The 144179-nt window shown below is 41.6% G+C and overlaps 1 protein-coding gene across 1 annotated transcript in view; it reads left to right on the top strand.

Annotated features, from left to right (window-relative positions):
• The first annotated feature begins 139310 nt into the window (after positions 1-139310).
• Positions 139311-144179, top strand: part of BACH1 (BTB domain and CNC homolog 1) — a 15750-nt gene continuing 10881 nt past the window's right edge. Inside the window, exons 1-2 of the mRNA XM_068988364.1 lie at positions 139311-139544; positions 143076-144179. The exon at positions 143076-144179 is cut by the window's right edge and continues 234 nt beyond it. Coding sequence (XP_068844465.1) covers positions 139311-139544; positions 143076-144179 — 1338 coding nt within the window. The remainder of the gene's footprint in view (positions 139545-143075) is intronic.

Here is a 144179-nt window from a genome sequence, read left to right as displayed (position 1 = left end):
ACCATGTGTGAAATAGAAAGCGAGTGGGAAACTCTTCTGTAGCACAGGGAGCTCGACCTGGTGCTCTGTAATGGCCTCACGGGGTGGGATGGGGATGGGGGGGACAGTGGGAGGGAGGCCCCAGAGGGAGGGGATATATGTATGCATGTAGCTAGTTCACTTTGTTGTACAACAGAAACTCCACAAAGTGTAAAGCAATTATACTCTTATTTTAAAAAAAGCAGAGACAAATTCTGGCTTTTTATGATCACAATAGGCTCTCTGATTCCTTTTCAACCCTTTCATTTACTAACTTCTACTCAGACTTTGTCATTTGGCTGTGGTCTGAGGTCTCCAGAATTCCTTTTCCAGTTTATGATAAGTCATTAAAATTACTCATGTTTCTTAGCCTTTAGAGAATTCTTGCTGGAACTTTCTTTTTTTCAACCATGTACCCCTCTCTCTGTAATATCTATTGATTTCAGTGCCTATTACATAATAGGTGCTCAATAAAAGTTTATTGGGGAGAGGAAAATAGGATTGGGACGTATTTCTAGTCATATTTTGCAACCAATAAAAACTACAATACACCAGGAGCTAGAAAAGTCTTTCAGTACAGGATCAGGTAGTAAATGTTTTATCCCTTGCAGGCCATCCAGTTTCTCTGCCATTGTAACAGGAAAGTAGTTATACACAATATGATTGGGCACGGTTGTGTTACAATGCAATTTTATCTCAGGAAGGGGGACCCCTTCCAGGGCCTGAAAGTGGGCTCTTGCCTAACTCTTGGAAACGACTTTTCCGAGGAGATACACATGCTGACAAAGCAAGAGATTTTATTGGGAAAGGGCACCCGGGTGGAGAGCAGTAGGGTAAGGGAACCCAGGAGAACAGCTCTGCCACGTGGCTTGCAGTCTCGGGTTTTATGGTGATGGGATTAGTTTCCAGGTTGTCTTTAGCCAATCATTCTGACTCAGAGTCCTTCCTGGTGGTGCAGCCTCATTCAGATAAGATGGACTCCAGAGAGAAGGATTCTGGGAGGTAGTTGGACACGTGGTGTCACTTTTTGACCTTTCCTGAACTCTCCTGGTTCATGGTGGCTTATTAGTTCCCTCTTCCTTACCAGGACCTCCTGTCGTAAAACAGCTCATGCAAATCGTTACTATTGTGCCTGGCCACCATTATAAGGCATCAAGAGAAAAGGCTCAGCTTTGTTAACAATCTGTTAAATATTTGGGCCTAATCATATCAGAAGGGACTAGGGCCATAGGCCCCAGGAGAATTAAACCTATACGAAATCATTCCCTACCTATGACTTTAAGACAATTGAGAGGATTTTTGTGAATCACAGGCTACTGCTGCATTGGATTCTGGGTTATGGGGAACTTGCCCAGCCTTTAAATACACTTATAACTGAAACCCAGCAAGCCCAAACCGACAAACTGGTTTGGTCTCCAGATATTCAAAAGGCTTTCAAGGCTCTTCAGACTGCTCTTCTGCAAGCTCCCACTTTGAGCTTGCCCACAGGGTCAGAATTTAATTTGTTTGTCACTGAAAGAACAGGTATGGCCTTGGGAGTTTTGACACAACCCCGAGGTCCTCAACAGCAAGCTATAGCATACCTGAGCAGAGAATGAGATGTAGGGTCATGTGGGCGGCCACACTGTCTAAGAGTTAATTGCAGAAACTGCTTTATTAACACCGGAGGTCCTCAAAATTATTAATGGACAAAATCTTACTGTACTGACTTCTCATGATGTGAGTGGAATCTTAAACTCTAAGTTTAATATTTGGATGACAGACAGTAGGCTTCTTAAATATCACTCATTGTTGTTAGAAGGACTAGTAACTAAGCTTAAAGTCTGTGGAAATTTAAATTCTGTCACTTTCCTTCCTGAGAAGGAAAATGAAACACCTGATCACAATTGTTCCCAATTTCTAACTTTAAACTATGCAGCTCGGGAAGATCTGATGGATACCCCATTAGACAATCCTGACGTGGAAATATTTACAGATGGCAGTTCTTTTGTTCAGGATGGGAAGCGCAAATCAGGCTACACCATGGTGATGACTGAACAGGTTTTAGAAGCAAAATTTCTCCCTCAGGGAATGACTGCTCAGCTAGCTGAGTTTGCAGCTCTGACCCAAGCTCTAGAGTTAAGCAAAGGGCAGCTAGTAAATATCTACACTGATTCTAAGTATGCTTATTTGACTTTACATGCTCATGCTGCAGTATGGAGAGAAAGACAGTTTAAAGTGACAACGGGAGGACCTATTAAGCATTTCAGAGAGATTGAGAGACTTTTAACTGCTATATATTGTCCTAAAGAAATAGCTGTTATGCACTGCAAAGGGCACAGCGGGGTCTGGAGTAAAGCAGTCAAGGGTAATCAGCTGGCTGACTGTCAAGCGATAAAGGCAAAGCTTTAGGAAACCCCTTCACTGCAGATGCCTTTGATCTGAACAGGTCCTGTGGAACAGGAAAGACTATAATATACTGAGGAAGAATTAGAAAGATATGAGAAAAGAGGAGCACAGATTACTAATAAAGGGTGGTTACAGTCCGAGGATGGACGATTAATAATTCCTGAGAATGCTCAATGGAAAATTCTTAAGGGTTTACACCAGAGCTTTCATTTAGGTATTGAGAATACTTACCAGATAGCTTCTCATTTGTTTGAAGGTTAAAATGTAATGAAAACTTTAAAGAACATTATCAAAAGATGTGAGGTTTGTCAGAAAAATAACCCAAAGACTGAAAAGCTAGCAAAATCTGGGTTTCAACGAAGTGGAAAATATCCTAGAGAGGACTGGGAAATTGATTTTACTCATATTCAAAGGCAAGTGGATATTCTTACTTACAAGTTTGGGTGGAAACTTTTACTGAATAGATTGAGGCTTTTCCCTGTTGTAGTGAACAGGCTAAGGAGGTTATAAAAATTTTAATCCATGAAATTATTCCCAGTTTTGGGCTGCCATGTAGCCTTCAGGGTTATAATAGCTCTGCATTTAAAGCTGCTGTAACTCAGAGGGTGTCAAAATCTCTAGGAATAGAATGTCACTTACACTGTTCCTGGAGACCCCAATCCTCAGTAATGGTTGAAAATGCTGATGACATTATTAAGAGACATCTTCTGAGCAAATTAACTCAAGAGATGCAGGACAATTGGATTCAAGTTCTACCCATAGCCTTAATGAGGGCTTGAATTGCCCCCCAAAATGAGGGACTGTCCCCCCTTGAATGTATTTCTGGAAGGCCCTTCTTATGCACAGACATTGTTATAGACCCTGAAGGCTTGGAATTAACTAATTATATAACTCAGCTCTCAGCTTTTCAACAGGCACTAAAGGAACCCCAGGATGTGACTCCTGACCTAGCCTTTGAGTCAAGGAAGCCTCTGTTTGAGCCAGGAACCGAGGTCCTCATAAAAACACTGGGATCTGGGGGCCAATCCTTCAAGCCCCTCTGGGAAGGCCCTTATCAGGTTATTTTTTCTGCTCCCACAACTGTCAAAGTGCCAGGAATTGATTCTTGGGTACATCACACTTGAGATAAGAGGTGGCACCCTGACCAGAACTGGGTGACTTCATTTTACGTCTTTACTTTCTATGCTCTGACTTTGTACTTTTCAGATGGACCTGATAATCTATGTGAGCCTGCTCCTGCTGACTCCCAAAATCCCGAGTCTGCCGTTCGATCCTTAAGAAAATGCCTTCCTGTCCTGGGCTCATTCCTATGCTGCTTTCCACAGTCAGTCTAACTGCTGGGTCTGCAGAGTGCTCCCCTCTTCATCAGTGGAGGGCTTCCCAAGGTGGGCATCTCCACTTCAAGGAAAGGACTTCCTCCAAGTCTGCGAATACCTTCGACAACAACAATCATATGTGATGCCTCTTCTTACTCTGATGACATCTAACAGTCCAAAGACGGATTGGTGCAATACCCTGTACCTTCAGTTCAGTTCAGTTGCTCAGTCGTGTCTGACTTTTTGTGACCCCATGGACTGCAGCACACCAGGCCTCCCTGTCCATCACCAACTCCTGGAGTTTACTCAGACTCATGTCCATTGAGTCGGTGATGCCATCCAACCATCTCATCTTCTGTTGTCCCCTTCTCCTCCTGCCTTCAATCTTTCCTTACCTTAACTCTGTACCTTAACTATGGACATATGTGACTTTTAACTTTGCTGATTGCTCTGATTTTGCTGTTTGCTCCCTGCATTTGTAACTATGTAGCTGGATTTGTTTCTAGTCACATGAAGGCTTTTAAGTTACAAGTGGTTGCTCAAACTCCTGCCACTGTGGAAGCTTCCTCCAACTACTACTTGGGGCCCCTGGATCAGAGACTCTCACTATGGGGGTTAGAATATGTTGCCTCACTAATTTAGGGAAGATGCCCCTTCTCAGCTCAGAAGCAGTTACGGAATGAGAACGACGTCCCTTTCCCTAGGCAACATAATTCTCCTAAAAGAAATGGGGGGAATGAGAGGGTGACAGGCAGGAAAGCCAGGGGTCTCCAAACGGAGAAAATAGGCTGCAAGTGTCAGACATTTTTTTATCTCTCTCTTAAGCAACAGGAGGAAACTAACTACAAGTGTTAGATTTTTTTCCCTTTCTATACAAATTTAACAAGAGTTTCTTTTAAAATTCTGTTTCCATAACAACACTTGGTTCCATCTGAACTTAACTTTTCTCAAGCCTTGTGCTAACCAATGCATTTTTCTTATGGAAATGCTTTCCTTAAGCTATGTTAATAAACTATGTATTTACTCTAGACTCTGTCTTCAAGTCAGTTTGCCTAAGATTCAGAACCGACTTGACAAACCAGTATGTTTTACTCATGCAAATGTTTTCTTAAGCTATGTTAATGAGACTATGTATCGCTTGGAAACCTGCCTTTCTTCAAGATTCATGTCAATCATTTTATGGCCCCGACAAATCACCTTGTGCCAATTTCATCCCAAAATGCATGCTGTGGGTGAGGGGTTGGTGCCAGTTTCTGAGTTTTGAGACATTTCCTTTCTCTGATTAGCAGACTGCTAGTAGCTATATAACATCGGGCTAAAGACTAGCAGGGGGGCACTCTTTCTGCCCCCTTCTGATGTCTATGTCAGAAGCTTTCTCTATCTCTTTTATACTCTAATAAACCTTTGTTACACAAAAGCTCTGAGTGATCAAATCTCGTCACTGGCCCCGGATTTAACTCCTCTCCTCCAGAGGCCAAGAATCCCAGTGTCTTTCACAGTTCAGCAACAACCTTTCAGCCAGCGTGGGTGGTTTCGGTCAGTGTGCTTCCTTTAGCAATTCTATTTACAAAAACAGATGGCACACAGATTTGGCCTTAGGGATCTCAAGTTTGCTAGCTCCTGCATGGCTCTGTGGTAAAGAATTGCTTGTCAATGCAGGAGACTCAGGTTATGTGGGTTCAATCCCTGGTTTAGGAAGATCCACTGGAGAAGGAAACAGCAACTCACTGCAGTATTTTTGCCTGGAGAGCCCCAGGGACAGAGGAGCCTGGTGGGCTACAGTCCATGGGGTCGAAAAGAGTTGGATACAACTTAGCAACTAAACACTAACAAAAACAGTAGCAATAAACTAAGAGTGGTTTACTGATTAATTCCACCCCAAGAGTGTATTTGTATATGGGCACCGAAGAATAGATGCTTTTGACCTGTGGTGTTGGAGAAGACTCTTGAGAGTCCCATGGACTGCAAGGAGATGCAACCAGTCCATTCTGAAGGAGATCAGTCCTGGGTGTTCTTTGGAAGGAATGATGCTAAAGCTGAAACTCCAGTACTTTGGCTACCTGATGCAGAGTTGACTCATTGGAAAAGAGTCTGATGCTGGGAGGGATTGGGGGCAGGAGGAGAAGGGGCCGACAGAGGATGAGATGGCTGGATGGCATCACTGACTTGATGGACGTGAGTCTGAGTGAATTCTGGGAGTTGGTGATGGACAGGGAGGCCTGGCATGCTGCAATCCATGGGATCGCAAAGAGTCGGACACGACTGAGTGAATGAACTGAACTGAACTGAACTGATTCTTCCCCAGAACCCAAAGGTAATTTTACAGATTTAACTGATATTAATAGTATATTCTGGTGGAATAGTGGTGTTGACTAAAAAAACATGTACAACTTGAGAGTTGTGAGTTAAGATCTATTTGGGGCAAAATGAAGACTGTAGCCCAGGAGGCAGCATCTCATAGAGCTCTGAGAGACTGCTCCAAAGCGGCAGTGGGGGAGAGTCAATATATAAGCTTTTGGTGATGGGGGAGTTCAATACCATGAAGCACTCATTTTACAAAAGGTTTTTTGTTGGTCATGAGGATCTGATATCACCATGAAGGGATTTAGTGCTTCTCTAGATATGAGGAGATGCAAAGGCTGAGATAATAAAATCGGTTCCTAAAAGCATCCAACTATCTAAAGACCCATCCTACCAGATTCCCTGGAGCAGAGAGTGCCTCACTGCACCCTGATCCCTCAGGGGTTGTTGAAGGTCAATAGCTGTAGCAGCAAGGGGTTCAATCTCCGCAGAGGCAGATGGCAAACGCCTTTGTGGTTCAGTCATTGGCACTGCTCTTCGTAAGAGCCAATTTGTAGTGGACAGTGATTCTCTCAATAGTTTGCTAGTGGTCTACCAGATATGATAGTCAATCAAAAATGTGTAATTTACAACTGAGAGGAAACTTCCCCTGTAAGACAGAGCAGTTAAGTCCCACTAACTCTAATGTGCTTGTGAGTGGACGGAATGCAAGAAATATCAACTGTTCAAGAAAATAGTACATTCTTAAGAACAATCTGTTCCCCTAGGCTCTCCTGGGTCATCAGGAGAATGGACTATTTAATGGACAAGAAATATGTACTTAATAAAATTTTAATTTTGGCTCTGTTTATCAAAGGAAGTACTCGTAATTCACAGATTTCTATTTCTCTGTGTCCTCCTCTTCTCCCACCATTTCCGGACATCTTTTGTTAGGTTGGCCTCCTCCCAGGGCTCCATGTGGTCCAAGCTGGATCTTTGCTTATACACCAGGTCAAGATGTGAGGGTGACAGGAAGACAGACTCCAAGATCTCTAAAGTCCCATCCAGTCCTCAGATTCACAAGCTTCTATCTCGTCTCCAAATTCCTCTTTTCCATCTCAGCCCAGTCTGGCTTTGACACATTTCCTAAGTTTAAATTAGCTCTTCCCTCCCTGATCTACAATTGCCTCTTTAGGCTACAGCCCATGTAGCAAGGTTATTTTGAATATTAATCTGATATCTGGGTATTTCCCTTCCCATCTGTGTCTTACCTTTACTTATACCCAGGGACATTTCCAGACTCTAATCAAACACCCACATAAGCAGTTTCTTATGCTTACTTATAAATACTATATAAGCCTGGGACTGAGATCATCAGGAGAACATGGCAGAAGGGAAATTGATACAGGATAGGAAGGTGTAGTTTTTCCAGTCGTCATGTACGGATGTGAGAGTTGGACTATAAAGAAAGCTGAACACTGAAGAATTGATGCTTTTGAACTGTGGTGTTGGAGAAGATTCTTGAGAGTCCCTTGGACTGCAAGGAGATCCAACCAGTCCATCCTAAAGGAAATAAGTCCTGAATATTCTTTGGAAGGACTGATCCTGGAGCTGAAACTCCAGTACTTTGGCTGCCTGATGCAAAGAACTGACTTATTTGAACAGACCCTGATGCTGGGTAAGATTGAAAGCAGGAGGAGAAGGGGACGACAGAGGATGAGATGGTTGGATGGCATCAGTGACTCAATGGACATGAGTCTGAGTAAACTCTGGGACTTGGCAATGGACAGAGAGGCCTGGCACACCACAGTCCATGAGTCACAAAGAGTCGGGCACAACAGAGGGACTGGACTGAACTGACTGAACTGAGGAAGGTGTAAAGGCTGAAGAACCATCAGAGTGGCACCAGAGAGTGGAAGCAAGGACTAGGATGAGGAAGGCATCAATGCTACACTCTTCTTGGGATCAGCTTGCCCTCAGTAACCTATTATCCACGGACCACTCATGATCCCAAAGTTCTGGATCTCTCCTCTGAACAGACTTGGGGTACTTGAATGGGAGGGGAAATTTCATGTTCTATTCTCTTGTGTTTTCTGGCTGGAGCTCTGTAAATTGGACAAGCAAAACAAAGATTAACAAGGAATAACAGTTTATTTGCATGCATTTCACAATTACACAGTACTCAGAGTATTCAGAGGTGCTTAACTCAGAGAGCTAGTAGAATTTGGGCTTGTGGCTTAGACGATAAGAATCCGCCCACAATGTGGGAGACTTCCCTGGGTGGGGAAGATCCCCTAGAGAAGGGAATGGCAACTCATTGCAGTAGTCTTGCCTGGAGAATTCCATGGATAGAGGAGTCTGGCGGGCTTACAATCCATGGGGTTGCATGGAATTGGAGACAGCTGACTGACTAACGTTTTATTTTAGTATTTTAGCAGGGTTTCCCCAGTGACTCAACAGTAAAGCATCTACCTGCAATGCAAGAGATGTGGGTTCGACCCCTACATCAGGAAAGATTCCCCTGGAGGAGGAAATGGCAACTCACTCCAATATTCTTGCTGGGAAATCTCATGGACAGAGGAACTCTGCAGACTACAGTTTATGGGGTTGTAAAGAGTTGGACGTGAGTGAACATGCACACAGGGAATTATCTTAGCAAAGGGACATTAACTACATTTTTAGGAATATGACATGACAAAGGAGAAGGACTTTGAGCTTCTGGGCAGTAAATTGTGGGAAGGCAAATACATGGGAAACAAATGGTAGATAAAAACTAATTAGTAGAGTTTGTTATGTGGATCCCTCTGGTGCCTTCTCTAGGCTGATAGGAGCCTAACTTGTCTCACCAATTAACTTTTTCCCTTTCTAGTAGGGAGTGGAGAGGGGATGCCTTTGGAAATTTATGTCCTGCTTTTATGCAGAGAGGAGGATGGTAGAGACATTTTCTTATACCTGCTTCTTGTCAGTCACTTTCAGCTCAAAAATAATCCTTATGCTAAAGAGGCATATTTTGGGGTGGCATTTTCTGCCACCCTAGCATCACCTTGTCAGAGCAGGAAGAGTGAAAGAAAAATATGCTGTCCTGGCTTAGATGGAACTGCCTGCAACAGTTGTGAATTTCTCTGTGAGATGGAACCATGGTGGACCCACTATCATGGTTACAAACACTTGTTTTCAATTACTTTTCTGTTAATAAATTTCTTTACCTCAAAATGGATAGAATAAGACCAACCTTGCAGAGTTAGTGTAGGGATAAACTAGCAGAACGTGTGTAATGCTTGTAGAATGTTTATGGTATACCAAAATAAAGAATTTTGGTAGAGGAACCAGAGTTCAAATTGCCAACATCCACTGGAACATCAAAAAAGCAAGAGAGTTCCAGAAAAATACCTACTTCTTGCCGGGGTCCAGCCCCTGTGGATCCAAGGCATTCGAAGAGGGGACGGAGTCGGCGAGGAAAAACTTATTTATTTAGAAATATAAAGAGAGATTAGGAAAGAATAGTGTAGTAGGAAAATTAGTGGAGAAGAGAGGCTGAATAACTTGGTTTACGTGGAGAACCAATAAAACCCCAAGACAAGGGGTTTGCACCGTCTACGTAGGCCACCAGTGCCCACTTGAATAGCTGAGAGTGCCCCGCCTTGGGCTCCCTCTTCCGTGGGTCTTAGAAGCCAGGGCAAATAAGTAGACACGGTGAGCCTCCATGCTCCAGATGGGAATTCAGCCAGAAAAGGGAGAAAAGAACGACATGGGGGAGCCAAGCATCGGTGCCAGACCCACAACTTTATTTTCAAAAGCAGCTTATATTCCCCAAGTTGTACATAAAGAAATAATGGAACATGCGGAGTTATGCAGGGGCGGCAGTCCTGACCCTTATTGAGACCAGGCTTTCTTCTTGCATACCTTCCCGTATACGAAAGGTCCCAGGCGGTTTCATATCATCTTCTGGCCAGGGGGCCTGTTAACATTTTTATGGCCCTTTTCCTAGATAAATGTCTATCAACCAGAAAACTTTTTTTCCCCTGAAGTGTTTTTTCTTTAATCTGCATCACCCTCAAAGTACTAAAGTTACATTCCTGTAGAACAAAGGTGCAGTGGGTTATAACAAAGAAAGTACTTAACTCAAAGATGTAATGTTGCTAATACCAGGGTTACTACCTGTTTTTTCTACATATCAACTATATCAACAAATAAAAGATATGAAAACTTGGCAGCAAGTATTGGCTCAACAAATGAAACCCTTAATTAGTCCTATTCTAATGATTTTGACTCCTCTGAAGCCTCTACATTCCTAGGATGTTTTAAGCTTCCTGTGCCTCTCGCGCAGTTGGAACGCCACAAACAACCACATGCGCAGCTGTAAGAGTCCGGCAGGCAGGCTAGAAAGCCATCAGAGGGGTTTTTGGATCGAAACACTCTTATTATGCCCAGGAGATTTATTATCTAAAAGCTCTAAATTAACTTTTTCCAGAAAAAGGTGATGGGGGGACAGCCCCCTGTTAATGTCAAAAGAGTAGGTGGAAAGCATAACACAGTAAAGCAGGCAGACTCTGGTTTTAGGGCAGATGCACGAGCAGATCCAGCGAGGCTCCCTTAGGGCCCGACTCGCCTTTGCCTGTCGGGCCCCTTAACCTCATGACCTTTGCCATGGGCAGGACTCCTCGTGCTGGCTCCCGGCAACTTCTGATTTATTGACTACATGAAAGCCTTTTACTGTATGGATCACAACAAACTGTGGAAAATTCTTAAACAGATGGGAATACCAGACCACCTGACCTGCCTCCTAAGAAGACTGTTTGCAGGTCAAGAAGCAACAATTAGAACTGGACATGAAACAACAGACTGGTTCCAAATAGGAAAAGGAGTACGTCAAGGCTGTATATTGTCATCCTGCTTATTTAACTTCTATGCAGAGTACATCATGAGAAATGCTGGGCTGGAAGAAGCACAAACTGGAATCAAAATTGCTGGGAGAAGTACCAATAACCTCAGATATGCAAATGACACCACCCTTATGGCAGAAAGTGAAGAAGAACTAAAGAGCCTCTTGATGAAAGTGAAAGAGGAGAGTGAAAAAGTTGGCTTAAAGCTCAACATTCAGCAAATGAAGATCATGGCATCTGGTCTCATCACGTTATGGCAATTAGATGGGGAAACAATGAAAACTGTGAGAGAAGTTATTTTCTTGGTCTCCAAAATCACTGCAGATGGTGACTGCAGCTGTGAAATTAAAAGACGTTTGCTTCTTGGAAGAAAAGCTATGACCAACTTAGACAGCATATTTAAAAGGCAGAGACATTACTATGCCAACAAAGGTCCATCTACTCAAAGCTATGGCTTTCCCAGTAGTCATTTATGGATGTGAGAGTTGGACTATAAAGAAAGCTGAGTGCTGAAGAATTGATGCTTTTGAACTGTGGTGTTGGAGAAGACTCTTGAGAGTCGCTTGGACTGCAAGGAGATCTGACCAGTCCATCCTGAAGAAAATCAGTCCTGAATATTCATTGTAAGGACTGATGCTGAAGCTGAAACTCCAATACTTTGGCCACCTGATGGGAAGAACTGACTCATTTGAAAAGACCCCAATGCTGGGAAAGATTGAAGGCAGGAGAAGGGGACGACAGAGGATGAGATGGTTGGATGGCATCACCGACTCTGTGGACATGAGTTTGAGTAAACTCCGGAAATTGGTGATGGACAGGGAGGCCTGGGCTTGCAAAGAGTTGGACATGACTGAGTGATTGAACTGAACTAAAAATAAAGAATTATTACCATAAGCTTTTGCAGTCTTACTCTTGGGCATGTATCTGGAGAAAATTATAATCTGAAAAGGTATATGCACCCTAATGTTCATTGCAGCTCTATTTACAATAACCAGAACATGGAAGCACCCTAAATGTCTTTCAACAGATGAATTCATAAAGAAGATATAGTACCTATATCTAATGGAATATTAGCCATGAAAAGAAAGAAAGAATGCTGTTTGCCACAACATAGATGGACACGGAAATGATCATACTGAGAGAAGTAAGCCTGACAGAGAAAAACAAATATCATATAACATTGCTTATATGGGGGTTCTAGAAAAAAAAGATACAAAGGAACTTATTTACAAAACAGAAAAAGACTCATAGGCATAGAAAACAAACTTATGGTTACCAAAGGGGAAAGTGGGGAAGAATACATTAGGAAGTTGGAGTTAACATATACACAATACTATATATAAAATAGATAACCAATAAGGACCTCCTATATAGTAGAGGCGGAGAAGGTGTTGGCACCCCACTCCAGTACTCTTGCCTGGAAAATCCCATGGACGGAGGAGCCTGGTGGGCTGCAGTCCATGGGGTCGCTAAGTCGGACACAACTGAGCGACTTCACTTTCACTTTTCAGTTTCATGCACTGGAGAAGGAAATGGAAACCCGCTCCAGTGTTCTTGCCTGGAGAATCCCAGGGACGGGGGAGCCTGGTGAGCTGCCGTCTATGGGGTTGCACAGAGTTGGACATGACTGAAGCGACTTAGCAGCAGCAGCATATAGTACAGGGAACCATATTAAATATTTTGATAAGGGAAAATAATCTGAAAAAAATTGTGTATATATTAATGGAATCCCTGTGCTGTACACCTGAAACTAACATAATATTGTAAATTAATTATACTTCAATTTAAAAAAAGAAAATAATTCAAACAAGAAGCAAAAAAAGAGGTATTATTATATTAGATGCTCCCCGAAGATCAAGTTAGATTCTTGACTTATACCGCATGATGACTCATGTGACAGAGTATCACCCAAATATGAGGTTCACTGGAAGTCCTTCCTGAAACTACACCACAGTGATGTCACATTTATGAGTCTTGGCAGTTACAAATCTGCCTTAAACGTTCTTATTTTTCTTGAACCTTGGGTTCAATTCAAATGCCCACTTCTCTGTAATCCCTTTCTCAACACCCCTCTGCCCCAGCTTTCCTAGTGGTTTGTTTGTATCTCTCTTACATACATCACATTATTTTTGTACATGTCTCATTCTCTTCTTGGAGGAGGAAATGGCAACCCACCGCAGTGTTCTTGCTTGGAGAAGCCCAGGGACGGGGGAGCCTGGTGGGCTGCCGTCTACGGGGTCGCACAGAGTCGGACACGACTGAAGTGACTTAGCAGCAGCAGTAGCATTCTCTTCTTAGTTTGTGACCTCTCGGAGGAGAATAACAGAGCTCATGTTTTATTTCTCTCTGTATCCTCAATATCTGGAAAGTCTGACAGCGTAAATGCTCCATGTGTATTAAAGTCGGGAGCAAGCCTGCAGCTTCTGGAGCTCTGCTGATGTTTGCAGGGCAATCTGAGTCTGGAACTCTGGTTGTGGTGGTTGTTCAGCTGCTAAGTTGTGTCCAACTCCTGTGATCCAATGGGCTGTAGCCTGCCGGGCTCTTCTGTCCATAGCATTTCCCAGTCGAGATGACTGGAGTGGGTTGCCATTTCCTTCTTCAGGGGAATCTTCCTGATCTGGGGTTTGAACCCGGGTCTCCTGGATTGCAGGCAGATTCTTTACCAACTGAGCCATCAGCTCTGGTTAGTGTATATGAATGTTCCTTGGGCCTGTAAATGCAGCTTGGAACTAAATACATATGATCTACTGTTAAAAAGCCTCTGAGTTTTCTCTATCTTTCTGCTCTTAATCTCTTTTCAAGTGTTCTCCAATTACTGCCAAAGAGAACATTCTAAAGGAAATCTATTCATTACTTTCTTGGTTAAAACTTTTCAGTATTCTCTCTGATAAGGGATAAAATCAAACCTTTCAGATGCCATCCAAGACCCTGTGTAACTCGATCCTGTCTGCCTCTCATGGGTTATCTCTTGATGCATCTCCTCCATTTTCCCCATCCCCTCCCCTCTAGCACACGTGGGCACTTTCACATCTCCACTGGTACACACAGTCTCTGCACACCTCTCCACTCGCCACCCACCTATACTCTTTAGAGATGTTGCTGCTGCTGCTGCTAAGTTGCTCAGTAGTGTCCGACTCTTCGTGACCCCATGGACTGCCGCCTGGAGATGTTGAGCTCCAAGTATTTATCTAAATGGACTATGTTGCATTGTTGTTGTTTAGTTGCTAAGTTGTGTCTGACTGTTTTGCGAACCCATGGACTGTAGCCCGCCAGGCTTCTGTGACAACCTTTTGGGAGGCAGCCAATTCAGCTTGACTTACTTCTTTGCATTTGATTTCCCTCTCATGTTTTAAAACTCTGGTTTGTTCCTTTCTCCTTCATTCATACTGGGCATGTGGAAGAATCTGTCCTCAAACTGACCCAGACCCCAGGGAAACTTTGCTGGTCTTTCAGTACTCAGCTGAAGTGGTCCTTCTTCAATGTCACTTTTCGTAACTCTTCTCCAGGGTAGAATTCATTTTTCCTTCCTCACTCATACCTCCACTGTGTTTTGCTCATTCTTCTACCATAAGACGTGTGACGTTGATGTGCTTAGTAACATACATAACTTGTTCTTATTCCCTGAGGATTTGCATATTGCTGTTTAGTCACTATGTCATGTCCAACTCGATGTGACCCCATGAACTGCAGCGCTCCAGGCTTCCCTGTCCTTTACTATCTCCTGGAGTTTGCTCAAACTCATGTCCATTGAGTCAGTGATGCCATCCAACCATCTCATTCTCTGTCGCCCCCTTCTCCTCTTGCCCTCAACTTTCCCAGCATCAGAGTCTTTTTCAATAAGTTGGCCCTTTGAATCAGGTGGCCAAAGTATTGGAACTCCCTGAGGATTATATTTTATTTATCTTTGTGTCCTCAGGGTCCTGCACACTACAAGGTTCATAACAGATGTTCAATATACATGAGATGAATAACTGAATGCATAAATGAATACATAAGGAATAATAGAACTTAATAGTTCACCTCTCTTTGCCTTTAGGTCAGGTTTCTGCGGTAAATAGAACTTTACATCTATAAAGACACAAAACAAATTGGATTTAAGCAAAATATCTGATCCTGGTGAAAAGTGAAAAGTGAGATGTGCAATAAATTGTGGGTATCACAGGTAGTTCTCACCATGTGCCAGGCACATTAAATTGAGACATTTAAGTTTTACAACAGTCTTTTGAGGTGGATACTTTTACAAACAAGGCAAAAGAGTCACCAGAAGATCAGCTTAATCAAGCTCATAAATAACCTAACCAAGCTCATAAATGGCACAGCTAAAATTTGAGCTCAGGTGGTCTGGCTCAGAGGCCATGCTTATAACCATAATATTACACAGACTGTCAGTACTAATGAAGGAGATATGCTGAAGTTTCTGGAATTATGATTATTATTTATTTATTTTGTAGAAGATTATTTGTAAGTCCAGAGTAAATGGTTACTTTCTAAAGACTGCTGAGGATCTTCATAAAACCTTGCTATGTGACAAGCTTACAACCTTACAATCATTTCTATATTTAAATGATGGGTCTAAAACTCCTTCCAGAATTGAATCTAGATCTTGGATCAGTTCAGTTCAGTTCAGTTCAGTCACTCAGTCATGTCCAACTCTTTGCAACGCCATGGACTGGAGCACGCCAGGCTTCCCTGTCCATCACCAACTCCGGGAGCTTACTCAAACTCATGTCCATTGAGTCGGTGATGCCATCCAACCATCTCATCTTCAGTCATCCCCTTCTCCTTCTGCCTTCAGTCTTTCCCAGCATCGGGGTCTTTTCAAATGAGTCAGTTCTTCCCATCAGGTGGCCAAAGTATTGGAGTTTCAGCTTCAACATCAGTCCTTCCAGTGAATATTCAGGACTGATTTCCTTTAGGATGGACTGGCTGGATCTGGGGCTTCCCTGATAGCTCAGTTGGTAAAGAATTTGGTTGCAATGCAGGTGACCCCAGTTTGATTCCTGGGTGGGGAAGATCTGCTTGACAGGCTACCCACTCCAGTATTCTTGGGCTTCCCTTGTGGCTCAGCTGGTAAAGAATCTGCCTGCAATGCAGGAGACCTGGGTTCAATCCCTAGCTTGGGAAGATCCCCTGGAGAAGGGAAAAGGCTACCCACTCCAGTATTCTTGCCTGGAGAATTCCATGTACAGTCCATGGGGTCACAAAGAGTTGGACACGACAGAGTGACTTTCACTTTCAGATCTTGGATATTGCTGTTTAAATATCCACTTTCCTTTTTATTTTCCTTCTTTAATCATAATTGGAAAAAAATTACAGCAACTTCTCCTTGTCTTCCTGGAACCAAAATTTGTTGAGGCTTGATTAGAAATTATTTAGTGGTTCATTCTTTTTCTTTGGAATCCAGAAAGCACCTACCAGTATTTTGGATATATTAACACAAATTTACCATAACCCTTACTCATTCCTTGACCAATATCATCATTGATCAAAATACAAAAATCAAGACATCCTGCAGCAGAGCAGGGGGCTCCATGGGCCCAGGCATTCTTACTCTCATATTGCCTTTGGGTAATTACCACAATGCTATCCTTGTGCATGCAGACAGCCAATGATTCTTACATTGCTAATATAATCTCATATCCTATCTAAACTCCTTTCATGGAATTTTGTGGAGAAGTGATAAACTCTGAGTCAGAGCGTGGGTGAAAGAATATCAGACCACAAGATTCACTGACTCGAAGCAAAATGGCCATACATTTTTAGAGTGGCAGAAGTTTCTTACTTAGGATTATTAAGGAATATGCTAAAGAAAGATAAGCAACTTGAACGGTTACTAAATATACCAGGCATGCATGGGGCTGAGATAGGTGGGGTTATGTGCAGCTGAACAAACACGATGACTATTTCTGTAAGGACCCTGAGTGTTTGGCACTTTGGGTTTGATGATGTACCTTGCTATTTAAGGAGTGTGGGAGAATTATCCTATCTGAAGTTCAGAATAGACTTTTCTCTTCAAGAGAAAATTATTTTTAAGTATTTGAATGATTTTTGAGTAGAATATACCTATCATAAAAATTTACAATCTACAATTCACAGTTCCAAGATGAGATCAGAAGGCCATAGATGTACTTGGCACAGTATGGGGAATTCATTTTTTCTTTTCTACAAAAAGCTCATTCAATTAGAGTGAGAGTGATTTTCAGAAAAATGCAGGATTATTGAGATGAGATTACTCATGAGGGATGTGGGGATTATTTGGGCGAAAAAACACTTTTCCTTTTTCCTTTTTAGGTCTGAACCATTATATTTAGATTCATTTTCAAATATATGGTAGAAGTTATTAAAAGTATTAACATTTAAATGGTTGGCATGTAATTAATGGCTATCAATCTGGTTCAAAGTGTTCTAGCTATGCCTGGAATTATAGGAAGATTTTTCAAGTATTAAAAAAAGAAATTATCCTGAAAGACAGTATCCGATAAAGGGTTCAGGCAGTTTGAGTTCATGTTTAAACAAGCATCAGTCAAAAGATTTATCATTTTGAAAATCAATCTCCCTTGTAAAAGATATCTGAGTTGTTTATGAGTTACTGGCACTTTTTTATGAAGCTCCAGTTGCTGCTTTTCTCAGAGAACTGGGAAGTCCCTTTTGATTTTAGCTCTGTTCTATGAACAGCACTCTACCTTCAGAGAAAGGACTCTCTCTCTCTCTCTCTCTTTTTTTTTTTTCTAAAGGAGTAAAACTGGAGCAAAATGGTGACTAGACACAGCGGTCTTGATGGAAATATTTTCTCACACAAGTAGTCTTCATGTCCCAAATCCCACCAGTTACAATGCTTTAGGAATTGGATACCTGTCAAAACGACTTGAAAAGAAAAACACATTCTTTGACTTTGGAGGGATGTATTTTTAGGGTCAGATGATATGAGAGGGGATCACACAGTATCAGGATAGTTGACCTGGGATGACCAATGAGAATAAGCTGAAAACACGAACAGTGGCTTATTTTAAGGTATAGTTAACACTTTATAGAAAAACAGTACGGAGCTCGGACAACAAGCAGAGAAGGTTCTGACAGGTCAAATCTGGAGAATGTTAAGCCCGCAAGGCACAGCATAATTGTAACACAACTGCTTATTTTATACTCTGAAGGTTTTCAGTTCCAAGAGAAATCAATGGACAAATATTTTTTGAAACCAAATATTTTTCAATGACCATTTTAAAGAAATAGAATCATACTCATTTTTGGGGATGTGGTCATAAAAAAGTTAAAGAGCAACAGTGAAGAAAGGCATTAATCCTGTGGCAGAAAAGAACCCGTGAGTAATTTTATAAAGTAAAGTTTTTCAACGTTATTTGAATTGAACTAACAGATAAAATTAAACTTAAGTGAAAACAAGGCAATCAATGAATTGTAGATGGATTTCTTAATCCCCAAAGGTTATTTTCCATAAAAGTTTCTCTTTAAAGAAAAATATATAAAATTTAAAGATGGATTTTGTGTATTTTAAAAAATGATATATTTCCATTTTAGATGGTAATTTTTTTCATATTTATTTGTTTATTTGGCATGCAGGATCTTCATTGTATCACGGGGGAGCTAACTGTGGTACGTGGACTCTTTAATTGTGGCTCATGGGCTTAGCTGCTCCACAGCATGTGGGATCCTAGCTCCCTGCCCGGGGATGGAAGCCAAGTGCCCTGCATTGCAAGACAGCTTCTTAACCACCGAACACCTGAGAAGTCTCTGGATGGCAGTTTTTAGACAGCCACTCTGAAGATGGGGATTTTATTGTACCACTTTGCTTTTCCCTCCCTTCTGTCATAGAGTTAGGAAACTGCAACCAAATCTGGCCTTCTGCTTGCTTTTGTAAATGAAGTTTCACTGTAACTTGCCCAATTGTTATGCTCAGTTTTTTGGTGTATTGTGTAGTCTTGCTTTTGAGCTACAGCTGTGAAATAAAATAGTCTTGACAGAGGCCATGTAGCCCAATAAATAGTAAAGTATTTACTACTTGGCCTTTTTTCAGGAAATTTGTTGATTCCTCTCATTGTTGCTTTTATACTATTTATATTCAGCCTTGTAACCATAATTCATGTACTTTTTGGTATCATTACATTTAAATGGATACAGAGCTCACCACTAGCCCTGTTTACCATGACTTTTTGAATTCTGAGTCCTTTATTTTGATTCTTTTCTGAATTTCATCAAGGAATGTCTTCACTAAAGGTTTATAAGATCTGGAATTTCCTTTTTTATACTAATGTGTGCTTGTTAAAAATTACTTTAAAATATCTTAGGTGGCTATCTTCTTCTTTCCTGAAGAACTCTATGGGCTTCTCTCGTGGCTCCATGATAAAGAATCTGCCTGTGAAAGCAGGAGACACAGGTTTGATCTCTGGACGATCCCCTGGAGAAGGGAACAGCTACCCGCTCCAGTGTTCTGGCCTGGAGAATTTGTCCACGAGGTCACGAAGACTCGGACACGACTGAGTGACTTTCACTTTCACTTTTCATGACATGTTGACATGCAAAGTCTGAGGACTGATTCCCCGTACCCCCCACCCCCTTTGGAGGTGGTGAGAATTTTCCCTTCTATTTATTTGGTCTTTCCGGATCTCAGTTGCAGCACATGGGGTCTTCAGCGTGAGAGACTGTCGATCTTCTTGCAGCGTGCAGGATCTTTAGGTGCAGCATGAGCACTCTTAAATTGAGGCATGTGGATCTAGTTTGCTGATGAGGGATTGAACCCAGGCCCCCGTATTGATAGTGTGGAGTTTTGGCCAATGAACAAGCAGGAAAGTCCCAATTAGTTTATTCTGATGCCACAATTATTTCTTCATTCTTGAAGTCATTAACTTAACAGCAACATGTATCAATTTAAAGAGTGCTAGTCCTGGGATTTCTTTGGAAGGACTGATGCTGAAGCTGGAAACTCCAATACTTTAGCCACTTCATGCGAAGAGTTGACTCATCGGAAAAGACTCTGAGGGAGGGATTGGGGGCAGGAGGAGAAGGGGACGACAGAGGATGAGATGGCTGGATGACATCACCAACTTGATGGACATGAGTTTGGGTGAACTCTGGGAGATGGTGATGGACAGGGAGGCTTGGCGTGCTGTGATTCATGGGGCCGCAAAGAGTCAGACACGACTGAGCCACTGAACTGAACTGAACTGATGCCTAATTTTCACATTCATTTACTGTGCAGATTTAGTTCTTCATTTCAGGGATACTGTCTTGTAATAAATACATCCTTGCAATTCTTTTCTCGTTCCACTTGTTATTTCTCTTCTGGGACATCAATTTTACATTTGTTGGTGGCCTATTTTGGTCCTCTCTATTAGTAGTTTCTCTAAGTACTCTATGCTCCTTTACACTACTGTGATGATCATAATCTTTCTCTAAAGGCACGTTGATTTAGTTTCTTACTTTTAAGTCTTATTTACTTGTTTCTTGTTGTTCTTCAGTTCAGTTCAGTCACTCAGTTGTGTCTAGCTCTTTGCAACCCCATGGACTGCAGCACTCCAGGCCTCCCTGTCCATCATCAACTCCAGAGTTTACTCAAACTCATGTCCATTGAGTCAGTGATGCCATCCAACCATCTTATCCTCTGTTGTCCCCTTCTCCTCTTGCCTTCAATCTTTCCCAGCATCAGGGTCTTTTCCAGTGAGTCAGCTCTTCACATCAGGTGGCCAAAGATGGGAGTTTCAGCTTCAGCATTAGTCCTTCCAATGAATATTCAGGACTGATCTCCTTCAGGATGGACTGGTTGTATCGCCTTGCAGTCCAAGGGACTCTCAAGAGTCTTCTCCAACACCACCGTTCAAAAGCATCAATTCTTTGGTGCTATTTCGTTTCTTACTTTTAAGTCTTATTTACTTGTTTCTTGTTGTTCTGAACTTGCTTATATTTAATAATATTGTTTTCATCCTCATTTGAACTACAAGAAAAGGGATTTCCCCTTTTCAGGTTATAGTATTCTTCATCTTCTAATATTTGTGCTTTTATATTGTCAAATTTAAGAAGCTGTTGTTGACTTATTTTATTACGCAAAGCTGTTTGGAAAAATTTCCTTGTTTCTTGTTGGCTTTGTTTTCCCTAGGTTAGATTATTATTTACATATTATGTTTTCTTTCTTCTCCTGTTTGCCTACAGTTTCTTTTCACTGTGCTATAGCATTTTTTACTTTTGAAAAGATCATTCATTCTTATTGTTGGTCATGAGTCTTGACTCCTTTAGCCTGTAGATGCGTTGCTTTTTTTTAAGATGCTGATACCATTGGATCTAGGGGACTCTTTCAGAAGAGCAAAGGGAGGCATTAGGATCTACTCCCCCTACTTGAAACCTTGAACTTCTGTACTGTTTGTTGATTTGATAGTGAAACAATTAAAAGTAACTTAAACAGAATCTGAATAGTTATTCTCACCAGTCTCTGGACTAGACTTAGTGACTAACCTGGCTTCTGCTTGCTGCCCCACCAATCACTACCACACAGAGGTTTGTGTTTTGTTCACTATCATGAAACCTGAGGGCATGCTGTGTGCTTGGAGTTTGGTGGGTGGGGCCGGGGACTGGTCTGTGCTTTCACTTTGGAGCTGTCTTCATTGTCAGGCGGGGCTTTTCCTGGTGGCTCAGATGGTAAAGAATCCCCCTTCAATACAGGAGACCTGAGTTTGATCCCTGGTTTGGGAAGATCCCAAGGAGAAGGAAAAGACTACCCACTCCAGTATTCTGGCCTGGAGAATTCCAAGGGGGTCGCAAAGAGTCAGACATCACTGAGTGACTTTCGCTTCACTTCACTTAGTGTCAAGCACCTGGCTCCTGTCTACCTGGTTGGAGTGCATCCCATGCCGAGACTCTGGATCCACATTACGCCTCCATTCACAAGCATCTTAGGGGAAGACTTTTCCTTTCAGAGAACCATTCATATTGTTTTCATCTCCTGCTTTTCTTTGTTCTTGTTCAATCATTCATCATGTCCAGCTCCTTGTGATCCTATGTAATACAGCACGCCAGTCTTCCCTGTCCTTCACTATCTCCTGAAGCTTGCTCAAACTCATGTCGATTGAGTTGGTGATATCATCCGACCATCTCATCCTCTGTCGTCACCTTCTCCTCCTGCCCTCAATCCCTCCCAGCATCAGGGTCTTTTCCAATGAGATGGCTCTTCACATCAGATGCCCAAACTATTGGAGCTTCAGTTTCAGCATAAGTCTTTCCTATGTATATTCACAGTTGATTTCCTTTAGGATGGACTGATTTGCTCTCCTTGCAGTCCAAGTGACTCTCAAGAGGCTTCTCCAACACCACAGTTCGAAAACATCAGTTCCTCAGTGCTGAACCTTCTTTATGGTCTAACTCTCACATCTATACATGACTACCAGAAAACCCATAGCTTTGACTAGATGGGCCTTTGTTGGCAAAGTGATATCTCTGCTTTTTAATATGCTGTCTAGGTTGGTCATAACTTTCCTTCCAAAGAGTAAGCATCTTTTAATTTCATGGCTGCTTTTCTTTAGTGCCTATTTTTCACCCTTCCAAGTCAGAGGAGCACTCATCTCAAACCCTAGTAAAGTAATGCTCAAAATTCACCAAGCCAAGCTTCAGCAATACGTGAACCGTGAACTTCCAGATGTTCAAGCTGGTTTTAGAAAAGGCAGAGGAACCAGAGATCAAATTGCCAACATCTGCTGGATCATCGAAAAAGCAAGAGAGTTCCAGAAAAACATCTATTTCTACTTTATTGACTATGCCAAAGCCTTTGACTGTGTGGATCACAATAAACTGTGGAAAATTCTGAAAGAGATGGGAATACCAGACCACCTGACCTGTCTCTTGAGAAACCTATATGCAGGTCAGGAAGCAACAGTTAGAACTGGACATGGAACAACAGACTGGTTCCAAACAGGAAAAAGAGTATGTCAAGGCTGTATATTGTCACCCTGCTTATTTCACTTGTATGCAGAGTACATCATGAGAAATGCTGGGCTGGAAGAAGCACAAGCTGGAATCAAGATTTCCAGGAGAAATATCAATAACCTCAGATATGCAGATGACACCACCCTTATGGCAGAAAGTGAAGAGGAACTAAAAAGTCTCTTGATGAAAGTGAAGGAGGAGAGTGAAAAAGTTGGCTTAAAGCTCAACATTCAGAAAACGAAGATCATGGCATCTGGTCCCATCATTTCATGGGAAATAGATGGGGAAACAGTGGAAACAGTGTCAGACTTTATTTTTCTGGGCTCCAAAATCACTGCAGATGGTGACTGCAGCCATGAAATTAAAAGATACTTACTCCTTGGAAGAAAAGTTATGACCAACCTAGATAGCATATTCAAAAGCAGAGACATTACTTTGCCAACAAAGGTCTGTCTAGTCAAGGCTATGGTTTTTCCTGTGGTCATGTATGGATGTGAGAGTTGGACTGTGAAGAAGGCTGAGCGCTGAAGAATTGATGCTTTTGAACTGTGGTGTTGGAGAAGACTCTTGAGAGTCCCTTGGACTGCAAGGAGATCCAACCAGTCCATTCTGAAGATCAGCCCTGGGATTTCTTTGGAAGGAATGATGCTGAAGCTGAAACTCCAGTACTTTGGCCACCTCATGCGAAGAATTGACTCATTGGAAAAGACTCTGATGCTGGGAGGCATTTGGGGCAGGAGGAGAAAGGGACGACAGAGGATAAGATGGCTGGATGGCATCACTGACTTGATGGACATGAATCTGAGTGAACTCCAGGAGTTGGTGATGGACAGGGAGGCCTGGCGTGCTGCGATTCATGGGGTCACAAAGAGTTGGAATGACTGAGTGACTGAACTGAACTGAACTGAAGTCAGAGAAGGGAAGAGACAATAATATATACTGAATTTACTTCTTTTCAGATATGTGTGTGAGGGTATGTTAGCCAGAATTCTCAGGAATTTTTTTTTATGGCCCAATATGGCTTCTTGGGGCACAGGAGTGAGATTAGGATCTGTGCCATGCTCTTCTGCTGTGTCCACAGTCTTCTGCCTCTTTTGCTTCTGTTTATTAAAGTTAAGGACACTGGGTTGTGTCCTTACTTTGTTTGGAAACTACTGGAGTACATTTTCTTTTGCAGTTTCAAAAATAGTTAATATTTCTATACTTAGAAATAAGATTCAGAGACTCATCCCTTATATGTGTAATCTAAAAAGAAATGATACAAATAAACTTACAAAACAGAAGCACACTCATAGACTTGGAGAACAAACTTGTTGCCAGGGAAGGAGGATGGGGGAAGGGATAGTTAGGGAATTTGGGATGGACACGTACACCCACTGCTATATTTAAACTGGATAACCAACAAGGACCTCCTGTATAGCACATGGGAACTCTGCTTGATGTTATGTGGCAGCCTGGATGGGAGGGGAGTTTGGGGGAGAATGGATACATGTATATGTAGGGCTAGGACTCTTTGCTATTCACCTGAAACTATCACAACATTGTTAGTTGGCTATAGCCCAATACTAAATGGCTTCCCAGGTGGTGCTAGTGGTAAAGAATTAGCCTGCCAGTGCAGGAGACATAAGAGACGTGGGTTTGATCCCTCAGTAGGGAAGATTCCCTGGAGGAGGGTATGGCAACCCACTTTAATATTCTTGTCTGGAGAATCCCCATGGACGGAGGAGCTTGGTGTGCTGCAGTCCACAGGGTTTCACAGAATCAGATAGGACTGAAGTGACTTAGCAAGCATGCATGCACATGCAATATAAAATAAAAAGTTAAAAAAAAAGATCTGGAGAGTCGGTTCAGGAAAGCAACTCCTTTCAACACCACTTATCATGGAGGGTGGGGGTGTTGCAACTTTAATTAAACTTGCAAAATTAAAATACATCTTTACCTCTATTCCATACTTTTTATGCCTGAGGAAACTTGACTACTCAATGCAGAAACCATATTGATAAATAGTTTTCCTGTTATTTTATTGTAACCTATAAAGTTAGTTTAAAACTTCTGTTTTATAGAGAAGGATATAGGAATGAAGTATCCTCGAGTGTGTGTCTTTTTACTTTAGCATTAAACAATGTTAAATTAACGTATGATAAAGTTGAATTTTATCTTTTGTTGTAGAGTTCTGTGCTCAGTTGTGTCCGACTCCTTGCAACCCTATGGACTGTAGACTGTCAGGCTCCTCTGTCCATGGAATTTTCCTGGCAAGAATAGTGGAGCAGGTTGCCATTTCCTCCTCCAAGAGATCTTCCCAACCCAGGGATCGAACCCGATTCTCTTGCATCTCTTCACTGGCAGGGAGATTCTTGCACCACTGCAACACCTGGAAGTTCCAACACAGATACAGATTCATGTAACCACCACTACAGTAAGAAGACAGACTAGTTCTCTTATTCCCCAACATTTCTCAGTGTTATTCCTTTGTAATCAAAATCTCCCCTACAGCTAATCTCTGACAATCATTGATCCTTTCTCTGGATTGTAGTTTTATATTTTTGATAAAGAAATCTTATACTATTTAACTTTTTGAGACTGGCTTTTCTTACTCAGTATACCACTTCTGAGATTCATCCAGTTGGTATATGTATCAGTAGTTGATTCCTTTTCATTGCTAAGTTATATATATATATATATATATATATATATATATATATATATATATATATATATATACACTTTTTGAAAGAACCACCATTTAATTCATCCACTGAAGAATATGTAGGGTCTTTCAAGTTTGATAAGTATGGTCACACCATCATGTAGATATTTTTGTGTGAATGTGAGTTTTCATTTCTTAGGGGATAAATTCCTAGAAATGGGCTTGACAGGCCATATGGCAAATAAGCATTTAACTTTATAAGAAATTGCTAAGTTGTTTTCCAGAGTGTCTGTACCATTTTTGCACGTCCACCAGAGTATGAAAGCTCCAGTTTCTTTGCATCTTGGTCAGCTTTTGGTGTTGCCAGTAGTTTTTGCTTTGGTCATTCCATTAGTTGTGTAATATTATCTCATCTTGTTTTTAATTTGCATTTCTCTAACAGAATGCAATTTGTAACATGGGATAGGCTACCCACTCCAGTATTCTTGGGCTTCCCTTGTGGCTCAGCTGGTAAAAAATCTGTCTGCAATGTGGGAGACCTGAGTTCAATCCCTGGGTTGGGAAGATCCCCTGGAGAAGGGAATGGCTACCCACTTCAGTATTCTGGCCTGGAGAATTCCATGGACTGTAGAGTAATGCTGGACTGGAAGAAACACAAGCTGGTGTCAAGATTGCCAGGAGAAATATCAATAACCTCAGATATGCAGATGACACCACCCTTATGGCAGAAAGTGAAGAGGAACTAAAAAGCCTCTTGATGAAAGTGAAAGAGGAGAGTGAAAAAGTTGGCTTAAAGTTCAACATTCAGAAAACGAAGATCATAGCATCTGGTCCCATCACTTCATGGGAAATAGATGGGGAAACTGTGGAAACAGTGTCAGACTTTATTTTTTGGGGCTCCAAAATCACTGCAGATGGTGACTGCAGCCATGAAATTAAAAGACATTTACTCCTTTGAAGAAAAGTTATGACCAACCTAGACAGCATATTCAAAAGCAGAGACATTACTTTGCCGACTAAGGTCCATCTAGTCAAGGCTATGGTTTTCCAGTAGTCATGTATGGATGTGAGAGTTGGACTGTGAAGAAGGCTGAGCACCAAAGAATGATGCTTTTGAACTGTGGTGTTGGAGAAGACTCTTGAGGGTCCCTTGGACTACAAGGAGATCCAACTAGTCCATCCTAAAGGAGATCAGTCCTGAATATTCATTGGAAGGACTGATGCTGAAGCTGAAGCTCCAGTACTTTGGCCACCTCATGCGAAGAGTTGACTCATTGGAAAAGACTCTGATGCTGGGAGGGATTGGGGGCAGGAGAAGAAGGGGACGAAGGAGGATGAGATGGCTGGATGGCATCACTGACTCAATGGATGTGAATCTAGTGAACTCCGGGAGTTGGTGATGGACAGGGAGGCCTGGCGTGCTGCGATTCATGGGGTCGCAAAGAGTCGGACACGACTGAGCTAATGAACTGAACTGAACTGAACTGAGCTGATAGTCCATGCGGTTGCAAAGAGTCAGACATGACTAAGCAACTTTCATTTCACTTTGTTGTGTTTAGTTGACATCCTCTTATCCTGTTTGATGAAGTGTCTGTCTTTTGTCCATTTTAAAATTGAGTTTGATTTTTCTAGTCTTGAGTTTTGAGAGATCTTCTTACATTCTGGATAAAAGTGCTTTGTCAAATATATGATTTTTCAAGTATTTTCTCCCATTCAATAGCTTGTCTTTTCATTCTTTTAACAATATCTTTCATAGAGTACGTTTTTAATTTTAAAAAAATTAAAAATATTTTTTTGAAAGTTAAAAAAATTTTTAAATTTTTTGGACTGTTTGGCATGTGGGATCTTAGTTCCCTGACCAGGAATCAAACCAGAGCCCCCTGCACTGGAAGTACAGAGTATTAACCACTGGACTGCTAGGGGAGTCCTAAAAGTTTTTAATTTTGATGAAGTATCATATATAATTTTTTTCTTATGGATTGTGCTCTTGGTGCCTTGTCCAAGAACACTTTGCCTAGTTATGATGCTGATGATGTTCCCCTATGTTTCCATCTCAGGGTTTTATAGTTGTATGTGTTTAGATCTATGATCCACTTTGAGTTAATTTTTGTGTAGGGGTAAAGTTTAGATTGAGGTTTTTTTACATATGAATGCCCAATGATCCCAATACCATTCGTTGAAATGACTACCCTTCTGTTTGAGTTGTCTTTGAAACGTTGTTAAAAGTTGGCCATACTTGTAGTGTAGGTTTAGCTGCATCCTCAGTTCTAAGTGATTCTTTAATATGTTAAGCTTTCACTAGTACCATGTTGTCTTGATTACTGTAATTTTTAGGAAATCCTAGAATAAAGTAGCATGATTCCTCCAAATTTATTCTTCTTTTTCAAAATTATTTTGACTATTCCAGTTTCTTTGCTAGTCCATATAAATATAAAAATAAATTTGCATATATTTACAGAAATTTTGCTGGAATTTAGGTGAATATTTCATTGGATCTATTGATCAATTAGGGAGTGTTTACATTTTTACAGAGTTGAGTCTTCCAATCCATGAACATAGTAAGTCTTTCCATTTATTTAGGTCTTTGATTACTTTCATTAGTGTTTCATAGTTTTTAGCTTACAGATCTTGCAAATATTTGTTTAGATTTATATCTATTCATATTTTGGAGTTTTTGTAACTGATATTATAATTTTAATGTTGATTTTAGGTGTTTTATTGCTAGAAGATAGAAATACAGTTGATTTTGAGGTGTCATCTTGTATCATGTGATCATGAAAAATCTACTCATTATTAGGAGTTTTACTATTGTTGCTGTTGCAATTGTTTTTGTAAACACTTTGGGAGCTTCTACATAGGCAGTCATACCATCTGCAAATAAGAACATATTTATTTGTTTCCAATATGTATGTTTTTTGTTTTATTGCCTTATTGTGCAGGTTAGGCTTCTAGTATTCAGTTCATTCTCTCAGTTGTGTCCAACTCTTGAGACCCCATGGACTGCAGCATGCCAGGCTTCCCTGTCCATCACCAACTCCTGGAGCTTACTCAAACTCATGTCCAAAGAGTCAGTGATGCCATCTAACCACCTCATCCTCTGCCATCCCCCTTTCCTCCCACCTTCAATCTTTCCCAGCATCAGGGTCTTTTCCAATCAGTCAGCCCTTCACATCAGGTGGCTAAAGTATTGGAGTTTCAGCTTTAGCATCAGTCCTTCCAATGAATATTTAGGACTGGTTTCCTTTAGGATGGACTGGTTGAATCTCCTTGCAGTCCAAGGGACTCTCAAGAGTCTTCTCCAACACCACAGTTCAAACGCATCAATTCTTCAGCACTCAGCTTTCTTCACAGTCCAACTCTCACATCCATATATGACTACCGGGAAAATCATAGCTTTGACTAGACAGACTTTTGTTGGCAAAGTAATGTCTCTGCTTTTTAATATGCTATCTAGGTTGGTCATAACTTTTCTTTCAAGGAGCACGTATCTTTTAATTTCATGGCTGCAGTCACCATCTGCAGTGATTTTGGAGCCCAGGAGAATAAAGTCTCTCTCTGTTTCCATTGTTTCCCCATCTATTTGCCATGAAGTGATGGGACCAGATGCCATGATCTTCATTTTCTGAGTGTTGAGTTTTAAGCCAACTTTTTCACTCTCCTCTTTCACTTTCATCAAGAGGCTCTCTAGTTCTTCGCTTTCTGCTGTAAGTGTGGTGTCATCTGCCTATCTGAGGTTATTGATATTTCTCCCAGCAATCCTGATTCTAACTTGTGCTTCATCCAGTCCAGCATTTCTCATGATGTACTCTACATATAAAGTTAAATAAGCAAGATGACAATATACAGCCTTGACATACTCCTTCCTGATTTGGAAACAGTCTGTTGTTCCATGCCCAGTTCTAACTGCTGCTTCTTGACCTGCATACAGATTTCTCAGGAGGCATGTCAAGGGATCTGGTATTCACATCTCTTCAAGAATTTTCCACAGTTTGTTGTGATCTACAGAGTCAAAGGCTTTGGCATAGTCAATAAAGCAGAGGTAGATGTTTTTCTGAAACTCTCTTGCTTTTTTGATGATCCAATGGATGTTGTAAGGTAAGAGTGTATACCCTTGGCATGTTTCTGATCTTAGGGGAAAAGCATTCAGTCTTTTACTATTGTGTGAAGTTTTTGAAGGTGTTTTTTGAAGATGTTCTTTATCAAATTTAGGAAGTTTGATTCTATTTCTAGTTTGCATAGTGGTTTTTGTTTTTATACATCAGGAATGGATATTGAATTTTGTTAAATACTCTACTGATCAGTTGATAAGATCATATAGTTTTTCTTCTACACACTTTCAATATAATGCATTACATTGAATCACCCAGATTTGCATTTCCAGGATAAATCCCACTTAGTCATATTATATAATCCTTTTTACATATTGCTGGATTTCATTTGATAATATTTCTTATTTGGTTTGCTTGCATATTTTCATTTCATTCTTATAATAACCCTGTGAATTATGAGGTATCTACAGTTACAGAGGAACATAATGAGACTTGTGAAGGTTAGCAATTTGCCCCGAATTATAGAACTCAAATTATAAGTGCAGACCAAAGAGTTTGATATTTGGTTTTCTGAATCCAAAGTTGTTTTATTTCTACTCAATCATCAACTATGGGATTTAGAGAGATAGATAAGAGAGCCTCAAGCAACGTTAAATGTCATGCTTCCAGTAGAGATAACTTGCCTTTCAGAATGTAAAGGTCTTAGAATGTAGGGCTTCCCAGGTAGCACTAGGGTAAAGAACCCACCTGCCAATGCAGGTTAGATGTGAGAAAAGCCAGTTTGGGCATGGTAATCCACTCCAGTATTCTTGCCTGGAGAATTCCATGGACAGACCAATGTAGGTGGGCTACAGTCCATAGGGTCACACAGAGTCAGAAACAATTGAAGTGACTTAGCATGGCCTAGGATCACATGATGTATTGTCAGAGACATCAGGAAATAGAAGGAAAAGAAGCCTGGCAATGTGCAAAAGTTTAAAAAATAGGCTTGAGAAGTCTAGAACCCTTTATTAATGTTGATGAATGAGTGGAAGTGGTGGTGGTTTAGTTGCTAAGTCGTGTCCAACTCTTGAGACCCCATGGAAAGTAGCCAGCCAGGCTCCTGTCCATGGGATTTTGCAGGCAAGAATACTGGAGTGGGTTGCCATTTACTTCTCCAGGAGATCTTCCTGACCCATGAACTGAACCTGGGTCTCTTGCATTGAATGCGGATTCCTGCATTGCAGGTGGATTCTTTTTTTTTTTTTTTTAATAAATTTGCTTCTTTTAATTGGAGGTTAATTACTTTACAATATTGTATTGGTTTTGCCATACATCAACATGAATCTGCCACAGGTATACACGTGTTCCCCATCCTGAACCCCCCTCCCTCCTCCCTACTGACTGAGCTACAAGGGAAGCCCTGAACTCTTGGAAGAGAAGATGGTAATTAATAAGAGACTGACATGGATTATTTTTTTTAATGTCAGTCTACTGATTCCCATTTTCCTTTATCTTAAATTTCCTAGATTTTATGATCAACATAAAATAGCAGACAAAGTATATACTTATTGGTTCTGGGACCCCCAGCTGTCATCATTGACTCTCAATTCACATAGGAGAATTTAAAGTAAGAAAGAGCTTGAGATTAAAACTAACTTTGATAACTAATATGGACAAGTCTCTCTCTAAAGGAATGATCAGATCTTGTCAAAGTCCATGAAGGCCTCATTTTCCATGACCTAGGCAGCTGTTCTCCATGACTGTAATCATCGCCTCTACATCCTTTAACATTTCTCCAGTGTCTTCCTTCCACACATTTTAAATTATTTCACAATATTCCTAAGGGAATGAAGAAGCATATTTCCTAGAAACATAGGCATTTTCTTTCTTACATTAATTGATATTTATTACAAGGTTATATAATAAGGATTTACATTTTAGTTTTGTAATACAGATATTCAAAATAATAGGAGAGAAGGTTCAAGTTTACTCAATATAAAAGTGAGAATGTCTTCTGTCTTTGGGGTAGTTGAATCCCCTGTCTAACTTTTCAAATGTTTCGTGTTATGGAAACCCCAAATGTATTGTTTTTAATTTGTTTTTAATTGGAGGATAATTGCTTTACAATGTTGTGTTGGTTTTCACCGTACAACATCGTGAATCAGCCATAAGTATATGTATATCCCCTCCCTCTTCAGCCTCCCTCCTACTGCTCACCCATCCCACCCCTCTAGGTTGTAACAGAGTAGCAGATTGAGCTCCCTATGTTATACAGCAGTTTTCCATTAGCTATCTATTTTACATATGGTTATGTATAAAATTCAGAAAACTAAGATCATGGCATTCGGTCCCATCACTTCATGGGAAATAGATGGGGAAACAGTGAAAACAGTGTCAGACTTTATTTTTTGGGGCTCCAAAATCATTGCAGATGGTGACTGCCGCCATGAAATTAAAAGACACTTACTCCTTGGAAGGAAAGTTATGACCAACCTAGATAGTATATTCAAAAGCAGAGACATTACTTTGCCAACAAAGGTCTGTTTGGTCAAACTATGGTTTTTCCAGTGGTCATGTATGGATGTGAGAGCTGGACTGTGAAAAAAGCTGAGTGCTGAAGAATTGATGCTTTTGAACTGTGGTGTTGGAGAAGACTCTTGAGAGTCCCTTGGACTGCAAGGAGATCCAGCCAGTCCATTCTAAAGGAGATCAGTCCTGGGTGTTCTTTGGAAGGACTGATGCTAAAGCTGAAACTCCAGTACTTTGGCCACCTCATGCGAAGAGTTGACTCATTGGAAAAGACTCTGATGCTGGGAGGGATTGGGGGCAGGAGGAGAAGGGGACGACAGAGGATGAGATGGCGGATGGCATCACTGACTCGATGGACGTGAGTCTGAGTGAAGTCCGGGAGTTGGTGAGGGACAGGGAAGCCTGGCGTGCTGCAATTCATGGGGTTGCAGAGTTGGATACGACTGAGCGATTGAACTGAACTGAACTGAATGTATAAAACATGGACATTTGCTAAGGGATAAAAATTTCTGTATTTTCACGACCATTTATGAATGATTTGCTATGGTTTTTCCAGTAGGCATGTACGATGTGAGAGCTGAACCACAAAGAAGACTGAGCACCGAAGAACTGATGCTTTCAAACTGTGGTGCTGGGGGAGACTCTTGAGAGGCCCTTGGAAAGCAAGGAGATCCAACCAGTCCATCCTAAAGGAAATCAATTCTGAATATTCATGGGAAAGATTGATGCTGAAGCAGAAACTCCAGTACTTTCGCTACCTGCTGCGAAGAGCCGACTCATTGGAAAAGACCCTGATGTTGGGAAAGATTGAGGGCAGGAGGGGAAGGAGGTGCCGGAGGAAGAGATGGTTGGATGCCATCGACTCAATGGAAATGAGTTTGAGCAAATTCCGAGAGACAGTGATGGACAGGGAAGCCTGGCATGCTGCAGTCCATGAGACTGCAAAGAGTCAGTGACTGCACAACAACCAGCCGCTATTGGAGCTCTGTGGCTTCCTTATGCACCGTTTCTGCTGTCGTTTGTGTGGTTGGTTCCTCCTTTGGCTTTCTTATCAGTTAGCTATCTGTAAAGTTCTTCTCTTTCTTCTTCCTATAGAAGTAACTGTAAACAACACAAATAAACCCTTGGCAATTTGTATTATTGTATTACACTCATTATTATTGTATTGCATTTATGATTGTATTACATTAGAAGAAGCCTATCTAAATGACCTTAGATACAGGATAGAGGAATGCTGGATGGCTGATGCTAAAGTAGATGACATTTCAGGTAGTTGGACAATCACAAAATCAAGAGAGTTCAATCCACCAGGAAATTTCTCCAGGCATGCCACTGTTCTTTGTTCGTGGACTTTTCTTGTGAAAATTTTTATCAGTGACTCGGACATCAGCACAAAAGTCAAGTGTATAAAATTTACAAATGTCCACTTTACAAAGTAGGGGGTAAAAGATGAAAAGCTTGCAATGATCTCACCAAGCTGGACAACTGGCTATAAAATGACATGAAATAAGTTAGTTCCTGTTGGTCAGTTTTACAATAAGATACCCCAAACCTTTCTTTGACGGCAGTTTTGGAGAAAACAAAAAGAAAACACATGGACAAATTAATCAACTGTGAATTTTCTGTGAGACCTAAATACCACATGGCTGCCAAAAAAACATAGTCTTATAGCACAGATTCTCCCCAGAAGATCCGAGTTGTACATGCTATGTTTTATATTCCTTTATTTTCCCAGTGTCTTGACTTTAACAGATTCTCAGTCATTGTTTGTTGAATGACAACTGTAATGGTCAGACATAGCTGGAGTGTTGTGTTAAAATTTGGCTATCATAGTTTAAGGGTCTGTTGCTAAGTTGGAATGCCCACAAATAATGATGATCCAGCTGGAGGGTCTGAAAATATGTACTTGGTAGATCTAATGGTGGAATTAGAATGTGCAGAAGAGAAGATTAATGAGAGACAGGCTAAGTATTTTGGTCCAAACTTGTTTTATTTTGTCTCTAGGGAAGAATTTGATCGATATTATAGAGAGGCAGCTTTAAACCCAATATTAAGAAAAACTTTCTTTATCTTCTATAATCAATGGAAGCAAAGATGTGGACTACTGAACGACCCTTTGTTAGAGATGGAGCAGAGGGAATGCCTGCTGATATATATGATGTGGCAATTAAACTTAAATGATGTTTCTAACTCAGGGTTTCTATGTCAAATAGTAAAATTTAGTCTAATTTTTTGAAAAATGATAGTAAACATGTGGGATATATGTATTTTTCTATTAACAACAATATTTCATTGAAAGATCTTTTATTTTCATGGATTTAGCCAAGTCATGGGGTTTCTATCTCTTTCTTAGTAAAACTACAGTTTTATTTTCTCAATGAGGGATCACTAGATATTTATAATACTAATATCCAGTCTTTTATCAAAATGTAACTAGCTTTCTGTCTTGGTTTTTTGAGCCCTGAAATATTTTTCTGAATTTAAGAAGTGATTTTACAGCTTTCTTTCATATTCAGATCATTGTGATTATTTTCAAGCCTGGTAGTATATTTCTATTTCTATATATTTCACATTTTTTCATAGTTAAGTTAACAGTAACATTTAAGTGTTTAAACATACTAGTTTATTGGGACTTTCTGGTGGTCTAATCGCTGAGACTCCATTCGATCCCTGGTCAGGGAACTAGATCCCACATGCCGCAACTAAGATTTCTTGTGCTGCAACTAAAGATTCCATATGCTGCAATTAAAAGATTCCACATGCCAAAATTATGCTGTAATGAAGATTGATGATCCTGCGTGCCTCATCTAAGACCAGGCACAGCCAAATAAACAAATATTTAAAAAATGCTAGTTTATCATACAGTGACCCAAGTAATAACAGAATGTTGAGTCGAATCACTTGCCTGCTATCAGACTAGTTTAATGTAACACACTTCAATTTGCTAACAACACAAATCAGCATTTTGTCATTTAATATATTTACCATCGTAGTCTTAACATTATTTTAAACTTGATCCTTGAGACACTGTTTTCTGGTTCTGCTCTGCCTTTATGGCTTCTTTCCAAACATCTTTTCCTCATTCTCATCATAACTGTGTCCCTACTCAGACAAAGTCTTTTTCATTATCTTCTCTCTTCATGATTTTCTTCTTTGAGGTCTTATCTACTTCTATGTGGTCTGTGGAGGAGCCTCATTATTATTTTTTTAAATTGAAGTAAATAGCTGATTTAAAATTTCAGTTGTACAGCAAACTGATTCAGAACCAGAAATATATGTGTATATATATATTTCTGGTTCTTTTCCATTATAGGTTATTATAATATATTGAATACTGTTCCCTCTGCTATTCTTTAAATTATTGTTGTTTATCTGCTTTCCTCCCTGGTGGCTTAGAGGGTAAAGCGTCTGCCTGCAATGCGGGAGACCCAGGTTTGCTCCCCGGGTTGGGAAGTCCCCTGGAGAAGGAAACGGCAACCCACTCCAGTACTCTTGCCTGGAGAATCCCATGGATGGAGGAGCCTGGTGGGCTACAGTCAATGGGGTCGCAAAGAGTCAGACACAGCTGAGCGACGACACGTATCTGTTAATCTCATACTCTTAATTTATCTCTGTCCTCCCTTTTCTCCTTTGGTAAACACAAATTTGTTTTCTGTGTCTGTGAGTCTATTTCTGTTTTGTATATAGATTCATCTGTATTAATTTTTAGATTCTACGTATAAATGATGTCATATATTTGTTTTTCTATCTGGCTTACTTCACTCAATATGATAACTTCTAGATCCATTCATGTGCTGCAAATTGCGTTTCTTGTTCTTTCACATGGCTGAGTAATATTCCATTGTATTTATGCACCACGTCTTTATCCATTCCTCTGTCACTGGACATTTAGGTTGCTTCCAAGTCTTAGCTATTGTAAGGAATGCTGCTATGAACATTGGGGTGCATATATCATTTTCATTTAAAGTTTCTGGCCTTTCTGGATATATACCCAAGAGTGGGATTCCTGGATCATATGATAACTCTATTTCTAGTTTTTAAAGGAACCTCCATACTGTTCTCCATAGTTTGCTGCACCAATCTACATTCTCATCAACACTGTAGGAGAGTTCCCTTTTCTCTACATGAAGTTCAGTTCAGTCACTCAGTCATGTCCTACTCTTTGTGACCCCATGAATCCCAGCACGCCAGGCCTCCCTGTCCATCACCAACTCCCGGAGTTTACTCAGACTCATGTCCATTGAGTCGGTGATGCCATCCAGCCATCTCATCCTCTATCATCCCCTTCTCCTCTTGCCCTCAATCCCTCCCAGCATCAAAGTCTTTTCCAATGAGTCAGCTCTTCGCATGAGGTGGCCAAAGTACTGGAGTTTCAGCTTTAGCATCATTCCTTCCAAAGAAATCCCAGGGCTGATCTCCTTCAGAATGGACTGGTTGGATCTCCTTGCATTCCAAGGGACTCTCAAGAGTCTTCTCCAACACCACAGTTCAAAAGCATCGATTCTTCAGCGCTCAGCTTTCTTCACAGTCCAACTCTCACATCTATACATGACCACTGGAAAAACCATAGCCTTGACTAGACGGACCTTAGTCGGCAAAGTAATGTCTCTGCTTTTCAATATGCTATCTACGATGGTCATAACTTTCCTTGCAAGGAGTAAGCGTCTTTTAATTTCATGGCTGCAATCACAATCTGCAGTGATTTTGGAGCTCCCCATAATAAAGTCTGACACTGTTTCCACTGTTTCCCCATCTATTTCCCATGAAGTGATGGGACCAGATGCCATGATCTTCATTTTCTGAATGTTGAAAAAGTTTAAAAGTTTAAGCCAACTTTTTCACTCTCTACTTTCACTTTCATCAAGAGGCTTTTTAGTTCCTCTTCACTTTCTGCCATAAGGGTGGTGTCATCTGCATATCTGAGGTAATTGATATTGCTCCTGGCAATCTAGATTCCAGCTTGTGCTTCTTCCAGCCCAGCATTTCTCATGATGTACTCTGCCTATAGTTAAATAAGCAGGGTGACAATATACAGCCTTGACATTTAACGTACTCCCTTTCCTATTTGGAACCAGTCAGTTGTTCCATGTCCAGTTCTAACTGTTGCTGCATATAGATTTCTCAAGGGGCAGGTTTCAGGAGGGCCAAGAGGAGCCACTCCACATTCAAGGTCATGAGGGGCAGTGGTGAGGAGATACCCTTTGTCCAAGGTAAGAGAAACCCAAGTAAGATGGTAGGTGTTGCAAGAGGGCATCAGAGGGCAGACACACTGAAACCATACTCACAGAAAACTAGTCAATCTAATCACACTAGTACCACAGCCTTGTCTAACTCAATGAAACTAAGCCATGCCCATGGGGCAACCCAAGACAGGCGGGTCATGGTGGAGAGGTCTGAAAGAATGTGGTCCACTGGAGAAGGGAATGGCAAATGACTTCAGCATTCTTGCCTTGAGAACCCCATGAACAGTATGAAAAGGCAAAATGATAGGATACTGAAAGAAGAACCCCCCAGGTCAATAGGTGCTCAATATGCTACTGGAGATCAGTGGAGAAATAACTCCAGAAAGAATGAAGGGATGGAGCCAAAGCAAAAACAATACCCAGCTGTGGATGTGACTGGTGATAGAAGCAAGGTCCGATGCTGTAAAGAGCAATATTGCATAGGAACCTGGAATGTCAGGTCCATGAATCAAGGCAAATTGGAAGTGGTCAAACAGGAGATGGCAAGAGTGCACGTTGCCATTCTAGGAATCAGAGAACTAAAGTGTACTGGAATGGGTGAATTTAACTCAGATGACCATTATATCTACTACTGTGGGCAGGAATCCCTCAGAAGAAATGGAGTAGCCCTCATAGTCAACAAAAGAGTCCGAAATGCAGTACTTGGATGCAATCTTAAAAACGACAGAATGATCTCTGTTCGTTTCCAAGGCAGATGATTCAATATCACAGTAATCCTAGTCTATGCCCCAACCAGTAATGCTGAAGAAGCTGAAGTTGAAGACCTACAAGACCTTTTAGAACTAACACCCAAAAAAGACTTCCGTTTCATTATAGGGGACTGGAATGCAAAAGTAGGAAGTCAAGAAACACCCAGAGTAACAGGCAAATTTGGCCTTGGGATACGGAATGAAGCAGGGCAAAGGCTAACAGAATCCTGCCAAGAGAATGCACTGGTCATAGCAAACACCCTTTTCCGACAACACAAGAGAAGACTCTACACATGGACATCACCAGATGGTCAACACCGAAATCAGATTGATTATATTCTTTGCAGCCAAAGATGGAGAAGCTCTATACAGTCAGCAAAAGCAAGACTGGGAGCTGACTGTGGCTCAGATCATGAACTCCTTATTGCCAAATTCAGACTCAAATTGAAGAAAGTAGGGAAAACCACTAGACCATTCAGGTATGACCTAAATCAAATCCCTTATGATTATACAGTGGAAGTGAGAAATAGATTTAAGGGACTAGATCTGATAGATAGAGTGCCTGATGAACTATGGACGGAGGTTCATGACATTGTACAGGAGACAGGGATCAAGACCATCCCCATGGAAAAGAAATGCAAAAAAGCAAAATGGCTGTCTGGGGAGGCCTTACAAATAGCTGTGAAAAGAAGAGAAGTGAAAAGCAAAGGAGAAAAGGAAAGATATGAGCATCTGAATGCAGAGTTCCAAAGAATAGCAAGAAGAGATAAGAAAGCCTTCTTCAGCGATCAATGCAAAGAAATAGAGGAAAACAACAGAATGGGAAAGACTAGAGACCTCTTCAAGAAAATTAGAGATACCAAGGGAACATTTCATGCAAAGTTGAGCTCGATAAAGGACAGAAATGGTATGGACTTAACAGAAGCAGAAGATATTAAGAAAAGGTGGCAAGAATACACAGAAGAACTGTACAAAAAAGATCTTCACAACCAAGATAATCACGATGGTGTGATCACTCACCTAGAGCCAGACATCCTGGAATGTGAAGTCAAGTGGGCCTTAGAAAGCATCACTATGAACAAAGCTACTGGAGGTGATGGAATTCCAGTTGAGCTGTTTCCAATCCTGAAAGATGATGCTGTGAAAGTGCTGCACTCAATATGCCAGCAAATTTGGAATACTCAGCAGTGGCCACAGGACTGGAAAAGGTCAGTTTTCATTCCAATCCCAAAGAAAGGCAATGCCAAAGAATGCTCAAACTACTGCATAATTGCACTCATCTCACATGCTAGTAAAGTAATGCTCAAAATTCTCCAAGCCAGGCTTCAGCAATACGTGAACCATGAACTACCTGATGTTCAAGCTGGTTTTAGAATAGGCAGAGGAACCAGAGAGCAAATTTCCAACATCCACTGGATCATGGAAAAAGCAAGAGAGTTCCAGATGTTTTCCAGATGTTTTCTGCTTGATTGACTATGCCAAAGCCTTTGACTGTGTGGCTCCCAATAAACTGTGGAAAATTCTGAAAGAGATGGGAATACCAGACCACCTGACTCTACATGAAGGAGCCCCATTATTTCCCTCTCAGCTCTTTGTCACAAGTTGCTATGGGAATTAACAGGTTTAACATTCAACTGATTATCTTTTTCCTCAGAACAAAACTTTGAAATCTTCTCTGTCAGCCATTAAAGCTCAGAATTTGTCAGTGTCTCTTTTCACCCTGCTTGCAGGGGTAAAGTCCCACAATAGTTATAAACACAACTCTGACCCTGACTACCTAGTGTCAAATCCTAGCCCTTCGCTTTTCTAATTGCACAACCTGAACAGGTTGATTAGCCTTTCAAAGCTTCATTTTTGACATCTGTAAAATGGAGGTGATAGTAATCTAGTTGGATCAAGTGTTAAGAATTTATAGCCTAAATTCCAAGCTGATCTTATCATAATTTCCATATTTCAGACATGCTTCCAGTGAACTGTGCACAAAAGCAAAACATGAAATGTGAGAGAGACCAATTATACTTAGCTTTTAAGTGACTTTCTAATGGTGAATTTTTTACTTACTAACAAATACACTGAGGTATGTACATAAACTGTGGAAGAGTTAATACACTTTATTAGTTTGTTAGAGCTGCCCTAAACAAAGTACAAAGACTGGCTGGCTTAAAGAAAGGAAATTTATTTCCTAAGAGTTCCGGAGGTTTGAAATTAATGTGTTGGCAGTGTGGGGTTTCTCCTAAGGCCTCTCCCCTTGGCTTGTAGAAGGCTGTCTTTTTCCTATGTCTTCATGTGGCCTTTCCTCTGTGTTGGCTCATGTTCTCATCTCCTTTTATTATGAGGACATCAGTCACATTGGATTAGGATTTGCCCTAACAACCTCAGTTTACCTTAATGATCCGTGTAAATCAAGACTGTTTTTCTTCCAAATCAGTCACATTATGAGATACTAAGGGTTAAGGATCCCAGATATATGGATTTTGAGAAGGATGTAATTCAGCTTACAGCATATACCCTACTTGAAGTCTTAACTAGTGGCGGGGCGGGGGTGGGGGGTGGGGGGTGGGGGGTGGGGAAACTAATGTAGGATTAGTTTGGAGGCTATTTCTTAATGCCCAGATAATTAAGATATTTTCTGTCATCTTTTTACTGTGTGCTCATGCACTGAAGGTTCCATTGACTCCATGAAATTCACCAGTCTCCTTTGTCCATGGAATTTTCCAGGCAAGAATACTGGAGTGAGTAGCCATTCCCTTCTTCAGGCGATCTTCCCAACCCAGGGATTGAACCCAGGTTTCTTGCATCTCCTGCATTGTTAGGCGGATTCTTTACCACTAGCACCACATCTTTTTATTATTTACTTATAATTTTATTAATTAAGATCAGATAATATTGCCTATAAAATCTATACTTTAGTAGTTGTTAAAGTTTTTTGTTTTCATAAACAAGCACATGTACATTTTGCTATTCCCCATGAGGTAATCTAAAATAGCTTGGGGAATCTAGGTGATTTTTAAAGCAGTTACTTTTGTGGTGTTTCATCATGGCTTGTTGAATGGAGGGAAATGAAACTCCAACTGGCCAGTTTGGTTTCTCTGACATGAGCCTTGCTCACCCTTCTTGGGGAGGGTGATTTTGAAACTAGAAAAGGCTATTGGATTAAGGGTGAGCCGTGCTATCCTGCTACCCCATCATGCCTTGTGATCAAGAGTAGGCAATAAAGTTACTGCTGTAGACAAAGACTAAATGTCCATGCTAATATCAATCTTAGCATCAGTATTGCTCTGATAATTGATGCATTATTATGTGAAACTTAAAATCAACCCACTTCTTATTTTTCATTTGGTAGGTGGGTTTTAGCTCCTTTAAGGAATAGGTTCATAGACTCGGGTGGGGACCTGAGGTGAGGAGACTAAGAGAGTGGAAGGAGTTACAAGGAATTTGCTTCCAAAATGAATATGGGCTCAAGTGCCCTCTTGTGTCTGCTTTGACTTTCTTTGCAGAGGAAAAGCCCAAGTTACATGGCATCACATTGCCTATCTATTTTCTCATTCTCAATTTTAATTTTCAAGCAGCTTGTGGCCCCTATTAGATAATCTGGTGATAGAATCACTTTCAGAAGGATCAGATGCCTCAGTGATTCTTTGAAACCCTTTAACTTCCACTGTTTGAGTTTTGTCACAGCTCAGTAAGCCCTGAAAGCTATTCTGAGGTTATGGTTACTGTGTGGTTTATGCAAAGAGAAACTCTGGTCACAGTCTGTCCCACATAGCAAAAATAGGCACTGTGAGAGGCAGTCCGAAGAAATGAGTAAACTAATCCAGCAAGTACCAGAGAAATATTTCCTCCCGTGAACTTCATCATTTGGTGACATCTGAATGCAAGATGAGATGGTCAGACAGCATCACTGACTCAATGGACATGAACCTGAGCAAACTCCAGGAGATGGTGAAGGACAGGAAAGCCTGGCATACTGCAGTCCGTGGGGTCTCAAGGAGTCAGACACGACTTAGTGACTGATCAACGACAACAAAGTGCAAGTGATAAAAAGAAGAGCGTCTTCCGCTGGAGCCTGACAGTGATTGTAGAATGAGGTTAAGTTGCTCTTTTGAGAGTTGAAGATTTCTGTTTAGGATCTCATGCATTAATTTTGCTGAATGGGTATTTGAATCTGTCTAGGGGGGAAATGAAAGTATGGCGACTCGCAAGAGTGAGGGAGACCTACAGAAATTTGCATCTTATGTATTTCTAGGATCTTTGGGTCAATCCAGTGTTTTAAAGGAACTCTCTTATTTCTCTATAAGTGTTTTAAATGAGGTTTTTTTTTTTTTAATTTGTTTCTCAAATGAAAACCTAATCTAACTGCACCCACCGCAGCCAAGTTCTTTGTTTTCATTATTTGTCAGCGAGTGTTTTTGGTAAGTACTTCCCTCATCTTCCTTCCTCTTCTGGGCCCTTTCCACTCCACCCACCTGCCTTCCCTACCCCTGGCCCCAAACGGAGTGTAATGTGTCCTACGTATGCCTTATGGAATTCTCATTAAGGAGGCCCCTTACCCCCGACCATATGGATGACTTGCAGACTTCTCAAATAGGAAGTTTCAATAGTTTGGGCATTACATGGGTTGATTTTTTTTTTTTTTTTTTATCCTCCACATGCAGATAATAATTATATAACAGTATCTTTTTTAAAGCTTTTTATTTTAGATTGAAGTATAGCCGATTAACAACATTGTGATAGTTTCAGGTGAACCGTGAAGGGACTCAGCCATACATATATGTGTATTCGCTCTCCCCCAACACCCCTCCCATCCAGGCTGCCACACATTGAGCTCCCTGTGGTATACAGTAGGTCCTTGTTGGTTATCTATTTTAAATATAGTACAGTGTCCATGTCGATCCCAAATTCCCTAGTTATCCTTTCCGCCCATCCTTTCCCCTGGCAACCATAAGCTTGTTTTCTGTGAGTCTATACAACGGTATTTCATACCTTTTTGGAAATTTAGAACAGAAAGGTCATTGTCCTGGCCTGATCACTTGTCAATTGCAACAAGATTCATAAGCTCTTTCTGTTGTGGTCACAACTTCTTTCTGCTGACCTGACCTGGATATTAGGGGTTCCAGCAAAGCCCTTATATTTATTGTGGACAGGCCAGTGTGGGGACTAAGAAAGAGCTTTCACCAGAAGATAGGAAATTTGGCCCATGCATTCATTGGCTATGGTGTCGGGTGGGTCATTTCACCTCCTTGGGCTCAGTTTCCTCATTGGTTACAGAAGGCGACTGGCCTCATGGAGGAAGCAGGCTCCTCCATGCTTGCCAGCTGTGGCCACTCCATGATAGGACATCCCCGGAAAATCCTTGTTTCACTCCTGTTGAGAGTTCCTTCTGCTCATCCTTCCCAGACCTTTATGTCCCTGAGGCTGAGTCATCCGCTCAAGTGGGTGTGGCTGAAGAATGAATCTTCCTAGCCACTCATCTGAGGGATCACTTCAGGGACAGTAGACCTCATCTTTGATTGGCCTAGTCAGCTTGTCACGGGCTGCTCTCAGGAGCCCCGTGCACCTCCGCCAAGTTGAGCTTGCCAAGGATTGGGGCATAGCTATACTTGCGGTTGGCTTCCCAGCCCTGTCCTTCCTGGATTAGGAAGCAGCATTCTAGGAACCAACCCCCTCTGCCTAGCCCTGCATCTCTGCCATCCAACTCTGAATCACAGTCCTTCTCCCCTCCCTGCTGGTCCTGGCAGGACCAGGGTTTGTCAGTTCTTGTTCAGGTGGTTAGGACTTCAGTTGCTCTTGGCTTCTTCTCTAAATATTTTTAAATGCTTTTAATTCATTTGAAAAATATGCCAACTTTGAGTTTTAAAGTATCTGGAATTGCACTGCAAGGCCACTGGCTTAGCAGCAGAGTGGTCAAACAGCTCATGAACAGACAAATGAAAACAAAGAGCAGGGGCCATCAAGGCAGGTACAAAACAGGGGGCCCAAAGACATAGTTTCTGTTTAGTGACCTTCTGATCACTCCGACCATGTGTGTTTATTCTGTGTGTGTGTGTGTGTGTGTGTGTGTGTGTGTTTGTATGTGTGCGCTCAGTCACTCAGTCACGTCTGACTCTTTGTAACCTGATGGACTGTAGCCCACTGGGCTCCTCTGCTCATGGGATTCTTCAGGCAAGAATACTGGAGTGGGTTGCCTTTTCCTTTTCTAGGGGATCATCCCTAATCAGGGATCGAACCTGGGTCTCCTGCGTCTTCTGCACTGGCAGGCAGATACTTTACCACAGCACCACCTCAGAAACCCATCTAGACCCCAGGAATGGAGGACAAATTGATTTGCCATGGATCCTAAGAAATGAGTCGTAGTGGGGCAAATATAAACCTATGCTGTGCCTCACCACTTCAAGGTTGATCTATTTCATGTTCACTCCCAGAATTGTGGAAGAGCTCATTGTGACTGGTCAGAATCACTATGGCTTACCTCAGCATCACAGCTCTTCTAGGATGGTGCAACAATTGTTCTTTGATCCCTGGTACTTTCAGACTATAGATGATAACATAGGGCTTGAACAAAGCCTATCTAATCTCCTTTGGCTCATCTTTAGAATAAAATCCAAACTCCTTAAGGGATGGATGCTTTAAGAGATGAGGTGCTTATCCCAATGGAGCTGTGCTACTATTTTGTGCTATCAGATACACTAGTCAGTTTAACTGCAGTAACACACAGTCTCCACATCTCAGGGGCTCACAATAGCACGTTTTCATTTCCCACTCATTACATGGTGGTGCTTGCGCATCTGTGGTTACAATTCCCCTCCAAGTGTTTCTTCTTTCCAGGAACCAGCAAAAGAACAGTGGTTAGCTGGAACATGCTATTTTCGTGACAGAGAGAAAAAAATGAATCGGCTGAAAAATGTGATTCTTCAAAGTGTTTGCTTGGGACTGGGCCACTGTTACCTCTGCTTGCATTTCATTGGCTCAAATAAGTCATATGGCCAGATCTGGTAACATGATGGAAAAGTGTACTTTACTTATAGAGAGGCGCTGCAAGTCACCTGCAAATGGGCTGGGATGCATCATCACTCTCCAGGGAAGAGAGCCAATGTGGGGAACAGTACCTTAATTCAGCCCATCAGGGTGACATACCAGACATGTAAGTTCACAAGAAAAGTGAGGGTCGATACAGAACCCTCTGATCCATCTTTCCTGTCCTTGAGGGCTGTCATATATATGTGACAGAGATCTCTTTGGTTTTCCCATTTGAGAAGGCCTATACCAGTATTCCTTTTATTTTTTTAAAAAGATTCTTTCTTACAATTTTATTGATTGATTGATTAATTTGGGGCTCCACTGGGTCTTTGCTGCTTTGCACGGGCTTTCTCTAGTTGCGGTGAGTGGGGGCTACTCTTTGCTGTGACGCACAGGCTTTTCATTGCAGTGGCTTCTCTTGTTGTGAAGCATAGATTCTAAGTCTTGAGAGTTTCAGTGGTTGCAACATATGGGCTCAGTTGTGCTTGAGGGCCCTAGAGTGTGTGGGCTTCAGGGGTTGTGGTGCACAGGCTTAATTGCTCTGAAGCAGATTCTCATCCGCTATGCCACCAGAGAAGTCCCAAAAGATTTTGTTTTTTTTTGTTTGCTTGTTTTTTGATGTGGACCATTTAAAAGTCTTTATCGAATTTGTTCCACTATTGCTTCTGTTTTGTGTTTTGGTTTTTTGCTGGCAAGGCATATGGGCTCTTAGTGTGCCAACCAGGGATTTAACATACACTCCCTGCACTGAAGGTGAAATCTTAACCACTGGACTGCCAGGAAAGTCCTCTCCAGTATTCCTTTTATAGGATGCAGTCTGTACCTAGTCCCCTGAGGTTTCCTGATTCCTGCCTTAGGCCATGTCTCCTATACCATAAGCTGCTTCCATTTGTGTTTGACTTCGTCTCTCTGTTTCCTGTGGTGGCTTTGGTGTTTAAAAAAGTCCACTTTGCTTTTCTTTGGGCTGACCCCGTAACAGTGCTCTTACAGCTGCAAAATCACTGTGGTTTGGAGCCAGGGCAGAAGATTCAGGGATTGACATAAACAGAGACCTGGGCATCAAGATGACTTCAAGAAGTAAAAGATGGAAGAAAAGTGAGATGTAAGAATAAATGCATCTATTTGTATGATTTTAACTGATTACTTGATTAATTAATTAATTTACCGTGGTAAGGGGACTTCCCAGGTGGCTCAGTGGTAAGGAATCTGCCTATGCCTATCAATGCAGGAGGCGCAGGAGACACGGGTTCAAAACCTCTTGGTGGATTTAATCCCTGGGTCGGGAAGATCCCCTGGAGGAGGAAATGGCAACCCACGTCAGTATTGTTGCCTGGGAAATTCCATGGACAGAGGAGCCTGGCGGGCTACAGTCCATGGGGATATGACTGAGCATCCATGTAATCTAAAAATTTCATGCACGATGGTTACAACTAGTTTTCTTGGCTTTTAGACTTTCTTAGAGGATGGGTGCTCTGATCTGTGGCAGTAATTGAATTCTATAGTAAAACTTGAAATAGAAGAAAAATCTGATTTCAGCATAGAATGATCAGAGAATTTGCCTCTCTTTCAAAAATGAAAATGGTTTTTGGCATATGCAAAACTATCTTTGCTAATAAAATAAACCCTCCTGTACTTATTTTTATTGGCTCATTTGAAAAACAATGACTTTTCCAGGCAAGAGTACTGGAGTGGGGTGCCATCGCCTTCTCCGATCATAAAACGTAACATCAGTCAAATATGTTACCATTATCTACATGTGTGTGGGTACCATAGCCAGCGGTCTTTTATGAGAAATGGAGTTGCCTGGGAGCATTTCCTTCAACCCTTTTTTTCCATCATCCAGAGTTACGTTTATCAGTTTCCTAGTCTGTTCCTTATCTGTTTCCCTCCTGGATCTTGGGATTTAAAAGCGTTTGCTTGGGCTCCTAGCCCTTATCTGTCCCCTCCCCCACAGTTAGCACAATGCCTGACATTTGTGTTGAAAGGAATGAGTAACTAAACACTTGAATAAACAAAACACACAGTCTAGGGCCAGAAAAGAAAAGAACACCCAATGCAGACCCGTTAATAGAGAGGGGACTGTCTCAGGTTCCCTAGCTCCTTGCCTGGGTGTCTCTGCTTTTCATGCTGGGACACCTCATGGAAATGCAGCTTTTGTGCCAGGACTCCCTGCATTTGCCTCTCTCTTTCAAATGCAAGCAACGACAATATCACCTTTTCTTAGCCGAAATGGCGACCCACTCCAGTGCTCTTGCCTGGAGAATCCCAGGGATGGGGGAGCCTGGTGGGCTGCCGTCTATGGGGTCGCATAGAGTCGGACACGACTGAAGCGACTTAGCTGCAGCAGCAGCAGCAACTAGCACTCTGGGTAAAGCTCAATATTTTAAAGAAGAATTGATTAAAATACCAAAGGAAAATATAAAAAGAAATGGGAAACAATTTCCACACTCCTTCATAAAAAAGGTGAGAAAGAGTAGCTGACACTGACTGCTGGTTTCCTGTATGCCAGGCCCTGTGCAAAGACCCCTCCGGATGTGAGAAGAGGAACCGTCTTCTCTGATTTGGAGAGGCAGAACTGAAGGCCCAGGAGGGCTATTACTTGCCCAACACGCAGCACTAGTGAAACTCAGATGAGAACAATGGTTATTTGACTCTGCAACTCATGCTCAGAAAAAAAAGACATCACTAAGAAAAAATGATTCGTATTTATGTGCCAAGAGGTTGATTTAGGCTAAAATTCTCTTTCTTAAGATTCAGCCACTCGGGTTGGCATTTTTACGGACAAGTTGCGTGGGTTTTCTGTCCATGCCTTCACCAGTAGCTCTTCTATGATCTACACATGGCTTTGTTTCGAAATAAACACAGCTTTTTTTTCGTAATTTTTATCTAGGGCCCCTACTTACATACCTCACTCTCCCCTGCTCAGCCTGGGCTTTCCCAGAAAGTATGTTGGGCAGGTAGAGCCTCTCCATGTCTAACTGCAAAGCAGTGGTTATTGATACCATAGAAACCCAAAGCTTGGGTTCCTCTGTCTTGTTTTAATTCCTAATATGCTCCACTTTTTCAGTTTGTCTATAAATCATTAGTCTTCTTTAGTGCTTTTCTTGTTTTTCCATTGAAAGGAGCAGCCTCTCAGAATTAGGCGTCTACAATATTTGACAATAACTTACTTACAATGAGGAAGCCATCCTCTAAAAAGAATGACACTGACACACTTGTGTAATTATGATGTTTGTTCTTCGTTGTTTATATCCTCTTCTAAAAATATGCACTGTGTATTAGAGAATGGTAAGATCTTGCCCCAAGTAAGAAAATCTTAGGTGTGGTGCTGCAATTATGTCAATTATATCATGAAACCATGAATTGTGACTCTCTGTCAAAATAGGCTGTTTCCTTAGACACGGAGAAGATGAATTCCTAAGATAACTCACCAAGGTGCCTTTGTTAAGCTGACACATTTGATTCATTTCTTGATAACTTACATGGTCAGACTCTTGTTAAGCAACCCATCCTTGAGCAAGAAGCACTAGGGATTTCACTCAGTTGTTCCACGTTCTGATGATGCTCATCAGATGATGATGTTGCTCATTATCTCACTAGCACATCAAAGTAACCCTTTTTCCAAGTTATGGTAACATCCATTTAAAAATATCTACTGAATGCTTTCTATGTCCCTGGAGAAGGCCCTGGCTACAGTCCATGAGGTTGCAAAGAGTTGGACATGACTGAGCAACTAACAAACACGTTCACTTTCAATGTTCAACTCAGTTGCTCAGTTGTGTCCGACTCTTTGTGACCCCATGGACTGCAGCACACCAGGCTTCCCTGTCTATCACCAACTCCTGAAGGCTACTCAAACACATGTCCATCGCGTTGGGGATGCCATCCAACCGTCTCATCCTCTGTCGTCCCCTTCTCCTCCTACCTTCAATCCTTCCCAGTGTCAGGGTCTTTTCCAATGAGTCCGTTCTTTGCATCAGGTGACCAAAGTATTGGAGTTTCAGCTTCATCATCAGTCCTTCCAATAAATATTCAGGACTGATTTCCTTTAAGAGTGACAGGTTGGATCTCCTCATAGTCCAAGGGACATTTCCAAGTGTTGGGAGCTCACAATGAACGAAACTGACATATACACCTCTAACACATGGCTCCTCAGGAATATCCACGTGGATATTGTAAATTGAGAGACACTAAACTAGCAGCTTCCAAAAGAAGTCTGTGGCCAGACTGTACACAAACCAGAAAGTGTTAGTCACTTCAGTTCAGTTCAGTTCAGTTCAGTTGCTCAGTCGTGTCCGACTCTTCGAGACCTCATGAACCTCAGCATGCCAGGCTTCCCTATCCATCACTTAGTCATGTCCAAAGTCTTTGGGGTCCCATGGGCTGTAGCCCTCCAGGCTCCTCTGTTCATGGAATTCTCCAGGCCAAAATACTGGAGTGAGTAGCCATGCCTTTCTCCAGGGGATCTTCCCGATCCAGAGATCAAACTCAGGTCTCCTGCATTGCAGGCAGATTCTTTACCAACTGAGCCACCAGGAAAGCCCACACAAACCAGAGCACATGGCAAAAACTTCTGTGTTGATGCGTACTGTATAGATCCAGTAGAAGACGTAAAATAGTATTTTCATAGTCAAATGAATAAATAGTGAGGGTTTATTTACTCTGGCGAAGTGTTGGCTGGGAAATAGACTAGATGAACTCTCAGGCAATCGAGTTTCTGTTTCTCATCTGGCAGCTACTAGGGTAAGTTGGTCTCCCCATGTGCTCATCTTGGCAAGCATCTCCTCCAGCTCTTTACCAGAGAGACAGGAAATGATGATGACAGAGCAGGACAAGCCCAGACCCAACGCAAGCCTCCTCTGTAATTTTGGAGAGTTCTGCGAACTGGACCATCAGCCTCTAATTAACTATGTTGAGATCCTGTGCTCACTCGGCCACATTTCTCAACAGCTTGCCCGATCCATGCTCCTAAAAACAGCTCAGACCTGCTCCACGGGGGCATTAATCCTGGCAACTGAAGACGGTGAACTCATTTCAGGCAAATGTTTCTATAAACAACCAAAAGATCCACTATTGGAAGCGTGGACCTGACCCGACTTGGCCATAGCTGCAAGAAGTGGTCTCAGGCTTGCAACTTCAGACAAGCTTACAAACTTTCTCCTTCTAGAAGATCTTGGGCAGATAAATTTTGGTGACCTTTTGTTCCCTGGCCCCTTATCTGCAAACTCAGCCGCTGAAACCACAAACACCTCCACCACCTCCATTATAACAAAACACATTGCTGTGGTTCAGTGCCATTCCTGAGCTGTTTCGAACTGTTGCAAAAGAACCAAGCCTCCTGTACCATTAGCACCAAAATCTGAGTTAAATCGGGGTTGTACATATGTTTTCCTAGCCACACACCAAACTATGAGGACCTTTATAAAGTGACGTCAATTTTATAGATAAAAAACCAAAGTTAAAATCAGTTGCTCAAGGTTGCAGCTTATAGTGTCAAAGCTGGCCGGTCGAATGTTAATAACAGACACACAAATTTATTTCTACAAATATTTTCAGCCTAAAATTTTGAGGGTTATTTTTGTAAATACTTAGTCAAATTTTGTGGTATCTACAAATTTTTTTGTAGATACTTAGTCAGATTTTATACTACTCCTAATTAAGGATCATATTATGTTACTACAGTTGAGTATGCTATGAAGATATCCTCACATTGTGACTTGCAAATGATTTTGAGAAGTGTTTCACGAATATGCCTAAAATGTATTGTTTCCACCTAATTCAAATTTTATATTAATAAGAAATGGCTAGGAAATTATAACCCATAACTTAATTTGATGCTTTTTAATGATTTTGAAGACAAAACAGTTGAGGAGAATGTCCAGACTGTAGTCTTTTCTTGGCTGTGCTGGGCCTTTGTTGCTGTGGGAGCTTTTCTTTAGTTTCAGTGAGTGTGGGCTACTCTAGCTGCAGTACACAGGCTTCCCATTGTGGTGGCTTCTTCTTTTTTTTTTTTTTAAATTAATTTATTTATTTTAATTGGAAGCTAATTACTTTACAATATTGTGGTGGTTTTTGCCATACATTGACATGAATCAGCCATGGGTGTACATGTGTCCCCCATCCTGAACCCCCCCTGACCTCCCTCCCCATCTCATCCCTCTGGGTTGTCCCAGTGCACCAGCCCTGAGCCCCCTGTCTCATGCATCAACCTGGACTGGTGACCCATTTCACATGGTAATATACATGCTTCAGTGCTATTCTGTCAAATCATCCCACCCTTGCCTTCTCCCACAGAGTCCAAAAGTCTGTTCTTTATATCTGTGTCTCTTGCTGTCTCGCATATAGGGTCACCATTACCATCTTTCTAAATTCCATATATATTATATATATGCATTAATATAATGTATTGGTGTTTTTCTTTCTGATTTACTTCACTCTGTATAATAGGCTACAGTTTCATCCACCTCATTAGAACTGATTCAATTGCATTCTTTTTAATGGCTGAGTAATACTCCATTGTGTATAAGTACCACAGCTTTCTTATCCATTCGTCTGCTGATGGACATCTAGGTTGATTCCATGTCCTGGCTATTGTAAACTGTGCTGTGATGAACATTGGGGTACACGTGTCTATGTTGGCTTTTCTTGTTGCAAAACATGGGCTCTAGAGTCTGTGGGCTTCTGTGTTTGTGGCACAGAAGAGAGTGGGCTCAGTAGCTGCAAGGCATGGGCTTAGTTGCCCCATGGCATGTGGAATCTTCCTGGACTAGGGATTGAACCTGTGTTCTCTGCATTGGTAGGCGGATCTTAACCACTGGGTCACTAGGGAAGTCCCAGACTGTACTCTTCAATGCATTTTAGCAAATGTTTATTAAGAACTAACAGTGTGTAGGCTATTTTGTTAGCTAAATGGTATCTGTTTAGAATAATTGATTATAAGAGAAATGACTTTCTTACACGTTTATCATAAGACATTACCTTGAATAAGCCAAAATGTTTAAATAAGTAGTTTTGAGGGGATGTTAAGAGGAAAGATGTTAAGGAAAGGATGTTAAGATGTTAAGAGGAAACACAGAACCAGGCTACAGAGCAGTCTTCACTTGAACCTGGACTTGTTAGAACTAGTATTTGTGGGATGATGTCCAGTGGGAATTATGGGATGTGATGGCCATATGGGACCTGTTGATTTTAGAAATGAAACCACTGAGACCAAGTGAAGTTGTCTCTTGCTCAAAGCTCTTAAAAGTGTGCAGAGTCTGAAATCCATGTTTTCTGATTTCAAGCCATTTGCTGGCTCAGCAAACCCCAGATTCTCTTCAAAAGGAAAGAATTTATTCACCTGAAAGCTTTGCAAAATTTATTCAGGGATATGAATTTGAGGCTGACCACTGTCAAGATTGTACTTCTGTAGAAAAGGACTTGACTATGCTTCTGAGGAATATTTTTCCTAGCAAACACTTACAAGAGTTAAAACACAACATTGTAAATCAAGTATACTTTAATTTTAAACAAAGAACTAACACTGGACACCTCATCCAAGAAGATCTGGTGAATGAGCATAAGAAAAGATGCTCCACATTATACGTCATCAGGAAAATGAACTGAAAACAATAGCAAGATACTACTACACACTTTTGGAAAATGGCCAAAATCTGGAACACTGACAACTCCAAATGCTGACAAAGATGTGAAGCAAAAGGAACCTTCATTCTCTGCTGGTAGAAATGCAAAATGGCACAGTCACTGTGGAAGACAGTTTAGTGATTTCTTACAAAACTAAACACACTCTTACCATACAATCCAGCAGTCACACTCTTCAGTATTTAACCAAAGAAACTGAAAACTTAACATTCACACAAAAACTTGCAGATATTTAAATCAGCTTTATTCATAACTGTAAAAATTAAAAGCTAACCAAGATGTCCTTTGGTAATCTAATAGATAAATAACTATGGTGCATTGAGACAATGTAATATTATTCAGTGTAAAAAAAGAAAAAAAAAATCTATCAAACTATGAAAACACATGGAGGAAACTTATATGGATATTATCGATTGAAAGAAGCCAGCTTGAAAAGGCTACATACTATAAGATTTGAACTGTATGACATCCTGGAAAAGGCAAAAATTATGTAGACAATAAAGAATTATTGGTTGTTAGGGAATGGGGTGGGAGGGGAAGGAATGAATAGATGGGCTGCAGAGAATTTTTAGGACAACCCAGATGGCTCAGTGGTAAAGAATCTGCGTGCAATGTGGGAGATTGCAGGTTTTATCCCTGGGTGGGGAAGATCCCCTGGAGAAGGGAATGGCTACCCACTTCAGTATTCTTGCCTGGAGAATTCTGTGGATAGAAGAGCCTGGTGGGCCACAGTCCATGGAGTCGCAAGAATTGGGCATGATTGAGTAACTAAAACACACTCTACATGATACCAAAATGGAGAATATGTGTCATTATACATTTGTTCAAATCCACAGAACGTACAACACCGAGAATGAATCCTAGTGTAAACTTTGGACTTCCAATGGTTAAGTGTTAATGTTCACTAATGGATGACAAATGTACATTCTTGGTGGAGAGGTGGGATGTTGATAATGGAGAAGCTAGGGGCTATAATGAGTGGGGATGGGGAATATATGAGAAATATCTGCACTGTCTTTTGCTGTGAACCTAGAATTGCTCTACAATATAAAGCCCATTGAAATAATTTTGCAAACATCAGAACTTGTAGCTATAGTCACATTTTACATTTAAAATTCATTTTTTAATTGATTGTATGAGAGGAAAAATGGAAAACGTCTTTCACCTTTCTTAAGAATGTTCACATGAAGCTTCCCCACACTTCAAAATCCTTATGCTGAAGGAGACCTCCTTGGTGATCCAGTAGCTAAAAAGCCACCTTGCAAAGCAGTGGACATGGGTTCAATCCCTGGTTGGGGAACTAAAATCCCACACATCTCAGAGAAACTAAAGCCCATGCACCAGAACTAGGGAGTCCAGGCGCCTTAAAGAAAGATCTCGTAAGACCTCATGCAGCCAAATAAATAAATAAAATTTTAAAAGTCCTTTGGATAAAGCAGGTAAGGAAATGTAGGCAGTAAACTTTGTTTTGATCTCTGTTCAGAATGTGGGTTTTACCATTTCCCAATGGAAAAACTTTGGTTTATGCTGGACCTCTCAATTCCTTATAACTCTACAGTTCATGAATTGGTAAAAAATAAAATTTATCCAATGCTATTTCATGCAGGGCCCAGATAGCCATTTCCCTTTTTACTGCATCATGATTCTTGTTTGCATAAAGGAAGTAGTCAGCAGAGAGTAGAACACATACTACGGAATGATTTTTCTTTTCCAATAGAATTTTTGTCTTTTGGTCACATGAACTTCTAATTTGAGTTGTGAATTTTATGTGACTTATTTTTATTATGTTAACAGATGTCAGTCTCTTTCCTAAACAGTTTCTATTTCCAGTGTATTCATTCATTACTAGATACTGAACACTGACTCTTTAGACACAAGAGGAAGGGCTTGTTTCCCCGTTTTTCATCATAGTTCCCAAAGTGCTTTTTTTGGATGATTTCATTTCTTCTTCCAAGAAGATTGGCTAACTTTCCCTTAAAATTATATCTTACGGCAAGTGTTCTTCATGTCTCATTTAGTCATAAATGAGAAAAGGAATTTTAATATGCCTTTCGTTTTTGCAGAAAGCTAAGTGGGTAGGAGTCAGCATCACTAAAGACAGACACTCCTTTGTTCTTCTCCTGCTCCAGATTCTAGAAATTTGGGGTTCCAGCCAAACTCTTGAAACTGTGTCATTTATATCTATCTCATCTCTCCTGATAAGAAGACTGCATGTAGAGATTTCTGGAACAAAAGTACTCAGTCACCTTGTGCTAGAACTAAAAGTTCTATTTATCCTCCTGTTTAAAGTTGACATTTCCAGCTTTCGAATGTTTTCTATAGTCTGTTTCTTTGTCCAATGAAGAACAAAACTAAGAAATCAGAACTTGGTTTAAAAAATACCAATAATGTGTTTGTATGCTTTTTTAAAACATTCAGTGATGACTGATAACAGTACCCACTTTTCTGTATCTTTGTGTAATGAGGTTGAAGATGCTTTAACATTTGATTATACTGGATGTTCCCAACTATGGTTAATTTTGAACATTCAAAATTCATCTAGAGGACTTCCCCAGTAGTCTCGCGATTAAGACTTTATGTTTTCAGTGCAGAGGACATGAGTTTGCTCCCTGGTCAGGCACCTAAGATCCCACATTCCACATAGGGCAAAAAAAAAAAAAATTAAAAAAAAATTTTTTTTTTAATTAGGAAAAAGCAAGCCACTTTAAAAAATTCATCTAGAAAATATCTAAATGTTGTCCTTGTGATTGAGGTTCTGCATTAGAATTCTTTTGAAAGTGATTTCCACTTTAAAAGTTCAAAACTATAATTTAAGAATTATTTCCTTTCTCCACTGTAAAAGTATCATATTCTGATTAAAAATATTTAGGAAATGCAAAGGGTTAAAATATGCCAATAATCCCCTCCTCCTTTATTCAACCATGGTAATGTCTGATGCTTCCTTTCCTTTTTAAAAAATATATTTAAAAATATTTTTATAATTACATTGTGTACAAAATTTTGCCATACTTTAATATAAACTGCATTTTCACAGTATTGTTACATCTCTGGTAAAAAATATTAAAAATAGTTTTTGCCAAAGTAAACCAAAGATGCTTACTCCTTGGAAGAAAAGTTATGATCAACCTAGATAGCATATTAAAAAGCAGAGACATTACTTTGCTGACTAAGGTCTGTCTAGTCAAGGCTATGGTTTTTCCTGTGGTCATGTATGGATGTGAGAGTTGGACTGTGAAGAAGGATGAGTGCCGAAGAATTGATGCTTTTGAACTGTGGTGTTGGAGAAGACTCTTGAGAGTCCCTTGGACTGCAAGGAGATCCAACCAGTCCATCCTAAAGGAGATCAGTCCTGAATATTCATTGGAAGGACTGATGCTAAAGCTGAAGCTAGCTCCAATATTTTGGCCACCTGATGCAAAGAACTGACCCACTGGAAAAAACTCTGATTCTGGGAGGGATTGAGGGCAGGAGGAGAAGGGGACGACCCAGGATGAGATGGCTGGATGGCATCACGGACTCGATGGACATGAGTCTGAGTGAACTCCAGGAGATGGTGATGAACAGGGAGGCCTGGCGTGCTGCGATTCATGGGGTCGCAAAGAGTCGGACACAACTGAGCAACTGAACTGAACTGAATCTTTTAAGTTTTGTTTTGGTATTATGAATAATATAAAATAAAAATATGAAGTCTCCTGTTCTCTGTTCTTGCGTCCCCCTTTCTGTCACTCCATAAAGAGAATCTTTTTTAAGAGTGTCAGATGTTCTATCAGAAATTCTTGGGCATATGAAAGTTTATTCTTAGATAATGAACATTTTCCACATTGCAGCTTATTAGACATGCACACACACATTGAGAGAATCATTCAGACTGTATTCAATGTATTAAAATGCCTTGGTTTCTTTTTCAGACTGCTCTATGTACATATTCCTCATTTTAAAAATAAAAGCTCAATAGCTCACTTGTATCATTTTTTTAGATTTCACATATAAGTGATCTCATATTTGTCTTTCTCTGTCTGACTTACTTGACTTAATATGATAATTTCTAGATCCACCCATGTTGCTGCAAATGGCATTCATTTTTTATGGCTGAGCAATATTCCATTGTGTAATATCAAAAATAGACTCATAGACACAGAAAACAAACTTATGGCTCCCAAAAGGGAAAGGAACAGGGGATAAGTTAGGAGTTTGGGATTCACATATACACAGTACTATATAAAACAGATAACCAACAAAGACCTGCTGTATAGTGTAGGGAACTGTACTTAAACCTTGTTATTACCTATAATAGAAAAGAATCTAGAAAAGAATTGACATATATATATATATATATATATATATATATATATATATATGAATATTTTGGAGAAGGAAATGGACACCCACTCCAGTATTCTTGCCTGGAGAATTCCATGGACAGAGGAGCCTGGTGGGTTACAATCCATGGGGTCGCAAAGAGTCGGACACAACTAAAGTGACTTAGCAGGATATATGAATACATATATACAAATGAATCACTTTGCTGTACCCCTGAAACCAACACAATATTGTAAATCAACCATATTTCAATAAAATTAAATATGAATAAATAAAATAAAACAAATAACTATAATTTCTTTTTAAAAAGCTCAGTAGCATTCTATTGTGTAATGTACATTAATTCAGCAATGAAAATTTGAACTCTTTCTGTTTTCTTGCCATTATAAAACTCACATACTAAGAGAGCTGTCAATTGTGTGACGCCTTTGCGTGGGTTAGAAAATGATACTGGGATGTTTTCCACAGACCCCTCCAGTTCCACTCTCTACCTCTCTCCACTTTGCCTGTTTCCTGATCTGTATATGGATCATATCAATGTGCTTTTACCTTGCTTTTGGGTTCAGCCAATAGGAGCAGCTGCAGGAAACTGGAAAGAGGAAACAAGAAGAGGTTGGGGTATCTATTCCTCCGACTCTTTCTGGTCTGCTGGCTGGAGGCTGGCTTCCTCTTTCAAATTTTCTCTCTTTCCCAAGGTCCTGCATTTCTCATCTGATACCTGTTCCTTTTCCTGCCCTTTGAGTACTAGGACACTGCATTACTAGCCTCTCTAGTTTCTCTACACCGTGCTCTACCTCTGTAAACAGCCTGTTTATGGAGCTCTACTCAAATTACCCAATTGAGTGCACCATCAGTTTCCTACTGGGACTCGAAACGACACTCGTTTTTCCTTGACAGATATAGCTCCACACAATGATGTTTGATTTGTTTGGTTGGAGCTCTTCCCTCCGTGGCAACTCCTTACAACTGTGTCTGAATGACCAGTGCAGGGCACAACCTAGATGATACATGGCAGCCTTGAATGCGGCCAGAATTATATTTATGTGTGTGATCTTTGTATGCTGCCATGAATTCTCTAGGATAAATTCTTAGTATTGGAGTTATTGGGTTAAAGGTTACACAGACTTTTTAACTATGAAGTAATTTACCAATCCAAAAACACAGCCTAAATTTACATTCTCTCTGCACTTTTGCCAACTGTAGGTTGTAAAACTTTAAAATATTTGCTATTTTTGTAGTTAAAAATGGTATCTCATTTTTCTAACATTACATTTCTTTAGGAGGTCAGCTGGGCAGCTTTTCATATGTATGTTAGATCTTTACACATTCATCAATTTTCCTATTAGGTTGCTGTTTGCTTATTTAAAAGTACTATTTTTATATTAAGGAAATAAATTATTTGTCAAATATATAGCACACATTCTTTCCCAACTTTTCATTCTATGTGGATGCTTAAATGTTTTCATATAGGCAAATGATAACAAAAATTATTTTCATGGCTTCTGGGTTTTGTGTCAGATTAAAAAATGCTTTACTCTCTCTGATACAGTAATTATTAAAAATCCTGCTACTAGTACTTATTATTTTTCTTACATGTACATTTTAATCCATCAAGGATTAATTTTTTGTATATTAAAGCTGGCTTAAAATTCAACATTCAAAAAACCAAGATTATGAAATCCAGTCCCATCAGTTCATAGCTAATAGATGGTAAAAAAGTGGAAAGAGTGATAGATTTTATTTTCTTGGGTTCCAAAATCACTGCGGATTGTGACTGCAGTCATGTGATTAAAAGACGCTTGTTCCTTGGAAGAAAAGCTATGACAAACCTAAACACATATTAAAAAGCAGAGATATCACTTTGTTGACTAAGGTCCATAGAGTCAAAGCTATGGTTTTTCCAGTAGTCATGTATGGATGTGAGTTGGACTATAAAGAAGGTTGAGCACTGAAGAATTGATGTTTTCTAACTGTGGTGCTGGAGAAGACTCTTGAGAGACCGTTGGATAGCACTAAGAGATCCAACCAGTCCATCCTAAAGGAAATCAACTCTGAATAGTCATTGGAAGGACTGATGCTGAAACTGAAGCTCCAATACTTTGGCCACCTGATGCAAAGAGCAAACTCACTGGAAAAGACCTGATGCTGGGAAAGATTAGGGCAGGACGGGAAAGGGGGCAACAGAGGATGGAATGGTTGGATGGTGTCACCAACTCAATGGATATGAAAGTGAACAAACTCCGGGAGTTGGGGAAGGATGGGGAACCCTGGCATGCTGCCGTCCATGGGGTCACAAAGTGTTGGGCGCATCTTAGGAACTGAACAACAACAACACCAACAAGAGCTTGTTGGTCCAGATTTTTCTTTTCCAGATCACTAACTGCTTATCCAGAAATAATTTTTGGTGATAATTTGATTTGGCAATGACATGATCATCAATAGAGTTTTTCATCATTCATATGGAATGCTATATTTATGACATACTAAATTCTCAAAGGAATTGGGGTCTTTTAAAAAAATATTCTTCACGTTCTTGCATTGATTTGTCTCTCTAGTTGTGGTGGGAAGATTTGTAAGATGATCCCCACTGATCCTGGTGTTCGTGGTATCCTGGTATTCATGCTCTTGTGTAATTCCTTTCCCTTGTATGTGGGTTGGACCTAGTGACTTGCTTCTAAGGAAGTGGACTCTTTTCTAAGGAAAGTGATGGCATGTCAGATCAGCAATTAGATTATAAAACCATGACTTCCATGTTGCTAGTTTCCCTTTCCCCCATCCATTCCCGCCCCCTACACTCCCTCCCTCTCCTTTTCCTTGGCTTGCTTTGGTGAAGCCACCTGCCATTTGTGAGCTGCCCTCTGGTGAAGGCATATGGCAAGGAAATGAGGAAGATCTCTGACCAAGAGCCTGTGAGGAGCTGAATCTTTCCAACAACCAAGTGACTGAGCTTGGAAGCAGGTTAAGGAACTAGGTTTCCCTAGCTAAGCCTTAAGAGAACTCTGTGTGCATGCTAAGTCACCTCAGTCATGTCTGACTCCCTTCAATCCTTTTTCATAAGCTGATATATTTCAGGGACATTTATTATGCAACATTTGAAAAGACCCTGATGCTGGGAAAGATTGAGGGAGGGAGGAGAAGGGGACAACAGAGGATGGCATCACTGACTCAATGGACATGGATTTGGGTAGACTCTGGCAGTTGGTGATGGACAGGGGGGCCTGGCGTGCTGCAGTTCATGGGGTCACAAAGCGTTGGACACGACTGAGCGACTGAACTGAACTGATCATGCAACAATAGATCCCTGATACCCTAGTCCTGCCACAAATGTTTTAGCTTCTGGAATTTTATGTTTTAACTTTTGATAAAAATAAGTCCTTTCTCATTTTATTTTCTCTGAAAATTTTCCTGGGCTATTTCTAGTGTATTTAATCTTTTAGATGAATTTAATATGTGTGTGCATGCTCAGTCGCTTCAGTCATGTCCGACTCTTTGCAAGCCCATGGACTGTAGCCCATCAGGCTCCTCTGTCCATGGGGCTCTCCAGACAAGAAAACTGGAGTGGGTTGCCATGCCCTCCTCCAGGGGATCTTTCTGACCCAGGGATTGAACCTGCATCTCCTGCATCTCCCTCACTGCAAGCAGACTCTTTACCACTGAGCCACTGGAGAAGCCCAGAATTGAATACAGTTTTGTCAAATACCTCCCAAAATCTTGTTTTTTTTTCAGGTGATTTTCTTTGAAGGTTGAATTGATAATGACACAGGACCATTTATTCAACTTTTCTTTTATGTCTCCTCAGAAAGTTGCAATATTTTCTTCATATTTGTTCTGCACATTCACTCAAGATGATTTCTATTTATCTGTTTTGCTCTTTGAGAAACTGCTTAATTACTTTTTCCTCTCAATATCACTTCGGTATAGGAAAAGTGTCTATTTTTACAAGTTACATTTTTTAACCAGTCACTTTGGTTCAACCTTTAATGCCATCAAATAATCTCTAATGGGGCTTCCCAGGTGGTGCTGGAGGTAAAAGAACCTGCTTGCAATGCAGGAGACATAAGAGACATGGGTTCAATTCCTGGGTTGGGAATATCCCCTGGAGGAGGGCATAGCAACCTACTCCAGTGTTCTTGCCTGGAGAATTCCATGGACAGAGGAGCCTTGAGCTCTGTAGTCCATGTGGTTGTAAAGAGTCGGGCACAACTGAAATACCTTAGCATGCACACATGCACACAATCTCTAATAATGACAATCTTGTGTACTATTTTTTAGTATGTAGACTCATTTATTTTTCTTATTTTATTACATTGAATTTTACTTCCAGAGCAATGTGTAGTGGTGATAGCACCTTTGTTTTGTTTGTGAAATTTAAATGGAAAACTCGAAGTCTGATCATTGTTTGATGATGCTTTTTGATGTGATTAAATACAAGAATTGATCTTTTTTACTTTATATAAGGAATAGATATTGGATTTTATATCATTTTATTTTTTTGCATTCATTGAGATATTTACCTGATTTTTCTCATGTGAACTATTAACACTACAATTTATACTAACAAGTTCTGTAACATTCTGCAGTGCACATAATGACTCCAAAATATTCCATCAGGTAAAGGCATTATAGCTTCCACTTCTGTGCAAACCAGTCTTCACCTTTTTAAAATTCCTCTTTAACAGATCTCTTTAGGGTTTCCTTGGTGGCTCAGATAGTATCTGCCTGTAATGCAGGAGACCCTGGTTCAATCCCTGGGTCCGGAAGCTCCCCTAGAGGAGGAAATGGCAAGCCACTCCAATATTCTTGCCTGCAAAATCCCATGGACAAAGGAGCCTGGTGGGCTACAGTCCACAGGGTTGCAAAGAGTCAGGCACAACTGAGCACACACACATACTTCTCTCTTTGAGTGTTTTCTCATGTTCCTAGTTCTTTCTTCTATTATAACACAATGTTTTCTGCTATAATCATAATGAAAAATCTTATAATAATTTCATTTGTAATGTTTGCCTATCTGAAGACGGTATCACTAACTTGCTTTGTAGGTAACATACAAATATGAAAACTGGCATGATTGTTGACACAGGGATTGGCTACCAATATGTGTCAACTTTTTTAGTAGACTCCAAAGACTGTCAGCTTTCTTTAAATATATACAGCATGCTGTCGTAAGTTGTCTATCATGTTTGTAACTGGCTAGTTCTTGACTTAGCAGTTGGACTAATTTAAGAGGGTATCTACTACTCACCTGTGGTAGACAGCAAAGAATGGTTTGGAGGCCAAAAAGCCATCTGCTCACAGTGTCTGTGGACTGTGTTCAGAGCAGGAACTGGTATGATTCACAGTTTTTAATCTCTCTAGGAAAAAAGAGTGCAACAGATTGGAACTACTAGCTATAGAATAAGGCATGCAATGACCTACTTTCCCTGGCTATTTCAGTTGTAAAAGACTGTTCAGAACGTTTTTTTAACAAGATACACTATTCAGGAAGTATTCATTGCTTTTAAGCAGTACCTATCTTGGGCCATATGCTAAAATACAAGGCTTGTATAAGTTCATTTTGTGATCCTGAGAGAGACACTTATTTTCCTAAAATTAGAGAAAGGGGATAAATTATGCTAATGCATCACAGTATATTTGGCAGGGTACTACCAAGAATTATAAAGAAATGTATAAATAAAAATTCTTACTAGATATAAGTTTTTTTCTATTTTAATTTTGAAAAGACATCCAATTCAGAATATTCTTATTTAGTCAATGTTTTGGAGGAAACTGACTCTTAATCTGAGAGGTAAGTATATAGGAACAGGTCATATTTAAATTTCTCCCACTCCCAGCAATCTTGATTCCAGCTGGGAAAAATATTGACAACCTTTGATATGCAGATGATACCACTGTAATGGCAGAAAGTGAAGAGGAACTAAAGAGCCTCCTGACAGGGTGAAAGAGGAGAGTGAAAAAACTGGTTTAAAACATAACATTCAAAAAACTAAGATCATGCCCCCTGGTCCCATCACTTCATGACAAACAGAAGGGGAGAAAGTGAAAACAGTGATAAAATTTATTTTCTTAAGTTCCAAAATCAGTGGAACTGATTTTAATCAGAAATTAAAAGATGCCTGCTCTTGGAAGGAAAGCTATGACAAACCCAGACAGTGTATTAAAAAGCAGAGACATCACTTTGCCAACAAAGGTTCATATAGTCAAAGCTATGGTTTTTGCCATAGTCATGTACAGATGTGAGAGTTGGACCATAAAGAAGACTAAGCTCTAAAAAACGGATACTTTCAAATCATGGTGCTGGAGAGTTCCTTGGATTGCAAGGAGACCAAACCAGTCAATCCTAAAGGAAATCATCCCTAAATATTCATTGGAAGGACTGATGTTGAAGCTGAAGTTCCAACAATTTGGCCACATGATGAGAAGAGCTGATTCACTGGAAAAGTTTGAAGGCAAAAGGTGTGGCAGAGGATGAGATTGTTAAATAGCATCATCAACTCAATGGACATGAGTCTGAATAAACTCTGGGACGTAGTGAATGACAGGGAAGCCTGACGTATGGCAGTCCATTGTAGTTGCAAAGAACTGGACATGACTAAGCAACTGAACAACAGCATCACATTTAAATTATATCTTGGTTTTGCTCTTCACATTAGTGTACAGACTCTGTTTCTCCATGCATATGAAATATTGTTGTAAATGGTTTTATCAAGGATTTTTAATGGATATGGCATGAACACAAAACTTTTGTCTCAGAAACTTCTTCCTCCCCAACTGTAAAATATAATCATGTTTTGTACTGCTGTGTATACTGTCTCTTACCAACATCTTGATTGAAAATCTCTAACTTCCTGTCTCTCTAGGCATTAGCTCATACCTATTGAGGTATCAGAAAATTTTCTGAGATTCTCCCACCACTGAGAGGTATCATTCCTGTCCCCTCTCCCTGAATCTGAGTGATCTAGGGACTGCTTTAACCATCAGAGAAGCCAGAAGTAATTGCTATGTGATTTCTGAGTCAGGGTCATAAAATACCAGGTGACATTTTTTTCTTGGAGTCCTGGACCACGCAATGAGTTTGACTGGCTGGAAGCTGCCATGCTGTGAGGAAGCTCAAGTAACAGGGAGAAACCGTATTTAACTCTGGTCAAAAATTGAGTCATTAAATTATCCCTGGCTTTGTTGTTCAGTAGCCTGGCAGGCTACAACACATGGGGTCACAAAGAGTCGGACAGCTGAGCACGTATGAATTCTTAATAAAAGTTTTAAAAACACCTTTTTACTTAAATTGCAACATGAACAAAATGCAGAGTTTTGAAGATTTTTCAGAGGAAATAACCCTCATAAAAATATTTCATATTTCTTGGAGTTTATTTCTTTAAATTTTTTTCTTTAACCCTACTGCTGTCTTTGCGAAGTATGAAGGAAGAAAATATTCTTTTTTTCCCAAGGACTTTAGACTGAAGGACTTTAGAATGAGATGTAGCGGAAAAAAATGTAGACTTGGGAACTGGACTGAGACTTTACACTTGACTTTGATACTTCAAGTACTTTGGGGAAAGCTTCTAAATGATACCCTCAACTGTAAGTGGAGATAATCCCATTTCCTTTGCAGGATATAAAAATTAAACCAACAAGACACCATATGAAGAGTACCAATCTCAGAGCCTAGTGCATAGGAGATGTTCAGTAAATGTCGGTCCTTCCATTGTGCTTCCTTTTGTAGCCACGCTTATCTCACTAACAGATATTCCAGGGGGATGAGGATGAAGCACAAAGGAAAGATGCTAAGAGCTAGTCCTGTTTTTTGACCTCTGATCAGGAACTAAGATCCCATATGCTGCAAGGTGTGGCCAAAAAACAAACGAACAAGAAGCAAAAAAAACCCACAAATGCTGTGTGATGGCGCACATAGCGCGGGCGGCTGTGATGGTGCACATAGCGCGGCCCAGAGGAGCTGCCTCATGGCTGAGGTCAGGGGTGGCGGCTGGGAGGAGCTACCCCCGCACCCGAGGTCAGGGGCAGTGGCCGGGAGGAGCAAACCCACGTCCAAGGAGCGGTGGATGTGCGGGCGCAGGAGGGCCTAAAAGACCTACTTTCAAGGTCAGGAGGGGCGGCAGTGAGGAGACAACCCTTGTCCAGGGTAAGAGAAACCCAAGTAAGATGGTAGGTGTTGCAAGGGCATTAGAGGGCAGACACACTGAAACCATGCTCACAGAAAACTAATCAATCTAACCACACTAGGACTACAGCCTTGTCTAACTCAGTGAAACTAAGCCATGCCCTGTGGGGCCACCCAAAAAGGGCGGGTCATGGTGGAGAGGTCTGACAGAATGTGGTCTGCTGGAGAAGGGAATGGCAAACCACTTCAGTATTCTTGCCTTGAGAACCCCATGAACAGTATGAAAAGGCAAAATGATAGGATACTGAAAGAGGAACTCCCCAGGTCAGTAGGTGCCCATATGCTACTGGCGATCAGTGGAGAAATAACTTCAGAAAGAATGAAGGGATGGAGCCAAAGAAAAAACAATACCCAGCTGTGGATGTGACTGGTGATAGAAGCAAGGTCTGATCCTGTAAAGAGCAATATTGCATAGGATCCTGGAATGTCAGGTCCATGAATCAAGGCAAATTGGAAGTGGTCAAACAGTAGATGGCAAGAGTGCACATTGCCATTCTAGGAATCAGTGAACTAAAATGGACTGGAATGGGTGAATTTATCTCAGATGACCATTATATCTACTACTGTGGACAGGAATCCCTCAGAAGAAATGGAGTAGCCACCATGGTCAACAAAAGAGTCTGAAATGCAGTACTTGGATGCAATCTCAAAAATGACAGAATGATCTCTGTTCATTTCCAAGGCAAACCATTCAATATCACAGAAATCCAAGTCTATGCCCCAACCAGTAACGCTGAAGAAGCCAAAGTTGAATGGTTCTATGAAGACCTACAAACCTTTTAGAACACACACCCAAAAAAGATGTCCTTTTCATTATAGGGGACTGGAATGCAAAAGTAGGAAGTCAAGAAACACCTGGAGTAACAGGCAAATTTGGCCTTGGAATGTGGAATGAAGCAGGGCAAAGACTAATAGAGTTTTGCCAAGAAAATGCACTGGTCATAGCAAACACCCTCTTCCAACAACACAAGAGAAGACTCTACACATGGACGTCACCAGATGATCAACACCGAAATCAGACTGATTATATTCTTTGCAGCCAAAGATGGAGAAGCTCTATACAGTCAACAAAAACAAGATGGGGAGCTGAATGTGGCTCAGATCATGAACTCCTTATTACCAAATTCAGACTCAAATTGAAGAAAGTAGGGAAAACTGCTAGACCATTCAGGTATGACCTAAATCAAATCCCTTATGATAATACAGCAGTAGTGAGCAATAGATTTAAAGGCCTAGATCTGATAGATAGAGTGCCTGATGAACTACAGAATGAAGTTCATGACATTGTACAGGAGACAGGGATCAAGACCATCCCCATGGAAAAGAAATGCAAAAAAGCAAAATGGCTGTCTGGGGAGGACTTACAAAGAGCTGTGAAAAGAAGAGAAGTGAAAAGCAGAGGAGAAAAGGAAAGATATAAGCATCTGAATGCAGAGTTCCAAAGAATAGCAAGAAGAGATAAGAAAGCCTTCTTCAGCGATCAATGCAAAGAAATAGGAAAACAACAAAATGGGAAAGACTAGAGATCTCTTCAAGAAAATTAGAGATACCAAGGGAACATTTAATGCAAAAATGGGCTCGACGAAGGACAGAAATGGTATGGACATAAGAGAAGCAGAAGATACTAAGAAGAGGTGGCAAGAATACACAGAAGAACTGTACAAAAGATCTTCATGACCCAGATAATCACGATGGTGTGATCACTCACCTACAGCCAGACATCCTGGAATGAAGTCAAGTGGGCCTTAGAAAGCATCACTACGAACAAAGCTAGTGGAGGTGCTGAAATTCCAGTGTAACTATTTCAAATCCTGAAAGATGATGCTGTGAAAGTGCTGCACTCAATATGCCAGCAAATTTGGAAACCTCAGCAGTGGCCACAGGACTAGAAAAGGTTGGTTTTCATTCCAATCCCAAAGAAAGGCAATGCCGAAGAATGCTCACACTACCGCACAGTTGCACTCATCTCACATGCTAATAAAGTAATGCTCAAAATTCTCCAAGCCAAGCTTCAGCAATACGTGAACCATGAACTTCCTGATATTCAAGCTGGTTTTAGAAAAGGCAGAGGAACCAGAGATCAAATTGCCAACATCCACTGGATCATCGAAAAAGCAAGAGAGTTCCAGAAAAACATCTACTTCTGCATAATTGACTATGCCAAAGCCTTTGACTGTGTGGATCACAATAAACTGTGGAAAATTCTGAAAGAGATGAGAATACCAGACTACCTGATCTGCCTCTTGAGAAATCTCTATGCAGGTCAGGAAGCAACAGTTAGAACTGGACATGGAACAACAGACTGGTTCCAAATAGGAAAAGGAGTATGTCAAGGCAGTATATTGTCACCCTGCTTATTTAACTTTTATGCAGAGTAAATCATGAGAAACGCTGGACTGGAAGAAGCACAAGCTGGAATCAAGATTGCTGGGAGAAATATCAATAACTTCAGATATGCAGATGACACCACCCTTATGGCAGAAAGTGAAGAGGAACTAAAAAGCCAATTGATGAAAGTGAAAATGAAAAGTGAAAAAGTTGGTTTCAAGCTCAACATTCAGAAAATGAAGATCATGGCATCTGGTCCCATCACTTCATGGGAAATAGATGGGGAAACAGTGGAAACAGTGTCAGACTTTATTTTTTGGGGCTCCAAAATCACTGCAGATGGTGACTGCAGCCATGAAATTAAAAGACGCTTACTCCTTGGAAGAAAAGTTATGACCAACCTAGATAGTATATTCAAAAGCAGAGACATTACTTTGCCGACTAAGATCTGTCTAGTCAAGGCTATGGTTTTTCCTGTGGTCATGTATGGATGTGAGAGCTGGACTGTGAAGAAGGCTGAGCCCCGAAGAATTGATGCTTTTGAACTGTGGTGTTGGCGAAGACTCTTGAGAGTCCCTTGGACTGCAAGGAGATCCAACCAGTCCATTCTGAAGGAGATCAACCCTGGGATTTCTTTGGAAGGACTGATGCTAAAGCTGAAGCTCCAGTACTTTGGACACCTCATGCGAGGAATTGACTCATTGGAAAAGACTCTGATGCTGGGAGGGATTGGGGGCAGGAGGAGAAGGGGATGACCCAGGATGAGATGGCTGGATGGCATCACTGACTCGATGGACGTAAGTCTGAGTGAACTCCGGGAGATGGTGATGGACAGGGAGGCCTGGCGTGCTGCGATTCATGGGGTTGCAAAAAGTCAGACACGATTGAGCGACTGAACTGAACTGAACTTATGAAATAGACAACTAATGGGAACCTACCGTATTGGACGGGGAGCTCTGCTCAGTCCTCTGTGATGACCCAAATGGGAAGGAAACTTAAAAAAATGGGAGTACATGTATATGTATCACTGATTTACTTTGTTGTACAGCGGGAAACTAACACAACATTGTAAAACAACTATACTTCAGCAAAAATAACAACAATAACAGTAATAAAGAAGATATTATAAAAGATAAAAACCAGCTAGTCCTGTTGTGACCATTTATACATAAAGTGATGCTGTGCAGTATTTACACATGTGGAACATCTCAAACCAACATAATTTACTAAGCATTTAAAATATAGTTCCAATCTAGAAAGATGTTGCTGATGAATTTATTTGCAGGGCAGCAATGTAGAAACAGATATAGGAAACAGGCTTACGGACATGGTGGGAGGGGAGGGAAGGGAGGAAGGAGAGGGTGACATGTATGGAGAGAGGTAACACGGAAACTTACATTGCCATATGTAAAATAGATACCAATGGGAATTTGCTGTATGACTCAGGAAATTCAAACAGGGGCTCTATATCAACCTAGAGGATTGGGATGGGGAGGGAGGTGGGAGGGAGGTTCAACAGGGAAGGCACAAATGTATACCTATGGCTGATTCACGTTGATATTTGGCAGAAAACGACAAAATTCTGTAAAGCAATTATCCTTCAATTAAATTAAATAAATAAATTTAAAAAGATAAAATACAGTTTCAAAAGTGTAGGAGGGAAGAGACATGAAGAGACATGGATGCTAGAGGATGAGGCAAACCCAGGGCTCGTGACTGATTTCAGGAATTCTGTTTTCTTCTGAAATGAGTCAATGGAAGGTGGAATTAAATTTATGTAATCGGAGTAGCTGGAATTTGGGTGCAGCCTCCTGGCACGTGTTTATCCTGCGCTTCAATTTCTGGAGGCTATGCCTACGTGATTTTACCTGTTATAAACCTCAAATCAATCATCTCTCTCTTTTTTAATTGAAGCAAATTGTGCAATCCTTTCTTTGTTTTCGTTAGGGTTTCCTCTACTTTATCCCTAGTAGAAAAAACTGATCCCTTGAGATTTCCTCTGGGATACGATTATTTGCAGCAAATACCGTTTGATGAATTCTTGATGATTTCCTCCGAATTTATCCTCTTTTTTTTTCTTCATCCTTGAATACAATCCCTTTGTTCTTGACTGCTTTTCTCTTAGATGCTTTTGAGTAATTAAATACACCCATGGTGTGTATGTGCTACAAATATTGTTCATTACATTTAGTATTTGTGGTTCATTATTTCTGCATGTCCTAGTGTTACATCACAAAGTAATAACCTGCCACTTCTTGTTACCTCCAGCACAGTCAGTTCAGCTCAGACTGTTAAAATCTTTTGCTCCAATGACCAGATCGGCCTCCTAGCTGTTCTCGTTGGTCCTCACTCTCCAGTCTTTTAACACATGTAAGCCAGAGCAATCTACTTTAGAAGAGAAAATGCTCTTATTTGCTCAGTATCTTTTAAGGGCATCCTCAGACTCGGGGAGCATGATCTGGCCTCTGCCTGGGTTTCCTGCCACTCTCGTGCATGTTCACCTTTATTCTATGTCCTGGTTACCCCGTCCACTGAAGAATCACCTTTAGACTTTTTATCTTCCTCTTTCACCTCCTGCTCTCTGCCCCTGTAATTCTCTCTGCCTTGAGAAGCTCACCCTTAGCCCGCAGCTTCTTTTTTTCCTGCTTGTTCAAAACTCCATGTCTCGCTGGGGACTTTATCTCATGTCCTCCAGAATGGGTTATACGGTTTTTCATCAATCCCTTTGGCTGTGCCTGTCATGACACCATACTCCTTTCAAATTATTTGACTGCCCCATCAAAGCAGAGGCCCTGCCTTAAGAGGTGCTTTCATGCTCAGTGGCTTCAGTCATGTCAGACTCTTCGTGACCCCATGGACTGTAGCCCTCCAGGTTCCTCTGTCCATGGGATTCTCCAGGCAAGACTATCATAGTGGGTTGCCATTTCCTTCTCCAGGAGATCTCTACCCAGGGATTGAACCTGAGTCTTCTGCATTGCAGGCAGGTTATTAACTGCTGAGACACCAGGAAGCCTGCCTTATGAGGTAGGCACCACATCAATATGTGCTACATGACTGAGTCAGTGAATGAAGACAGTGCCTGGAGGCAGTGTGGACCAGTGGGTAAGGAAGAGGGTAAAGCCAGACTAGAGTCTGGCTCCTGGCTCCATCCTAACTAGGCATGTGATCTATAGCAAGTTAAGTCACCTAAGTTTCTTAGTAAAATAGGGATAAGAATAGGAAACATCTGGTCAGATTATTGTAACCATTAGATGTTAACAGGTGTAAACAGAATGGTAAGGGCCCAGGATGTTTTAAGTTAGTTTTATTTATTATTCCCTAGCTTTCTTCTTGGAGAAGGCAATGGCACCCCACTCCAGTACTCTTGCCTGGAAAATCCCATGGACAGAGGAGCCTGGTGGGCTGCAGTCCATGCGGTCGCTAAGAGTCAGACATGACTGAGCGACTTCACTTTCACTTTTCACTTTCATGCATTGGGAAAGGAAATGGCAACCCACTCCAGTGTTCTTGCCGAGAGAATCCCAGGGACAGGGGAGCCTGGTGGGCTGCCGTCTATGGGGTCGCACAGAGACATGACTGAAGTGACTTAGCAGCAGCAGCAGCAGCTTTCTTCTGGCAACTTAGTAGCCAAAGTAGAAGACCCATCTTCTCTGTGGTCTATTAGGAATTGTCTACTTAGCTCTGGAAGAGTTCACGAGAACTGATGTATAAAATGTTGGATTTCTACAACATAGAATGCTGCAAATGATTAACTGTAACATATGATGTTGATGTTGTATATTATAATTGAATATTGAAATTGTGGAGAAGTTATGTCATATCTTTGCTTAAACCACAAGAATACTGGAGTGGTTTGCCATTCCCTCCTCCAGGGGACTGTATTTTGTCAGAACTCTTCACTATGACCCGTCTGTCTTGGGTGGCCCTGCACGGCATGGCTCATAACTTCATTGAGTTACTCAAGCCTTTTCAGCACAACAAGGCTGTGATCCATGAAGGGGAAGTTTTAATACATACTGGTTAAATATGCTGTAAGGAATTAGGATCTACCATAAGCCAAACTATAGTAATGCAGTCTTGATGGCAGAAAGTGGTATATATTAGGGGTCTTTCTCTACAAACTGTATTTGAGATACTGGTCAAAACTTGGCTATAGGAAGCTACAGAATTTTTCAGATGTGAAACACTGATGAAGTCTTAGAGGAAAACTGTTAGGGAGCTCATAAACTGGAGAGAGATCGTGTTTCACTGAAGTTAGTGGTGATGGTGTGACTAATATTTCTTGTTTCAGTGCATGGAGAAATGAGAGACAAAGGAGAGAGAGGCAGGGAGGGGAGGACAGAAGGAAGGAGAGAGAAAGAGAGACATGGAAAGAATATTTTCATCACGAAGTATAGAATCTAACTACAAACCAGAGTTTTTAAGGTGATCAAAGGTTGGCTGAAACTGCTTGTTAAGTCTCTGAACACAAAGACGCCGAGAAGACAGATAAGCTTTGGAAAACTAGTTCTCCAAATTAAGAGATTCAGCACAAATTTGAATTGCTTAAACCAGAGGGAGGAAAGAAAAACGGAATTCAATTCAGCAATGATTCAGAAATGTTAGAGGTTAGTAACTGAGATAACTATACCTCGGAAATAACATCAATGATATTGGATGTTTGAGTGTAGTGTTCTTTAAAATGTATATCTTGGTTATTTTGGAAAAAAACATCAAGAAAATGAAAATAATATGCTATTACATTGTCTTGGGTTTAGTTATGTCTGTCTGTAGGAAACAGCTGTTTCAATGGAAAGGCAGTGTTCAATAGAGCACCAGCTCCTTGAATGAACAAGTAAGAAATTCTGTACTTGCCTTGAGGCAGGGTTGGGCAGTGGTTAAATGCACTGCAGTGGGATGTCCTGGGTTTGCATTTTACTGCAAGCCAATGAATTAAAAGGATGCTTCAACTTCATTAATGATACATTTATAAAACTAAGCCCAAAAATATACTGAGTTTTGTACATATCATAATTGTGATGATCTCTAAGAATGGAAACAGTGAGAGACTTTATTTTTGGGGGCTTCAAAATCACTACAGATGGTGACCACAGCCGTGAAATTAAAAGACACTTGTTCCTTGGAAGAAAAGCTATGACCAACCTAGACAGCATATTAAAAAGCAGAGACATTGCTTTACCAACAAAAGTTCATCTAGTCAAAGCTGTGGTTTTTCCAGTAGTCATGTATGGATGTGAAAGTTGGGCTATAAAGAAAGCTGAGCACCAAAAAATTGATGCTTTTGAACTGTGGTGTTGGAGAAGACTCTTGAAATTCCCTTGGACTGTAAGGAGATTCAACCAGTCAATCCTAAAGGAAATCAGTCCTGAATATTCATTGGAAGGACTGATGCTGAAGCTGAAACTCCAATACTTTGGCCACCTGATGCAAAGAGCTGACACATTAGAAAAGAAACTGGTGCTGGGAAAGATTGAGGGCAGGAGGAGAAGGGGACGACAGAGGATGAGATGGTTGGATGGCATCAGTGGCTAGACGGACATGAGTTTGAGCAAGCTCCGGGAGTTGGTGATGACAGGGAAGCCTGGTGGGCTGCAGTCCATGGGGTCACAAGGAGTTGGACATGACTGAGCGATTGAACTGAGCTGAACTATCTATTTAATAGAAGTTTAAAGCCTGTGTAACTATTTAAGAATTGAGCAGGCGTTTAAGCCAGATTAGTCCACACCTCGTAGCCACTCTCCCACTGATGTCTGCATTTCCAAAGGAGGCTATGCAGACTTTAGTATGAGGCGGCCTTAGAAAACTATTCTTCTGTTCAACCTCTGGTTTCCAGGTTTTGTATTTGGAGAAACTGAAATTCATGGTATATTTAGTTATAGTGTTAGTGCTCAGTACGCAGTCTTGTCCGACTCTTTGAGACCCCATGGACTGTAGCCCACCAGGCTCCTCTGTCCATGGGCTTTCCCAGGCAAGGATCCTGGAGTGGGTTGCCATTTCCATCTCCATGTCTCCTGCATCTCCTGCATTGGCAGTGCCACCTGGGCAGGCATATATACTTATAGTTTGTCCCAAAGGCAAGTATATACTTTCATTAAAGTAAGTTTCATTAATGAAATTATGTCTTTCTTGGGATTTCATGATAATATCTGTTCATTAAATATTCTCACCACAGAGTGTAATACACATCACATTCAAATACATTGGGCTTCCCTGATAGCGCAGATGGTAAAGAATCTGAGACCTGGTTTCAATCCCTGGGTTGGGAAGATCCTTGGAGCAGGGCATGGCAACCCACTCCAGTATTCTTACCTGGAGAATCCCAGAGAATCCCAGAGAATCCCTCTGTCCCTGGGGGTTACAGTCCATGGGGTCCCAAAGCGTCAGACACAACTGAGAGACCAAGCACAGCACATTCAAACAGGCACAAAACTGTTAGCAACAACTATTTAAGAGGTAAACTGAATACATTTTAACAAGTCAAAAACTTATTGATGTAAATCCTAGACATTTTGGTTTGAAACAAAGCTTAAAAGTCTAAAACAGTTTTCCAACAAAGTCTGAAACAATTCAAAAGTTAGGATTTCCTTAAGGAGCTTGGAGTTGACAACAACAACAACAAAACCCACCATGCCAACTCAGACCCTCCTCTGAAGTATGTGTTTCCGCAGTGGAAGAATAGGCATTGTTTGGAATTTCCCCAGGTAATTCTAATGGGCAGTCAGGGCTGAGACTCTGGTCTAAAGGAAAAGCAGGAGCTCATAATTGAACAGGACAATAAATATTTGCTGAAGTAAATACACAGGGCTAAAAAACAAAATCAAAACCCACATCTGTCCAGCATTCATTAGAATCCTCCTTTGATCTTGAATTCTCTTCAGTTGCTATTTACTTCCCTCAGATACTTGTCTCTTAACAGCAGAGGCCACTCCAGTCTTATTTCCTCACTTCTCAATCCCTCTAAAGCCAGCAACCATGATTTCCACCCTCCTGAACCTTAACTTACTGAGCCTCTATCAATATATCATCAATACATTATGCATAATAGCATAACCAAAACATAATATATGATAATATCAATATATATCTCACAACTACCTGAAAATTCCCCAGGTGGCACAGTGGTAAGGAAGCAGCCTGCCAGGGCAAGGGACACAGGAGACACACGTTCAATCCCTAAGTCAGGAAGATCCCCTGGAGAAGGGAATGGCAACCCACTCCAGTATCCTTGCCTGGGAAATCCCCTAGACAGAGGAGCCTGAAGGGCTACAGTCCATGGGGTCTCAAAGAGTCAGACATGTCTGAGCAACTGAGCACATACTTGAAAACTGCTATGGGTCGTAAGTTGTACTATATTTTTAAAACAAAACTTTATTCAGATTTCCTTACTTAAAAAAAATTATTTGATTTAGGTTGTGCTGGGTCTTTGTTGCAGCAAGAGCCACTCTCTAGTTGCGGTGTGTGGGTTTCTCACTTCAGTAGCTTCTCTTGTTGCAGAGCATGGGTTCTAGGTCGTGGGCTCAGTAGTTGTGGCTCCTGGGCTCTCGAGCACAGGCTCTATAGTTGTGGTGCACAGACTAAGTTGCTCCACAGCAGCTGAGAGCATCAGTGTCATCTGAGAGTTGGCTGGAAAGAGAGAAAGTTGGCAACCACCCAGGCCTACCCCAGAATCAGAATCTGCACTTCCACGTGACTGCTCCCCAGGTGACTTGTGTGTACAGTAAAGCTTGACAGCAGGTTTCTGTTGCTTAGTGGCCAGGATTCATTTTTTTCTCTTCCCTTTCAGATGCATGCACACACTCTTACACATGCTACTTTTATATATATATATATATAAATTAAAAGATATATATATATAAAAGGATAATGTAGACTTTGCCTTTTGAAATATCATGTTATAAAATAAAAACATTCCTGCTTTATTTGCAGTGTATTTTCAGAAACTTCATCCTTTAAAAACAGTACTTTGTCATAGGTCTAATGATATAACTGGAGGTTAAATTGCTGATTCAACTTGAAATGACTCATAGCTCTGAGTAAAATCATCATAAAAGAAAAGCTGTAAGTAAAATTTCTATAGGCCTCTTTAAAATATGCAATTTAATGCTCCAGTTCCAATTAAAATATACCATAACATTAATTACATAAAGAACTTCAATTTGCTGCAAAATATGTAGTATATAGAAATGACTCCAATATAAATTTGCTCTAAATTAGTATGCCAATTATAAGCATTATTTAAGCATTTAATTAAATGACTGTCCTCATTTTGAAGGGAAGAGTTATAATTTTCCAGATCACTTAAAAAAAAATCCAATTTTATTTATGTTTATACAATGTTATTTTTTTCCCCTGAGGAAAATTCCCTATAATAAGTAATGTTCAGAGTCAAACCAATTACTTTAGGGTTATTAGAAATGACTACTTAGAATATAGAAACATTATTTCAGGAAAGATTTGTGGCTTGTTTCTTACCAAAATCATTTAGAAAACTGAAAATTACCCAACATCTCTCATCTTTGCACTGCCTACTCCCCAGTTTCCTCTGAGCTTTCATGTAAAAAAAGACAAAAGCCACCAGGCAAAAAGAAGTACCAAGGTACTATGTCATTTAAGAGCTAGCTAGACAGTCATCAGTGAGAGGAATCCCCTCAACCCAGTTTCCCCAGGACTTTCCCTGTCTGTCTAGCACTGACTATCCCAAACCCCAGGAACCCTCTCTGTCCCTGGAAAATTGGAATGATGGGTTGCTCAAAGTTGTGAGCAACCTAGACAGCATATTAAAAAGCAGAGGTATTACTTTGCCAACAAAGGTTCATCTAGTCAAAGCTATGATTTTTCCCGTAGTCATGTATGGATGTGAGAGTTGGACTAGAAAGAAAGCTGAACACTGAAAAATTGATGCTTTTGAACTGCGGTGTTGGAGAAGACTCTTGAAAGTCCCTTGGACTGCAAGGAGATCCAACCAGTTCATCCTAAAGGAAATCAGTCCTGGGTGTTCACTGGAAAGTCTGATGTTGAAGCTGAAACTCCAGTACTTTGGCCACCTGATGTGAAGAACTGATTCATTTGAAAAGACCTGATGCTGGGAAAGATTGAAGGCAGGAGGAGAAGGGGACAACAGAGGATGAGATGGCTGGATGGCATCACCAACTCAATAGACATGAGTTTGGGTAAACTCTGGGAGTTGGTGATGGACAGGGAGTCTTGGAGTGCTACAGTTCACGGGGTTGCAAAGCAACTGAACTAAACTGAACTGAAATCCCTTAAAAATAAAACTAAAAATGAATTTCAACACTACAATTATAAAATTGTAAGCACAATATTGTATTTTATTTTGTTACTTTCAGTGAAAACCCCCAAAGAGTTAAAATTCAATATCAAATAGTATAAATTATAATTTAAAAGTATCAAAAGAATAGAACAGATATTGCGGGAAAAGTATAGAAATTGCCATCCCCTTCTTCCCTTTCTTAATACTGTGGTGTAGCCTGTTTGAGAGAAAGATAAGAAAAGAAAGCAAAAAAAAAAAAAAAAAAGCATAATACTAACTATTCACCAGACCACTGGGCTCCAAGCTAGAGGTAAACTAAGAAAATATTAGAGAGTCCAGTTTTATTTAGCTAGTTTGCCAAAAACTTAAAAAAAAAACCAACAACTCAGCTTTACTCATATGTAATGGGCTTTCTTGGTGGCTTGGTGGTAAATGACCCACCTGACAATGCAGGAGACTTGGGTTTGATTCCTGGGTTGGGAAGATCCCCTGGAGAAGGGAATGGCAGTCCACTCCAGTATTCTTTCCTGGGACATCCTATGGACAGAGGAGCCTGGAGGGCTACAGTCTATGGGGTCACAAGGAGTCGTACAAGACTGAATATGACCATGAACACTATACAGGTTAATACCACAGAAGTTCCTGGCTCAAGTTTTGCCAAAGTAATTAAAAGATGTATTGAAAGATGGTACACATCACTGAGTTTTCCTGTAAAGATAAGTGGCAGTTAGAATCATGCTATTTAGCAGACTTTTGACAAACTTAACTTGTCCCTTCAAAGTAAATATGACATTTCTACATTATGAAAGTGTTTTTCAAAAGAAATGTGTGATATGAAAAAAAGTCTTTTGAAATGTTTTGAAAACATTTCCAATGTGAAATTATTTTATCCCCAAAATGGATATTGAGATCACACAAGAAAATCCAAGACACACCCACCACTAAATAGTGCTTATTAAATGGAAGTACACACACTTATGAACATGTTAGTAAGAACAGATTAACACAAAATAAATATGTCACATGATTTTGTATTATCAATTGTGCTCAAAGATCAGTGATAAAAATATTACTTTATGTTGGAGCAAAATGGTTATATTTTTGGAGTGATGGCAAAAAATTACAAGGAAATATCAAACTTCAAACGAAATTTGGAATTTGTACCATGTTCCCAGCCTTGGTAAGAAGGGTTGGGAAGGAAGTGTAAGAGGGACTACTGCATGTCCAATTTCTTTTGACATCATGGGTACATTAAAAAAATGTTTGAGGGAGTTGTCTGGTGGTCCAGTGTTTAAGACTTCATGCTTGCTTCCATTGCAAGGGGCACAAGTTTGATCCCTGGTCAGCACACTAAGATTCCACATGCCTCAAAGTGGCAAGACCAAAAAAATAAATTAAAAAAAAGAAGTTTAAAATTAAAAAAAAAAATTGAGTTTTACTGTTGCCCTGTAAGGAGTTATCATGACATTTATATATTAATAATATCTTAGAATTGCTCTCTAATTGTTTTAGATATGATTTTTCTTCTCATTTAGATTGTGTTCTTCTCCAAGACAGGGCTGAATTTCTCACTTGCTTTTAAGGAAAATATTAAGGTCATAGCAATTTCTAATTAAAAAAAAAAGAAAGTCTTGAATAGCTGTTGAATGTTTTATGTGTTACTAGTTCCGAAGAATAGCAAGAAGAGATAAGAAAGCCTTCTTCAGCGATCAATGCAAAGAAATAGAGGAAAAGAACAGAATAGGAAAGACTAGAGATCTCCTCAAGAAAATTAGAAATACCAAGGGAACATTTCATGCAAAGATGGGCTCGATAAAGGACAGAGATCATATGGACCTAACAGAAGCAAAAGATATTAAGAAGAAGTGGCAAGAATACACAGAAGAACTGTACAAAAAAGATCTTCATGACCCAGATAATCACGATGGTGTGATCACTAATCTAGAGCCAGACATCCTGGAATGTGAAGTCAAGTGGGCCTTAGAAAACATCACTACGAACAAAGCTAGTGGAGGTGATGGAATTCCAGTTGAGCTATTTCAAATCCTGGAGGATGATGCTATGAAAGTGCTGCACTCAATATGCCAGCAAATTTGGAAAACTCAGCAGTGGCCACAGGACTGGAAAAGGTCAGTATTCATTCCATTCCCAAAGAAAGGCAATGCCAAAGACTGCTCACACTACCGCACAGCTGCACTCATCTCACACGCTAGTAAAGTAATGTTCAAAATTCTCCAAGCCAGGCTTCAGCAATACATGAACCATGAACTTCCTGATGTTCAAGCTGGTTTTAGAAAAGGCAGAGGAACCAGAGATCAAATTGCCAACATCTGCTGGATCGTCAAAAAAGCAAGAGAGTTCCAGAAAAGCATCTATTTCTGCTTTATTGACTATGCCAAAGTCTTTGACTGTGTGGATCACAATAAACTGTGGAAAATTCTGAGAGAGATGGGAATACCAGACTACCTGACCTGCCTCTTGAGAAATCTGTATGCAGGTCAGGAAGCAACAGTTAGAACTGGACATGGAACAACTGACTGGTTCCAAATAGGAAAAGGAGTACATCAAGGCTGTATATTGTCACCCTGCTTATTTAACTTATATGCAGAGTCCATCATGAGAAACGCTGGGCTGGAAGAAACACAAGGTGGAATCAAGATTGCTGGGAGAAATATCAATAACCTCAGATATGCAGATGACACCACCCTTATGGCAGAAAGTGAAGAGGAACTAAAAAGCCTCTTGATGAAAGTGAAAGAGGAGAGTGAAAAAGTTGGCTTAAAGCTCAACATTCAGAAAACGAAGATCATGACATCTGGTCTTATCACTTCATGGGAAATAGATGGGGAAACAGTGGAAACAGTGTCAGACTTTATTTTTGGGGGCTCCAAAATCACTGGAGATTGTGATTACAGCCATGAAATTAAAAGACGCTTACTCCTTGGAAGAAAAGTTATGACCAACCTAGATAGTATATTCAAAAGCAGAGACATTACTTTGCCGACTAAGGTCCGTCTAGTCAAGGCTATGGTTTTTCCAGTGGTCATGTATGGATGTGAGAGTTGGACTGTGAAGAAGGCTGAGCGCGGAAGAATTGATGCTTTTGAACTGTGGTGTTGGAGAAGACTCTTGAGAGTCCCTTGGACTGCAAGGAGATCCAACCAGTCCATTCTGAAGGAGATCAGCCCTGGGATTTCTTTGGAGGGAATGATGCTGAAGCTGAAACTCCAGTACTTTGGCCACCTCATGTGAAGAGTTGACTCATTGAAAAAGACTGATGCTGAGAGGGATTGGGGGCAGGAGGAGAAGGGGACGACCGAGGATGAGATGGTGGATGGCATCACTGACTCGATGGACGGCGAGTCTGAGTGAACTCCGGGAGTTGGTCATGGACAGGGAGGCCTAGCGTGCTGCAATTCATGGGGTGGCAAAGAGTCGGACACGACTGAGCGACTGAACTGAACTGAACTGAGTGGGCATATATACAGATGTTATCACTTTGGAAAATAGACTGGTATTATCTATTAATGCTGAATTAATACATATATCAGGTAACCTGGCTGTTTTACCTTCAGGAATATATCCAAGAGAAATTTGCCCATATAAGATGAGCAGGGTAAGAATCCTCTGTAAGAATATTCCTGGCAGTATTGTTCACCATAAGGAAAGCCTGGAAACAGCCCCAGTGCTCAACAGGAGAGTGGATTAAAAAACTATTGTATAACCACACAATAGAATACTATACCGCATTCTCAACTAATAAAATGCTACAATACTTAAAACAGGATAAATACCACAAATGTACTATCAAGTAGAAAATACCAAGTGCCAAGAGATTTGGAGAAGGCAATGGCACCCCATTCCAGTACTCTTGCCTGGAAAATCCCAGGGACGGAGGAGCCTGGTGGGCTGGTCCATGGGGTCGCTGAGGGTCACACACGACTGAACGACTTCACTTTCACTTTTCACTTTCATGCATTGGAGAAGGAAATGGCAACCCACTCCAGGGTTCTTGCCTGGAGAATCCCAGGGACGGGGGAGCCTGGTGGGCTGCCGTCTATGGGGTCGCACAGAGTCGGACATGACTGAAGTGACTTAGCAGCAGCAGCAGCAGCAGCCAAGAGATTATCTACAGCATGCTATCTTTTTTAAAAATAAAGGTGAAAACAAAATGAAGTATATATGTGTTAGAAATACATACAGATTAAAAGTTAAAAAATACTGTTGAATGTAACATAATTTTAAAACTGACTTTTTTCATGTAGTACTATATTAGCATTGGATTTTTTTTTTGGTAAATTAATTTATGTATTTTTATTGGAGGCGAATTACTTTACAATATTGTAGTGGGTTTTGCCATGCATTGACATGAATCAGCTATGGGTGTACATGTGTTCCCCATCCTGAACCCCCCTCCCTCCTCTCTCCCCATCCCATCTCTCAGGGTCATCTCAGGACACCGGTCTCATGCACCGAACCTGGCCTGGTGATCTATTTCACATATGGTAATATATATGTTTCAATCTCTCAAACCATCCCACCCTCGCCTTCTCCCACAGAGTCCAAAAGTCTCTTCTTTGTATCTGTGGGAATGCAAACTAGCTCAGCATTAGATTTTACTTAAGGTTCGTTGTTGGCAGCCTCGAAGATGATCCCTAATGATCCACAGCTCTTCATGCTCATGTTCTTTTGCAGTCTTCTCCCACTTTGATTAGGATGGTGTTGTGCAACCTACAGGATGTTGTGAAATAGGCGTGTGTGACTGCTGAGGTTAGATTATAAAAACAACGTGGCTTCTGTCCTGCTCTCTTGGATGGCTCACCTTTGGGGGAAGTAGCCCCCTAAATGCTATGTCATGAGGATATTCAAGCCTTCCATGGAGAATTCCAGAATTGGAGCATGTGAAGCTTCTTGCCAAGAAATAGTAGTAGGTGAGTGAACCATCTTGGAAAGAATCCTAACCCTCATCCAAGCCTTTAAATGTGACTATGATGCTGGACACTATCTGGACTACAGCTTCAGGAGAAATCATCTGCCAGAACCCCAACTAACTGCTCCCAAAGTCCTGACCTACAGAGACTGTGCGATAATAAATGTTTATTGCTATGATGAGCTGCTGTGATTTACAGTAATTTGTTCACAACAATACATGCCTGATATGAAGTTAACTAGTTATTATTCTTTTAAGCCCTTGCTTCCAGTGTTGTTTTTTTTCATACCGAGCACCTGGTGTTGACATATTAATAATGAGTTGTTTCAAAATACCTCTTGCTTTGTTATGTTTATAAACATTATGTTCATAGTTTATAAACATTATTCAAATATTTCAATATGACAATGAGTTTAATTTCTGTACAACAGATCAAGGAAACAAAAGGATTTAGATTAAATATCTGACTATAACACAATTACCTTTCCTTTAGCCATTTAAACATTCTATTAAAAAGAAACAAAAGACTTCAACATTTTTGAGCTAGAATGGCTACAAATTATTGGATTTGTAGTTTTAGTGAATACTCCTAAAGGGTTTTCTATTTCTCATGTTTCAAACTGATTGCTTAATACCTCTAGATTATCCATGGTTCTGCCTTAGCAGAAGTCTTGGTTTCTAGAAATTATTTATATAATGAATAATAGCTGGCATTTTTTGAGCACTCACCAGGGGTAGAGATTGTGGTAAGCCCTAAAGACTCATCTCTTTATTTAATTAGAAGAATGAGAAGAGCTAGACCTACAGAAAAGAAGAAGCATTATCCAGAAGCCAGGATCAAATAAAAGATGCATGTCATACAATAATGTAAAGTAATTAACCTCCAATTAAAATAAATTTATTAAAAAAAGATGCATGTCAAATTACATTATTTGTTTTCTTTATTTTTGATGGCTCTTTGAAAGGCATTTATACTGCTCCATAAAAATATATTTAATTTTATATTTCATTTTTCTTAATTGAAATACTTGGAAACATTTTGTCACTTAGCAGGAAGTTCACTAAGTTTAAAATGTATTTCACTATAACTAGTAATTTGTAGTTTATATTTTTAAAACTATCTTTACAATGCTAATATTTTTTCATATACTGTGAAAGTTCAAGTTTTGTTTTAGCATGGTAAAGAGTAAATTTCTTAAAGATTAGTAATCAGCAGTGGATAGGGAAGCCTGGCATGCTGCAGTCAATGGGGTCACAAAGAGTCGGACATGACTGAGCAACTGAACTGAACTGAACTGAGTCAGCAAAGAAGAGATAAAGGACCACCTTGAGGGTAGAGCCATTTAGGGTGAGATAATAGTAGGTGAATCTGCCTGCAATGCAGGAGGCCTGAGTTCGGTTCCTGGGTCACAAAGATCCCTGGAGAAGGAAATGGCAACCCACTCAAGTATTCTTGCCTGAAGAATCCCATGGACAGAGGAGCCTGGCAGGCTATAGTCCATGGGGTCGCAAGAGTCAGACACAACTTAGCAACTACACCACCACCACCACCAATAGTAGGTGTAAAAGCACAGAGCTGATTGTCTCTGTAGTAGCAATAAACTGAAAAGTAAAATAAAAAATAATACCATTTATAATACCATCAAGTATCATGATACAGGAAGAATAAATTTGACGAAATGTGTATGAGACAATTGATTTTTGGCTATTAATCCTGTACTCTGTGACCTCACTAAATTTATTGATTACAAAATGTATTTATGTATTTATTTTTGGCTGTTCTGTGTCTTCGTAGCTGCTCAGGCTTTTCTCTAGTTGTGACAAGTGGGGGCTGCTCTCTAGTTGCGGTGTGGGCTGCTCTCTAGTTGCGGTGTGGGCTTCTCATTGCAGGGGCTTCTCTTGTTGCAGAGCACAGGTCCTAGAGTGCAAGGGCTTCACTAGCTGCGGCTCCCAGGCTCTAGAACAGGCTCAACAGTTGTGGCACGTGGGCTTAGTTGCTCCATGGCGCATGAGATCCTCCTGGACCAGGGACTGAACCTGCGTCTCCAGCATTGGCAGGCAGATTCTTTACCACTGAGCCACCAGGGAAGTCCTACATTTATTCATTAATTTTGGGAAGCTAAATTTTTTTTTTCTTACCTTTCTCTATATAGAAAGAAAGTGAAATTGCTCAGTTCAGTTCAGTTCAGTTCAGTCGCTCAGTCATGTCTGACTCTTTGAGACCCCATGAATCGCAGCACCCCAGGCCTCCCTGTCCATCACCAACTCCTGGAGTTCACTCAGACTCAGGCCATTGAGTCAGTGATGCCATCCAGCCATCTCATCCTCAGTCGTCCCCTTCTCCTCCTGCCCCCAGTCCCTCCCAGCATCAGAGTCTTTTCCAATGAGTCAACTCTTCGCGTGAGGTGGCCAAAGTACTGAAGTTTCAGCTTTAGCATCATTCCTTCCAAAGAAATCCCGGGGCTGATCTCCTTCAGAATGGACTGGTTGGATCTGCTTGCAGTAGTCGTGTCCAACTCTGTGTGACCACATGGACTGTAGCCTGCCAGGCTCCTCTCTGTCCATGGGATTTTTCCAGGCAAGAATACTGGAGTGGGTTGCCATTTCCTTTTCCAGGGGATCTTCTTCCTGACTCAGGGATCGAACCTGGGTCTCTTGCATTGCAGGAAAACTCTTGACCATCTGAGCCACCAGGGAAGGTCTTCTCTACATAAAAAGCATGGTAACTGTTAACATTTTAAGTCTATCCATTTTTCATTCCGTTTGTTTATTTTTCTTGCTTTACTGAACTGGTATATTGTAAACTACAAACCATTGCCGTGAAATACTGAAATATATTTAAGTAAATATGAAATATGTCATGTTCATGTATTGTAAAATTCAAGATTAAGCTATCACTTATCCCCAGAAATGATCTATAGACTTAACACTATTCAGAATAAAATTTCAGAATGCTTTAAACACTTTTCTTTTACATTCTAAAATTCTTATGTACTGTAAAGGACCAAGAATAGCCAAACAGTTCTGAAAAAGAAGAAAAGCATTGGAGAGTTTACATACTTGATTTTAAAATGCACTTTAAAGCTACCATAATTGAAATAGTGTAATATCAGTGTAAGGATAGACCTAAAGAACTGAAGGAGAGAATAGCCTAGAAATTGTTCCACTGTTATATGGTAATTCTTGACAAAATGCCAAGCCAAATCAATGGGGGAAATAATTTCAATAATTGATGTGGAAAATTTGGATATCTGTATGGGGAAAAAGGGTTTCCCTGGTGGCTCAGACAATAAAGAATCTGCCTGCAATGCAGGAGACCAGGATTTGTTCCCTGGGTCAGGAAGATCCCCTGGAGAAGGGAATGGCAGTCCATGCTAGTATTCTTGCCTGGACAATGCCATCGGCAGAGGAGCCCCCATGGGTTACAGTCCATGGGATTGCAAAGAGTTGGACACAACTGAGTGACTAACACACACATGGGGAAAAAATTAGCCTTGATCTCTACCTCATGCCATCCACAAAAATCTATTTAAGATGGAAAATAGACCCCAATATAAAAGCTAAGATGATAAAACTTCTAGAAGAGATAAAGGAAAAAACAGCTTCATGATTTTGCTGTTGGCATAGATTTCTAAGATGAGAATCAAAAAACACTAATCATAAAAAGAAAAACTGATAGATTGGACTTCAGAATAATACACCAACTAAAAAAAAAATTAAAAGGCAAATTACAGACAAGACTGGAATCAAATGTTCTCTCTCTCTCTCTTGCTCTTACATCCAGAAAACAAAAAGAACTCTTAGACATCAATAATAAAAGAATAAATAATCAATAGACAATGGGCAGGACTTGAAAAAATACTACAGAAAAGAAAATATGAGGATGGCAAACAGACACTTGAAATGGTGAAAATATTACTATTGGTTGTCACTGAAATGGAAATACATTGCAATGTTTAATAGATTGACAGTATTAAGTATTGGAGTGGATATGTAGCAAATGAAATGCTCATACATTGCTGATGGAAGTGTAAAATGTTACAAAACTTTGAAAAAGTTTGGCAAGTTTGGCAATTTCTTATAAAGTTGTGTATACACCTACCCTATTCCCAGCAATTCCATTTCTAGAGAATAAGGGAGCTAAAAATATATATCTACCAAAAAAAAATGTACAGGAATATTTATAGTAGCTTTATCTACAGCCTCCCTTCTGGCTCAGATAACAAAGAATCTGCCTGCAATGTGGGAGACCTGGGTTCAATCCCTGGGTTGGGAAGATGCCCTGGAGAAGGGAACGGCTACCCACTCCAGTATTCTTGCCTGGAGAATTCCATGGACAGAGGAACCTGGCAGGCTACAGTCCATGGGGTCGCAAAGAGTCGGACACGACTGAGCAATTTTCACTTCACTATCTACAACAGTGTAAAGCTGAAGCAACCCAAAGGTCTTTCAACAGGTGAACAGATAAACAAATCGTGTTTCAGCCGTACAAATGTATACTCAGCAATAAATTGAATGAGTTATTCACACACACAATAACATCGTTGAATCTACTTTCTTATTCTTTTACATAAGGCTTAAGATCAGACAAAATTTAGCTGTGATAACAGAAATCTGATCAGTGTTGCCTGGAAGAGGAGGACAAGGTAAAAGAGCATGAGGACTTTTCTGACATGCTGGAAATGTTGTAAACTGTTGGCATTACACATGTGCATACATTGTCAAAAATCATAGGACTGCACACTTAAAATCTGTGCCATGCATAAATTTTACCTCCTTAAAGTTGATTGACCAAAACCAAACTCAATTAAGAGATTGAAAGGCAAGCCACAGGATGAAGGGAAAAAACAAACAAACAAAAAACTGGACAAAGACTTATGCCCAGAATAACATACTTGAAAAAAAATCTTCTTAGGACTCCAGAAGAAAAATCCAGACAATTCAATAGAAAATAACAAAAGACTAAAATAAAACTTTATAATAGGACTTTGAATGGTGAATATATTTATGAAATGGGATTAACATCATGAAAATGCAACTTAAAATCACAAAGAAATATCATTACAAGACTACCAGAATGGGTAAAACTTTAAAAATGGACAATGCCAAGTCTTTCAATGGATGTGAAGCAATTGAAACTCTTATGCATCACCAGTAGGAATGTGCATTTAACAACCATTTTGGAAAATTGTTAGGCAGTATCTACTAACTCGGAACATTTGCATTCTCTTTGACTTAGCAATTCTACTCTTAGGTGTATACTCAATACAAATGTGTTTATTCATTCACCAGAAAACTTTACACATTTGTTCATAGTAACTTTACTCATAATAGCCCCAAAGTAGAAACACCCCACATGCCCACCAACAGTAAAATTAATACATGGCAAATAGATGGGGAAACAATGAAAACAGTGACAGACTTTATTTTGGGGGGCTCCAAAATCACTGCAGATGGCGACTGCAGCCATGAAATTAGAAGACTCTTACTTCTTGGAAGGAAAGTTATGACCAACCTAGACAGCATATTCAAATGCAGAGACATTACTTTGCCAACAAAAGTCCATCTAGTCAAAGCTATGGTTTTACCAATAGTCATGTATGAATGTGAGAGTTAGACTATAAAGAAAGCTGAGCACCAAAGAATTGATGCTTTTGAACTGTGGTGTTGGAGAAGACTCTTGAGAGTCCCCTGGACTGCAAGGAGATCAAACCAGTCCATTCTAAAGGAAATCAGTCCTGAATATTCATCAGAAGGCCTGATGCTGAAGCTGAAACTCCAATGAGTTTGAGTAAACTCTGGGAGTTGGTGATGGACATGGAGGCCTGGCATGCTGCAGTCCACAGGGTCGCAAAGAGTTAGACAAGATTGAGTGACTGAACTGAACTGAACTGAATGAAATATGTACATTACAGCTATTTCTAATAACAGGGACAAATTTTGCAGAAATAGCATACAGGTAAATAAGCCAGATACACGATTGTATACCATACAGTCTCGCCTATACGCGATTCAAAAAACCGGCAAAATTTATGGTGTTAGTTTAGGAAAGAGGTAATTATTGGGAGGTGACACCAAGGATTCATCTGGGGTCCTGGAAAAATTTGATATATTGATCTAGATGGTGGTTATATACGTGCATTCAGTTTGTCTGATCTTTTCAAGTTTTGCTTTCAAGACTTGTTAAGTGAGACAAGAGCAGCCTTTGGCTTTCCTTGTAGCTCAGTCGGTAAAGAATCTGCCTGCAGTGCAGGAGATCTTTGGGTTGGGAAGATGCCCTGGAGAAGGAAATGGCAACCCACTCCAATATCCTTGCCTGGAAAATCTCATGGACAGAGGAGCCTGGTGGGCTGCAGTCTATGGGGTCACAAAGAGTTGGGCATGACTGAGCAGCTAACATTTACTTACTTACCTACTGAGGCAATAACTTCCTGAGTGCTCTACTCAAGGCCCCACGAATTATGAGATTTTCTCCTCAGGCCTGTAGAAAACTGAATTATTCTCAGTCCTGCATGAGGTTCAGTATTTGCTCCTTTTGCTCCTTGTGGGTGGCTTTCCCCCATCCTCCAGCATTTTCCTCGCAGGCATGCCCTGACCATTACTAAGCTGAGGACTTGATGGTGACTATATGTAGATTACTGGAGTTCTCTCTCTGTATAGCTCCCTGCCTTCAGCATTCTGCGCAATGAGTTCCAGCTGGCTTGGTTTCTCCAGCCTACCTCCCTGCAGCTCCATCTCCACAACTCCTGTTGACCATGAGGCTCCACCTACGTTGATGCTTCCTAGGTAGTAGTCTGGGGCACATGTGGGCCTCATCTTGTGTGTTTCTCCTCTCTTAGCGAGCACTGTCCTATACTGTCAGAATCCAACATCTGAAAGCCACGGTTTCATAATGTTTTCAGGTTTCGTGGTTGTTTCTGGTGGGACGGTAAATCTTGTCTCTGTTACTCCATTTCGGTCATAAGCAGAAATCCAGATGCCTTCTTCTGCAAATGTTTTTGTTTCCTTTCTGCTTTCCTTTGAAAGAATGTAGAGAGTAACCTGTCTCATCCTTTTCCCATTGGCAGCCTCATAAGCTTTACATATTCCTATTTAAGAATAACCAGTAAACAGGCCACACCTATGTGACTTTCTTCCCTGGGGAACCAAAGGAGGTGTACCTTACATTTCTAGTATCTCCTATCATTGAATTCTATCTGTGTGACTGATACTACTTTTTTTTTTTTTTTAAATTTTAAAATCTTTAATTCTTACATGTGTTCCCAAACATGAACCCCCCTCCCACCTCCCTCCCCATAACATCTCAGTGGGTCATCCCCATGCACCAGCCCCAAGCATGCTGTATCCTGCATCAGACATAGACTGGTGATTCAATTCTTACATGATAGTATACATGATAGAATGCCATTCTCCCAAATCATCCCACCCTCTCCCTCTCCCTCTGAGTCCAAAAGTCCGTTATACACAGCTGTGTCTTTTTTCCTGTCTTGCATACAGGGTCGTCATTGCCATCTTTCTAAATTCCATATATATGTGTTAGTATACTGTATTGGTGTTTTTCTTTCTGGCTTACTTCACTCTGTATAATCAGCTCCAGTTTCATCCATCTCATCAGAACTGATTCAAATGAATTCTTTTTAACGGCTGAGTAATACTCCATTGTGTATATGTACCACAGCTTTCTTATCCATTCATCTGCTGATGGACATCTAGGTTGTTTCCATGTCCTGGCTATTATAAACAGTGCTGCGATGAACATTGGGGTACATGTGTCTCTTTCAATTCTGGTTTCCTTGGTGTGTATGCCCAGCAGTGGGATTGCTGGGTCATAAGGTAGTTCTATTTGCAATTTTTTAAGGAATCTCCACACTGTTCTCCATAGTGGCTGTACTAGAAAGAATGTTTAGTTCTCTCATTCCTTTTTTGTTTTCAGTGCCTTTTCAGGTGCTCCCAATACTATCTGATTGAAATACTGAATTTACACTGATGGAGTGGCTAAGAGTACAGATGCTGGCTTCAGTCAGAGTTGGATCAAAGTCCTGCCTCAACGATCCAATAACAGTAACATGCTTTGGTCTCTTAATACCTGGGCAGGCACTGGGTTGAGGGCTTTAACAGGAATTATTTCCCTTAATTCTCAAGACAGTGTTACCTAATACCAAAGTTGGTATTATAATTAGAAGTTGCAAAATGGTGATCAGGAGTTGAAATGCCTGTGCTGAATCCTGGCATTACGCCTTACTAATTTTGTATTATTGGAGGAGGCGTTTAACCTCATGGAGTTGCTCTGAGGAATATAAGAGAAAAAAATAAATGAGATGTTTAGCACACCGATTGGTACATACAAGTGCTCAATAAAAGGTGACTAGTTGTATTATTTTTCTGTGAAATGTTGAAAATAAAAGGGATGTTACTTTATAATATTTAGAGATTTTTTTGAAACTCAGTAAAGTGGCCATGAGAATGTACTTCCTAGACCTTGAACTGCACAGCATTATCTGCAATGGCGCAAAGGTCTCATCTGTGAAGCTTTGAAATGTGAAGATACCTTTGTTCAAGACCACCCTTCCCATGGGCTGCTCCTGCCAGTGATGGAGTGTAGAGGGGAATACTAAGGTAAACCTATTCATGGAACCACCAGCCTCCTACCAGTGTCAGTTCAGGGATATCCTGATGGCTTCGTTGAACCCTCGTTAGACTGTACCACATTTCTAGAACACTTCTATGCAAGTTTCTCTCCTGCTCTCCTTTGCTTGAGGTCAGGCTTTTGAAGAGTTATGACTCTGCTAGTCTCTTCTGTTCATGGGGTTCTCAAGGGAAGAGTGGTTGCAAAATGCTGGTTGCAAAAGAGTGGTTCAGCAAAATGCTGAAGTGGTTTGCCAGTGCCTTCTCCACTGGACCATATTTTGTCAGGACTCTCCATCATGACCTGTCCATCTCGGGTGGCCCTACACAGCATGGCTCATAGTTCATTGAGTTAGGCAAGGGTGTGATCCATCACAATCAGTTTGGTTAGTTTTCTGTGATTGCAGTTTTCATTCTGTCTGCCCTCAGATGGATGAGGATAAGAGGTCTATGCAAGCTTCCTGATGGGAGGGAATGGCTGTGGGGAAACTGGGTCTTGTTCTGGTGGGCAAGGCCACCAGATTCAGTTTAGGTCAGTTGCTCAGTTGTGTCAGACTCTTTGCAACCCCATGAACTGCAGCAAGCCCACTTGCTCAGTAAGGCCATTGGATTAAGTATTTAATCCAATATTCTGCTGATGGGTGGGGCTGTTTTCCCTCCTTATAGTTTGGACTGAGGTGAAAGGCAAAGGAGAAAAGGAAAGATACACCCATCTGAATGCAGAGTTCCAAAGAATAGCAAGGAGAGATAATAAAGCCTTTTTAAGTGAACAATGCAAAGAAATAGAGGAAAACATTAGAATGGGGAAGACTGAGATCTCTTCAAGAAAATAAGAGATACCAAGGGAACATTTCATGCAAAGAGTCAACAAGACTGAGCGACTGAACTGACTGAAGGGACTACTTCATGCTAAGATAGGCACAATAAAGGACAGAAAAGGTATAGACCTAACAGATGCAGAAGATATTAAGAAGAGGTGGTAAGAATACACAGAAAAACTATACAAAAGAGGTCTTAATGACTCAGATAACCACAATGGTGTGACCACTCACCCAGAGCCAGACATCCTGGAGCATGAAGTCATGTGGACTTTAGGAAGCATCACTTCAAACAAGGCTAGTGAAGGTGATAGAATTCCAGCTGAGCTATTTCAAATCCCAAAAGATAATACTGTTCAAGTGCTGCACTCAATATGTCAGCAAATTTGGAAAACTCAGCAGTGGCCATAGGAATGGAAAAGGTCAGTTTTCATTTCAATCCCAAAGAAGGGCAATATCAAAGAATGTTCAAGCTACCACACAATTGCACTCATTTCACATGCTAGCAAAATAATGCTCAAAATCCTTCAAGCTAGGTTTCAGCCATGAGTGAACTGAGAACTTCAAGACGTACAAGCTGGATTTAGGAAAGGCAGAGGAACAAGAGATCAAATTGCCAACATCTGTTAGATCATTGAAAAAGCAAGAGAATTCCATAAAAACATCTACTTCTGCTTCACTGATGATGCTAAAGCCTTTGACTGTATGGATCACAACAAACTGTGGAAAATTCTTAAAAAGATGGGAATACCAGACCACCTGACCTGTCTCTTGAGAAATCTGTATGCAGGTCAAGAAACAACAGTTAGAGCAGGACATGGAACAGATTGGTTCCAAATTGGGAAAGGAGTATGTCAAGACTGTATATTGTCATCCTGCTTATTTAACTTCTGTGCGGAATATATCATGTGAAATGCTGGGCTGGATGAAGCACAAGCTGGAATTAAGATTGCTGGGAAAACTGTCAATAACCTCAGATATGCAGATGCCACCACCCTTATGGCAGAAAGTGAAGAACTAAAGAGGCTCTTGATGAAGGTGAAAGGGAAGAGTGAAACACTGGCTTAAAACTTAGCATTCAAAAAATGAAAATCATGGCATCTGGTTCCATCACTTAATGGCAAATAATGGGGAAACAAAGGAAACAGTGACAGACTATTTTCTTGGGCTCCAGAATCACTGTGGATGGTGACTGCAGCCATGAAATTAAAAGACTCTTGCTCCTTGGAAGAAAAGTTAGGACCAACCTAAACAGCATATTAAAAAGCAGACACATTACTTTGCCTACAAAGGTCCATTTAGTCAAGACCCCATGGACTATAGCCTACCAGATTCTTCCATCCATGGAATTTTCCAGGCAAGTGGGTTGCATTTCTTTCTCCAGGGGATCTTCCCAAACCAGGAACTGAACCCCGATCTCCCGCATTGCAGGCAGATTCTTTACTGTCTGAGCCACCAGGAAGCCCTAAATAGAATCACTTGTTTCCACCTGGTTTCAAACTGAGGACTTCTCACAAGTTAGGCAAGCATGATGACCACTGCACAATGGAAACTCACAAAAGTGAAAGTGAAAGTCCCTCAGTTGTGTCCAACTCTGTGACCCCATGGCCTATACAGTCCATGGAATTCTCCAGACCAGAATAATGGAGTGGGTAGCCTTTCCCTTCTCCAGGGGATCTTCCTAACCCAGGGATTGAACCCATGTCTCCCACATTGCACGGGGATTCTTTCCAGTAGTAATGTACAGATATGAGAGCTGGACAATGAAAAGGCTGAGCTCCAAATAATTGATGCCTTCAAACTGTGATGCTGGAAAAGACTTGTAAGAGTCCCTTGGATAGCAAGGAGATCACACCAGTCAATCCTAAAGGAAATCAACCCTGAACATTCATTGGAAGGACTGATGGCTGCAGCTGAAGGTTCAATACTTTGGCCACCTGATGTGAAGAACTGACTCATTGGAAAGAACTCTAATGCTGGGAAAGATTGAAGGGAGGAGGAGAAGGGGACAGCAGAAGATGAGATGGGTGGATGGCATCACTGACAAAATGGACATGAGTTTAAGCAAGCTCTGGGAGTTGGTGATGAACAGGGAACCCTGGCATGCTGCAGTCCATGGGGTTGAAAAGAGTCAGACATGACTGAGCAAATGAACAACAAGTCTCTGCTGGCTCTCTCCTTGCTTCTTTTCACATAGGCATTCCTCCTGATTGAATATCTGCATGTTTAATCTCATCTTGGAGTCTGCTTTTTGGAGGGCCTGTATGGACTCACTTGAGTTCATGTTTGATTTACCCTGGTAATTATTCTAAGCACAACTTGTAGAGAGCTTTTCCTGACCCCAAATCTCAGGAAATGGTCTCTACGGTTCTCCTTAGAAGTTTCTCTCCATTCTTCCAATGGTTCCTTTGACTTCATCCCTTAATTTCCCTCCATATTTTAACACTGAGATTCCCCTCCCCTCAAAATACATGATTTTCTGATTTTTCTTCTTGCTAGTTATACTTAGTAGACCAGTCTCCATCTGTTCCCTTTTCTCTCTCTCCTGAAAAGGTGTTTTTTTTTGTTTGTTTGTTTTTTTACTTTATTTTGCTTTACAATACTGTATTGGTTTTGCCATACATTGACATGAATCAGCCACGGGTGTACATGAGTTCCCAATCCTGAACCCGCCTCCCACCTCCCACCCCATATCATCTCTCTGGATCATCCCTGTGCACCAGCCCCAAGCATCCTGTATCCAGGAAAGTTTTAATTGCCATCCTTTAGTAGACTGTTCAGTGGGTCTGCTTCCTATACCTTAATACCTTCTCAACTTAGAAAAAATTTTGTGATTGAAGAATTTTATTTCTCAGCATATTTCTCTTCCATTGTCTCAAAGAGTTGAAAGGGTTTACACTTGGGAAAACAGGCCCGTTTATTTCTTCATCTTTACTATTTTTATGTAAAGACATGCACATATGTTAACATAATTGATTTCCACTTAAAGCTAACCATTTGCTGTAAACTGTAGAAAAGAAGCTTGTCTTCTAAAAAATACAGCAGACACATAATTGATAAAATAGAAAATTCCCATGGGAGGAAAATTATCTTAAAATAAGATAATTATTATGTGATTGAATATCCCAATTATGCTGTTCTTTGATAACAGCCAAATATATATATTAAAATTTTTTTATTAAAGGATAATTGCTGTACAGAATTTTATTGTTTTCTGTCAAACCTCAACATGAATCAGCCATAGGTATACATACATCTCCTCCCTTTTGAACATTCCTCCCATCTCCCTTCCCATCCCACCCACCCCTCTAGGTTGATACAGAGCCCCTGTTTGAGTTTCCTGAGCCATACAGCGAATTCCTGTTGGCTATCTATTTTACATATGGTAATGTAAGTTTCCATGTTACTCTTTCCATACATCTCACCCTCTTCTCCTCTCTCCGCATGTCCATAAGTCTATTCTCTATGTCTATTTCTCCACTGCTGCCCTGAAAATAAATTCTTCAGTACCATTTTTCTGGATTCCGTATATGTGCATTAGAATACGATATTTATCTTTCTTTTTCTGACTCACTTCACTCCGTATAATAGGTTCTAGATTCATCCACCTCATCAGAACTGACTCAAATACATTCCTTTTTATGGCTGAGTAGTATTCAATTGTGTATATGTACCGCAGCTTCTTTATCCATTCATCTGTCGATGGACATCTAGGTTGCTTCCATGTTCTAGCTATTGTAAATAGTGCTGCAATGAACAATGGGATACATGTGTCTTTTTCAATTTTGGTTTCCTCAGGGTTTATTGCTGGGTCATATGGTGGTTTTATTCCTAGTTTTGTAAGGAATCTCCACACTGCCTTCCATAGTGGCTGTATCAATTTACATTCCCACCAACAGTGCAAGAGCATTCCCTTTCCTCCACACCCTCTCCAGCATTTATTATTTGTAGACTTTTTGATGATGGCCATTCTGACTGGTGTGAGGCGATATCTCATTGTAGTTTTGAGTTGCATTTCTCTAAGAATGAGAGATGTTGAACATCTTTTCATATGTTTGTTAGCGATCTGTTTTCTTTGGAGAAATGTCTGTTTAGGTCTTTTCCCCACTTTTTGGTTGGGTTGTTTGTTTTTCTGGCATTGAGTTGTATGAGCTGCTTGTATATTTTGGAAATTAATCCTTTGTCAGTTTTTAATTTGCTATTATTTTCTCCCATTCTGAGGGTTGTCTTTTCACCTTGCTTAGTTTCCTTTGCTGTGTAAAAGCTTTTGAATTTAATCAAGCCCCACTTGTTTACTTTTGTTTTTATCTCTGTTACCCTAGGAGGTGGGTCATAGAGGATCTTGCTTTGATTTATGTCATTCAATGTTCTGCATATGTTTTCCTCTAAGCTTTATAGTTTCTGGTATTACATTTAGGTTTTTAATGCATTTTGAATTTATCTTTGTGTATGGTGTTAGGAAGTGTTCTAATTTTGTTCTTTTACATGTAGCTATCCAGGTTTCTCAACGTCATTTATTGAAGAGGCTGTCTTTGCCCCATTGTATATCCTTGCCTCCAATGTCAAAAGTAAGGTACCCATAGGTGCATGGGTTTATTTCTGGGTTTTCTATCTTGTTCCATTGGTCTATATTTCTGATTTTGTGTCAGTACCATACTGTCTTGATGACTGTACTTTGTAATATAATCTGAAGTCAGGAAGGTTGATTCCTCCAGCTTCATTCCTCTTTCTCAAGACTGCTTTGGCTATTCCGGGTCTTTTGTGTTTCCATATGAATTGTGAAAGTTTTGTCCTAGTTCTGTGAAAAATGCCATTGGTAATTTGATAGAGATCACATTGAATCTGTAGATTGTGTTTGGTAGTATAGTCATTTTCACAATATTGATTCTTCCTACCCAGGAACATGGAATTATCTCTCCATCTGTTTATGTCATTTTTGATCTCTTTCATTAGTGTCTTACAATTTTATGTGTACAGTTCTTTTGTCTCCTTAGGTAAGTTTATTCCTAGATATTTAATTCTTTTTGTTTCAATGGTGAATGGGATTGATTCCTTAATTTCTCTTTCTGATTTTTCATTGTTAGTATGTAGAAATGCAAGTGATTTCTGTGAATTGATTTTGTATCCTGCAACTTTGCTAAATTCACTGATTAGCTCTAGTAATTTTCTTATAGTATCTTTAGGGTTCTCTATGTACAGTACCATGTCATCTGCAAACAGTGAGAGCTTTATTTCTTCTTTTCCAATCTGGATGCCTTTTATTTCTTTTTCTTCTCTAATTGCTGTAGCTAGGACTTGCAGAATTATGCTGAATAACAGTGATGAAAGTGGACACCCTTGTCCATGATCTTAGGGGGAATGCTTTCAGTTTTTCACCACTGAGAATAATTTTGCTGTAGGCTTATCATATATAGCCTTTACTATGTTGATGTAGGTTCCTTATATGTCCATATTTTGAAGAATTTTATTATAAATGGGTGCTGAATTTTGTCAAAGGCTTTTTCTGCATCTATTGAGATTATCACATGGTTTTTATCTGTCAATTTGTTAATATGGTGTGTAACATTGATTTATTTGCTTGTATTGAAGAATCCTTGAATGCCTGGAATAAACCCAACTTGATCATGATGTATGAGCTTTTTGATGTGTTGCTGAACTCTGTTTGCTAAAATTTTGTTGAGGATTTTTGCATCTATGGCCACCAGTGATATTGGCCTGATTTGTGTGTTGCCTTTGTCTGGTTTTGGTGTCAGGGTGATGCTGGCCTCGTAAAATGAGTTTGGAAGTGTTCCTTCCTCTGCAATTTTTTGAAACAGTTTTAGAAGGGTAGACATTAGCTATTCTCTAAATGTTTGATAGAATTCTCCAGTGAAGCCATCTGGTCCTGGACTTTTCAGCTTTAATTTCAGTGCTGGTAGTTGGGTTATCCTAGAAATAATTTCTATTTCTTCCTGGTTCAGTCTTGGAAGATTGAACTTTTCTAAGGATATGTCCGTTTCTTCCAGGTTATCCATTTTATCGCCATATAGTTGTTCATAATAGTCCCTTATAATCCTTCGTATTTCTGCATTGTCTGTTGTAACCTCTCCCTTTTCATTTCTAATTTTGTTCATTTGATTCTTCTCTCTTTTTTCTTGATGAGTCTGGCTAAAAGTTTGTCAGTTTTGTTTATCTTCTCAAAGAACTGTCTTTTAGTTTTATTAATCTTTACTACTGTTTCTTTCATTTCTTTTTCATTTATTTCTGCTAGGATGTTTATAATTTCTTTCCTTCTACTAATTTTGGGTTTTTTTTGTTCTTCATTTTCCAGTTGTTTTAGGTGTAAAGTGAGGTTGTTTTTCTTGTTTCTTGAGGCAGGATTGTATTGCTATAAACTTCCCTCTTAGAACTGCTTTTGCTGCATCCCATAGGTTTTGAGTTGTCGTATTTTCATTGTCATTTGTTTCTAGGAAATTTTTGATTTCCCTTTTGATTTCTTCACTAACCTGTTGGTTATTTAGAAATGTGTTTTTTAAACTCCATGTGTTTGTGTTTTGTTACAGTTTTTTTCTTGTAATTGATATCTAGTCTCATAGCATTGTGGTCGGAGAAGATGCTTGATAAAATTTCAATTTTCTTAAATTTGTTGAGATTTGATTTGTGACCCAAGATGTGGTCTATCCTGGAGAATATTCCATGTGCACTTGAGAAGAAGGTGTATTCTGCGTTTGGATGGAATGTCCTGAAGATATCAATGAGATCCATCTCATCTAATGTATGATTTAAGACTCGTGTTTCTTTATTAATTTTCTGTTTGGATGATCTGTCCATTGGTGTGAGTGGGGTGTTAAAGTCTCCTACTATTATTGTGTTACTGTTAATTTCTCCTTTTATGTCTGTTAGTGTTTGTCTTATGTATTGAGGTGCTCCTATGTTGGGTGCATAGATATTCACAATCTTATGTCTTCCTCTTAGATTGATCCCTTGATCATTATGTAGTGTCCTCCCTTATCTCTTGTAATCTTCTTTAAAATCTAATTTTGTCTGATATGAAGATTGCTACTCCAGCTTTCTTTTGCTTCCCATTTGCATGGAATATATTTTTCCATCCTCTCACTTTCAGTTTATATGTGTCTTGAGGTTTGAAGTGGGTTTCTTGTAGACAACATATATATGGGTTTTGTTTTCCAGGCAAATAATAATTAAAATAATGGAATATACACACATATATATACACCCATGAGTAAAGTCAAAACAGTCCAACAAAAATAACGTACAATAGATTGACCCAGCAAACAAAGGAAATAAATTATTTTCACAAGCTAAGAACAAAACTAACTAAAGCACAAACTGGAAAACAAAACTAAAGCAAGGTGCCAAGTGGGGATCAGAGCAATGAAAGCAAAACTAACAGATATGCTGAGAGGAAATGAAAGAAAGAAAAGAAAGTAAGAACAGATATGTAAAGTTAAATAGAAGTAGATGAAGAAGATTTCTGTACATTAAAGATTAACTGCAAGGGGAAAAGAACAGTGGGAAAGGCAAACAAAGGAATAAATGTAGAAAAAATATGAAAGGTTTAAAAAAATTAAAAGTTCAAATTATAGAAAAGAGAAAAGAAGAAAAAAGTGAAAGAAAAAAGGAAAACATCACAGAATAGCAAACGCCCAATGTAGATGCAAATGTTTATAACAACAATAAAAAGTGTGACTGACTATACATATATATACATATATACCCATAAGCAAAATCAAAACAGCCCAACAAAAATAAAGTACAATAGATTGGCCCAGTGAACAAAGGAAACCAAAAATTATATCTACCAGTATAAAACTAACTAAAGCACAAACTGGAAAACAAAATTAAAGCAAGATGCCAACTGGGGAATAAAGCAATGAAAATAGAACTAACAAATATGTTGAGAGGAAAGAAAAGAAAGAAAGAATAGATATGTAAAGTTAAACAGAGGTAGATGAAGAAGATTTGTATATATTAAATATTAACTGCAAGGGGGAACAAACGGTAGGAAAAGCAAACAAAGGAATAAATGTAAAAAAACTAATAATAGATTAAAAAAATTAAAATTAAAAAAAGAGAAAAGAAAAAAAAAGGCAAACTCCACAGAACTGCAAAAGTCCAACATAGAGGCAGAAGTTTATAACAACAATAAAAAATGCGACTGAGACGAAAAAAAGAAAAAAAAAGCTCAAAAGCTTAATTATTTTCAAAGTGCCAATAAAATCGACAACTACAACAGAGAGGGGGGTGAAGGAAAAGAAAAGAAAAAAATCCAAAAGAATCTACGGAACAAGTCAAAACGTAAGAATAATAAATGTTTTGCTTGAGCCGCTGCTGTCAGAGTCCTTTCCCTCCCTGGGAGTCACAGTCCGCCTCACCTCCCTAGGATGCCCTCCAACACTGTGCTGATGTCTGGACCTGTTGTGTGGGCAGCTCAGATTCTAATCTGGTCCTGCTCCTCTGTGTTCTTGCCTCCAATGTCCACTGCTATCTGAACTACTGCGTTTTCTTTTGTGGGTGCTCTCAATGACCTTTTATATATTCCATAGACACAGAGTCTGCCTAGTTGATCGTGCAGATTTATTCTGCAGCTTATACAACTGGTGGGAGGGTTTTGGGTCTTCTTCCTTAGTCACACTGCCCCTGGGTTTCAACTGTGGTTTCATTTCCACTTCTGCGTGTGGGTCGTCCACTGGGGTTTGCTTCTGAGGCTGCCCTGGAGGACTTGGCTTTACCCCTATGAGGGCCAGGTGTGGAGGTGGTTCAGCTGCTTGGCTCACAGAGGTTCTGGCAGCACCAGCCACTCAGGGGAGTTGGTGGCTCAGGCAGCAATATAGCGCTATAGCAATATAGTGCTCTTGAAGGCTATGGCAACCCATATTGGCCAATATGCTCCAGTATTCTTGCCTGGAGAACCCCTCTCCCTGACAGAGAAGCCTGGCAGGCTACAGTCCACAGGGGTGCAAAGAGTCAGACACGACTAAAGCGACCCTGCATGCATAGATGCAAGGCTTTTGTTTTGCCTGTAGCAGCTCTTGCCCCAGTGAGAGCAGAGTGTGAAGGTGGCGCAGCTGCTTGGCTTTTGGGGACCCTGGGGGTGCCAAGTGCACGGAACATGGACTGCCTCCACCACAAGAGTTATGGCGCTATCAGAGTCTTTTTTCAAGCCTCTTGTAGCTGTCGATCAGGAGCCCTCTTTGGCCGGACTTCCTCTGTAGCTCTGCCTGTTCAGGTACTTAAAGAGTTTCCTTGCCTGGGGTCCTTCTCTGTTTTTCGGTGTGTCAGGCACACAAAGGGGCCCCCCTGGCTGGGGTCCTACTCTGTAGATCAGTGCATCAAGCACTTAAGGGAGCGCCCTGGTTGGGGTCCTACTCTGTAGTTCAGTGCATCAGGCGTTTGTTGGGCCAGCCTCTCTATTGTTCAGCTACCAATGCTGGCGTGTGGGGCTGCTGCTGCTGCTGCTAAGTCGCTTCAGTTGTGTCCGACTCTGTGCGACCCCATAGACAGCAGCCCATCAGGCTCCCCCGTCCCTGGGATTCTCCAGGCAAGAACACTGGAGTGGGTTGCCATTTCCTTCTCCAATGCATGCAAGTGAAAAGTGAAAGTGAAGTCACTGAGTCGTGTCCAACTCTCAGCGACCCCATGGACCGCAGCTTACCAGGCTCCTCCGTCCATGGAATTTTCCAGGCAAGAGTACTGGAGTGGGGTGCCATTGCCTTCTCCTGGCGTGTGGGGAGACAGAGGCTATGGTGATGATTCCACGCCCTACGCTGACTCAGCAGTATCGCCTTGCTTCCATAGCTGCCCGGCTTTCCTCCACAGGCATTTCCCACCACAATCTCCTCCCTCACATCCCCTCAATCCATCTCCCCGCAGTCAACAGCACCCTCGCTCCACAGGGAGCAGGATTGCTCCACAATCCCTAAACTCCAGCTCCCAGCCGCTACACCTTCCAGGGTATCTGTGTTTCTGTCCGGGATATGCATGGCTGTGGAAGGACTGTCTGATTCTCATCGTATTTAGGCTGCCATGCATGGATCAGCTCTTTCACTCTCACCCTTAGATGTTTCTCTTCTGACTCAGACAATTGCTCTCATGTGTGGGTTGGACCCCTGGTTCAGTTCCCCCACCCGCCAAGGGCACCTTCTAACACTCCTGTTTTTCTTTCTAGTTCCTTCCTCCTACCAAGTTTTGCGTTGGTCTATATATTCTCTTCCACTGGTCAGGTACTCCTGCCCCCTCTCAGATGGTGTTCTGCATGCACTTCTGTGTCTGAAGGTGTATTCCTGATGTGTCAGGAATCCCTCCCAACATCAGGGTATATGCTGTCTAGGTTGGTCATAGCTTTTCTTCCAAGGAGCAAGTCTCTTTTAATTTCATGGCTGCAGGCACCATCTGCAGTGATTTTGGAGCCCACCCAAAATAAAGTCTGTCACTGTTTCCACTGTTCCCCATCTATTTGCCATATGAAGTGATGGGAGCAGATGCCTTCATCTTAGTTTTCTGAATGTTGAGTTTTAACTCAACATTTTCGCTCTTCTCTTTCGCTTTCATCAAGAGCCTTTTCACGTTGTGCCATAAGGGTAGTGTCATCTGCATATCTGAAGTTATTGATATTTCTCCCAGCAACCTTGATTCCATCTTGTGCTTCATCCAGCCCTGAATTTTGCGTGATGTACTCGGCATGTAAGTTAAACAAGCAAAGTGACAATATACAGCCTTGATGTACTCCTTTACCCAGTTGGAACCAGTTTGTTGTTCCGTGTCCGGTTCTAACTGTTGCTTCCTGACCTGCATACACATTTCTCAGGAGGCAGGTCAGGTGGTCTGGTATTCCCATCTCTTCAAAAATTTTCCACAGTTTGTTGTGATCCACAAAGTCAAAGTCTGGCACAGTTAATAGAGCAGAAATAGATGTTTTTCTGGAACTATCTTGCTTTTTCGATGATCCAGTGGATGTTGACAATTTGGTCTCTGGTTCCTCTGCCTTTTCTAAATGCAGTTTGAACATCTGGGAGTTCACAGGTTCAGGTACTGTTGAAACCCGGCTTGGAGAATTTTGAGCATTACATTGCTAGTGTGTGAGATGAGTGCAACTGTGCAGTAGTTTGAGCATTCTTTGGCATTGCCTGTCTTTGGGATTGGAATGAAAACTGACCTTTTCCAGTCCTGTGGCCACTGCTGAGTTTTCCAAATTTGCTGGCATATTGGATTTGAAATAGCTCAACTGAATTCCATCACCTGCACTAGCTGTGTTCTTAGTAACGCTTCCTAAGTCCCACTTGACTTCACATTCCAGGATGTCTGGCTCTAGGTGAGTGATCACACCATCGTGGTTATGTGGGTTGTGAAGATCTTTTTTTGTGTAGTTCTTCTGTGTATTCTTGCCACCTCTTCTTAATATCTTCTGCAGCTCCACACCATTTCTGTCCTTTATTGTGCTCCTCTTTGCATGAAATGTTTCCTTGGTATCTCTAATTTTCTTGAAGAGATCTCTAGTCTTTCTTATTCTATTGTTCCCCTCTATTTCTTTGCATTGATCACTGAGGAAGGCTTTCTTATATGTCCTTGCTATTCTTTGGAACTCTGCATTCAAACAGGTATATCTTTTCTTTTCTCTTTGCCTTTCACTTCTCTTCTCTTCTTAGCTATTTTTAAGGCCTCCCCAGACAGCCATTTTGCCTTTTTTGCATTTCTTTTTCTTTGGGATGGTCTTGGTCACTGCCTCCTGTAGAATATCATGAACCTCCATCCACAGTCCTTCAGGCACTCTGTCTATCAGATCTACTCCTTTGAATCTATTTGTCACTTCCACTGTATAATCGTAAGAGATTTGATTTAGGTCATACCTGAATGTTCTAATGGTTTTTCCCTACTTTCTTCAATTTAAGTCTAAATTTTGCAATAAGGAGTTCATGATCTGAGCCACAGTCAGTTCCCTGTCTTGTTTTTGCTGACTGGTATACATCTTTGGCTGCAAAGAATATAATCAATCTGAGTTTGGTATTGACCATCTGGTGATGTCCATGTGTAGAATCATCTCTTGTGTTGTTGGCAGAGGGTGTTTGCTATGACCAGTGCATTCTCTTGGCAAAACTCTGTTCACTACATATTTATGGAATAGGAAACGTTAGTTCCCAAAAGCTGTGCCAGCTCCTGGCCATAATTCTGAATTGGTCTCTGTCAGTATCCTGCTATTTTGCATCTAATGCCCCTCAATTGCTTTTCCTGACTGCATCACAGTTCTTTAAGTGGCATAGCTCCCAGCTATAGCTTCCAATTTTCTTCTATTTACTCCTACTTTCCTGTCGAAATGCATTTCAGCCCCACACACCATGAGTATTTTTATAAGTTTATTCTTACTAGCGTAATTGTGATTGTCCTTGAAGGCAGCTTGATGTACTTGTCCTTTGAAGCAATTTTTATTTTAACAGATAACTTCTGAATGTGCAAAACCTTTATCCTCCCCAAATTAATCTCCAAGGGATTTCAGACACCAAATAGAGAAGTACAAAGGGCAAAACTTGATCTCTCTGGATCTGGTAACAGAAGTATGGATTTTGCCTATTGAAGATGATAAAAAAAAAGTCTATGTTTATTTTTGCTTCCTTTCTATGGCACATCATGTGGTGCTTGCACATGGTTTTATGCTTGACTTCTCATTGCTAAGGATAAAGAATTAAACTATATTAGAGCTTGTTTTGGGAAACCCATGGGGCACATGTAGTTAATTAGAGATATGCCCTAGGTTTCCTTTCCTCATTTATCCTAAGGGATATAAAACACATCCCAATAGAGTTTCTTCTGGAAATCTTATTTAGCCAGGAGGCAATTTTTTTTTAATGTTCTCATCAGTTAAATGGATGCTTTTAGAATGCTAAACTTAACATTAATTCTAAAGTTTCCTTTTACTTAGGAAAAAATTCTCAAATTATTAGTGTGAAAAGACATTTTGTTTGACTGAATGGGATTCAACATCTCCTAATTCTTACAGCTTCATGGCATAGATGTGGATTGCTGGGGTCCAGCCTCAGCAGAGTCCAGGGATACCCTCAGGATGAACGGTGTTGGCAACGGAATGAATGACATGGGGAGACCAAGCTTCGGTGGGTGAGGCCCATCACTTTATTTTCAGAGGGAGTTTTTATACCCTGAGTTGTACACTGAGCAAAGTGAAAAATGCAGAGTCATGCAGAGCCAGCTCAACATTCCATCAGTATTAACTTTTATCGATACCAGGTTTCTTCCTGCATACCATTTCATAAACAAGGGTCTTATTTTTTGTACATTATCTTCTGGCCTGGAAGCCTGTTGACATTTTATGACCCCTTTTTGATAAAGGTTGGTTAGCTAGAACACTTACTTTCCCTTGAAATGTTTTTTCTTACATTCCTTAGCCTGTGTCACCCTTAAAGTACAGAGTTACATTTTTATGGAGCAAAGTTTCAGTGGGTTACAGCAAAGAAAGAACTTATTAATTCAAAGTCTAATGTTGCTAATGCTAAGGCTACTACTTGTTTTTTCTACATCCTAACTATATGCACTCCCAGGAACACAATGGATAAGGGATGTGGGAACTTGGCAGCAAGCATTGGCTCAACAATGTTGTAAGAGTCTGGATAAACCTGCCAAGTAAGCTGGAATGCTAACAGGGGTTTTGAATTGAAATACTCCTTTCAGGCCCAGAAGATTTATCAACTAGACCCCTAAGTTGATTTTCTCCAAGAAACGTGGTCAAGGATAGCCCCCTGTTAATGTCAGAAGAGTTGGTGAAAGGCAAAACATAGTAAACAGTAGACAGACAGATTTTGGTTTGGGGTAGATGCTCGAGCAGGTTCAGGGAGTCCCTCGAGTCCTGATCTGCCTTGCCTGTCAGGTCTCTTCCGTATGAGCTTGTCATGGGTGGGATCTCCCGTGCTGGCTCCCGGCAGTGGATTTCTTTATTTTGGCTGCTGTAAGTTGATATGCTTCTTTCAATTCTTGTAATCTAACTGCAATGCAGACTTTGATGGTTCAGTTATAAAATGCATATTAAAAGAGGAAGAGTTTCAATTATCAAAATAATTCCCTACAATTCCGTATGCTTCTCAACGTTTTTGAGGAGCTAAAATCCATTGTTCTGAACAATTTTAACTTCCTTCTTGCCCCTCTTGGGCAACCATCGCATGTTTTAGAAGAGCTATTTCCTGGAATTTTATCAGAGAACTTTTGCTGACTTAACTGCACCTCTCTTTTCTTATTTGTGACCTAGTTATACCTAAGAGAATATGGCAATCCAGAAGTCAATAATGATACTCTGCAATTTCATAATGAAATCAATCTTTTGTCCTTTTAGTACTCTCGACACAATCATACTACTTTTCACTGCTATTTGTTTGCTAGCTTTCGGGGTCATATGCATAGTTTGCATATGATCATAACAACTTATTCATTCCCACATAACTTAGGATATGTGACTTCAGGGTTCTCAGGATGTGCTTCAAACAGAGTACTATGGGGGACCTGGCAAAGCCTGGAAATAAAGAAAAGTTATCTGTTAAGGCTGCCTTTGGCTTCACTGAATCAACATTCAACTCTACAAGCCTGACTGAATAGGGTTTTTTTTTTTTTCTGGTATGATAAGAAGAGTGAATCCCACAACCGGGACTGGTCAGCTGCTCAAGAGAACTGCCAAGGACTTGAGCTTTTTACTAGCTTCCTGGTCTGCTATCCTTAGAGTGTGGTTCTCATCTTCAGGGATGAAAGAAAAGAGCCCCACCTCCAATCACTCAAGGCAGGTAAGGCACAAGGCAAAACTGCACATTGGCTGATTTGGTCTTCTGTTATCAGAAAAGTAAGTGCTTTCATGGAACTTCTACTGAGTGTATACACACTTATATCTGGTTGACCAAGACCTAGGTCACAGGGCTATGGGAGTCTGGTGTGGTGTTTTGAAGTGTTTTTAAGTGCACATTCAATCAGAATTCCCTGGTGGCTCAGAGGGTAAAGCATCTGCCTGCAATGAGGGAGACCAGGGTTCGATTCCTGGGTTGAGATGATCCCCTGGAGAAGGAAATGGCAACCCACTCCAGTATTCTTGCTTGGAGGATCCCATGGATGGGGGATCCTGGTAGGTTACAGTCCGCAGGGTTGCAAAGAGTCAGACATGACTGAGCGACTTCATTTTCAACCAAAATAGAAAGAAGAAGGGGTGATGGATATTGAGTAGACAACTAGCTGTGTCCGCCAAACAGGGATTTAGGGAAAGAGAAGTGAGTGGTTGACATAGTGCTCTGATCTAAAGCTCACTAGCGATGAATACAAAGAGAGTTCTTGTGAAGTAGGGGACCTGGGACAGGTCACCCTGGGCTTTGCCTTGTCACACTCAGTAGAATTCTATACTTGCAGACAGAAAACCTGAACTCTACTCCTCTCAGTGACTCTGTCTTTAATACTCACTCACTTGAAGCTGTAGAGGCAGGAAGACAATCAGAAAGATTATTTATTAGTTTATGATGAGAATATTGCCAACAAACATACCAACTGTTGATGCTCACTAGTGAAATAATCTTTCCCCATAGGTAGATGTATATGTGAAGCAAATCATTTGAATGAAATCAAAAGGCTATGTAAATAGGGTGACCTTGGTGGCTAACCTAGTGGAACTAAGACACGGTAGCCTTTAGCTCCCATCCTCCCCACGACCTGTATGTAACAGTACCTGGGAATAAAATACAATTTTCCTCACCTGAGAGAAAGTAGAGTGTTCCTATGAAAGCTTTCATAAGCTGAAATGGCATAAAGTTAACAGTGGAAACAGTGTCAGACTTTACTTTTCTGGGCTCCAAAATCACTGCAGATGGTGATTGCAGCTATGAAATTAAAAGATACTTACTCCTTGGAAGGAAAGTTATGACCAACCTAGATAGCATATTCAAAAGCAGAGACATTACTCTGCCAACAAAGGTCCATCTAGTCAAGGCTGTGGTTTTTCCAGTAGTCATGTATGGATGTGAGAGTTGGACTATAAAGAAAGCTGAGTGCCGAAGAATTGATGCTTTTGAACTGTGGTGTTGGAGAAGACTCCTGAGAGTCCCTTCGACTGCAACGACATCCAACCAGTCCATTCTAAAGGAGGTCAGTCCTGGGTGTTCTCTGGAAGGCTGATGCTAAAGCTGAAACTCCAGTACTTTGGTCACCTCATGTGATGAGTTGACTCATTGGAAAAGACTCTGATGCTGGGAGGGATGGGGGGCAGGAGGAGAAGGGGACAACAGAGGATGAGATGGCTGGATGGCATCACCGACTTGGATGTGAGTTTGAGTGAACTCCAGGAGTTGGTGATGGACAGGGAGGCCTGGCGTGCTGCAATTCATGGGGTCGCAGAGTCGGACACGACTGAGCGACTGAACTGACTGAACAGACTAAAAGTAATTACCTTAGGATATATATTGCTAATGAATGCTCAAAATAAATTGAGATAAAACACAGATGCTCGGATACAATTCAGAGCTGTGGCAACCTAACACTGAGATGCTGAGTGCAGCTCCCAGGGGGTGAGCTGGGTGGCGCCACTCTTGGTGCGCAGGATGTGCGCTGCCTCTATAAAATAAAAGTGTTAGTTCCCTAGTCGTGTCTGACTCTTTGCGACCCCATGGACTATACCTTCTGCCAGGTTCCTCTCTCTGTGGAATTCTCCAGGGAAGAACACTGGAGTGAGTAGCCGTTCCCTTCTCCAGGGGATCTTCAGGACCCAGGGATCGAACCCGGAAATCCTGCATGGCAGGCGGAATCTTTACTGTCTAAGCCACCAGGGCAGCCCTGCCTCTAGGAAGGCTCACTGCAAAACCAAGTGTTAGTCGCTCAGGCTGGCTCCTTGCGACCCCATGGACTGCAGCCTGCCAGGTTCCTCTGTACATGGGATTCTCCAGGCAAGAATACTGGAGGGGGTTGCCATGCCCCTCTCCGGGAAACAAAAGCTGAATGCTATTTTCACTTTTTTCCGTAAAAATAAAAACCCTCTTCAGATTTCTTTTGGTGAGTAAAACTAAGTACTCATGCAGGTGTTCTGTAAAAATCAAAGTGGTATAAAGCGGACTTTTGAAAATCAGGAGATACCTGTCACCGCGCCCTTGGCTGATGCGCCCTCTCCCTCAAACCCCAGTGCCAACATGTGTTGCCTGCGTGTGCGTTTCTGGCTCCCTTCTTCTTGGCTTCAGATTTTGATGAGTTCCTCTTTTTGACAGTTACGTTCTTTCCTTGTATGTGTTTAATATATTCACTCTGGTTATCCCCAAGACTCGACCTGGTGAATAAATCTGGGGACTGGGAGGAAACAGATAGGAAATGGACAGCAGTGCACCCTGAGGCTCAGAGAAGGCGATGGCGCCCCACTCCAGTCCTCTTGCCTGGAAAATCCCATGGGCGGAGGAGCCTGGTGGGCTGCACTCCATGGGGCAGCTGAGAGTCAGACACGACTGAACGACTTCCCTTTCACTTTGCACTTGCATGCATTGGAGAAGGAAATGGCAACCCACTCCAGTGTTCTTGCCAGGGACAGGGGAGCCTGGTGGGCTGTCGTCTATGGGGTCCCACAGAGTCGGACATGACTGAAACGACTTAGCAGTAGCAGCAGCAGCAGCAGCAGCACCCTGAGGCTAGCCAAGGTGGAGGGTTAGCATCAGCCCTAGAATCAAAGGCTGGGCTTCCCTGGTAGCTCTGGTAAAGAATCTGCCTGCCAATGCAGGCAACAGGGATTTGGTAACTGGGTCAGGAAGATACCCTGGAGTAGGAAACGGCAACCCACTCCAGTATTCTGGAGGAACCTGGTGGGCTACAGTCCATGGGGTCGCAAAGGGCGGACACAACTGAGCCACTTTCACTTTCTTCACTTTACAGAGGCAGAGGGCCTCCTGAGTGTCAAGAGCTGGACACGTCTTAGTGACTGAACAACAGCATATGTATATGTATATAAATGTGAAGAACAATTTTTAGCATTAACTTCTGAGAGAATAAGAATTTCTCTACTTAATTCTATCAACACAGCAGACTGAAGGAATTTTGGGGCACAATTAATTTGTAATTGAGGAGAATCTCAAGGGTCATCTCAGATCAAGGAGCTTGACACAGGTTTAAAATGAGTCTCTTCTACATATTTCCTGTTTTATTTATTTGAACTTTCCTCTCAGCCTTGACACTGACTTTATGAGTTTTCTCACAAATTTAACTACATTTTCATGCTCTACTCCATTACCAGACATTTTCCTTAACCAAACCACTCCAAGACTTAGTGGCTTAAAACAGCAATCATTTTATTATCTTATGTTTTTATGAATTCATTGGACTCTATTAAGAGTTTTTTGGTTTTGTTTTTGGCTGGGGTTGGAGTCATGTTTAAACTTGATTAGAACAGAACATTAAAGGTGACTCACTCATGACACATTTGATACCAAATATTGGCTGTTTGAGAGACATGGACAGCAGCCTGCCTGGGAAAGACTGAGGGCAGGAGAAGGGGGCAACAGAGGATGAGATGTTACATAACATCACTGACTCATGAGTGATGAGTTTCAGAAGACTCCAGGAGATGGTGAAGGACAGGGAAGCCTGGTGTGCTGCAGTCCATGGGGTCACAAAGAGTCGGACTCGACAGAGACTGAGAAACAATAAATTGGCTGCTTGCTCTGCTGGGGGTGGTTGACTAGAGAGGGTACACATGTCCCATGCTGAGCTTGTCACAGCATGGTGACTTGTCCAAGAGGGAGGGTCCCAAGAAAGAGGAAGTGGGAGATGCCAATCCAAAGACTAAGCCCAGAATTAACAGAGCATCATTTCTGCAGTGTTCTCCTGGCTATGCAGTTATAGCGTCAGTCCAGATTCAAATGGTTGGAAAACAAATTCCCCTCTTGATGGAGAGAGTGACAACAGAGTTTTGCTATTTCTAATCCCCAACTGGTTTTTGGAGCCACAGGGATTTTTGCTTACTCAGACCCTACACTGAACCACTTGGACTGTCATTGAATCTGGTATTCCAGTAGCCCCTCTTTCACCAGTTTGGCCCCTGTCACATTAAGTTCTTCTGTTTCAGTATTGTCTTCTTTCGTTCTCTATTACTGCCTTTTAAAAACCTGAAGTATAGCTGATGTACAATATTATATGTTACATGTTACAGGTGTGCAATATAGTGACTCAGAATTTTTAAAGTTATACCTCATTTATTGTCATCATAAGTATGGCTGTATTGTACAATATGTCCTTATAGTAATAGCTTATTTTTAAATTATTTTTGCCTGTTTTAAATCTTGGAAGTTGTGAACATCCCAAGTCAGAGACTACATTCCTTTCACTTTACTTACCATTTTAATATGAAATAAACACAAGGCTTTCCCAGATGGCACCAGTAGTAGAGAACCCACCTGCCAATGCAGGAGACATAAAAGATGCGGGTTTGGTCCTTGGATTAGGAAGATCCCCTGGAGAAGAGGATGACAACCCACTCCAGTATTCTTGCCTGGAGAATCCCATGGATGGAGAAGCTAGCGGGCTTTAGTCCATAGGGTGACTGAGCACACATGCACGCAGGAACTCAGGCAGCCTGAAATGCCATCTGCCTTCTCCCTTTAGATTGTTGCATACAGTCTTCCCTCCTTGGCTTATAGGGTCCTATTCTTCAATGCAAATGTCACCTCCTGTCCAAATTCTAGGTTACAGTCAATCACTTCGCCCGTTGGACCCCGCACAATTTCACTCGTCATTTTCTCGTGTATTTTGGATATAACTCAAATGTCCCGTAGTCTCAGTCTGTGAGTACAAATGTAGTCACATTAGTGACAATATCTGACTTTTGTTAACTAGGTAGCCTTTTTTGCACTGGGAGGTGCAGAGTTCTCTTCCTTCCTACCCCAGAATGAGCCTTCACCTCCTGGTGCTGATGCTGTCCAACCATCAGTGTCTTGTGTTTCAACCTGAATCAAAAGCCGATCGCAAAATCCCAAGATCCGGCCTCCAATAGATCAGCACAGTGAAAGGGACACTCGGGTCTCCCGTTAGATTCGGAAGTGTAGGCTTTTTGCCAGGTGGGCGTCTCTGCCCACAGTCAGTGCTTTGAACTGCAGAGATGTCTACTTAAGTAGACTGGGAACTTAATTTTAACGCCGACAGCTGGATAAACACCAGAATAAACAGCAGAAGAGATGAATGTCTGACCTGGGGCCGAGATGAGCTGGCTGACACCACTAGGACACTGAACCCGGTTCCAACTTTCCTGGCAGCCACGGCATAAAGGGGACACCTGCCAGCCGACGCTGTTGTTTTCACTGTCAGACACCAGGGCTGCCAGATGCTTTCTACAAAATCTTGGGTGCACTTGATGCATCTTTATCAGCAAGCTCAAATACCTGCGAACCTGGGCGCCCCGCCACACTCAGGAGAAGGCAGAGGAGCGTGCTGCTAGCAGCTACCTCTGATGGGGTCTGGTCTGGGGAGAGGGACGTGGGCCGGCTCTAGTCTTCTCCTCCTGGTGTCCGCTGGCACTCGACTCCGGGTGTCCAGGCAACACTTCGAGAGAGCAGGCCATCAGGCTTTTCCTTTCCTCTTGAAGCAGGGAAGGAGGAGATGATGGTCCTCAGGTGGTTTTTTTTTTCCGTTCAGACAGCGGGCTATGCCTGCAAAGGGGCGCCGCCCGCGGAGGTTTCAAAGACACCATCGCCTGCACTATCCTGCCATGCCCGGTACCCGCGTATGGTCCCTCCCTGTATCCCCGTTGGGTGGGCTTCGGGCTGCAGGGGGCAAGCTGCAGGCACCCGCAAAGCCGGATTCCCGGCCAGCATGTGGGGCGGGCTTTTCGGGAGGGCGGGGTTTAGGCGTGCCGGAGCGGGAGGGGCGGGGCTTCGCGAGGTTGGCCTACGGGGCGGGACCTCGTGAAGCGGGTGGGCGGGGCCTCGGCCCCGGGAGGGGGCGGGGCGGTGGCGGCAGCGGCTTCGGAGCGAAGGGAGGGGTGGGGCGCGGAGGGGGCGGCCGGCCGCGGGGAGGGAGTGAGTCACCTGATCGCTGCCCGCGCGGCCGGTCGGGCTTGCTGGCCGCCGTCAGTCGGGCCGCGCCGCGCCTCGGCTGTGGTGAGTGGCTCGCCCGTCCTGAGCGCCCTTCGCCCGGAGGGTTCGGCGCGGCGGTGGCGCGCGGTCGGGGCCGTCGGCTGGTGAGGGGCCATCTTCCAGCGGGTCCGGAGGAGGCGGCGGAGGGGAGGACGCGGGGCGGCGGCTCTCTGGGTCTGGGCGGCGGGCGCGGGGGGCCTCTGAGCGGGGCTCGCGCGGGGCAGCTCGGGCTCGGGTTCCTGGAAGGGGCCGCGTCCGCCGGAAGGGGCGAGCGGCCCGGCGCGCCGCCGCCAGCGCCGCTGTTTACGGGCCGGCTCTGTACTTTACCCGGCGCCGCGGGGCTTGGGGGGGGCCCTCCGCCGCTTCCCGGGCGCACCCCACCCCCGCCCCGATGCCGCGCGCGGTGCACCCGGCTGTGACACCTCAGCAGCGCCCGCCCCGGCTCCGTATTGTTCTCCCGCCCACCCTCGGCGGCCGCGGCCCGCGAGCTGTCGGCCTCCCTTCTTCCCAGCCTGGTCGGGGGTAGCCGGGGAGTGTAGGTGGCGCGTGTGATCGCGGACTCAGAAAGGCCGAGTCGGTGGCTGGAGCACAACCACCACCTTGCGGGGCTGGCTGGGTTTAGCCAAGACTGGTTTAGGGGGGAGCCCCCGGGGGATCCCAAGACCCCCTCCCCACCCACCCCCCACCCCCCACTCCCCACCCTCTTTGTTGGGAGTTTTGCCCAGCAGGCTGTAATCAAAGGCTCCCACAGTCGGGTGAGAGTGGGTGTTGCTCGTAGAGACGCCAGCTTTGTGCGTGTTTCAGGCGAGTGCCGTCGCTCGCGCGTCCTTGCGCGGCAGTTTTGTGTCATTGAGTAGAATCATGCAGAAAGGCTTTTGTGCAAAGTGAGCGTTGGGTTCGGGCTGATTCCGAGGTGCAGCGTAGTAGTCATTGTGGACGAAACTGCGTGTGGGAGAGCAGGGGGAAACAAGGTGCGAGGTCAGGCTCGGAAGAACAAAGGCTGTTTTGTAGGGACGCCTTGTCTTTTGGGGGAGAATTCTGTCAGTATCGGGTGTGGAGGGCTAGATCTTGGGTTCCTGTGTTTTGACAATCCTTATAGCCCGGAGGGGTTTGCCTGTCCGGCGGCAGTTCCGAATAGTAAAGGGGTGGAAACAGCCGGGCGTGCGAGTGACGGAGCGCGATTGAGCGCTTCACATGGTCAAGCAGAGAAGTGGGAAGAGGCCGGCTGGCTTCTTCCTGGTCTTGGGTAGTAGTGCAAGGGCTGGCTGGACTGGAAAAGGCTTCCTACTTCAGCCTTTGGAGTAAAGAAAGATGTTAGTCGTTCAGTCGTGTCTAACTCTCTTGTACCCCGTGGTCTGTAGCCCGCCAGACTCCTCTGTCCGTGGAATTCTCCAGGCAAGAATACTGGAGTGGGTTGCCATTCCCTTCTCCAGGGGAATCTTCCCCACCCAGGGCTCGAACCTTGGTCTCCCACTTTACAGGCAGATTCTTTACCATCTGAACCACTAGGGAAGCATGGGGGCGGGGCGGGGTGGGGGAGACACCTGGTGAGTCAGCTTGCAGTAGGACGGCCTTGGTTTAAGTGATAGCCTGGCATCGTGTGTGATTCTTCTTGTTTAACCTATAGCCGTGTCAAGTGCTTTACTATTGTTCAGTTTGTTGGTTGGCTCGCAAGGTAGATGACTCCTTAAAAAGAAAGTTGGGCTGCTGAGTCATTCGCCCTAGCCGGAGAGGTAATTAGGAACAGCTGGTGCCGGTACGCTCATCACATGCCTCCACTATAAAAGGCCAAGGAGCACTCCAGAAGGGTTGCCTCAGAGGCCTGAAGCTGGGGTTGTGTGTGTGTGGATGCAGGTAATCAGTGGGTGAGGTGCCAGCACTCTTAGGAAGCGGCCAAGTAATGCTGAGGTGGTATTTAAACGCAGAGCAGCCTCGTGACCTACTGCCTGAGAAGTTTGTGCCAGTGAGAGCTAAAACAGAGGAAGAAATGTGCAGCTAGGAGTCACCTCCCAACAGTACTGTAACAGAAATATTCATTTCTCTTACTGCACTCAGGGTTTTTCGTTTGTTTCCCTGTGGTTTTGCTGTTGTGTGGTGTATTCATCTCAGAAAATGCGCTTAATCGGTTCTTCATAAAGATTTCTGTAGGAGAATGCCAAAGGAGCCTGCCTCCTGGTTTTTCGTGGACTGTGGCTTTTCAGGCACACAGTAGTAGTTTCTGGTGGTGGAGAGTAGAACGTGGGTGGGATTAACAGGTCTCTTTGGGTCAAGTCTAGAAAGCGCTGACTGATGGAAGGCAAACCATATGGCTGTCTGTCTTATTGTCTTAAGAGTGATGACGCTGGTGTCTTTCCAAGTTGGATCATTACTTCTTGCTTTAAAAAACGAGCCCAAGACCCAAGCATACAGTCCCTATTGTCTACAAAGTTTAGGGATGGGAAATGTGAACTGGGAGCAACTGGCCCTTATCTGTGGTCACAAGAATGAATCTTTTTTCTTTTTAATGGGCTTTTATTTAAGATATTTTGTAGTAGAAAATGGTGCTTTATGTTTGCAACTAGAAGAGATTAGAAATCATGAATTTTTTAGGGATTTGGGCTTCTAAGGTGGGTGCCAGATGATTCATTTGGAAGAAAATAATAAGCCCTTGGATTTTTTAAAACATCACTTCTATAAAAAAGAAAGACATTAATTTTCAAGGTACAGACTAACAGTAGTACATGCATGTTTTAGAACGTAGATTTTTTTGCATGCCCCCCTCACCCCGTTGGGAACATAAAGAGTTTGTTAACCACTGTTAATAGTACTCTTTCAACAACTAGGGTGTTTTTTTTTTTTAAACTTCTGATTTCGTCTTAAAAGCTATCATTCTTTCAGATGTTCTTAATTTTTCTTTCACATTTTTTTTTTTTCTAATCCTGTATATTAAAGATTTAGAAGCTTGAGGGTACATTTCATCATTACATTGTTGATGTTGAGAATGGAAAGAACAAAAAGTGCAGAGTTGCCCATTACCTATGATACCATGTATTTTGAATTTGGAGACAAGTTAGGAGGTTGGTTTGTTTCACGGATAGGATCTGAAGTGTAGTAATAAGTGAAAGAGTATAATGGGACCACCGGAAAATAATCTGCACACTGGAGTATAATTTGTATGTAACATATTCTTTGAAAAATTACTCTGTGCTGTTACTCCTCGAAGTCTGCATTTTTAGGGGGCCAAGTTTACAAGGGGCCCCATTAACAAGGGTTAAGGAGACTACATATTGAGCAGATCACTTGGAAAGTGGCATTTCTCCCCTTAGGAGAATGTGATTTACTCAGAAAGTCAGCCTTCTAGGCATGCTGGGGGATGGTGAGTATTTATCATTCAGTTAAAATCTTGTAGGCCATATGCCTTTTGCACTCCTGTACTGTGAGAAATGATGTTGAAAACCCCTTTAAATGGCCAGTTGTCAGATTCTCATCACAGTGCTGATCCTCTCCAAGACTTAGGTTTAAGGAATCATCTCTTCCTCCCAGCTTTCTGACCAGTGTTCTGTTAATGGTAGAATCGTCCTAACCCTAAACTCAATTTCCTGAGGCTTCTACGTAGGAGACATAAGAGACGCAGGTTTGATCCCTGGGTTGGGAAGATTTCCTGGAGAAGGGAATGGCAACCTGCTCCAGTATTCTTGCCTAGAGAATCTGCATGGACAGAAGAGCTGTACAGTCCGTGGGTCACAAAGAGTTGGACATGACTTAGTACACGCATGCGCACACTGCTAAATGGTGTATTTTATACTTTGGAATGGATGACTTACGAAACTATTTAAAAAAAAAAAGTGCCAAATAAGGTAATCTGCCCAAGCGCAAGGTATGGGTAATTTGAGCACTAATTGCCAGAATCCAGGCCCCTTGGAGAAAGCAAACGTTTCATGACTGCAGATAAAATAGAGCTGTACACCCACCATGAAACCTGGGCTTCTGGCTGCCATAGTATTGACAGAACTGAAGTGGTGGGTCTGATCACTGTACAGTTGACAGAGAAGCAGTAAGCAGAGTTACTGAAAGTGAGTCACCTAAAGCCAGACTGCTGAAGGTCAAGTTCTTGCTCCGTTACTTACCTGCCATGAAGCCTCAGACAGGTTACTTCACTTAGTCGTGTCTCCTTTTCTCATCTGTAAAATGGGATGATGATAATATAATCTGCGTCATAGAGGTGGTTGCAGATTAAGTACATTAATATGTGTTAAGTGGTTAGAACAGCGCTGGCTCCACGGTAAACATCAATATGGTTGGCTGTTATTGTCTGTTCTTTAGTTCATTGAAGTACTTGGTTACAGTCCCGTCTTGCTGCCTCCTTGAGCTGCTTTCAACCATTGATCAGAGGAGAGATTGAAGAGAAGCGCGTGGGTGTGCCGCGCATGGCTGCTACTGGGAAAACAAGTGAACATCCTGACATACCACTACCAGCGTCTCAAACAGAGACCACTTCTGAGGCAGAGAACACAGGACATGGCTTTTTATTAAAGGGATCAGCTGATTAAACAGTCTCAGCCAAATGCTGTAGAGGCAGTTAGAACAGTTAATTGGAATTGGTTTTTTAATAAATGAAAACACCTGCCATCCTGCATCTGATTTATTTATTCCTCCCTTTATGGTTGAGGACGCTGTGGTCCAGCAGGTTAGTAACCTATCTGGTCTCTTCCTGCTTATTAACATCAAGACAGAACTGATTTATTAATATCGATTCTCATTTACAGCTTGTATGTCGTGAACATTTGCAATGTAAATTTACCTGCCAATTACATCTAGGTGGTGTACTTTTTAAAAAATGACGTCCCTGTATTAATATAGAAAGGTATCAATGATGAACAGGGGATATATTTAGCACATAGCTTCTTGCATCTATTAGTAGTTCAGAAAGGTCATGTCAAAGGTTTTGACCATCCTTTTGACTAGAATGTGTCAGTTTCTTACTGATAATGATATATGTCTTCTATTTTATCTCCATGGAACATTGAATGTGGTTTGGCTGTGTGTGTTCAGTAAACTGTCAGATGCTGCATTGGTGGTATAATGTGGATTCATTTTAGTTCTGTGCTTTGGAAGTTGGGAATTTTCGAAAGAGTGAGAGAGAAAACAGTGTTTGCTGCACTCTTAAGTTACTCGAAATGTGTACCAAATTAAAACTCTCGATCATTGAGAATTCTGCTTTCTGTTTCTATCATGGGTGTGAGAACTAAGGAAGCAGCTGGATTTAAATCATTCGTTTAGTTCATCTCCTAAGATAGAAAGAAAATTTATCTTGTGACTTCTTTGTCCTTGTAATTGACTTAGGATTAGATTGGGCAAAATATAATTTGGGTTGTCTGGCTACTATTCTCCTTTAATATGATCACTCCTCTAGAACCGATCCTTTGTGTTATTGAGGATCAGGGCCGGTTTAGAGAATATTAATAGCATCATAAAAATTGTCCCCAAGCAAATGTAAGGAACAAAGACAGAGCGGCTGCCAGGATCTTGGTTGTTAACGACTGTCCTAGAAGCACAGCGGGCATGCCGTGGAGTCAGCGGGCTGCTGGCTCCTTTCTCAGTACTGACACCGTTTAGAGAATGTTACCTCCATGCAGCTGAAGCTCTGTGCAAGTTGGCCTTTTGAAAAATAAACGTAAGTCATTTTCTTAATAGCGTAGGAAACTTAGTAATCAAAGGATATTTTTGTAAGGAAATAACAGTCCCCCAGGTACTATCTGGTAAAGTCATTTTTATTTTGTCATTTCTTAGATTGGATCTTAGTCATCGTGGTCAGCTGCACTCCATTTCCCCATCCCCCGTTAAAGTCAAATTACATTAAAAAGCGCTTTATATCCTGGGGTCATTTTTTCCATTTGTTTGTAGCCTGGACATTGGTAATATCCCACCTCTAAGGATATAGACTAACCATGGTATGCATATAGGGAATGCCTTGCCTTCTCCTTCTGCCTCCCTCTTCCCCTACACACACACTGATCTCTCTCTTTACTGACTGGTCAGCCTCTAGGATTCCCAAGGGAGATGTTTTTGCCTAAGGAGGTGACCTCCTAGGACCCTGTTGGAATGGTACGACCCATCCACTTCACTTCCTACTTGCTGCTATCTTCATATCCTTAATACCTTATTCTCCTCAAAAGTGTGCCAACGTCTTTTGGAAGTCAGTTAAATCAGTGAGGAGACGTACTTGTCCTTCAGAGAGTTTGCTGTAAAATGGGCAGCTACAAAAGACTTATTAGTCTTTCAATGAATTGATTAGGTTTCAATGATTAGGTTGTCTTTTTGGAGTAAGTGGGGTTTGGTAAGATCAGTAATTTCATTAGATCAGTAATCACTGATTTCATTAGTATTTTGCACTGAACTGTTTTATAAACTGTGGTTGTCAGATCTTGGCCCAAGACACTTTTCATTTTCAAAGAATCTTGTTGTTCAGTCTCAGTTGTGTCCAGCTCTTTGTGACCCCATGGACTGCAGCACATCAGGCTTCCCTGTCCTTCACCATCTCCTGGAGCTTGCTTAAACCCAAGTCCATTGAGTTGGTGATGCCATTCAACCATCTCATCCTCTGTCGTCCCCTTCTCCTTTTGCCTTCAGTCTTGCCCAGCATCAGAGTCTTTTCCAATGAGTTGGCTCTTCACATAAGGTGGCCAAAGTATTGGAGCTTCAACACCAGCCCCTCCAATGAATATTCAGGATTGATTTCCTTTAGGACTGAGTGATTTGATCTCCTTGCACTCCAAGGGTCTCTCAAGAGTCTTCTCCAGTACCACAGTTCAAAAGCATCAGTTGTTCGGTGCTCAGCCTTCTTTATGGTCCAGCTCTCACATCCATACATGACTGCTGGAAAAATATCTAGTGTCTCTTTATTTACTGTTTTTCTGAGGAGTGTTCCCAGCATGGCCCAGGACTCTCCTCCAGATAGGATTTATTACTAAAATTAGAAAGGGAAGTAAAAAAGCCATTGCCCTTTTAATCAGTTCTTTCACATTCGGAAGTGACTTTTGAAGTAGAAAAGCATTTTTGCTTAACTGAGTAGAGTTCTTTGCTTACATCCCTTCATTCCTAGTTGTCATACCAAAGGAAGTGCTGGGTAGGGCTGAATCTGGAACTGCCACCAGCTTTGCCTGCTTCGTTGTCTCTTGGACTGTTGCAAGTACAGTTTAAGCTCTAAATGTATTTCGTTGGTTTGTGTGTGTGTGTGCGCACGTGCATGCTTGGCCTTTGAGGCGTGCCGGTTGTCACTGGTCAGATTCGTTGCCAGCTCCAGGCCCTGGGAGGGCTGGGATGCCCCTTCCTCCCTAGCATAGGTTGGCAGCAGTGCTGACTGGTGGCAGAGTCGCCCAGATCCTGGCACACCTTCCCGCCATTGGTTCTGAGCTACCGGTGTGGAAACGCCCTCCCCTCTGCTACTGAGTTAACTCTGACCAGCCCTCTGATTCCTGGAGAGTAAAGAAGAATTGTGTCTTCAGCTTTCAAGGCACTGTGCTCTCTTGCCTTCCTGTGCACTTGTCCTTCTTCCCAGCTTAACACACACAAAGGCATATTCTGGTGTGTGTAGATCGTAGGGTTGCTACACTCATTTCAACATTCGGGATATGCCTGTTTGTTAGGCATTGGATTTCCATTTCATTAATGAAACAAATATTTGTGCTTTGTATGCCAGGAACTTTTCTGGATATTGGCAGTGTTTTCAGAGATTATAATCTGCAGGGCAAACCATTACTGTAGCGTGTGTTCATTGCCAAAATAGCAACGTGGCAAATGTGCCTTGAAAACGTAGGATAGAAGAAGCTTAAGTTTTGGGAAATTAAAAAAGCCTGGGAATGTCAATGATGAGTGCATAGTTTAGTGGAGGAAACAGCTTGTTTTGACAGCTTTTTTGAGAAGAGTAGAGAAGAGAGAATGGTTTTAGTAGGGGGAGGTTGGGTCAGAAAGATGTGTCTGTGTGTATATGTTTTTAAAAGTAAGGTCAGTGAGAAAAAGTTGAAAATGCAGGATATGTGTTTATTTTGCCCACGGCTAGTTCCTCTTATGGTTGCAGGATGACTGCCACAAGTTCAAGTGTACAAGTAAGTATGACTAAGTTTCTTGGAAGAAGACTTTTTTTTTTTTCTGTGATGTCTCTCTATCAGTGATAAAAGCCTTTCCCGAAGACTTCATAGTAGATGCCACCCCAGCTTCTCCTCTGTTGAGTCAGCATTGCATAAGTTTACGTCTAAACCAGTCAGTGTCAAGGGAAGGAGGACCACAGTGACTGGCTGGAATGGATTGTGATTCGTCTTAGGCTGGGACTAAGGTTTGCTACCCCCAGAAACTCATGGCCTCAGGTGGAGTAGACTTGTAGGCACAATCAGGATTTGGTTAGAAAATGAGGGGGGCAAATGATAGCTGGATGGCCCAAAAGGGTCGTGCTTGCCTGCTACTTATACCAACCCTACAGGCAGATGGGTACTTTTTTTTTTTTTTAAATGGGAGTATATTTGCTTTACAATTGGAGTATATTTCTGCTGGACAGCAAAGTGAATCAGCTGTATGTACACATATATCCTTAACCACTTAAGCCTCCCCCCTCCCCCAAGCCGCACCAGTCCACTCCTCTAGGTCATCGAAGAGCACTGAGCTGAGTTCCCTTTGTTACACAGCAGCCTCCCACTAGCTATCTGTTTTACACATGGTAGCATATAGATGTCATTGCTACCCTGTAGACACATATTTCTGAGCAGAGAGAGAATATGTGGTTGTCTTTGGATTTGAGGTTTTAGGTGACTTCCCCCCCCCCCCCCCTTATTTTCTACTGTGATCAAGTATTATTTTTACAGTCAGATCACATAAATGATTTATTTTAACGTGATTTAAAAGTTGTGAAAATTTGCCCATTCTACCCCCAAAATTAGGTGTAGAAGGAATATTTTTCTTTCGTTCCTCTGAACAGTTCTGCAGTTCTCTGTGATCCTCCTCCTGCTTGCAGGGAAAGGAGAATACATAACTGTGTCTTGTAGCTTCTGATCGTATCTAACCCAAGAGGAACCACTCTCTCTCGGCCTCTGTAGGGCACACCCACCTGTGATGTCTGTGGCTCTCGTGATGGTGAGGCTAGTCTGGCTTGGGGTAGTTGGTTCATTGCCTGGATCGGTCAGGACCCTTTGGAACCCACGTCCGTGAATCTGGGATACAAACAGATGCGTCAGTCCCTCTTTACACACTCATTCTTCTCGGAGGGAAAGCTGTCCTGTGGTTAGCTTATTTGCCATACCTGTCAGACGTCAAAAATAATTCCACTGCAGTTTTGCAGTGTTTCTGTTACACTCTAAGTTCGCAGCACTCTGAAATGTGTTCAGAGGACTTTGTTTCATTCTTGTTCCTTCTTCTCAGTCCCAGTTTTTGGTGCTTTGTTTGGGCTTCCCTGGCGGCTCAGATGGTAAAGAATCCGTCTGCAATGTGGGAGACCTGGGTTTGATCCTTGGGTTGGGAAGATCCCCTGGAGGAGGGCATGGCAACCCACTCCAGTACTCTTGCCTGGAGAATCCCCATGGGCAGAAGAGCCTGATGGGCTACAGTCCTTGGAGTCGCAAAGAGTCCGACACGACTGAGGGACTAAGCACAACTCACAGCACAACCCTTCCCATAGGAAGGGCAAACAAATAGCATAAGTAAAGAAACACTTAGTGTTGTAAATTCATCAAATACAGAGTAACTGCTAATAGGTTTTTTTTCCCCTAGTCGAGAATAATGAATAGCTGTGATAGATGGTTAGGGGAGGCTTCTGAAATGGTATTACTTTTTTGGGTAGAATTTAGAAAGACAGTACTGCCAAAACACTTTCCATCTCAGATGAAAAACAATAGTATTTGCCTAGTCAGTTGTTCCTCAAATAATATTTGAACCTAGGAATATTTCAGCTTTTTTAAAAATAGGCCTCAAATTAATATTACTTAGCTGGCTAAATCTTGGTATTAAATGTTGGAAAGTAGCTCTTTGAAGGCTAGGTGGAAAGTCTACAGCTCGATATTTTCCATTTTAGAGATGGTAATTTTGACTTCCAAGTTAACATCAATAATGAGAAACAGATTTTAAAATTTTAGTTGTAGCTATGTTTATTGAGATACCTAGCACTGTACTGCCTACCAGGGATTAGTGGATTAGGTTATCTTTAAATAAAGCATTTCAGTTTAGTGCCTCTACTAAAATTAGAAAGTTTCATATCTGTGATTCATGTTATAATTGCTTTACTGCAGCTGCAGTGGTGGTGGTTGGTGATGTTAGTTGCTAAGTTGTGTCGGACTCTTGTGACCTGTGGACTGTAGCCCGCCAGGCTCCTCTGTCCATGGAATTGTCCAAGCAAGAGTGGGTAGCCATTCCCTTCTCCAAAGGCTCTTCCCTACCCAGTGATTGAACCTGGGTCTCCAGCTTTGCAGGCAGATTCTTCATCAACTGAGCCACCAGGGAAGACCTCCTATAACTGCTGCCATACACAATTAACATTGTTACTTAATGTTTTTTCCTCCTAATCCGTTTTTTTTTTTTTTTTGGCTCAGATTTATTAGGCGTTGGGATGAGACGGTATTTCTGGGATGGTTGGGAGTTTCAAGGGCCCCTTTCCCGTGGTTTGTTTGTGCTTTCAGTTGCTTTGCATACTATATTTGTCAAGTCTTAGACCTACAGGAGGTCATCCTGACCGAGGTCTAGTTTTGAGGCTCTCACTTCCTCTAGGCGATCAGAAATCATGTAAATCACGGCTATAATTTTTACAGCTTGAAAACAAATGCCGTGAATATTTCATTATGAATGTAGGACAGGAACACTTATTATTCTGTATTGAAAGTAACTTTTGGTGAAATATCTCCAGCACTGTGTCCTTCTTTTAAATTTCCATGGATATTTCATTGGGTCTAACTTGACTTTAGTTTAAGTTCGGCCTAGTTTAGTGTCAGATTCTTTTTAATGATCTATGAGAGTTTTAATCTATGTAATTCAAGAAGTGTTGATCAGAAATTAACAAACCGAATATTACGTAGCAAGGGGAAATGTCTACTCCCTAAATGTCCTTTTAATCTTTGTCTAATGTTCTCATCACACTCAGGACACTTGAGGCATTTCCCTCTATTCTTTGTTTTCTTCTTCCTCACTTTTACCCCTGTCCTCAACACAGCATCACTACTTACATCATGTAATGTGAGTTGAAATGTAATATTTCAGTTAAATTGAAGAAGACCTTTTTAACCTTAAGATACTACCCTCTCGGGACTTCAGTTTCCTCATCTGTAACGGAAGTGTGTAGTATTGGATGAATATCATCTTTTAGTTGGGAATTCTTTGGGTCTATGAGATTATCCATTCTCTTGAGCAGACTTGTGTAATCTCAATTTTTATCTTGTTGCGATCATTACTAGGCTTACTCATACTTTCATTTTTAGAGGTTCCGGAATCTCTGTATTTTGTAGCTTAACTTTTTGGGTTTGTAGAACCTTGGAAAATGTAGTTTTCTTTTGGTCACTTGCATAAAGTTGGAAATAATAACGATAAGTCTTATGCCAGGCACTGTGCTGTTAAATGCAGCCAACCATTCAGTCCTTGACGTAAGTGTTGGTGGTGTTTTCCTTATGGGGAACCTGTAGGGTGAGGTTAAAGATCTCAGAGATAACACTGTTGGAAATATCTGCATTACCTTAATTCTCTCCCACTACTTGGTCTTTCCAATATCATGCTGCTGGTGGTGCTAAAATTTATTTTCTTTTGCATTTCATAATTCTTTGTATTTTGTGTGTAACTTTATCTTTTTCAAAGGCCTTTGGGACACATGTAGGGCAGGGACTCCCCGCTTCAGTCCCAAGGATGCTCGTTTGCCTGTGTTCACAGAGCTAGACTGGGCTTGATGGATCTTTGCTTCTTATTTTCCTGTAACAAGGTCGTCTTTTCCCACATCAAAGCATCTTTTAAAATCTCTATGAAATTTAATTATTTTGTAATTACTATGAAGATATCAGTGGAGCCTGATTTAAAACAGTGTTTTAGAGTTACCCATGAGTTTTCTGGGCAGTGATAAGTCAGTATCTACTGATGACTGGATATCCATTATAAAGGAGAAAAAGTAACTGATGTTCCTTGGGCGCCCTAAAGACAACTGCGATGGAACTGCCTTTTTTTCTGAAGGCACATGTTTTTGTTTATAGTTTGTTGTCTGTTTGAACATTTTTCTGATTCTAGAGTAATACATGTTTATAGTTAAGAATTTGAAGGCAGAAACAGGGACAAATTACCTAAACGTAACCGTGGTCAATATTTTGATATATATATCCTAGCTGGAGGTCGAGGAACCAAGGTTTGTGGACCTGTTCAATGTGAGATGTCTGCCAGACACATACAGGTAGTAATTTGAGTATGCAGTTGGATACATGAGTACAGAGTTTGAGAACAGGCGAGATTAGAGCAAATGTGAATATGAGAGTATACAGCAAGTCCATCAGTGATCGTGTCTGCGCTGTGGGTCTGGATGAATTCTTGCAGGGGGTGTTACAAAGAGAAGGAGCGATGGGAGGACCAAGGCCTGGTTCCTCAGCACTTAGAGCTCTGGAGGAGAAGGGGGACTCCACCAGGTTGACAAGGGGCTGCTTGTGAGGCGATAAATCAGAAGGCCGTGGTATCCAGGAAGCCAGATGAAGAAAGGATTTCAGGGAGGGAATGATCCACCTGGTCAGTGTTGCTAAGATGCTATCTGAGAAGATTCAGAATTTCCTATTTGGCCATCTGAAGGCCACTGATCCTCACAGAGTAATTCCCAGGGAGTGGAGGGGAGAAGGCTTGACTTTAGTGGGCTCAAATGACGAGAGAGAGGGAAGAGTTGGGAGAGAGGGAAATGGAGACAATGTGAATATAGTTTTTTTTTTTTGAGGAGCTTTACCATAAAGGCCTGCTCCCCAGGTGGTGCAGTGGTAAAGACTCCACCTGCTAATGCAGGAGATGCAAGAGCCGCAGGTTTGATCCCTGGGTGGGGAAGATCCCCTGGAGAAGGAAATGACAACCCACTCCCACATGCTTGCCAGAGAAATCCCACAGACAGAGCAGCCTGGGGTGCTCTAGTCTGTGGAGTCGCAGAGAGTCGGACACGACTGACCACAGCACAGCAACTCTATGAAGGAGAGCGGTAAATTGTACTGTGGCTCGAAGGGTGTGCGGAGGGTCAAGAAATTGTAAGAGCCATTGCAGTATTTTTGTATAACAATGGAAATGTTGTGTATTCCTCTTTTTGTTATAATTTTCCTTGGTGAGACTGCAGAAGCTTGTCAGTTTTATTGGTCTCCTTAAAGAATCAGCTTGTGGTTTAAATCATCAATGTTATCAAAAGCAGCTGCCAGATTTTGTTATGTGAGTGGTTTTCTTGGCAGAAATACAACAGATTTCAGAGAATCAGTGCTCTCAGTTCAGGCGCTCAGTCTTTGCGACCCCATGGACCGCAGCACTGTAGGCTTCCCTGTCCATCACCAATTCCCAGAGCTTGCTCAAACTCATGCCCATTCGAGTCAGTGATGCCATCCAACCATCTCGTCCTCTGTCGTCCCTTCTCCTCCTGACTTCAATCTTTCCCAGCATCAGGGTCTCTTCCAGTGAGTCAGTTAGGCAGTTTAACAGCTTGTTTCCCTAAAGGATACCCTTACATTTTTAAAGAATGTATTTGAATTGATATCTTTGGCCATATGGAATTTTAAGCAGTCTGTATAACATTGTTCCCAAACGAGAAATCTCACTATATTTTTCTTCCCTGACTATCTCCTAGTTTTGTCAAAGTAATCTAAGATTTTGGTTAAATAGATTTTTCTCTTTATCAAATTCCATTTCTATTTGAGAAATCTTTAAAGAGTTGCAATAAGACTCACAGCTAAGTTATCAGCAGTTTAGACTTGAACTGAGTTTCACTTTTTTTTATTTTGTTTATTGTCTGTTTAAACATCCTTTAGGTTTATGTTTTTACGAAGTATTACATGTTTTTGATTTAAAGCAGTCTCATCTATTGCATACCTAGTTTGGCCTCAGAGATAATATTCGTCTTTACCCGTTTCTGCTATTTAATGTTCTTTGGTGGTTACCTCTGTCTCTCTAGTTTGTTTATGCCCTCATTATATTTATGAACCTAAGATGTTATCTGTTTGCAGATAACAGTATTTAAGGCCGTATCTTTTGACTCAGTATAAGTCATAAAGAAATACTGCTTTTCCTTTGGGTTCTGTCTGATTCTATCTCTCACCCTGTCCCCTTTATTTGTCAACGTTAATAACATTTCATTTAATAACCATGATTAAGTCTCCCATTATTTGTTCTGAAAAATGAAAACCAGTTAGCAGTGTTCATGTTATTTTACCTGTGTCAATATTGAACATTGGAAAGCTAAGTAACATGCTGTTACATTTCTCTCCTTACAGTTTCAAGGTCACTGGGTACCACTCAAAAACATTTATTTTTTATTGAAATATAGTTGATTTACAATGTTGTGTTAGTTTCAGGTGTGTAGCAAAGTGATTCAGATACACACACACATATTCAGATTAGTTTTTTTTAATAGATTATTTGAGAATATTGAATGCAGTACCCTGTGCTATATAGTACATCCTGGTTGGTTTTCTGTGTAGTAATGTGTATATGTTAATCCCAAACTCCTAATTTATCCCTCTCCCTGCCCCTCCTTTCCCCTTTCGTAAGCATAAGTTTGTTTTGTATGTCTATGGGTCTGTTCCTATTTTACATGTAAATTTATGTGTATCTTTATTTTAAGATTCCACATATAAGTGATAGCACATGATATTTGTCTGGCTTACTTAGTATGATACTATTTAGGTTCATACTTGTTGTTGCAAATGGTATTATTTCATTCTTTTTTTTAAGGCTGAGTAATATTCCATTGTGTGTGTGTATATATACACACACACACACACACACCACATCTTCCCCCCCGCCATGTCTTTATCCGTTTATCTGTCGATGGATATTTAGGTTGCTTCAGTGTCTTGGTTATTGAAAGTAGTGCTGCAGTGAACGTTGGGGGCATATATCTCTTTAAATTATGGTTTTCTCTAGGAAAAAGATTTTCGGATTGTATGGTAGCTCTGTTTTTAGTTTTTTAAGGAACCTCCATACTGTTCTCTGCAGTGACTATATGAATTTACATTCCCACCAACACTGAAGGAGGGTTCCTTTTTCTCCACACTCTCTTCAACATGTATTATTTGTAGATTTTTTTGATGATGGCCCTTCTGACTAGTGTGAGGTGATACCTATTATAGTTTTGATCTGCATTTCTCTTAATTGTTTGTGATGTTGAGCATCTTTTCATGGGCCTCTTGGCCATCTGTATGTCTGCTTTGGAGAAATGTCTGTTAGGTCTTCTGCCTATTTTTTTGATTGGGTTGTTTGTGTTTTTGATATTAAGCTGTATGAACTATTTGTGTTTTGGAGACTAATCCCTTGTTGGTTGCATCATTTGCAGTATTTTTTCCCACTCATAGATTGCCTTTTCGTTTCTTTAATGTTTCTTTTGCAGTGCAAAAGCTTTTAACTTTCGCTAGGTCTTATTTGTCTTTTGTTGTTGTTTTATTTCCGTTACTCTGGGAGATGAATTTAAAAAGATATGCTCTAATTTTTGTCAAAGAGCGTTCTGCTTGTGTTTTCCTCAGAGTTTTATAGTATCCATTCTTAAATTTAGGTCTTTAATCCATTTTGCATTTATTTTTGTGTATGGTGTTAGAGAATGTTCTAAGTTAATTTTACATTGAGCTGTTCAGTTTCCCTAGCACCACTTACTGAAGAGACTCTTTCTTCTCTTGTCTGCATTGTCATAGATTAATTGACCACAGGTGCAGGGTTTATTTCTGTGTTTTCTCTCCTGCTCCATTGATCTATATTTCTGTTTTTGTGCCTGTACTGTACTGCACTGTTTTTGTGCCTGTACTTCAGGATCTTTTATGTTGACAAAACATTTCTAACATCAAATTCAAATAATCACTAGCAATTACAGAACACGGGTATGTGTCAGGCGCTACTAAGGGCGTTCAGTTCAGTTCAGTTCAGTTCAGTTCAGTCACTCAGTCGTGTCCAACTCTTTGAGACCCCATGAATTGCAGCACGCCAGGCCTCCCTGTCCATCACCAACTCCCGGAGTTCACTCAAAGTCACGTCCATTGCGTCAGTGATGCTATCCAGCGGTCTCATCCTATGTCGTCCCCTTCTCCTCCTGCCCCCAATCCCTCCCAGCATCAGAGTCTTTTCCAATGAGTCAACTCTTCGCATGAGGTGGCCAAAGTACTGGAGCTTCAGCTTTAGCATCAGTCCTTCCAAAGAACACCCAGGACTGATCTCATTTAGGATGGACTGGTTGGATCTTCTTGCAGTCCAAGGGACTCTCAAGAGTCTTCTCCAACACCACAGTTCAAAAGCATAAATTCTTTGGTGCTCAGCCTTCTTCACAGTCCAACTCTCACATCCATACATGACCACAGGAAAAACCATAGCCTTGACTAGATGGACCTTTGTTGGCAAAGTAACGTCTCTGCTTTTGAATATGCTATCTAGGTTGGTCATAACTTTCTTTCCAAGGAGTAAGCGTCTTTTAATTTCATGGCTGCAGTCACCATCTGCAGTGATTTTGGAGCTCCAAAAAATAAAGTCTGACACTGTTTCCACTGTTTCCCCATCTATTTCCCATTAAGTAATGGGACCAGATGCCATGATCTTCGTTTTCTGAATGTTGAGCTTTAAGCCAACTTTTTCGCTTTCCTCTTTCACTTTCATCAAGAGGCTTTTTAGTTCCTCTTCACTTTCTGCTATAAGAGTGGTGTCATCTGCATATCTGAGGTTATTGATATTTCTCCCAGCAATCTTGATTTCAGCTTGTGTTTCATCCAGCCCAGCATTTCTCATGATGTACTCTGCATATAAGTTAAGGTATATTATTTCATTTGATCCAGCAGAGTCGGACAGGACTAAGCAACTGAACAGCAACAACGTGAAGTACTATTCTTGTCCCTTCTCCCCCTCCCTCCAAAAAAAGGAATTGTTAGAGGTATGTAATTTGCCCACTGGCAGGGTTGTCCTCCAGTTTTAAAATACCGTTCCGTGCTGTCCACCTCTGGTGATCTCTAGAGCAGACAGTGACCATATTTGCAAGGTTCTGAGAGAGTTAGTCTTGGGTGTGCCCGCTGATGATTAATCTCTGTCCTTCTTTATCTCTAGTCCCTGATTGTGCAGTCTTACAGATGTCTGGGGCAAATACTTCCAAAGTGGTGTAGGAATGAAGGTACCCTTGGAAGAGGCTGAGTGAGTTTGGGAATTTTCTTCTTCAGGGGGAACTGTTGGAAGTTTTCACTGTGCTTTTTCTTTCCACTTTCCCTTTGAGTGTCTTGCAGGAGTCCTGCATCATAACTACTGCACCTCCCTTTTTGCCCATCAGTTGCCTATCTTAGAAAACCCATAGTTAATGTCATTTTTCATAATGAAATATTGAACACTTTCTTTACAGGGGAATAAGGCAAGGATGCCCTTTCTCACCACTCTCACTACTGAATCATTGCAGTAAGGGGGGAAGAAAGTGTAAAGATGGAAAGAAGTAAAACTATCTCTATATGCAGATGACATGATTGTGTACATAGAAAATACTAAGGAATCTACAAAGAAACAGATCTAATAAGTGAAGTAAGGTTGTGGAGAATTCAAGGTTAATATTTAAAAACATCAATTTTATGTCTGTATTATCTAAGAGAACCAGAAAGTGAAGTTTAACAAACAAGTCTGTTTATAGTAACTATAAAAAAAAAAACCAAAATACTTAAGTTTAACAAAAGATGTACAAGATCTCTTTCCTAAGAAACTTCAGAATAATGTTGAGAGAATTAAGGAAGACCTAAGTAAATGGGGAGATCTGCCGAGTTCATGCCTCAGAAGACTCAGTTTGTTAGATGGTAGTTCTTCCAAAATTGTTGTTTAGATTCACTGCCATGTTGATCAAAATTCTGCTGGCCTTTTCAACTCGAGAAGAAGATAGTCCAGTTAAAAATGGATAGAATAATTGGACAGACATTTCACAGAAGAAGATATACAGATGGCTAACAAGCATATATAGACATGCTCAACAGTATTAGCCACCAAGGAACGCAAACTAAAACCACAGCGCTGTTGTTAAATTGTCCACTCGTGTTTGACTCTCTGCAGCCTCATGGACTGCAGCATGCCAGGCTTCCCTGTCCTTCACCATCTCCTGCTGTATCACTGCATGTTTGTTAGGATAGCTAAGATTAAAAAGACTGACATTCCCAAGATTGGTGAGAATGTGGAGCACCTGGAGTTCCCACACACTGCTGGTAGCAAGAAAAGGATACAATTACACTGGAAAAATATTTAGCAGTTTCTAAGAAGCTAAACAGAAACTCACCATATCACTCAGCTTCTCCACTTCTAGGTATTTAGTTACCCAAGAGAAATAAAGTATATGTCTGTGAAGGTGTTCCCTGAAGCTTTATTAGAGCAACCCCGAAACTGGAAACAGTACATCTTTATTACAGGCTTCCCAGGTGGCGCTAGTGGGAAAGAACTTGTTGGCCAGTGCAGGTAGATGTATGAGACACAGGTTCGATCCCTGGGTCGGGAAGATCCCCTGGAGGAGAGTACGACAACCCACTCCAGTATTCTTGCCTGGAGAGTCCCATGGACAGAGGAGCCTGGTGGGCTACTGTCAGTGGGGTGGCAAAGAGTCGGCCACGACTGAAGTGACTTAGCACATGAGCACACATCTTTATTACAATAAATAGTGCATCCACGGTTAAATGGGTAAACATATGGTGATATGTACATATAATGGAATACTGTTCAGCAATAAAGAACCCAAACATGGAATGTACACATCCTGATTGTCATTAAACCGAGTGAAAGAAACCCAAGGCCAAAGTATGTACTGTTTACATAAATAGAATGTGTTATTCTGTTTACACAAAAATCATGGAAAATGCACACCGATCGACAGTGACATAAAAGCAAATCATTGGTAACCTGGGACCAGGGAAGGAGAGACCTCAAAGAGGCATATGGAATTTTGAGAAGTGGTGGAAATTTATCCTGATTGTGGTGGTGGTTTCATCCAAACATACAAGTATCAAAACTCCCTGTTTGTATTTTAAATTTAAAACTCATTGAGTTCATTCAATGTAAATCCTGCCTCTTAGTTGGTAAATAAAATAGTGAACGACAAGTGCATGATAGACAATATATAATTCAGTAAATAGGCCGTATTGGTATGAGCCAGTTCTAGTTGCTAGGTCTTGTTTTCAAAATGTAGTCATACTCCATTGAGATAGAACAGTCCCATTAAGAATCGAATAGCTGCCGCCGCATATGTTACACGAATCAGAGGCTTCACTGTTTCTTACATTCGTTGTAGTAAGAGGATATAACTAGTAAGAAGAATCTGTTACTCTTCTTTTGGTTCTGGAACTTGGATTTCCTATGTTCTTTCTTCCTTTGTTGTCCTTGACTCTCTCAGGCATGTCTGACTCTTTGTGACCCCAAGGACTGCAGCATGCCAGGCTTCTCTGTCCTTCACTGTCTCCCAGAGTTTCCTCAAATTCATGACTTTGAGTCGGTGGTGCTATTTAAGTGTCTCATCCTTTGCTGCCCCCTTCTATATTCCCCTTCCAATTAATTGAACATTATGGTTAAATGAGAATTGACCAGAAAGTAGTTTTTATTTGAAGTCTTACTGCAGATACCTTTAGGAACTGCCCACATTCCTGTGTAAGTTGATTATAGTGATCATTGTCATATCTTTCACTCCAAGGTATCATTTTCATTTCAGACATTTCCAGGCTATCTTCTTCTTAAGTGTGTGGACTGTCTTTCTTGTGTGTGTTTTCACGGCACCAGTCTGCTATATGGCACAGGTAGGCACTTGTATAGAGAGCGTTTGTCACCCTTAAGTGAAAGATGAAGGATGTTTGGATGATGGTCCTTCTCTCTTATATGAGTGCTTGGAGTTAGGTTACTTCCCATGCCCTTCTACACTGAGAATTAAAAAACAACCAAGTTGTGAGACTTTTCACTGAAGTGAATAAAAGTCCAGCTCTTTTGTGCACAGGGAACTTCAACTTCATTCTGAATTTCTGTTCTGAAGCATTATAGATCTGGTTCCATGATGGAATATTCACCTCAGGATTTTAAAAGTTTGTATATTTTTTCTTTAGATAAATTACCTTAAAGTTATTAAAATGTGGTAAAGCCACAGGAGCTTTTTTCATTAAAAAAAAAAAAAGACTTGGAAAGCAAAATATCAAGAGGTGATTTAAAATTTAAATTGTGTACTGAGCAGAGAGCAGAAGTTATTTCCAAATTGAGATGCAGGAAGCTTTAAAATGCCTGTTCATCCTTTATCAGCATTACAGAATGAATCAGCAGTTTGCTCAGGTCAGTGAACCTTTGTTTTGAATTATAACAATGATTTCTATTTCTAAGAACATAGAAAAATTCAGGTGTAACATGCTGCTGCTAAGTCACTTCAGTCGTGTCCGACTCTGTGTGACCCATAGACGGCAGCCCACCAGGCTCCCCCGTCCCTGGGATCCTTCAGGCAAGAACACTGGAGTGGGTTGCCATTTCCTTCTCCAATACATGAAAGTGAAAAGTGAAAGTGAAGTCACTCAATCATGCCTGACTCTTAGTGACCCCATGAACTGCAGCCCACCAGGCTCCTCCGCCCATGGATTTTCCAGGCAAGAGTAATGGAGTGGAGTGCCGTTGCCTTCTCATAGGAATCTAAATTTGGAATTAATAAATTCACAAAATTTTAGGCCCGGAAGACTCTGTGGGGATGTTATAGCTTACTGTTTATGTTTGAAAAATGTCAGAAGGTGACTGAGTGTGCCATTCTTAGCTAAGTTAGCTATTCCTTAGTTAATGTTACTTGGTAAAAATAGATTACTGACCACCTAGATGGTTTTCAGAATGAGGAAAGTTGAATTTGAATTTCAGAATACCTTTGTGCAGGGCTCCACACTACTGAGGCCAGGGTCGGGTGATTGTATTTCTGACTCTGGGAAAGCCATCCAAGGACTTTTCTCTGAGTACTTGGCTCAGCGGCATTGTTCCTCTGTGTGTTGGAGTGGCCGACTGTGCTGTGTCTGGAAGATGAAGTTAGACGATCTGCGTTTTGGGTTTATACTAAAAATGCTGTCATTCATTCAGAAGCAGGTACCTGCATTGGGCCCTCTGTTACAAGCTTGAGCTGTGACAGAGAACAAGTCAGGCAAAGTGTTGACATGGAAGCTGAGACCTAACAGGTGAGGAGTTGGCCAGCTGAAGAGTAGCAGTCCAGGGGCTGGGGACAGCATGTGCAGAGGTCCTGCGGCTGGAAGGAGCTTGGTGCCTGTGGAGCGGGAAGGAGGATGGTCAGGCTGGAGAACGGCGAGAGAGGGAGACGAAGGCTTTGAGGCAAGGCTGGGTTAACGGACAACCCGGCCGCGCAGGTCTGGAGGACATGCTAAGGATTTAGAATGGAGCATAAGGAATTTGGAAGACATTGTGCGGTGTTTAGCAAGGGAGCTATAACTTTGATGGAGGGAAATAAATTGGAGGGGATCATGAGGGGATTTAGGAGACTGAGGCTTTTGTTATTTTTATTATTATCATTGTTAGTAGCCGCTAATATTTAAAATTTGTTGGCTTTGGGCAAGACACTGTGCTCAGTCCTTTACCCTCATCGTCTTCATGTAAACCTCACAACAACCCAGTGAGGTGCTGTTGTTAACCTTGTTTGAAACCAAGACCCAGCCCAGCAAGGCTAAGCAGGTTGCCAGGGCCACATAGCCAGTAAGGGACAGAGCTGAGATTTGAACCCAGGTGCTGTATGATTCTAGACCCTGTTCTGTTAGCCAGTGGTCTTAGGTTTTCAGTGTGTGAGGTCATGGTCCATTATTGGTTCTTAAAATTTGAGTGGATCACAACTGGATTTTTTTTTTTAATAGAGTAGAAATTAGACTATGTTGCACTAGTAAGGGTAAAATATTGCTGTGTGAACGTCTGTGTCACTTTTTATTTCACATAATTATAGTTGTACATGTGTGAGCTTGTGAGGCCTTGCAAGAGGATAAACAGCATTTGTCTAGGCAAGAGCCAGTGTGGCTTGGACTGGAGTTGTGGCAGGACAGATGGACACAGGTGGGTCTTAGCTGCAAGGGACAGGGGCACCAGGGCTTGGGAGGAGACTGGACCCCAGGGCCGAGCATGGGAGGTCTCAGGGTTCTGGGAGGAGTCAGGTCAGTCCACTTAAGGGAAGACCTGACCCTTTTAAGAGGGATCGTCCCAGGTGGCTGTTTGACTCCCTGATTTTCCAGCTTCTCTCAGCTGCAGCTGTTGGAACTTGGTGTTGGCATACGGCCCAAAGCTGTAAGCTGGCCATGAATTTATGAGGTAGCCTGTCAGCCAGAACTGCCTGAACAAGGGGACTGAGCCAAAAATAAACTCTCTCTTGAGGCGAGTAGTGAACAGACTAGTCGGAGCAACATTAATGGTTGGATTACATGTGGGCTGACAGCAGCTCTGTGGGGCCTGGGCCTTGCTTGTTTTAGGCGAAAGTCCCTCTCTGTTTATTATGTGTTCTTCAGTACGGTTTTTTTTTTTAATTGAGGTAAAATTAGTATATAAACATTATATACCAATAATGTTATTCAGTGGCATCTGATTCTTTGGGACCCATGCCCTGCAGCTCGCCAGGTTCATGGGATTCTCCAGACAAGAATACTGGAGTGAGTTGCCATTTCCTTCTCCAGAGGAATGTTGCTCAGTGGTGTCTGATTCTTTGCGACCCATGCCCTGCAGCCCGCCAGGTTCATGGGATTCTCCAGACAAGAATACTGGAGTGAGTTGCCATTTCCTTCTCCAGAGGAATGTTGCTCAGTGGTGTCTGATTCTTTGCGACCCGTGCCCTGCAGCCCACCAGGTTCATGGGATTCTCCAGGCAAGAATACTGAAGTGAGTTGCCATTTCCTTCTCCAGAGGATCTTCCTGACCCAGGGATCAAACCCGGGTCTCCTGCATTGCAGGCTGATTCTTTACCCTCTGAGCTATCAGGGAAGCCTGTTCCCCTCTAGCAACCAGCAGTCATTGCAGGCTGATTCTTTATCCTCTGAGCTATCACAGAAGCCCGTTCCTCTCTAGTAACCAGCAGTCTAGTCTCTGTGTATATGGATTTTATTTTGTTTTGTTTGTTTTCTTTAGACTCCATATATGAGTGAGGATCACACAGCAGTTATCTTTCTCCATCTGACTTATTTCACTTAACGTTATACTGTCAAAATGGCAGGATTTCATTTTTTTATGGCTGAGTAGTGTAAATGTACATCACATCTTTATCCGTTCATCCATTGATGGGCATTTATGTTATTTTCATATCTTGGCTATGATAGATAATGCTTCATTGAACATGAAGGTGTGTATGTTTTATAGTTGGTGTTTTCATATTCTTTGGATTAATACCCTGAAGTGGAATGGTTGGACTATACAGTAGTTTTGTTCTTCATTTTTTTGAGGAATTTCCCCAGTTTTCCATGGTGGCCTGACAGAATATGGGGGTAGGATTTATGTAATTTTATATCATCATCAGGGCAGATGATAGGACAGAATAAGAAGGCTGGGGACTTGTCCAGGAACACTGCAAGGTACACAGTCACTGTTGAATCCGGCTTGGCTGGGGAGGTGGACAATCTTGGATAAAGTGCAAGGCAGTGGTCCCTGCAATACCACACACACCAGATACACAGTTTCATTGAATGATAGCTCCTCCCCACTACTCTTAACAACAGTTCCTTATGTTGATAGCTGAAATACCAAGACCAATTGTGAAAGGGAACTTACTACCCTTTCAATGTGGGCACAACCCGAAAATCAAGTTAGTCCTTGGACATGGTTTTTGAGTTGCCATGATTTCATGCGGTGTGCTGAATCAGTAAATAAATGATGGATTGTGATCCTTGACCTTGGGAAAAGTTTAACCACATAGTGAGAGATTTTATTTTCATTGACTGTTTCTGAGGAACTTAATATTTCAGCTATAATGAGCACCTGAAAAATGAACACATAGGTAGAGTGGAACTCAGATGCATGTCTTGTGTGGTTACTGAGACACTGTGTCTTTGAGGTGGATTCACCTGACTGGGGCTTCCCAGGTGGCGCTAGTGGTAAAGAACCCGCCTGCCAATGCAGAAGATGTAAGAGATGCTGGTTCGATCCCTGGGTTGGGAAGATCGCCTGGAGGAAGAAATGGCAACCCACTCCAGTATTCTTGCTTGGAGAATCCCATGGACAGAGGAGCCTAGCGGGGTACAGTCCATAGGATCACAGAGACTGGGACACAACTTTGGGCCTGTTCTGTCTGGATTTAGTAGTTTTTATTTCTCCTTTCATTTTTGTTTGGCCTATAACAACTGTGAAAACAGTAATGTTTATTCAGTCATGTAACATTTGAGGACCTTCGTGTTTTGGGACATGAGTAAGGTTCAGAAGAAAAACAGGGATCACCCTGTGAGGAGCTTGTGGTCCCTGGGTCAGGAAGATCCCTTGGAGCAGGAAATCGCGGCCCACTCCAGTATTCTTGCCTGGAAAGTTGCATGGACAGAATAACCCGGTGGGCTCCATTCCATGGGTCAGATAGTCAGACACAATGTAGCAACTAAACTGTCCTTTTTTCGGGGGTGGCTGGGTCAGTTCAGTTGCTCAGTCCTGTCTGACTTTTTGCAACCCAATGGACTATAGCCCACCAGTCTCCTCTGTCCATGGAATTCTCCAGGCAGGAATACTGGAGTGGGTTGCCATTGCCTTCTCCAGGGGATCTTCTGACCCAGAGATTGAACCCAGGTCTCCTGCATTGAAGGCAGATTCTTTACTGACTGAGCCACCAGGAAAGCCCATAGTTGTTCATATGTATGTTGGGTATATATACGATCAAAAATGTTTGGAGGCTACTGTGTATTAGTATGGGCCTCCCAGGTGGCACTAGTGGTAAAGAACCTGCCTGCCAACGTAGGAGACATAAGAGACGCGGGTTCAATCCCTGGGTTGGGAAGATCCCCTGGAAAAGGGCATGGCAACCCACTCCAGTATTCTTGCCTGAAGAATCCCATGGACAGAGAAGTCTGGTGAGTTACAGTCCATAGGGTCGCAAGGAGATGGACATGACTGAAGCAGTAGCACGCATGCACGTATGTTAGTATATGGTTTTAAAAACATGTTTTTGATAATCTTCTCTTCTGTTTTAGTATTTTGAGAAAACCGAGAGTTCCTCTGTGTGGTAAACCATGTTGTTAATGATGGAGTACTCCTATTTGTTACCTACATTTTATAGTGTTAAGTAAGACTTGTTATGTAAAAAGATTCATTGCTAGGATCTGGCCTGGCAGACCTGAGTCTTTAGATCAAGGAAATCCTCCTCTTCTTGGTGTTGGAGGAGCTTTGGCTTTTGTAGAACGTGTCCCTTATTCTGGAGCACCACACCCTCCTGCCTGCTGTCAAGTGTTGGGAAATGGGGGACACAGAGAATGTGGAGTGCTGTGTGCCTGTTCCACCATTTAGCCCAGTCCAGAGTGTGACCTCTGGTGACCTACACGCACCCATTAATGTCTTAAAGCAACGGATTGGGATGCCACCCAGAAACTTCTCAGCCTTACCAGTTTGCTCATTGGAGGTTTTTTCTTTGTACAAAATGCCTCATTTCAAAGCCATAAAATCCTTGCTTCAAAAGGTCTTCCCCTCTTCACCCAAGAATATGTTTCCTATTATTATAAAAATTGCTTATCAAAAACTTCTATTAAATGAATAAATGCTTCCAGGCTGCCAGGAACCTTTTTTCTTTTAAAAAGGCAAACCCCACTCCAGTACTCTTGCCTGGAAAATCCCATGGACGGAGGAGCCTGGTAGGCTGCAATCCATGGGGTCGCTAAGAGTCGGACATGAATGAGCGACTTCCCTTTCACTTTTCACTTTCATGCATTGGAGAAGGAAATGGCAACCCACTCCAGTGTTCTTGCCTGGAGAATCCCAGGGATGGGCTGCCGTCTATGGGGTCACACAGAGTCGGATGCGACTGAAGTGACTTGGCAGCAGCAACATAGGCAAAATTGTCAGTACATTTTTTAAGTATTTCACGTGTTCTGATTTTTTCCACTGCCAAATCACCATGTTTCTCCAAAGTCATAAATCTTCGAGATGAGATAGCCCTTAAAAATTTTTTTTTGCTGAATCTACAGTTATCATGTCTGTCAGCCTACAATTCTTTTAGTTCGGCCTCTTTAATCTCCAGTGGAATATGGACACACTTTAAAATTGTCCACCTGTAATCTTTGGGATCCAATTTCCTCAAGCAGTTTACTTTAGGAGTGTGTTTAGGGTCAGGAGATGGATCTGCCGAGTTCTGAATTTGAACACCCTCAAAAAATGTATTAAGTTCAAATCACACTCATTCCTAGGCTATCCTGCCCTAGAGCAGTACGGATCATTGGGGTATGCCATTACCTTTTTAAAACCAGACAGCCGGGTTCTCAAGATAAAATTTCTAAAAAAAGGAAGCCATCTTTGTTTCATGCCAGCATTAAAATTAGAGTACTAAATCAATTCAGCTGATAATTTAAAGGCTTAAGCTAGGAGGGGAAAGCATCAGCTCTGTAGTCCTGGACACCATGGGTATAGTCATGGGTGCACACCCATCACTTGACCCTGAGTCTGGTTTAGGTAGAAGCTTTTGTTTTCATTTGGGTTTTAGTGATGAGTATTTTAATCTGATGGGGGGCTTCCCAAGTGGTTCAGTGGTAAAGAACCCACCCGCCAATGTAAGAGAGGTGGGTTCGATCCCCAGGTGGGGAAGATCCGCCCGGAGAAGGAAGTGGCAACTCACTCCAATATTCTTGCCGGGAAAATCCGCATGGACCGAGGAGTCTGGAGGGCCACAGTCCATGAGGTCGCAGAGAGTCGGACTGACTGAGTGACTAAACAGCAGCCACGTGTTGACGGGTACCTGCCGGGGCCGCCGGGACAGATCTCTTTCCTAGCCGTTCCGTGAGTGACCGCAGCCTGTGTCTCGGCAGGGTTGACAACTGTCAGAAGCATGCTCTCTCGGATCCTCCCGACGCCGCCCCGGACGCAGAATGTGGCTGGGTGAGAACGCGGTGTTCGCCTACGAATCGTCGGTGCACGGCGCGCACGTGCTGCGCTGCCTGGACGAGCAGCGGCGGAAGGACGAGCTGTGCGACGTGACGGTGCTGGTGGAGGGCCGGCCCTTCCGCGCGCACCGCGCCGTGCTGGCCGCCTGCAGCGCCTACTTTCACGCCCGGCTCGCCGGCGCGGCCGGAGCAGAGCCACGCATCACGCTGCCCGGAGAGGTGGGAGAGCTCGCCCCGCGTTCATGCAACCAACTGTCTCCCCTGGTTGATCCCGTTAGGGCAAAAACCCCACCTTGCCGGTCATCCTTGCCCGTGCTTCTGCAGCCTCACATTTAACTTGCTTCGGCATTTTCTGTGTCAGCTGGTTCACTTTATTATTTTGGCCGCACCTCAAGGCAGGCGGAATCGTAGTTCCCCCACCAGGGATCAACCCCCTGTCTCCGGCAGTGGAAGTGCGGAGTCTTACTTAACCTCTGGACTGCCAGAGAAGTCTCTGATAACTTTGGATGTTAGTTAATATCTGTTGGGCCGTTGAATAGCTTGACCTCCTGTTGTGTTTTAATGAAATGCCTCACCAGTGGATACGGGCATTCGGAGAGGTCACACACCTGGGCGGGACTCCCCCTTTGGGCCTTTTCCTGTGATGGACAGGGATTAGGGTCCTCCCAAGCCTGCATTTGACTATGACCGACCTGCCTTCATGGACAGGACTGAAAGGGAGTTACTGGGGACAGCCTTCCTGTGCCGCTCCGTTTTATTGTTTTAACTATGAGTCCAAGTTGCCAGATCTATTCGTTTTTAAAGCCAGATGTTTTAGAATTTGGAGAAGACCTAAAAGATTATGCATTCCAGCCTCCTCATTTTGTCTACAAGTGGCTGTTAGGTACTTCAGAAGGGTTCTCTCCTTTTCTTCTTTCTTGAGATTGAGACAATGTGTGGGTAGAAGAAAGGTGATTTTGTGTCATATTTATAGAGCCTTGTTCTTACACACCTTTCCCCCCAAGCCTATTATGGAGCTCGTGCACCTAGACACTTAGGTTCTTGTTACCATCCTACCACTAAGAGACGACTCATAGGGCAGGAGTGCTGGGTACACTGGTTGTTTTAACAGTTTGTTTGGTTTCATTAGTGATGACAACTAGAAGTGTTGAGCCTTGTGGCATTGGGACACACATTTTGTTCATTGTTAAGTTGTATCTGACAATTTGTGACCTCAGGGACTGTAGCAGGCCAGGCTTCCAGGCCCTTCACTGTCTCCCAGAGTTTGCTTAAACTCAAACGTCCATTGAGTTGGTGATGCCATCCAACCATCTCATCCTCTGTCATCCCCTTCTCCTCCTGCCCTCAGTCTTTCCCAGCATCAGGGTCTTTTCAACTGAGTCAGTTTTTCACATCAGGTGGCCAAAGTATTGGAGCTTCAGTCCTTCCAGTGAATATTCAGGACTGATTTCCTTTATGATTGACTGGTTTGACTCTCAAGAGTCTTCTCCAGCACACATTAGAAGTTGTTGAAAGGAATTTGGACAAAGTATATAGAACCTGTCTATGTACAACAGGTTTGTGTGGGCTGTTCTATGATGACACTGAGTCTACAGTTTGGCTTATTGCTGGCCATGCATACATACATTCATGAAATGGTAGCTACAGGTTGTCAGTTCTGTGGCAGAAATTGGAACAAATAATATAATACTAATGCAGTGGCAAGAAGGACCAGCTATTGGTCACCCGTTGTTCTTTAACAAGTAGCAACACATATCCTAATGGAGATATCCTCTTTATGATCTGTAGTTTCAAATTACTTAAAAAGACTTTCCAAGCAGAAAATAATTTGATTCATATATATGGAAGGAAAGATATCTGCATGCACGTATGTATATATACATTCATTCATTCTAATTTGAATATAAGATACAAATTTTCAGATATTTGAAGTGTCTCATCATAATGACAGATTGAAAAGATTATTGCATAGCTGTCTTTAAAGCCTCTTGATTATTTTATTTAAAAATTCTCAATTAAAACATTTATTGAGATCATTGTAAATTCACATGCAGCTGTTAAGGCAGAGAGCCCCTTTGCTGCACTCGACTCAGTTTCTTCCAATGGTAGTGTTTTTGCAAAATTGTATGTCACAACCAGGATTTTGACAGTAGTACAATTCATCCATCTTAGGCTTTCCTGGTTTTACTTGTACTAAATTGCGTATGCTGTAAAATTCTATACAGTTTCGTTTTCTGGGTGGGTCCATGTGTCCACTGCCATAGTAAGGAAACTAAACAGTTTCAGCACCTACCCGAGAATCCCTTGTGTTGCCCTTTTATAGTCCCACTCACTTCCTTTCTGGTTTCCATCCATACTCCCTCACCCCCTCCCTCCATTCCTAATCCCTGGCAACCACTAATCTGTCCTCCTTTCTTAAAGTTTTGTCATCTGAAAAATGTCACATAAATGGAATCATACAGTAGGTGACCTTTTGGGATTGGCCTTTTTCCTCTTACCGTAATTTCTCTGAGATTTATCCAAGTCTTAGGCATCCACAGTGTATTCTTTTCTATTGCCGAGCATTCCATCCTGTGGGTGTACTGGTTTTTATTTAGCTGTACACCTATTGAAGGAAATCATGCTAATTCCAATTTTGGGCTGTTACAGATAACACTGCAGTGAGCGCTTGTGCAAGATGAGTTTTCATTTTTCTGGCATAAAAGAATAGGAGTGCAGTTGCTGGGACATATGGTGGTTGCATGTTTATAAGAAACTGCCAAACTGGTTTGCAGAGCCAGCTGCACCATTTTACGTTCCTACCAGCAGTGTGTGAGTTTTCCTGTTTCTCCACATCTTCACCAGTATTTGGTGTTGCTGTTTTTATTTTATTTTTTAGCCATTTAAAAGCTAACTAAGTATGCCCAGTTTAGCAGGTGTTTAAGAGAATCACAGAAAAATTATATCTTGATCACTCTTACTGGAATTCAGTGTTCTACAATTAATTTTTGTATTTGAGCCTAGAATGAAGCTTTCCATGCCCTCAGTAGGTGTCGTCTCCCCCCTCTCTCTGCAGAGGCAGGTTCAGTGTAAATGTCCAATTTTGAGCTTAAAGGCTTTATTAGCTGGGGTCTGAATCTTTGCTGAGACTGTACTAGGCACACGTTTTAGGTCTTCACGTAGATCACTTTGTGAATCTGAATCTTTAAAAGTTTTATTAGAAACTCGAAGATAATTGATAGTTAGCCACTGACTGTCCACATGGTCAGGAGTACTTTCATTGCTTTAGCTATTCTGTTCTCCGGCCTTGAATATTCCACTGTAGTGGTTTATCACGGCTGAGGAGTTGTTTGGAATATGGTAACCACGTGGACCTAGGATGGCAACAGACCCCAGCACTTGAAACAGTGTGTTGAATGTTTATCCGTGTTGCTTTATTCCATAGATGCCTTCTTTCAAATAATGTGGAAAGTTGTGGTAATGTTTATATCTTTATCTCATATGAGTAAATCATACTCCATGGATCACCATGAGTGGAAATCTATAAAGTGGAGAGTGTGGTCCCAGTGAACAGGATGTGAGAAGCAAGCTTTTCTAGATTCCCTTAGCTTTACAGTTCTGAGAAGAATATTTTTTTCTCGCCAAATTAAAATCCCTGTTTTATAAGTATCACAAAGAGGTTTTCATCTTGCCACCCTGCTGCTTCTCTCATCCTTATCTGCTAGACAGCTTTTCATGTGATGTGTTTGTTTTTGTTTTGTATATTAACAGGTGACAGTTAAAGGATTTGAACCTTTAATTCAGTTTGCCTACACTGCTAAACTGATACTCAGTAAGGACAATGTGGATGAGGTGTACAAGTGTGTGGAATTTTTAGGCGTACCTGATATTGAGGAATCCTGCTTTCAGTTTCTCAAATACAAGTTTCTGGACTCCACTGCAGACCAGCAGGAATGCCCCAGAAAAAAATGCTTCTCCTCGCCTTGCCAGAAACCAGATTTTAAGTTTTCACTCTTGGACCAGAAGGATTTAGAAATTGATGAGGTGGAGGAATTTCTGGACAACAAAAATGTCCAAACCCCTCACTGTAAACTGCGTAGGTATCAAGGCAGTGCAAAAGCGACTCCTCCTCTGCAGGACAGTGCCAGCCAAACATGTGAATCCATGTGCTTAGAAAAGGATGCTCCCCTGGCTCTGCCGTCTTTATGCCCCAAATACCGAAAATTCCAGAAAGCGTTTGGAACTGACAGAGTCCGAACTGTGGAGTCCAGTGTCAAAGACATTCAGGCTGCTTCTGTTCAGCCACATGAGCCGTCGGAAACTGAGTGTCTAGGAGGAATCCAGGACTGTGCAGACTTGCAGGTGATTTTAAAATGTGAAGAAAGAAAGTCAGTGATGGAACATGAAGAAGCCAAGAAGAAAGATCCCGCTTCCCAGGGCTCATCCGGAAAAACAGAAACGACTCCCTGCCCCCCCAGTTCTGCAGACCCCCACGGGCTCTACTCTCTGTCTCTCTTACACACGTACGACCAGTACGGTGACTTGAATTTTGCTGGCATGCAAAACACGACAGTGTTAACGGAAAAGCCTTCATCGGGTTCCAGTGTGCGAGAGGAGAAGGCTTTTGGTGAGAGTCCGGATGTGAAATCAGACTCCGGCCCCAGGAAGGAGAGTGGCCTTGCCGCGAGTGATCTGAGCAGCGTGGAGCGAGAGGTGGCGGAGCACCTCGCAAAGGGCTTCTGGAGTGACATCTGCAGCGCGGACTCTCCCTGCCAAATGCAGTTGTCACCTGCCGTGGCCAAAGACGGCCCAGAGCAGAACTACCCCCAGAAGCGGTCTGAGTGTCCCTGGTTAGGTATCAGGATCAGCGAGAGC

The sequence above is a fragment of the Capricornis sumatraensis genome, chromosome 1 (genome assembly GCF_032405125.1).
Source record: "Capricornis sumatraensis isolate serow.1 chromosome 1, serow.2, whole genome shotgun sequence".
Classification (NCBI taxonomy): Eukaryota; Metazoa; Chordata; class Mammalia; order Artiodactyla; family Bovidae; genus Capricornis; species Capricornis sumatraensis.
This window is presented reverse-complemented; position numbering and strand designations above follow the sequence as displayed.